We start from the raw sequence: 121896 nt of genomic DNA on the forward strand, positions 1-121896 counted from the left end.
TATGATAGTAGGGTAACAAGCGAACATTGAAGCAATGGCCATTCACACCCGCTACACCAACAATTTGTTGTAGAGCCAGATGGCGTCTTGTCTTTGGCGCATGTACGCAGATCTATCTAACTATATTCACCCTTTACTTCCCGGGATCATGTTGTAATTAAAATAAATTAGCGGCTGTAATACCCGACGAATACAAGGCACAAATAGAGTTAATCACTGTCTACCCGATATATTACCACAAATTATTAAAAATTAGATCATCTTCGTGTTTCAACGGCGAAAGGACCTCCTTAAAGCAATCCTTACGTATAAATGATTTTGCAGCAGATAGAATAGAGTGTAAATATATTTTTTTGCACCCACTTAACTCTCTTAAAGATATAAATATTGAAAAGTAATTAAAACACCCGGAGAAATTCTTCTATCTCTCTAGATAGTCCTCTAAAATTAGCATCTAACGGGAACTTGACCTGGCTCATTTTCCTCTACGATTACCCTTCTTCTTATTTTCTATTTCACTCGAGATTTGCATCTCAGTAATGATTTTCCATCTAGAAAGCAGTAGTAGAAGGACTACAAGCTATCTCACTTAGTGCTTTAAGAATATACACAGCTTTTTACTCCTTTCACTCCTTTTTACGGGATTTTACTCTTGGAATATTTAAGAGAGTTTTCTCAAAACGGTATTTCAGGAAATTACAGTATTTATTTTTTTTTAATAAGGATAGCTTGTAATTATCCCGGGAAATTAACTTTGAATAAAAAAATTTTATAGTCTGTTAAATTTTCAATAAATTTTATTAAAAATTAATTATTAGCTTAAAAGGATAAAAAGTAGAAACTATTGAACTTCTAGATGCTTCATTTTTATATTACTGATCAATATTAGATTTATTTTACCTAAAGAAGGCTATTAGATTATTGATATTGTATCTAGTATGATTTATAATTATGCAATTCTAAATACAGCAGCCGGATAAAATTATTTAAAATATAAAATAACAAGGTAACTAAAACACTTCAAACGTTAAACTTTTTAGTGACTTAAAGTGATTTTAACCGAGTAGAAGGTCATTATACACCTTGATACTTTAATGAGTTAATTCAGGTAAATTTAATTATTTTTGCGGTATGTTGAAATTTGAGGTAAGCTATTTTTATCATCGTAAGATTTTCCAATAATTTGTTAAAAATTTGTTAAATTTGCTTTTGGAGCTATGGAAAATTTATGATTGACATGAGGTTAGAAGCTACTGTAATTGAAACTTTGTTTTTGAAACAACGGTGTATTTATAAAGTAGCGTGTGAGTGACAAATTAATAATTATATCGACTATATTTTCATAAATATTTTTCTGTTAAAGAAAAAATTATTAGGTGACTGAAAGGTTGTCGCGGACGATGTATCAGATAGCTTCACTGTCCGAGCTGTTAGTGCGTAACCAGAAGACACCGGGTTCAATTCCCGGTCCGGACTGTCGGGATTATTTTTCTGTTTTTTGAGTTAAAATTAATCAAGATGAATTTTGAGCCAATATTTTACTAAAAATAGTTTAATTAAGTTCAACATAATAAATAATTTTAGGTATAAACACTTTAATTAAAAGTGTTAAAATTATTGCTTTAAAAAAAAAATAAAAATATTTCTGCGGTTGAAATCGATTGTAAAAAAATTACCTTTTTGCGGCTTGATGACTCGGTAACAATTACAAACTTCACAGTTTTTTATTATAATATTCCTTTGAATAGTCATAAATGCCAATTACAAAAAGACGTAATAATGAAAAAAAAAAAAAAATAAATATATATATATATATATATATATATATATATATATATATATATATATATAGAAACAAAGAAGATTATCAATTTAAATTAAAAAAGAAGTTACTAAACTAGTTAAATCAATTCTCATAAAAAAATAAAAAAAAAAAAAAAGAGCTTACTCGCATACCTTTTCCATCTACCACAGCTGTAAGTAAGAGCGTCTTAAGTTTTATAATATAAGTCGGCTTTAGTTAAGAAAAGGATGCCAAATGGTATGAATTTAAGAATTTAAATAATTTAATGCAACTGTACTCAAAGGGTAACTTACAGTAAACTTAAAAAAAATTTTTTTTATAGAGCAATAAAATAATTTAGAAATTCCCCGCGGTATTTATCTGGTTAATATTCAGTAGTCCTTAGGATGATAAATTTAGATATTAGTGGCAAGTTATAATGGCTTGCAGTGCCGTAAATTATTCGATAAATCAATGAAATATTCAGCTTAAGTTAATTACAATGACTGTAATTTGTACCGAGATACGATTAATTCAATCTTTAGTGTATCGGATGTACTGCTTATTCATTTGGTTATTTTTGAAGCTTTTTGGCTTTGGCAAAATTTGGCAAAATAATTAAATAATCAATGACTCTGCAGCCCCAAGAAATAAACAATATCATTTATTATTTTTTGTTTCATTAATTTAATAATAAAATTTTAATTGAGGATCTTAAAGTTTCATTCTGTCGAGGATTTTTTTGACGAGCTTTAAATAGCATACAGGAAAATAAAATCCTACTTCTTTAAAAATATAATTCCTGGCTCAAGATCTTGCTTTGAGAGCTTATAGCACGTCAAAAGATTAAATAACAGCTTTTATTTGCGACACTTTTAAAGAATACTTTATTCTTTGTAAAATGAGCTTTATAAAGCTTAAATATTATTAAATAAAATTAAATATAATATTTAATTTTTATAGCAACATTTGAAATTATTTTTTTGAGCTGTGAGAAATCAAAAATTTTTTTTTCGTATTTTTTTATTATTATAATAAATTTTTAAAAAATCCAAAAAAAGTTGAATTTTTCAAAATTTTAAATCAGCTTGTTTTTCTAAAATAACCGACAGATTTAGCTCATCCTCGAACTTAACCTCGGTAATTATCCGTAGAATATGTACGCTAAGTTTAATGAAGATCCGTTAAAAATTGAGAGAATTAGAGTAAGAATATACAAAAAATTTTCAAAAATTCTGACATGAGGACCAATGCAATAATTAGATTTCTATGAAATCTACTAAAAAAATGAAGGTTGGATAAAATAGGCACATTGTTTAGTTACTGAAGTGTATTTTACAGAATATCAGTAGCAAGCATTTAAAAGCCTTAATTGTTAAATGAATTTTGTTCCAACTGAAAAGCTTTCACTGTATTATTATTGGCTTGATTTAAAAAAAAAAAAACTATAAATACTACATGATTTGTTTTGTATACAGTTTGTCATCGACGTCCCTTTAAATTCACAGTACAAGTATTCAATTCAACAAATACTATTTTCCTTTTTGCACTCGATAAATGCTTTGTGAGCTGTTTTTATTTATAGAAATATAAATATAAATCGAAATGGAGTTTTATCCAGGTTGTAGATGAAAATTTTTATATTACCTCGCAGAATCATTGAGCTATAAAGAATTGATGGAGCGTTAGTTCCAAAAAATTTGGATTGGCTACCCTACACTATGGTATATTAATTAAACAGATCAATTCTAATAATTTTTACAACTCAATTTTAATTTTCTTGTCAAATAAAATGAATAAATTAATTTCTTTCAATGAGAAAAAATAATAATTTAATTTCAACGCTGTCTAACATATATTTATTATAACTTTTGCTGAATAAGCTTTCATTAAGTAGCAGCATATTAGCACAATGAGTATAATAGTGGGGGGAAAATAAATAAAGTTGTTTTGTGTTGACAGTTTGACTTGCTGGCTGGTTTATAAGACAACAATGCATTGTTCGCTCAAGATATAAAGGATTTATATATTTTTTTTTTCTATTAATAATTTGACGTGTGGCTTAATAACTAATTAACCAAATAACCTCATTTCTTTGAAAATTCACAGAGCTTGTAATTAAAAATTAAATGAAATTATTTTTGTAAATTTGTTGAATTTTTTTAAATTTATTTTGACAATAAATAATTATAGATTAGAATAAAATATTTATTCTAAATTTATGGTGTAGTGGAGTTGTATTTGTTTGGCGCTTGAGACACTCAAGAGAAGTTCAAACTCAAGAACAATCAAATACTGTTGCCCGGAGTGTCTATAATTACACACACACAGACACACACACACATGTGTCAGTGGTGTGTGTGCCCGCACAATATCTGGGCTTAGTTATAGATCACAGTGTTAGTTTCAGTAAACCGTACTGTATATTATCGAGCTAAATGGATCAACTACCACGTTCAACCTATAGAAACTCGCTGCTAAACAAATAAACTGTTTAGTTAAGATAAGCTTAATTAATTATCTATTAATTGCCAAGAGAAATCTCGGAATATTGACGTTGTATCAGATGAAACGAGATAACTTTTAAGAAAAATAAAATTGCACGCCTCAAAAACCCAAGTTCAATTTTTAACGAGATTTTTCTCAACTGCCGAAAAGTTTTCTCACGGATATTTAATTATTTTAATAAGCTCAAGATATCTTCGAGATTGTGAAAAAATTCACTTTAAACTTTAAAGATTTTTAATATAAAAATGGACAATTACATTTTATATGCCTTGAAGGGATACATTGAAAATGTTGGGATAATATTATGAAAATCCTTGTGCTATAATGACGCGGAACATTTATTATAATGTTATGGGACTCGCTTTTGTAGTAAGATAGGATTTCCTTCTATACGTTCTGTTGCAAAATCATTCATATGTAAGGATCGGTTTAATAATATAAGAATATAAAAAAAAAAAAAAAAAAAAAAAAAAACACAAGGATTGGTTTTTATAACATGCACAACTGCTTTATCTGAAGGAATTATTTTAAGGAGATCCACGCAAAGTTGTCAAATTATTAAAAACTTCTTGAAAATTTATATTTAAAAAATAATTAAAAATTGTAATTGATTTTTTTGAAAAATTAGCAATAAAAAAAAATAATTATTAAATTTTCTAGAAAATAAATTAACGAGATCCATGGGAAGTAGTCAAATTTTTTTAATTTATTTTAAAATAATTATTTAATGAGTAATTTTTTCGGAAATTTCCTCAAAAATGTTATTAATTAATTTTAAGACGCACAACAAAATTATTTCTACGTATTATTTTTTTATAGACTTTCTTTACACTAGGAGGGTACTTGGATCTCCCTTTAAAATACAATTAAAGTTTCCGACTGATTAAAAAATAATTAAGTCAATAAATAATGTTAGCAAATAATTATTTAGTTTACAAAAACGTACAGCGCTGATTTGTCAAAGTAAATAATTTATTCTTTTATTATTTTATGAATAAATTTATATCTAAGAAAAAGTGTTGCAATTTTTACGCGAGAAAGTTATCATAAAATTATGACTGAGAAATAAAGCTAGCATTCACGCTTATAACTTGCAAGAGACCAGAATATATATATTTAGAATTCAATAAAAAAAATATGAAAAATAATTTCCTCGTTGCAATAGTTGCAATATTTATCTTCATAGAGCTTTGAAAAATTATTTAGTGGGTAAATCGATCAAATTTATCGAGTTTAAAAAAAGCTGCGATGAATTTTCAAGCGTTTAAATTTTCTCTGAAATATATATGCAAATAAATAAATATGAGTAGCCTTTGTTAAAAATAATTAAAATTTTTAAATTAATTTTAAGATGGATAATAAAAATATTTCTACGTATTTTTTTTTTTTTTTTTATAGACATTCTTTACACTTGAATCTCCTTAAATATAATTTCTGTCACTCTAAGAATTTAGCTGTCTTAAAATAACATGACTGACAGGTCTAATTATAAATTATAAATCACTCTACACTCCCCTTAGTTTAGAAAATATGACCCCAGAGCTTGCGTTACTAGAATTTTACCCCTCGGACAATTAACAATTAGGGTCTACGAATTACACCCTTGTGTTACGCTGTCATTGACGTTTTAAGCTCCTCAATGGAAACCCTTGCGCTGACAAAAAATTAATCACTAATTACAAACATCAATAAATAAAATTTAGTAAATATAAAAAAAAACTACCTGACGTAACATCAATTTAAAAATCAATATGCGGATGTGTGACCCTCTGGTTTTTACACACGACGATGGGACTGATAATATCCTGCATCAGACAAGTATTGATGATGGTTTACCGCTTACAATATCTCGAATAAAAAAAACACCCCAACTCACAGTGTGTCAACACGCTCGCTTATCGTCTGATAAAAATTATTAAATGTTAACAGCTTCGGTTAACGCTTTAGCTCAATCTAAAGAGAGTAATAAAAAAGTATAAAATTATCCGAAGATTTTTTCCTACATGATACACCCACGAATTATTTATTTATTTATATTTCATCGGATTTATTTTTCCCTTTTTCGGAAATAGATTCCCTTAAATCAATACAAAGCTGATCAAATCCCAGGGGGATATCTTCCAAGACCAATTGAATGCTGTGTGGAGAAAACTAAAACGCCTATAAAGGACGATCAAAAAAAAAAAAAAAAAAGGACTTTGTTACCTTAAAAGTGTAGCTATTAATCTTTTCATCTGTCTGGTAACACTTGCTAGGTTTATTGAATTTATATTTGCTAACAAGATTAAATAGTTTTTGTCTGGCGCCCTAAGTGCCGATGAATAGAATTAATAGTAACTATTTTTCTTGAACTTTTACTTTTTTACATGACTGTCCGGTTTGGTGATAAAATTATGGTATGTCACTTTATAAATATTTATAAACTTTTTTTTGTAGCTACTCGAACTATCCATTAATTTAATTAATTATTGATAAATAATTATATCGACTATATTTTAATAAATATTTTTCTGTTAAAGAAAAAATTATTAGCTGACTGATAGGTTGTTACGGACGATCTCTCAGATGGCTTAACTCTCCGAGCGCTTAGTGCGCAACCAGAAGATACCGGGTTCGATTCCCGGCCTGGACTGTCCGGATTATTTTTCTATTTTCTGACTTAAAATTAATCAAGATGGCTTTTTAGCTTACATTTAACTAAAAATAATTTAAGTAACTATATTTTTCTCTTAGTATTAAAGCTATTAATTTAAAAGTGTCTATTCTTAAAAATATTCAACCAACTTGAATTTTTTAATTGTAACTTTAATGAATTTTAAAACTCTGATTAAAAACTTTTTATACAGTCTCTAGAATGTTTCACAAAAAAAATTCATATTAGCAGAATAATAACGTATCATATAGCTTGCTGCAGCAGAACACAAGTAAAAAACATGCTTAACAATTATCTCACGGGAAACTACTGGATTGCTAAAAAAAAAAAAAAAAAAAAAAAAAAAAAAGAGCGCGTTTTATTTGAACTACATGCGGCATGGTAAGAGATGTGGAAAGTTTGTGGCTGGATGCACGTTTTATGAAAGTCGACGCTTGAAAGGTGAGAAAAACATTTCCTCTCTTAACATTATAACACTATTACATCCATAATCATAATCATAGTATCATGAAATAAACAATGCTCCTTGTTCGAAGAAACCACAAACTTGGAATTAGTTTTCACACTAACGTAGGATTCTTAATTGACATGTCAAAGCGAATAGAACAAGTTTACGAAGTTTAAGTACATGTTACGAAACTCTAACCCCAATTTCTCATCCAGCTCAATTCTTTATCTGCTTATCTTTATTTTTATCTTTATCTCAGGTGCATATAGCAACGGAAAATAAAATTGATCATTTTTGTAGACCTTAAAAATTACATTTTCATACATACGTGCTCTTATTTACACGCTAAATTTGCGGAGCAATATATTTTACTACGGAGTCATTCATCTTGCAAGATGAGTTTGCTTCAAAGAAAAAAAGACTGAATTTTTTTAATAAATCTGATTTGTTGGTTTTAAAAAATTTTTTTTTCAATTGAAAAAAAATCGAAAAAATACCATTCTAAAATTTTCAGGATATTTATAGAAAATTTCAAAGTTTTATATGAAAAAACGAAAAAAAAAATTAAAAATGTTTATCATTGAGAAATTTAAATTTTTTTCGGAAAATCTAAAAAATAACAATGAAAATAGCTTTGAATAATTTTTTTCTATTTTTTCTCAAAAAGAACAATTAATAAAAAAAATTTTGAAAAAAAAAAACGTCCCGATAAGTGAATTTTTGAAAAAGTTCTAGCAATTTAAGCCACACCGTCCACAATCTGCTGAATTTTCAATTTTTTCGAAATGTAAAGCAAAATTATCATCAAAAAAATACCTGTCAGGTTGTTTTTTTTTTTTTTTTTTTTTAAATTTAACAAAAATTAACAGTCCTCATAATTTATCAGCTCTGATATACAGGATTTGTCCCGAGAGTTTGGTAATATATAACCAAAAAGCTACTTAATATTTATTTAGAGTCACATTTGTATATCTCGAATTTTTTCAAAGCAATAAATTATGAGGGTGAATAAAAAATGTTGAAGCTGGACGGAATTTAATACCGTCGATTAGCCTCTAGCTGCTTCTATATCCCAGTGCTTTGAGACAAAAAAGTTAGATAAAAATCCCGTAATTTTAATTTTTTAGAAGCTGAATAAAAATTCCCGGTGGTATTAAACACCTATTTTCTCCATTACCTACATAATTAATCCGACACCCGTGTATATAACGCCGGGATTTCTTCGCTATCGCACTTTACACATTATCGAAGTGGCTGCTTGCCAAAAAGCCATTGAACATCTCCGTAAAAAAAAAAAAAAAAAAAAAAAAACTGTTCCTTCCCCAGCTTTACTGACCGGAAAATTCCGATATAATCTCAAGAAGAAACAAAAATCCCAGTGATGAATAACGTATAACGTATTTCCCATGCTAATATTTAAGCTCGACGGATAATCAATCTTTTATGTTAAACATAGATGTATTGTGTCAATTTTTTTTACATTAAGTCGTAAATTTTAGATTAACGAGCGAATCTTGTAGCGACTGTAAATATAGAAAATTTTTCTGTTCATTGGAATGAATTGTTGATTTATTATTAGCCAAGTTTGATAGATAAAATATTATCGAGGGAGTTTTCTTGTGATAAAAATTGTCAAAACACCAGTACACTGATAAAAGCATGTAGTTTTATTAAATAAGATTTAGTAACAGTAATAATTACTAAATAATTTATTAAAGCCCATTTATTTCTACTAAAATGTTTCCAATGTAACTTAATACTTTGTATTTTAATAAAATGCAACTTGAAGGCCGTCAGTAAACGTCAAAAGAATTTGTAAAGTTAAAAATCTAATTATCTAAAAATAACTGCAAGTGGAGGAAATTTTCCGACGTACTTCATTGAAAATTTTGTTAAAACCGCAGCTGCGGTTTTAACAAAATTTTATCGCCATTACTAGCCACAAATGACCATTTTTAATTTTATTTAACTTGCTGAATCGAGGACGTACAAATGAATGAGCTCGACACATAAAAAAGCCAACAGACTTTATTCTAGACCGGTAAAAGGCAGCAAGATTCCACCAGCGAGGGAAAATGTAATAAAATAATAAAAAAATGACAGTTATGCCACGAATGGTCGACAGTATGAATTGACGTCATAACAGTGAGCCTGTAGATTACACGGTGAAACTGTCTTCCTAAAAATCCCGAGACCTTCATTTTATTTTATGTTTTTTCTTTACTTGTATCTACATTTTTTGTCCTATATTCTTCAGATTCTCGTGAAAAAATAAACAACCAGAAAAAAGGTAAAAAAAAACATATTGATTTCCAGATGCTCGTGAATGCGAGGAGCTTGCACAAAGAAATTACGAGAAAACAAGGTTGGGGGAAATATCACTGGGGTACTAAACTACAAGCTGATAAATTATTTGGTGGAGGATAGTGTTTAAATAATTAATTAAAATTGTCAAACAGGTGGGGAGAAAATTTTAAAATAACTTAAATTATTAAATTTTCTTACTTAATTTAAAAATAATTCAAAAAAAATTTTTTTGACAATAGCTATTCACGGTATCTTATAGAGAATATCGTGTAGTTTTCCTAAAAATTTTTTTTCATTAAAAAAATGAATGAAAATCGAAAAATTGCTCTTAATGGTGATTTTTGCAAAAACAAAAAATTTGAAGCTTTGGGGCACTATGAAAAAAAAATGGCAGCGCTTTGAATTTTTCAGGGATTTTAGAGGACACTTGGAGGTTGAAAAATTACCAACAATATCCTTTGTTCATCCATTTTATCCAAAGTTATACCAAGTTATCCAAATATCCTTAATTATGCAAATTTTTGTCGTTTTTTCAGTTAAAGTTTTCAATTCAAAAAAAAAATTTTTTGACAAAAGCTATTCACGGTATCTTATAGAGAATTTTATGTAGTTTTTAAAACCGTCCTTCGATTTTCAATATGATCAGTATTTCCAAAGTTATTGATTGTCAAAGTGAAAAAGTACTTTTTTGCTTTGACTGACGATAACTCCGCGGCAAATCATTGTACAGGCTTTTTGATTACGTCAAATTGAAGGGCATTAAATTTTCTAAAAAAGTTTTTCAGCGAAACAATGGAAAAAAATTTTTTTGAAGCCCGTAGATTTTTTTTAAGACGAGAAAAAATTTGGAAAATTTTTTTTTTGTAGTTTTCTTAGGATTTCTCCAGACCCGAACATGATAAAAAATTTTCATGGTCGTATCTAAAAACTAGATACTTGGAGCTACAATTTATTTTTTTTTTTTTTGCTGTACGATCATTTTCCTCGGAATTATAGCTCGTTGAAAATCACTCAAAAATTTCGAATTTTTTTTATATCAAAAAAAATTTTTTTTTAAATCAAGTAATTTTTTTTATCAGTGCCCAAAAATCATTAAAACAAATTGACAGCAAAAATGTGTCATCATCACAAAATTTGTTTCTGCTTCCGGAAACTTGGTACTTGAACCCATGTTCTTGTCTACTAACAGACAATTCGCTTGTCATCCTCTTCCATACGAGGGTTCATCCCTTGTCAGTCACCTCGACAAATATGTCGTGATCGATAATAAATGAGAATTCCCAGGAAATTTTATATCGACTGATTTAGAAATGTTACCCTTGAAAAGCGTGAAAAAAAAAAATTTTTAACGAGTTGCAATTAGCTCGAGTTTATTGAGGTAACATTCATGTTAGCGTGGGTATGAATATCTAGTAGACGTCGGTGAACGCGGAAGTTCATACGAGTACTCACATGAAGTGCACTTTATGCCAAAGCAACCGCTGCAACCGTTTGTCGGAAATTGCTCTTACACATGTCACAATTTCTGCTATTTTCGCTGAAAAATTCGATTTCAAGAAGCAATAAGTTTTCTATGAAAATTTTCCTGGAAAGTTATGCAACGTTGGATTTTTGCGATACGTTACACTTGTCAGTTGATACAAATTGATAGCAGATTGAATTTATCCTTCAATGTGATTGCAATGACAGAAAAATTTATAGTCAGTATCAAAAAAATATTTATTAAAATTTAATAAATTAAATAATTGTCTTTAAATAAATTAAATTTTTCAGTCAGTGTCAAAGATCTGTTGACCTTTCTTCCAATGAAATACTGCTATTACTACTCACTTATCGGCCGGTTGAAAAAATCCCATCAATTTCACGAGAAATTCAATGAAATTATTTTTAGAGAAATTTGTATGCCACCCTTACTCAGAAACTTTCCAAGTAATTCATTCTCACTAAGTTTCTTTAACGATTTGATCCCAAGTTATACTATTTTTCTTCCACGCGGTTCTAACTTTTCTAAAAAACTTTCATTGTCGCTAAAAAAAAAAAAAAAAAAAAAAAAAAAAAAAAAAAAATCATTTTTTATGGAGTTGTAGAACAAATTTCTAAGAATTATTCTGTTGAAAAAAAAAAAAAAAAATATTCGTAATGAATTTTGAAAAATCTTCGATATAAAATTTTTAACTTTCATTCTTGCTGGATAACTTTCAAGATAAACTACTTTAAAAGTTTTCTTGCCAATTAAAAGAATTCTTTGGTGACACTATCTGAAAGTTACTGTAACTTTTTTTTTTTTTTTTATTAAAACTTTGATTATATTTATTAAAGTTAAATCATTTATTTTTATATTCTAATTAAGCTTCAAGAAAAATAAATTATTAGTTGAACTTTTTTATTAAGCAACAATTATTCCTTAATTAATAAAAAGCATTAATAAGTAATTAATTTTGAGAAAAAATTTTTTTGATAAAAAATTTAAATGTCAAAAATTACTCGATCAAGTATTGATTAAAATAAAATAATAAAAAAATGACAACACTGTCTAAATTTCGATCCAATAGAATATTTATATTTTTATCTAATACTCGGTAACTTTTGTTTATTTTTATTATTTGAATTTTGATTAAATTTCACCATTTTTTGTCATCATATTTATTCAGCGATTTTACGTTTAACAACACCGCCGAATTTAAACTCGACCGATTGCTTCAGCTACTATTCGTTCAGATGAATTTTGCAGTTTTATTAAACAATTGATTTATATTTTAGCGCCCAAGAAATAAATAGAAAAAAAATTAAGTGAAATTTAATCCCTTAGTACAGAAAAATTTTTTAAAATTAATTTCAAAGCTTTAAAATTCTCCAGAATTTAATTAAAAAATTACTACATTAATTTTTACTTTGTCAAAATTAAAAATTAGTCTATTTAATTTTAAACAAAAAATTAAATTAATTAAATAATGCAATTTTATAAAAATATGTATTATTTTTATAAAATGGCATTTTAAAATTTTCTAAACTTTTTTTCCTTTTCTTTAAAAGACATTGCAATTCCGTTTGTTTCAACATTACCAATTCAATCAAGCTCCAATTGAATAGTTCAAAGTAGTTCATTACCAAGTTTCAATTGAAAGCGATGGCACGACAAAGTCCGTATGGAAAGGAAAATAAATAGAGACATTCTAAAGCTGATTTTGTGTTAGATTTTTAACAAAAGCCGATTCATGATTGCCGGCTTACGATTTTTCCAATTGCATTGGAATAAATTTATTTTAGTTGAGCACTTTGTCAGAGATTTGCAACATTTTCATCATATCGAACGGTAAATCGATAATTGATTGGTATCTATTGGAAGTATGATAGATTAATATCGTAGCCTCAGTCTCATGCAACGTATTATCCAATCAATTGGAATTTAGAATGCTTCCGCTCGCGAAATTCAAATAGAGGCGTTTCTCGATGTCATAATTGAATCTGTTTTACACAAGAATGAACATCAGACAATGTCTTTGATCGTACCGAGTGAAATAGAGTAGTTTTCACTACCCGAAAAACGCTATATGGCTGTTCTTTTGGAGAAGAGCTCCTACCTTTTCGCAAGAGCTGGTTCTGTCGGGAAAGCGATTACTGGGAGCTTTAAATAGAAAATTAACTTTAATGCACACAATATAAGAAGAGGACTAATTTAATTTCTTGTTTTTGCTTACTCTGAAAATAAGGCACTCACAATTGAAGGAAAAAATTTATCAAAAATTAAAATTTGTTATTTTTGAGAAAAAATTTTTCACTGTAATTTTTTATCAAAATTTTTCCACTATTGTTTTACTACAAAATTTTTATCAAAGTAAAAACAACCTTTAACATCATTTATCAAATTAAACGCAGATAAATTTTATCCAAAAACTTTGAGTAATAAATTGCAGAATTAGTTTCTATGCACAAAGTTGAGATGAGTGTTTTAATTAAAAGCAAAGATGAACTGAGATAGTGGTCGCTTTGTCCACTTCTGTGTTTAACGCTACACTAGTTCATATATCTATTCATATGGGAACAAAGTACACATGTGATATACAAACGACTATTCTGTGAATTACTACATTTCCATTACAATGTAGTAATGACCTTAAAGTCCTTAAACGAGATTAGGTTTTGAAAAAAAAATTACTATATTGTATCGAGAGCTTATAAACGGCACGTTCTCGGTAATGAGTTCTCTAGATAGTGGTAGTCGCTGCTGATTGTAAAACATATTTATTCATTTACTTTTTTCATTATTTTCCTGAGCTTTTCTTTTTAAGTTAAGCTGACCCATTTATCTTAGCATCGAGGGAAGAAATTCTCGGAGGGAAAAAATTGAAAAAAGAGTGTAATGGAGAAAGTGACAAATATGAAGAAACTTGGAAATAGTACGAGGTTTAATTCAACATTTACTCCCAAGAGTATCGTCCGTTTGGTTTCTTTTTATGCTTTTTATCGAGTAAGAGCTATATAGGTACTACTGTTGATTCTAGAGAAATTTATTCTTTTGAAATGTTAAAAGTTAAATGCATTTTTATCGATGATATTTTTTTTTTTTTTTTTTTTTTTTTTATTAATAATTTAATCAACTCTTATAATTTAGATGAAAAATATGAAAATATATCATGTAAGCAAACTATTCATAAAAATATATGCAAATCCTAAATTTATGCACGCGCTTGCGCGCGAAAATTTAAATTCTAATTAATTATAAAGAAGCTTCGAAAATCCAAAAGTGCACAAATAAAATTCATTGAAATAAAATACAAAAAATAGATAATTTTTTTTTTTTTTTCTGCAGAATTTCATTACATAATACGAAGCATATTTCACATCGATTTATACTGATAGGACAAATAAATTCTATAGCATACCATGTATAGATTGACACTTAAAATATAATGCCAGCGGTGATTCATTTGATGAATCCGAGAATCATCAATACATAAATGATCTGAAACCTTATTTGTGTGACATGTTATGTGCACGAGATAGAATTGATTTTGGTTTATATTTCTCTAACTGGTGACTATAATACAACAGTAGCGGTCGTATGTTGTGTTATGCCGAGTATACCAACCATCCCAGCGAAATACGAGTAAAAGACGAGGCATCGCAAACATAAATCTCATTTCATCGGCTTTCGTTATCAGAAGCTCAACAACGTTCTTTTTGTACTCCATATTTTTTTCAATCATTTGAAATCAGTGATTCAACTTTAATTTAAATAAATTAATTAATTTAACTACTAGCTGATCAATACTGTCATTCATTTTTAAAAAATTGCATTAATTATTTTTATTTTAAAATAAATACAATAAATAAATATATATATGAACCAACCTCAGAAAAAGCTTTGACGTTGAGCTTAGATGTCATTGAACTCCGACCTTTCAGTATCAGAATCCAACGTCTGTGTGGCTAATTCTATATTCGATCTGTATCTCCTTCTCAGCCAATCATTTAGTTAAGATTAATATTCTTAACTGGAAAATTCTACAGTAGAATCTCCATCCAGGAGATTGAGAGCTGCCTTAATATATTATGCTGATCGCGTTCGTCAGTAACGCAAATAAGGAACAAGAAGCTTCGTATAAAACGAAAAACATCCGAGAGATTTTATCTTTTTATTGCCTTTGATACTGGGAAAAGTTAAAAGTTATTAAAATTAGCCTGAAACTACTCGAGAGCGGATGATGGAGTTTGCTAGTATCGTTTGGCACGTACATATTATTATCTAAAGAAAGATAGTGCATAGCAAGGGTCGCCCACCTGTTGCCATGGCTACCGTTGGGAGAGTAATAGCCCTCTGGCAATTACTGATCTGGCTATGAATTTACTTTTCATTGCCACGCATACCACGTTTATCAATTTTAACGATCCGTTTGAATTATCAAGGAGTACAAGTGTATATACGGTAACAGTAAAAAGAGTACAATATAAAGCACAAAGGATGCTAGATATTAAACGAATAGCCGAATAAAAAGAGTTTGGTGATGTAAATAAAATAAAATAAAATAAAATTTACATTTCGTTGAATTTTATGGAATGCATATTTAATTAAATGTCCTGGATTTTTTTTTTTTTTTTTTTTTTTTTTTATTTAGATTGATTAGATTTTCTGTGACAGAAATAAATCAAAAATATATATTTAATGTTTAACAATTATAAAGGCGCGCAGTAGCCTAGCGGATCCAGCCCTTGCTTACCAAAGCATTGGACCGGGTTCGAATCCGGCGTACATCAATGAATATTTTCAATATTTAAGGGTATTATTCTGCTCAGCCCAAAAAATAAAACAAATTAAAATTGAATTTTTTTTTTAATTGCAGTTTTAATTTTTCAAATTTTTTACAAATAAAATTGAAAAAAAAAAATTTTTATAATAATTTTTTTAATTGAAAAATTTTTTTAATTTTTAAATGTCGGCTAACTTTATTGTTATTGTTAATTTTTGATGATTTAAGAGCCCTCTCCAAAAGGCAGCTCAAAAAAAAATTTTTAAGAGGTCGCTCTAAATTTTTTTAAATTTCAAAAATCTAATTTTTTTCTTTTTTTAATTTTTTTTTCTCATTAAGGTATAATTTTATGGACGAAAAAAAAAATAAGTTTTTGAAAATTTGTTAAAAATTAAAATTTTGAATGGTCGCTGATAATTTTTTTTTTTTTATTAATTAGTGTAGTACTTGAAATATTTTTGTGTAAAGTAGAAGACATCTATTCAACTATTTGTAGAGAAGAAGCTCAAGAATTATTTCCAATTAAGCAATAGTATAAATGTACATTATACATTATTCATTTATTCATAAATCAAGCGTCTTTTGCCTTACTCAATTTAGTTAATTGATTTACTTTATTTTCCTCAATAAACCTCGAGCCATTAACAGCAGTAATCCCCGATAATCTTAGTCGTCGGCGACATAGTCACCTGTTTTGTATGGATGACGTTTCTATGTATGAGAGTAACAGAGCAATATAACCAAGGCTGCTAAAGTGAGCGATAACGTTAAATTATACGAGCTATTATATTGAGATTGTATTCTCCAAAGAGCAACTATTATTTGAAATATATCATCATAAAATTTTATTATCTATTGTCAAGTATAAATAGGAACCTATTTACAAAAGATATGTCAGGATTCTTTTCTGTGCCTTGGATAAAAACACTTGAATGTAATGCTACTTTACCGTGACATTAAAATAAGCTTAGACAGTTCCAGGATTTTCATAACCTGGAACCTATATGTGTGTCTTGTATGTCTACAATACAATTTATTTAATCTAGGTTATTACAATTAAATTGTATTACAAATGTTACAATTAAATTATATGTAATTTTAATTTAAGCAAATGTATTTTGTAAAATTTATATTTTTTATTATTTTCTCTTGAATTTCCAATAATTCACGATCACATCTATGATGAAAAAAAAAAAAAAAAAATAAACTATTTTAAATGCAATATCTGGTTTTGACTTCCACTGCCAGTGAATATAAAAATAAATCCTCATCTTACATACACCAACTGTTTTATAACTTTGAAGAACATATATGAAATTCTGTCTGTGATAGCAAATAATCCAGAAAATTACTGACTCAGTCCTTGCAATTTATATTTTTATTTATAAAAAAATAAATGTAATTTATCCGTGCATAAAATTTTTTTTGTTTTTATTTTTTTATAAAATAAAAAATGCAATTTTTATAAAATAAAAAATTGTGTGTGTCATTTTGAGAGTCTATTCTTAAAAAAATAAATCTTAAAAATTTATTATTGTATCAAAAAACAATTTCAAAAATCTATTTCACAGCAAGCTCAGAAAAGTTTTATAAAAAAGAATAAAACGACAGAAACTAAAAAAAAGCTATATGTCCGACTCGATGAAAGAGCCTTAAATCTGATACTCTTTAATCGAAGGAAAGAACTAAGAAGTGGAATAAAAGAAAAAAAAAAATCTTTTCGATAAAAAAATGCAATATGTAAGATGTTGTGGATCACAATTTAAAGTAAAGAATCGAAGGCCTAGTAAGTATAAAAGAGGAAGAGAGAATTAACGAAGAGTATCAGTAAGATGTCAAGTAAGTTGTGGAGGAAAACGCAAGCACAGAAAATGGATAAAGGAAAGCCGAATGAAGTAGAACTGGAATAGAGCGAGGGTTGTTTCTCTCAATTAAATGTTACCGAGACACTCTATCTTCTTCGGTTCAATTACGCGTGCATTCTTCTTTGTCCCAGCAGACTTTATACTGCTACACTATTTTGTAGTATTTCAATGTATACTTACCGGAGAGTAAGGCAGAAGCGGAGGCACACTTCTCAGACTACTTTAGCGTATAAAAAAAGGAAATAAACTCGTTAAAGCTTGATAAATTTAACGAGAACTTGGTGCTATTGGTTTTCTTTGTTACGTTTATCCACTACTTTGTTGCGAATGATTTTTTTTTCTTCCTTAAACTCAATGGATGAGATCTAGTTTACTTGTTTGAAGGAAATATTATTTTTTTAATTTTTAACGTGAATAAAGTCAAACTTTTAATTAACAATGATATAAACTTATTAGTTTTCTGCAAAGTTTGTATTTTTACGCGGAATGCTATCAAATTATTTTTGTTGGGGTAAATTATTATTTTTTTTTTTAAGTAGACTGTTTCTATTGACTTGATGGCTCTTTCAAGAGGCTTCAGAGTTTACTTAACCGATTCAAGTTGAATTTGCAGAAAATCTAAACTAAGGGAAACTCTTGAATTTCGCAATCCCAATTCCGATCGGTCAATTCGGTTAAAAGTTAACACATTTGCATACACAGTCTTGTGGAAATAGTTTGGATAAGTTTTTAGAGCATTGAATTGTTTGTTAGCACTGACAATTAATTTTTGGAAATTTATAAAAAAATACAGTAATTTATAAACTTAAGCAATATAAAAAATAATTTTAGGTCTAAGAATTTTAATTAAATATTGGTGAGGCTATTTAATTATTCTAGAGCTCCATATTTTTCTCAGTTTAATTATTAACTAATTTTTTATGAAAAAAAAAAAAAAAATAAATTGCATTTGTAGGTTTATTGCACACAAGTTTTTCCATGAGCCATTCACTTTATTGGTCCAGTAAATTCGTGTCATTCCATTGAATACAGCTCGGTTGAAACAGTGTTAGCAGCAGTAGTGGAGGTGAAGGTAGAGCCAGAAGTGCGGAGTAAGTAGAGTAATAGTAATAGTACACTGCGGGGAAAAGCTTCGGAGCTTTAGTGTGCTGTACAGAGAGTATATAGTATCATAGGCTATCATCAGTTGGGTGTGGCTCTTACTCAAATGTCAGGTACTTGCGGTCGTGCCAACAAGCTGAGGGAATTCGAAATGCACAAAGGTGATCATCGATACTTGCCAGGATTGGTTGACGAGTAAGTGCCCGTTGATGTATGTCCATCAGAAACTCTCTAGGTCGACTGAGTTACCTGTATTGAACCTACACATCTTCACCTATATCCCCACGTCTGATAGGTTAATCCTTCATTTCGGACCTGTCACTCTCACGGCCTCAATTTCCGATGGGACAAATCCTTCACGAACTTGTAATTTTATTTTATGCCGCAAAGTTATTTTCGGACGACCAATTTAATTAGTTAGTTTGTTATATACGTTGAGTCGTGAATTATTTTAAATAGATTGCCACTTGTTTTAGTTGTTTTCTATCAAACGTTGATAGAAAAATAAATTTTTTAACTTGAAAAAAATCCACGCAAAGTTGTCAAATTTTTAAAACTTCCTGAAAATTTGTAAATTCAATCTACGTAGCTTAATAATTAATGAAAAATAAAAAAACATTAAAAATAAAAATATTTTAAGATTCAAAATAGAAAAAGTGACCGGAATGAAAATCAAGTGAATTGAAAGTAATATAATCCATTTGGATTCATCGACGTGGATGCCGCTTGTATCCTGACAGTAGAATAAAAGGTTTTTTCGGCAGATAAATGGGTTTAGAGGGTCTAGAAAAGTTTTGCTGAAAATGATGAGAGAGTAAAGCTTGAAGGATTCCTGAGACTTGACTTGTAACGACTCTAGAATTGGTTTCTGAGTTTCAGACGTGCCTTCGTGCTAGATAAAAGCGCGGAAAGAATGACTCTTGTTATTTCTTTTAATAATTTTTTTTTTCTTTTGAATTTTTATAAACTAGTTTATTTAATCAACATTGTCTTATTAATTATCAACTATGAAGTTCTTTTGTAATTAAAAATTCGAAAAGTTTTATAAGATCGTTTGAGCTTGAGAAATCTAAGAAATGCGGAAAGAAGAAGGGAGGAAAGTAGGACATTCCATTCCACGTGGTAAAATAGTAAATTTAAATATCATACCTTTCCCTTTGAAAGGAGCGCACACATTGCTTTGCTCCATGTGTGGCTTTAATAGTTTAAATTCTTATCATTGCTAAAAGGTTATTCAACTTGTCTATTACGTTTGTTTAGTGTCTCATTATTATTTAATAATGTAAAATTTTATTTTATTTAGATTTTTAATAATTTAAATTTCAAAATTAATTCAAACAGAAAAAAAAAATTTTTTTAACTAAAAAAAAAATTAATTCAAAAATTTTTTAATTATTTTTTATAATTTTGTTATTGATAATTTAAAATTTTAAATAAATTAATTTTAATTAAAATAAAAATTTTTCAACCAAAAAAATAATTTTGACGATCTTAATTGTCTTGAATTAAATAAAATTTTTATTATATTTTTAATCAATAAAATAGTTGAAATTAAAATTTTTAATTTTGTGTTTTAATATCATAAAAATATAGCAGCTGGATTTTATTTTACAGAATTTATACTTTTCTCAGGATGTTATAACTGATGAAATATTTATCGCAGGAACAATAAATTTGATAGAGTAAATTTATTGTCGGTATAAAATCGAAATATTGTGTTAAAAAGCTTGGATTTATTATACTTTTAGTCCATAATATTCGAGCACTAAAATTTAAAATCATCGGGCATGAATTAAAATTTTTTTATTTTTTGGCTGCCATAAAAATGTATGTATGTAAATAAATACTATGTGGATATTATGCGACACCTAAGGTAAGATATTGTCAGTACGTTGTGATATGACGAGTAGATGTTAATCCAACAGATCCTGGAGAATCGAGGAACCATGTTGTGGAATAACAAGGACTTGTGGAAGCACAATGTTAAGCCTTTCATACCTACAACTTGACCCGGCTGGAATATAGAGATATTCTCCTTGTCTCAGCTTGTGTCTGCTTTGGAATTCTGAGATACTAATTCTCTTTAAATCAATCCAACACTCTAAAAAATATAATTTATTTTACGTAGCGAATATTGCTGTTTGAATTAGTATTTTCTTCCATGTAAAAAAAAATTTTAATTTTTTAAATATGATAAATATATAAACTCCAGGAATGCCTTAATGGGGTTTTCCAACAGAAAAATTTTTTTATTAGATACTATCAAAGCAATATCACAAAAAAGAAATGTCACTAAATATTCACCTGTCCTACATGTTCTTAAAAAAATTCCTTGCGTTCTAAATTCACAACAGACATGGATTTTTTTTTTTTTTTTTTTTTTTTCACAAATAAATTTCCGATACACCCAAATAAATTTATTCAAAGAAAAATTTCAATTCACTCACTATTTATTTTAGACAGTGATGTAAGCCGAATCTATGACGGAAAAGTCAATAAACGCCGTTGCAATTTCAATAATGGTCCGCTGAAAAAATCTTTTCAGCTCGTTAGCATAAAAAACTGGTCTTTTCATCCCTTTATACTGTTCCATGTATATCAACGATTAAATGGATGGTTGTATAGATAAAAAAAATTTTCCAAAACAAAAGCTTTCAATTTACTATTTTTTTTTATTCTTTTTTAATGGACTCGCTCCATCCTCAATCCACTCCGATTGAACTGGAACAATGAAAACAATTTAATCTGCCGTAAATCACAGGAATACGTACGCATCGAAGCGTAAGATAGCAATAAGTCGATATCGGGACGCACTAAGTCACCCTTAGTTACGACCAAGATCCTCTTTTTGGGCCATAATTCGTGTGTGTATCCTGCCACGTAATTATGCCTTATCATGGCTAATGATCTGAATTAACAGCACCTCCATAAAGTGACTTACAGCTGACCCTGAACCGGATTAGGACGTAAGTGTTTAAAATCACCCAGCATATACGGGCCATTTGCTTAACACATTTGACTCACAAGTGATTGTGTAAATTAGCCCTCTATCGGTTGGATGATTAAACCAACCCTAAACTCAACCCCGCAGGTTATTCACAGATATTAGAAGCTCAATCAACTGGCGTACTACCTGTACCTGGTCCATTGAGTCAAGTTGAATGACTTGCTGATGAGTGATGAAAGATTCACGGTAAATTTGCATCGGCTGCATAATGACAAAGTCCTGGAACTTGTAGTCTTGAGATAGAAATATGCTTGACTTAGTCTGCTTCGGAATATCTTAGAGTGATTATCAAACTTTCTTAACTCCAGGGTCGAATTAAGGAAAATTAACTTGGCTTTCTCTGGCTTCTGATTAACGTAAGTATTAACTTGTTTTAGAGATGGGAAATGTAGTGTGTTAGTTAGGTAATACTTGAATTTATTTTTAAACTAAATTACTACTTATTCAATTTAATCCACTTTCCACATTTTATCGTATACTGATTGAAGGATTTAGTACCGAGTATTTTAATAAAAAATAAAATTCTTACATCAGTTAAACTTATATTGAAGAAATTTTATAACTAAGCTCGATAAAAATCATTTATTTAGCATCCACTCAAATAGACTTAAAATAAAAATTTGAATGTAAAACAGAAGTAAGTTTATATTGAATAAAATAACTGATATTATGTTGATACCGATACTAAAAATTATTATTACTGGAAAAATATATTTACAGCCCTTAATAAATATTTATTTTCCAACTTTTATCGCCTAAACCCACAACTTAATTCAATTAGTGTTTCCATAAAAAAGAAACTAAATAAATGATAAATGATAAAAGTTAGTACGCTTAAATAAAAAAAATTGATTATCTTCTAATATTAAAATAAAATTTTTTCTGTTCAATATTTCATAAAAAATTTTATTCCCAATTTACGAGTGGATAAAAAAAGAGAATTGAATATCCATTGGCATGAAATTAATAGTTTCATCAAATTCACGACAAGTTTATATAGGAATAAAAGAATTGTTTTATTTTTCCGCATTGAAAAAATTCAATAAAATTGTGTGTATAGACGGATGAATAGTAGCGAAGGTTAGAAAGTATATATACACAGAAACAGTGAAATTGACTTTTTTTTGGAGTCTTCTCGCTTCTATCCACACCCTACACAATCCAACCAAGCAATTTATATTCGCATCTTGATTACATGAATAACAATTCGGAACGTACATTTTCCGATATCACTCGCTTTGAATCCACCTGGGTGAATTGACAGTTTGAATAAAAACCGCGTTCTTATATCTACTTATTATTATTTTTTGAAACATTGATATTGACTTTGATAGCGGTTAAAATTAGTACGAATTTTTAACAACTCAATTATTATCGACAAATTTTAGATTTCTTGACAAAAAATTTTTCCTTAAAAAAAATAAGCTACCATAAATTTCCAAGAGATAAACGTCACATCAAATTTAAAGCACAGTACTTTTGTAGCAACGGATGTTAAAGAACAAACATATTGGTATATACAAAAGAGACATATATTGCATGCAAACGGAAAAGTTTTGGTAGTGGTTGTCGTGTCGCTTTAGCGATGTGTATCAACGACATGCAGACGTCTGACAACATTAGATCGACGTACAATGTAATGTAAAATCTACGACTTACAATTTGGTACACTCTCTCTATAATATGTCTCAAGTGAACTCTCAGCTTTAAATAATAGCGGATGCCCCACCACCAATTTGCAATGCACTACAAACTGGACATTCTCCAAATAGCAGCTATATTCGCCTTTTATCCATTTTCCCCTCTTTTTCAGCACTTCTCATCCTTCGTATATGTATATATCTACTATTCACCGTCTAATATACTCGAAAGCTTTCTTCGTGAAATATATATGCTCTTACGATCCTCTTGAGAGTCTTCTGTATGAAATCTCAAAGCTTGAGATCTTATCCCAACCAGGTAGAAACTCTTATCTCATCTTATCTACAATTTTTCTTGATCCTTATCTCTGCTGGAAACTTTTATAAGAATATCATTTTTTGTTGGAGTGGACCTAGATCTCAACAAGTTTTAAATATTCATATCAACGTTCGGATATCTTCGTAAATGCCTTAGAAGCGTGTAGTAAAAAAATCAGCTCCGTGAAAAATATGAAAAATAATTTTTAATATAGTTTTAAAAACTTCCTGAAAATCTGTAAATTAATCAAATGATTAGGTATAAAAATTGTAATTTTTACAATTAGATAAATCAAGATTCCACCAACCAAGTATTTGGAATGCCTTAATGGGGTTGTCCTACAGAAACATTTCTTTATTGGATACTATCAAAACAATACCACAAAAAAAAGAAATGTCACTAACGGCCAACCACCCGATTGGCATTTAATTCCTTAAAATTAAACTTAAATCTAAACCCTCCACCGTAAAATTTAATCACTAAAATTAAACCTTAAACTAACTTAAAAATAAAAAAAATTAATATAAAATTATATTAAACAATTTAAAACTAAACCTGAAAAGAGTTATGTTTGAGTTATGACATATAAACGAGTTATAAAAGAGTTATGACAGTGGTTCTTCCTGTTGCACAGAAATGTTTCAAACAACATTCGGAGGGGAAGAGGCCGGTCAAATTTTGAATAGTCCTCCGGGAAGTATTTTAACACAATTTTTCCAGGAGTTGGCGGCTTTTTTGTTATGTCAATTTTTTTTTTTTCAATTGACATAATCGAGTCCATGATTTTATTATTAAAAGCCTTGAGATTAAATTTCTCCATTTTGTTTATTTCACAATTATTATTTTAAATATTTTAAGAAAAATAAATTGATTATTTAATAACACGAAGTTAGAAAATACTTAAATTTCAATATTTATAATTAATTGTAAAAGAAGTAATTTGGCACAGACACGTAATTCACTCTATGACTGTTGAACTATTACTGACTATATCATACAGTCTATAGGCCTACAGAGCTTATACAGCGCTGCGCTGCTACGTCATAGACTATACAACTACCTTCTAAATTTACTATAGAAAATTCCCACGTGACTTCAACCAACCTAAAAATTACCTTAAGTTTTTTTAATTTATTGCAATTTACACACTAAAAAAGAATAATTAAAGAACTGTTAATAACTATTAACGACTAACTTTATTTTATATCTAATAAATAAATATAATTACATACATATAATTAACCGTCCCGCAAATTATGATAAGTATACTACGTGACACAAAATATAAAAGATATTAAGCTTTAATTTAATCTTTATAAAAATAAGTTTAACAGAAAAATCATTACCGGTATTTTATTGTTAGAAAATTATTTAATTTTTTTAATGATGCAATTATGATATATGACATCCTAAGCATCCAACGCTTGTTTCAGGTTTTGACGGGCAAGAAAAGTAATAAAGAAAGCATCTGCTAACAGCTTTAAAAACGCATTATGTTCTCGTCAATAGCAGTTCCATCCCTACACGTCAAGTTCAGCTGAAGTACTTACGGTAAGAGGAACTTGGGGAGCTTGTGAAAAAGGAAGTAAGATAAGACGAAAATTGTTAAATGCAAAAGCCAATTTCTCGTACGTTCAGCGAATAAAAACGACGCGTTGAAGGGTGATTTAGATGAGACTTCCAAAAATAAAAATAAAACTGCTGCCACAGATATCCTGGTTTTGAAAAGTCCTGTCAGTGATAAAGGCTTTCTGAATTTGCTATATTACCGACCCAAAGAGAATATACTATAAGCTTGTCGATAAATATAATTTCAGTGAAATTTTACAAAAAAAAAATTTTTTTTTGTTTATCACAAATAAATGATCAATGTGTCTCCTGCGCATAGAAAACCTGTTGCGAAAAAGTATTTTTAGATAAATTTATTTTTAACTCTTTGTAATATCTGTGAGGTTAAAAGATCGGAATTTGTGAGCTTGGTATAATAATAATAATAATAATAATAATAATAATAATAATAATAATAATAATAATAATAATAATAATAATAATAATAATAATAATAATAATAATGATTTCAAGCATTCTTGAACATTGACGCTGTAATTTTATACGAAAGTTCTTTATCAATCCGGCGAGTTATTTTAAATTGAAGCAGAATGACATTAAAAATTATAACGCTGTCACTAGTAATTAGTGTCGGACTATGTCTGGTCTGACTCTAGTTAAAATATGAGTCATAAAAAACCCCGATTACATTTTTCATCGGGTGTTACCTTTCAATTTACTAGACACTAATCATAAAATAGCAATTCTATGCACTTTTCTTTTAATATATATTTAGAGAAGATAAAGATGTCATTTTTTTTTATCATTGTAAAGTTGGGTTCGTTGGGCATCATAAATGAACTTAGGACGCCATTGCGGATAATCATTCTAGGGGATTAGAAAGGATTTTCCCAGGAAATTTAGTTATCAGATTATAAATTAATTGTAAAGTGGTCATTGTTGTTTAGAATACTTAGATAGTTTCAGGTATTGTTAAAATACTTTGCAAGACCTTAAAACTCGATCTCCATAAAATTTACAATTTATAGCCAAATGTCTTTAAAACATGAAAGTCTCTTTATACTTCTAAATTTTAACTCGTAAAATACTTTTAAGTAAGAAATAAGATTGTCTAAATCTTCTAAAGTGGATTTTCGTAAAACAAATTTATACTAACTAACACTTAATAAAATATCGAAGTTTCTTTTATATATGTTTTATATAAAAATAAAGATAAATGATACTATCGGATAAATCCTCTAAAATTGGAATAAATAAATTAATTTTTAATGATAGGTCTGATTGATGAAACTCTTATTTATAATTCAACGTATTGATTACAACAATATTTATCCATACAAAAACAAATATGTTAAATAAATACGTTGTCACGAACGAATTCATAATGGTCATTAGGAACGTGACGATTTGTCATCATGATTTTCACTTTATTTTTTTTAGCTGAAAGTCTATATTTATTTTTGAATTCAATTGTTGTGAGATATGAGTGTAGTTATTACTTTTGTATTTGTATTTGTACAACGGAGGTAAAAAATATTTTCTAGTACCATACGGTGAAAAAATTTACTGTTATGGATATATATACCTTTCACAAGTCACGGCAGTCACACAGTTTTCATAACTATTATTTAAGTAATTTTTGAAAAAAAAAAATTTTTTTTGACATTAAAAAAACATTTTTTTTTTTGCTTAATTATTCATGATTATTCTTTCTAAATCCATTTTTTATTTTCAGTTCATTTCATACTACTAAAAGCTCTTTTTTAAGCAACCGACCTAGAATTAATAAAATCCCAACTGTTAAAAAAAAAAAAAAAAAAAAAATGTAAAAGCTCAAACTGTTACGACGGAATTTAGCATTTTTTTAACTTACAAATCACAATGAACTCATGAATATTCGATATGAAAAATAAAACTAAATATAACATCATATACGAAAGCTTGAGTAAGAGAGAAGAGGATGGACCGTTTGGTGGCCTCGTCGGAAAAATAGTGAAAGAATAAATTTCCGTAGGGTTGACTGTTGGTGTCGAGGGGTTGGCGAATGATCGTATATCCTTATTTATTTTTTTTATCTAAGTTTCGTTCATTCGTAAAAATAAAAAATCGATTATTTTCTATAACACTCAATGCTATTGGCAAAAATCGCTGACGCGTTCCAGAAGATCCACTGAACAGGAAATTCTCTTCCAGGTAAATTAAAGTACAATCGAGCATGACAAAAAAATAAAAATTATAGTTTTTTTAAATTGCTTACACGTCAATGAAAGCGCTTCATTTGCTGTATCATTTTTATTTTATTTTTTTTTTGTTCCAGGACTGAGAAGTTCCAGAGACCTGGAGAGTACAAAAGAATAAACAAAAGGAGGAGATAGAAAAAAAAAGATAAAAAAGATTTAAAGAAACAGAAGAGAAGACCAAGACAGCCAGAACGTACTCGCGGGTCTTTCGTGGTGTTTTCAGCAGGAGGGGGCGGTGGAGGAGGAGGTGGCGGGTGCCGACGACGTGACTACGAACGTCGCAGTGCTGGCGGTCGGAGTGCTTCCGGTCTTGCCACCATCAGCTCCTCGGTCGCGGGGAGCGCGGGAGGTTGTGGCCCCGTGGTGGGGCTTCCCTCCTACAAAAAGCGCCAAGGTATGTTTTTTTTTTTTTTTTTTTAATCATTTGTTTTAATAAATTTATTTGGGTGTTAAGCATATTAATTATCCCTTCGAGCCCATTTTTAAGAATTAGCTCGCTCCCGAGGTCTAGAAACTATGTCAATAAATTAACGCCGGAAAACAAAGGAGCTATAAAACATGTTTTACTAAATCTGAACAGTGTTAATATTAAATTTTAAGTAACTGGGTTTTAGAATATCAGTCATACTTAAAAGGTTATAAGTTATGATTTAAAAAGGAAAATACATAAGTAAAGAACATAAATATTTTCGGTTAAGTCTAATCTTGTCCCAAGACCTTCCGGTATCTGTTAAAAAAATTTATCTGTTATTAAAGTATGCTGTTGAGAAAAAAAAATTAAAATTTTAAAAATATAATTAATTTTTTAACTTCAGGAATGCCTTGATGGGGCTGTCCAATAGAAACATTTCTTTATTGGATACTATCAAAGCAATACCACAAAAAAGAAATGTCACTAAACCACCTGGTTGGCATTTAATTCCTTAAAATTAAACTTAAATTTTTATACCCTCCACTGTAATACTAAATGACTAAAATTAAACCTTAAACTAACTTAAAAATAATTAAATTAAAAATAACCTAAAAATTAAAAAAATTAATATAAAATTATATTAAACACTTTAAAACTAAATCTGGAAAAAAAAAAACATGTTTATAAATTTATTACTTATCCCTCCGCTTCTTGGGAGCTGGCTGGATCACGTCGATCATCTGGAGGGTCCTCTTCCCCGGGGTGGGTTGATTCCTTGAGCGGAATTGCTCCAAAACTCCTCTGAGCCTGTCGTCCGTCGGGTCCGGAACAGGAGCTCTTTCTGGTAGACTTTTTCTTGTTCCTTGATCGTGGGTCCTGTTACTTTCCGCGTTCCCAAAGAACACTCCTCGGTTGACATTCCGAAATCTCTCAGGTTCCTCTGCGATGATCTCTTCTGGTACTCGCTCAGGCTCCTCCTGCCGTGGTACTTCCTCTGGTTCGGGTACAAATAGTACTCGAAGAGGAAGAGGCCGACTAAATTTTAAATAATCCTCCGGCAATTATTTTAATATTAGTTTCCCCGGAGTTGGCGGCTTCTTCTTCATGTCAATTTCTTGATCAATTGACATGATCAAATCCATGATTTTATTGTTCAATACTTTCACATTAATGTATTAATGTGAATTATTATTTCATAATAATATTAATGTTCTCCATTTTTGATAATATCACAATTAATTTTTACAATATTTAAAGAAAAATAAATTAATTATTTAATAACACGTGGTTAAAAAACACTTAAATTTTTATCTTTACAATTAATTGCGAAGAAAGTAATTTAGCACAGGCACGTTATTCACTCTATGACTGTTGAACTATTACTGACTATATCATACAGTCTATAGGCCTACAGAGCTTATACAGCGCTGCGCTGCTACGTCATAGACTATACAACTACCTTCTAAATTTACTATAGAAAGTTCCCACGTGACTTCAAACAACCTAAAAATTACCTTAAGTTTTTTTAATTTATTGCAATTTACACACTAAAAAACAATAATTAAGAAGCTTGAGGCATAAACTCTGTAATTTATCGCGTGAATACAAAGCAATTGTTACTTTTTAAGTCTATCTGTGTACTTGTAATTTACTTTTACAAAAACTAAAGTAAAGAACATTAACCAAACTTTTCTGAGTAATTACGAGTCACATAAAAACTACCCCGGGGATAAATTATTAACTACGGAATAAGAATAAAGAAAATTTTTTAGATAAAAATAACAATAAGTAAGATTAGGACGTCATAAATAATTAAAAAAGCCTCTTAGGACCTAAGAAAAGGGTTCTATAGTACAATACAGCCGGAAAAAAAATTTTTTTTTTTTTAAATTGTCTCAGGTATACTTTTAAACTCTTTATTTCTTCTATTTTGCATCAAAAAAAATTTTTAATGTCTATTTTTATGATCAAATAAAACAAATTCATTTTGAACAATTAACATTGAGAACATGTAGTCCAGTCTACTGTCGGTAATTCAGTCTGGACCAGTGACAATAAATGACAATTGAATATAGCGGAATAATTTAACCTATTTATTTATCATTTTTTTTTTTTTTTTTTTTTTTTTTTTTTTTTTTCAATGATTAAATTTAAAAATAAAAGAATCAATTTACGAAGGACTATTATTTACGTACTCCTGGCAAGTTTTATGATTTTTTATTCAATAATTCCGTCCCAGTTTGTTAAAAATTTAAATATTCACCTGTCCTACATGTTCTTAAACATTAATTTAATTACCGATTCACAGAAAATGAATTAAAATCCAAGAAATATTCTAGACATTCACGAGATTGGTAATCGAACAAAATAATTTAAATATTTCAATTGAATAGCTATTGATAAAATAATCGATATTCTCTTTTCAATAATATTCATTCGCTAAAATTAATGAACCGTCGGCGCGCACTGGAGACTCCATCTGTGTATTTTTCTCTTCATCTGAGATCTATTTACCATTATAACAAAACATTATTAAAATTCTATGCATTCATAAACTCTATTTAAAAAAAATTATAGAAGCTATTAAAATCCTTTTGACAAAACAAAAACAGAAGCAATAGAATAGATAATTATCAAATTAACTTACAACTTCAGGAAGTGCAGCAACATGGAACCGAGACCGTGGACGTGCCAGGGGAAATCGCGGAACCGGGGATGGAGCAACATTTTTCGGCGGCAATGTTCCCGGAAATTATCCCCCAGGATATCAGGCACCCGAGTACCATGAGGTCTTTAATATTCTCGGCAAGCGCAATCAAGCCGGGACACTAACGGGAATAGGACCACCACCGGGCATCGCTGAGACTGAGGATGACAACGAAGAAGAAAATGCACCGAAAAAACCACCACGGCCATTGTATAGAAGATTTTTTAACTACGTACGGCAAGCGTGGACTGGCGTCAAATTTGCTTTAGGTAATTATTATAATTTTATATATTTTCTTTCGTGTCTAAAAAAATTATTAATTTATTAAAAATAATTTGAAATGGATTTTATTAAAAATGAAGCTATAAGCCCTTTATTATTTTATTAATTCTATTTTTTCCGTACATTGATTGATTATTTTCATCATTTTAATTACGGCATAAATTTATGATGTAAATAATTTACTTTTTTAATGAATACATTAATTAAAGTATCCAACAATGCATTAAATTATCAACTGTTTAATTTCTCCAAACAATAGATTGATTAATTTCTTTCATTTTCGCTATTCTAGTCGGGGTATTTTCAAGCACATAGTTGTGTCTAGGTCAATGCCTCATTAAATTGATTTATTGCAAAAAGCTTATACGGCTTAGAATTTTGAAAAGTTGTAAAAGCAATTGTATCATGAACAATCCATTAAAAGTAGTCAATATACACAGTAATTTACATCTCATTGTTAAATATTTTATCGCATCAGTTATAAAATAATTTTAAAATTAACTACTTCAACTAAACGACAGTTTAATAACTTTTAAGTTTACGAGGCAACAGACAAATTTTATAAACGAAACAGTTAATATTCTTAAATTACCATTAAAACTTCATGACTTTGTGATTTTAGAGTTTATTTTTCCAATTACAGTTTGTGGTTTTATGAAAAAAATAAAAAGTAGTTCAACGCACTTAGTTATTCATGAAATGGTGTAGCAATACATTTTACTGAGCGAAGATTTAGCATAGAGTTGAGATAATATTTTTTTTTTTTTATGATTTTTGTTTTAAATGTAAATTCAAAAATTTAATATATATAATATGAAATGGATTTTATTATTTATATTATTTTACACAGTGACTGCAAGGTTGCTGGTTATTATTATTATTATTATTATTATTATTATTTTATTTTATTTTATTTTTTTTTCTCTATTGTAAAGGCATTTACAGCGCACTTAACTAATAATACAATAACTCAAAAGCTTTTTATAGCATTGTAACGCTAATGTAAAAGTAAATCAAGTGCCTAGTCATGTTAAGAGTTATTTACCGTCAGCGTGTTACACCACTCATTTCTCCACCCGTAAAATATACACAGGGGTTGCATGTCAGTCAGTTCATTTTTTTCCACAGCAACCCGATAACATTTAACATGTTTGTCATTCTATTATAGATAGTATCTACTTCTTCGGTATTGCCGTAACTATACACCTCACTTTTTATTTTTATCACAATCATGATTACTTATTCAGTGTTTTTTATTGCTCATCCTTCATTACACTGACATTAAACGAACTAGTTCAAATACCAACGTCGCATTACCATTTTTGGCGAGGAAAATAATTAGCATCGCAAACGTTAAATCATTACGACAGTTGATTTGAATGTTAATGCCAATTAATGTACTTTACATAACAAATGTACTTTAATTATTAAGCTTGTTATGTTTAATATACAAACACTTTTTATTTTATATAATTTTAATAAAAATTATGAAAATTTAAATTCAGATTCTGAATACGAGGAAGAACAAATACCACGCTATAGACCAGATTCGTTAGCAAGTCTCTGCAGGGCAACTAGATTTACTGAAGCGGAATTGAAAAGGATATACCGTGGCTTTAAAGCAGTGTGTCCTACAGGCGTGGTCAGAGAGGACACTTTCAAATGTATTTACTCACAGTTTTTTCCTCAAGGTGGTGAGTATTATTTTAGCGAATATATTTATATAGAATTTTAACTTAATGAGATGAAAAGAAAAACGAGTAAATTAAGATTCTTAAATAAATTTTCTCAGGAATTTTTATTAATTAAAAAAAAAATTTATTGTGATTTGAAATTTTTGAGTGATTTTCAACGAAAGAAAAAAATCAAATTGTAGCTCCAAGTGTCTAGTTTTCAAATATGACCATGAAAATTTTTTATCATGTTCGGGTCTGGAGAAATCCTAAGAAAACTAAAAAAAAAAAATTTTCCAAATTTTTTCTCGTCTTAAAAAAAATCTACGGGCTTCAAAAAAATTTTTTTCCATTGTTTCGCTGAAAAATTTTTTTAGAAAATTTAATGCCCTTCAATTTGACGTAATCAAAAAGCCTGTACGATAATTTGCCGCGGAGTTATCGTCAGTCAAAGCAAAATAGTACTTTTTCACTTTGACAATCAATAACTCTGGAAATAATGATCGTATAGAAAATCGAAGGACGGTTTTGAAAACTACACGATATTCTCTATAAGATACTGTGAATAGCTTTTGTCAAAAAAATTTTTTTTGAATTGAAAACTTTAACTGAAAAAACGACAAAAATTTAAATAATAATATTAAATAATTTATTTATTATTTTTATAAATAAAATCTTGTAAAATTTAACAATTACTCGTCAATTAAGTATCAAAGTATCAAACTCAACAACAATCGGCTGAATAAAGCTGAAGCTTACTTTAGAACAAAGCCGCAAGCGACTATTAACAAATGTGTAAATTGCAAATGCTTAGAATCAACTGGTACAAACAACTGTATTTATTCTTTTAGGTGAAACGTATAGAACAAGCATGCTTGTTTCCGGCCTCTGTAGATAAAGTCTACTGTTTATCCCAACTCTCACTTTGTTATTTGTCTGTTAACAACACCAGCGTACTTATTTTGCTCTCACTAGTGACAGCTCTAACAGTACAATATAGTTTGATAATAATTAACACAGAATAGGGTTGATAGCAACAGATATTGCTTCAATTCAATTGTACAATGCAACCGCAGTTTACGCTAGAGTTAATAATTCTCACATTATTACCCTCAAATTAATGCGTCCGAAAAATTATTGATACACTGAAAGAACAACCTTTCAGTCACTTAATAATAATTTTTTTTGTTTAATACGATAAATATTCAAAAATTTAGACCACAAAAAATTAAAAATTAAAAACATTTAAACAATTTTATTTTTAAAAAGTCAATTTCTGATCATCTGCAATTCATGCTTTTTATTTTTCTGTTCCAGCAAATACCAGTCAGTACGCTCACTACGTTTTTAATACATTAGACCAAGATCACAGTGGATTATTGAGTTTCGAGGTAAATCGAGGAATAATTTTACTAAATAACCCGTCTATCAATTTTTCCCTCCAATGCATCGTTATTCGAAATCGAGGGTATTCTTTTGAACTTTCTGTCATTCAATAATGACCTTTTCGACATTGACATCGCCTGAGGAAGAATTTGGTCTTTTACCGTTGAGATTAAAGAAAAATATAGTATAGCTGGGAAATAAGAGAGAGAGAGAGAGAGAGAAAACAGATCAAATTGACTTGCATTGATGCAGTCATGCAAGCAACTGATGTTTATTTAAGAAGTTTATAATTCATAATTTATTGTTTTTATATACTTAAGAATAACATACATATTAATGAAAGTTTTCTAATGTGGAAAAATAATTTTTAGAAAAATATGATTTACATTTTTTTTTTTTTTTTTTTTTCAATATATATTTTCTTAAGGAGATCCAATTTGAAATAAAATTTTTTTATAAGTAATAATTTATATTAAACGCATGACCTTATATGTTCAATATTCAAAGAACACTAATGGTCATAAATTCATAAACTAAAATTACGCAGTGCCCTCCTCTAATTACTAATTTCTACGACTGGAAAATTAAAAGCAATATTGCATAGAACAGCCAACAATAATCCACCGAGCAAGAATAGAAGCTGGTTAACATCCAGCAGAAATGGATCTCCCTAACTGTTCTCTATGCAAAGCGATCCATTCATTGCTTGGAAAATTCAGTATCTGCGAACACTCCAATCACCCCAGAACATCACTATCATGTTTGCTCTGCAGCTCATCATTTAGATAGAACACTGCAGCAACTGGCCGTAGATATAGTAGAGGATCGATTAGACTTGGATTCAAGCACAATATTCTAGTCCTAGTTTATGCGCCTACTAACAACCTGGAACCCGGATCCTGGATCATACCCAAAGCAAAACAAACTAGTGAGTTGACAGCGTGAGATTCGGGCTAAAAGTTATAAGAGCGTTTTCGTGTTTATTCATTCTAGAATAATGAGATGACACGAGTTTCCACCTTTCTACCCAAGCTCTATTAATCCTCAAGCTTTTCTGTTTTATTTTTTTTTTTTACCTTTTTAGAGTATTTTATCGTGATCGTTTTTATTTTAACAATATTATCCATAAAACGTAGAGCGATACCTACGTACAAGCTCACTATTCGGAATAAAAGTTGGATTGCGTTTTAATACGTATAAGGGTGGCTTTAAAAGGAAGTCGTAGAATGGCAGAAAGGACAACAACGCTAGCTTTCGTGAATTTGTTGTATAAATTTCACTCGTACCACTAACCTAGGTATATATATATATATATATATATATATATATATATATATATATATATATATATATATATATATATATATAGCACCCGACAACGCTTACTCTTATTTACATCCTACAACCTAAAGTTTTTCGCGTCCGCCATACCAATCCTTAACCTTTTCCCATTCTAGCGTATTTTTTTTCTCTAAAACATGCTTCCTATTTCTCTTCGATGTAAATATACAGACACTTATGGGCTTATAAACTTCATAACAAACGAAAACTAAGTAGCTTTAAATTTAATTGCTGTTGAATTCACTCCAAAATTTGACTTTTAAGTTTTGAATTGTTTGTCTTGGGTTTTCGTTTAACCACATTGGTTTGTGGTTGCTTTATCGCTTTTCCTCGTTGGGTACAAAGCATAAATTATTTTCCCATTATCCTTAATAACACTAATTGAAATCGTTTTTTTATGAATTGTGTGCATCAAGTTCAAAAAAAGTTAAAAATAAAAAAAAAAAATCGATTACAATTTTTCAACAAAAATTTTTCAACAAATGGCTAAAAAATTCCAATTACAAAAAACGAAAATTTATTTCGTGATTTCCACCCAATTTATCGACACGGCGTATCACTTACATTTTTCACTGTGATTCCTATCTACATACCAAGTTTTATTAAATCAGTTGAGCTTTGTATTCAGCTATAAGAGAATACAGAAACGGACAGACAGACAGATACAAGCAAACAGAGGAAAATTAAAAAATAGAAATTTTGAATCAATACAATTGATACTGAATTATAAATTGTAAACTTATATTGAATATGATTATAATATTAATTAGCTTTTAAAATTAACAACTAAATTAACTAGTAACACGTACTCCAGTGAAGTAGTAGAATCAAATAATATAGCTCTTCTTTACTGATCAATAAATTCCATAGATTGTTTTCATAAATGTACCTTTACGTAGCATGCCAATATAACTTCGTAATTAAGTTCATAATTCAATACAAGAATATGGGACAACTTTGAATTACTTTGAATGGATAGCAGTAATTAAAACTTTAAATCTGACAAATAATTTAATGTTTTTGGAATTTTCTATCATTTTCAAACTTTCATAGCTTTAAAATTAAATTTCTTAAGCTTCAATTTATCCCCTAACTATGCAAAGTATCAAAATTTTAAAAAGTGTTACTTCAACGCCGTTGATCAAAGCACAATTTTACCACAGTGCAATCATTTTTTTATTTTTTTGTAATTTTACATTTTCTGACCACTCTAGCAGCTAGCTAGATCCTGCATACAAAGAACCATATAATCATGAGCGTAAAAATACATCATAAAAAGGAACTCGTAAAATATTCAGCGACTTTTCTTCCAGCCATTTTAAAGTAGCTCATTGATATTTATTATTATAACTACAATTATTCTTATTACTAAAGCTGACAGGTACATCTGTCCTGAGATTTTGACATTACCGCTAATTTATCGCATTAAAAGCTCCAAAAAACAAGAAATCTAATCCCGTTTTATGTATCAAATTTTTACGTCACTATGCTCTGAATTAATGCACTGAATAAGTGATAAAATCTTTTCAAGTGCATTAATAATGAAAACTACTGACATTTTCCGTCTGAATTATTAATTCTTGTTATTATTATTAAAACTTTTCTTTTCACAGGACTTTGTTACGGGCTTGAGCATACTATCACGTGGATCAATAGACGAAAAGCTTCGCTGGACATTTTCGCTTTATGACATAAATGGAGATGGCTGTATCACACGAGATGAAATGACGGATATCGTGACTGCGGTTTATGAACTGATGGGAAAATTTTCTGATCCCAATATGGATACTGACGGCGTGAGAGAGCGAGTCGATAGAATATTTCAGGTATTATTTTTATTGAGATATCTAAATTAAAAACGATAAAAAAACGACTTTTTTTTTTTTTTTTATTTGTGGGATAAAAAGCCACATTTTGATCCTGGATTACAAAGTTGATATCCACAATTGGATGATTTCGCGACTATGTAGTAATAAAAAATATTGATAGAATTATTTTATAAAGTCAAAAATTTTGCGTTTTTAGATCAAAAAAATTTTTTTTTGATCTAATAACATGATAAAAAATTTTCATGGTCATATCTGAAATCTAGATCAAAAGTTTCATTAAAACTTTATAAAATATAGTTTGAAATCAGAGTATCTGATAGTTACTCATGCATTACATGAACAAGAATAAAATTTCCCTGAGGACGGATGGTGAATCGAATCTCTTCGGGCTTGTACATATGTTAGTAGTCGGTTGCATGACAGCATCTTCGTCAAAATACATATAAACATACACATTCTGAAGTGCCTTAGTGTACTTCTGGGAAGTGGAGAAGTGAGAGTTGAGGGAAACGATGACTTAGACGATACAGCAAAGGCTGACTATTCATCCTCGTTTTCACTGAATCGTTTGAGGATTCTCACTGCTTTTATTAAATATATGCATATGCATATATCAGTGCGTAAAATAAGCTCTTTACATCAATTAACATAACGTTTTAATTAAGGAAATGTTAATTAATGGTATCCATTGATAAATTTCTTCATTTAACGTTTCTATCAAAGTATGCAAAGACCGCTTGATTATACATGTCTCTTGAATTTTAATTAGACAACTTTTATAATTGGTATTTGTATTAATGATCTTAAATTCGTTTATGTTTATGCATAATAGATTTTTTTTTTTTTTTTTTTTTTTTTTTTTCAAATAAATGCACTCAAAGATGATTTAAAATTAAAATTACTCTGCAAAATTATTTATCAGCCTTTTATTAGATAAAATTAATTTCATATATAATCTAATATTTTTTATTTAACATTGATGGCGAAAGCACCTCCTTAATAACGTCCAATAGATTATCGTCGGAAAGGTTTATTATTAATTAAAGAATTTTTCCCTCCATTAAGGTGAAATCAAGCTTTATAACAAGTTTAATATTGGATCGTAAATGTGACGTATTAATTCGCAAATAAATCATCAGAAGCAGTTTAATAATTAACGGACGATAAACTTGCTAAGTTGCTCGATGAAACGAAAGTTTTAATAGACTCATGATGATAGCCTTTTATACTTTGTCTACTCTTTTTGTTTCTCTAGAACTCTTTTAGTAGCCAGATTGAAGGATCGATTTAAGTATAACAAATTCATTGGAATGCTATAAGATGGTATTAAAATTTATAATGTTAAAAAGTGTAGCATTGAGAAAAACAATTCAAATTTTTAAAATATAATTAATTTGTAAACTCCAGGAATGCCTTAATGGGATTGTCCAATAGAAATATTTCTTTATTATAACAAGCGCTTATTTTTAATGTTTTAGAAAATGGACGGCAACAAAGATGGCGTGGTGACACTAACTGAATTTTTGGACGCGTGTCGTGCTGACCCTGAAATATCAGCATCGATGGCTGCCCTGGATACGGCTTTCTGACACGAGGCGAGTTTTCGCTACCCTTATTGGACTTGAAAATTGAAGCTGCTAAATTGACTCGCAGCTGAATTCCGACAGGAATCAAGACTAACTTCTTTGTCCTAATATCTGGTGTTAGTTGGGAAAAGTATAACCGCTCAATTGTCACACACAGTAATCACTAGAGAGTTAAATATACAATTATTAACCAAAAAAACTTATTGTTTTATTTTGAAGATCAAGAAAAAAATTAGCTAGTTATGGTCAAAGAATTATATACTCTAGATGGCTCGTGACAACGATAATGTTACGTCAATATTTTTCGTTCGATTAAACTCGGTCCAAAATAATGAAATTACAACTGAAACAAATATCTCCGATAGAAGATCATAAATATTGCTCATAAATATTGAATTATGTATGAGCCAGATAATTTCCGATCGGTCATATATTTGTTTAGTAAATAAGTATGTCGACAAATATTTATTTTTGTGACAGATACATTGATGATGTAATGTTAATGATAAGTATCCATATTTACAGTATATTTAATGAATAATGAATATTAATAATTAATTATATTTCGCGCTGCTGAAAAATTCTCTAAATATTTTACTACCAATCAACTTCTTTTTTTTTTTTTTTTTTTTTTTTTTTTTTGGAAAGTAATTCTTGCATTGAGTTCGAATTATTTAATGCATTGGTATCGCGGCTCTTTGGGTCAGCTATTAAAGGAACTGTGAATTGTTTCGTACTGGCAAATAGGAAATACTCATGGTTATTTTTATTTTATTATATTCATCGGTGAATAAATAATAAAGACGTTTATTTCTGATGTTGGAAAAAAATTTTTGTTAAAATCTAATTTCAAATTAGTTAAAAAAAATTATTTATGTGATACTTGAAAATTTCAGCAGCGCAATAGTTGATAAATAAAAAATAAATATATAATATTAATAAGCCGAGATAAATAGAGATTTACATCGAATGTTATCTCATATCAATTTGATCACTACCACAAGTCTTTGAACAATACGTACTAACTACTCAACAATAAATAAAAATATAAAAAATATCGATTTTTTTTTTTTAGCAAAACAAATCTATAAGTAAATAAATTTAAAAAAATGTTGATGTAGTTAATTAAATTCTATATAGAACTCTATTTTTAGTTACGTTTTATGAAGTAGCTTAATTTTAGTTATCTATCGTCTTCGTCTTAAACTAAAATATATCTATGTACTTTTATCTATATATCTATGTCAATGGCTTCAAAACTTACGCTATCGAATTATAAATTTAAATACAAACAAAAATATATCCATATGTGTATGCTGAGAAGAAGAAATTATATATTTACCGTGGGTGGAAATAGTTATTTATGCGACGTGTGAAGGAATAGGCGTTGTGATCGTTGCGGTGTAAGCTTAAAGTTTATGTCGCGTTTACATGAAAATTATTGTGGACGCGGCAGAAATTTTTAAGCGAACTCCGTGAGATTACGATTGTAGCGTAAAAAAAAAAAAAAAAGAAATTGTTAATGAAGAATGAAATAGAACAAAAATAAAGAGCTTATGTAAATGGATCAAATATTTAGATCCTTACGTCCATCTTTTAAGATACTCAATGAACGTTGTGTTAGTATGTACCGCTCATTAATAACACTGGGATTTTTAACCAATAAAATGGAAGACAAATGGCTTAACGCGATTTAAATCCTCACTAGTTTTCTATCTAAGTTTTTAGAAGCTTTGTTTTAGTCACTCAAAAGATTCAATTTAAAAAAATTTAATCATTTAAAATGATAGAAAATTTTTTTAATTGTTTAATAGATTTTTTAATCATAATTAAGCTTAATTGAAACCTCAAATATTTTCAAAGAATCAAACTTAAATGAACCTTCAAACAATAAAAATTGAGTTAACTGAGGAAATTTTATAAGTACTAAAGGAAACATACGCTTAGGTATATTTTTTGCGATAAAAATAAATAAAAATATTAATTCGAATAGTTGAGTCTCAAATTTAATAAATAAATGATATTAGAATTATATTTAAATTGCTATTGAAAATACTTTCCCATGAAAATATACGCTTAAAAAAATGAAAAATAAAAAAAAAAAAAAAGTTGATTTGTAATTTTGAATATTTTTTTAACAAGCTAGATTGCGAGATTATTTTTAGCGAACTGACTAGAATAATAAGACTACCATCAGATAGCTAAATTATAAATGATGAGTCGAGAGTTCAATATATCGAAATAGTCTTTTTAAAAAATAAAGAATCAAACAGAATTTTTGGATTTTAATTAATGAGCAGTACTGTAAGATGGTCCAATATACAAATATTGTTAAAATGCAAACGTATATAAGTAAATAATGAATTAAAAAGATAAAATATATATTGAAAAAAAAAAATTAAAAAAGACATAATCGTTAGTCTGAATATCGACGATTTTATTAACATTGAAATCTTTCGAATTTTATCATTAGTAGGGTGGCGCAAAAAAATTGATTATTTTTTTTTTTTTTTTTTTTTTTTTAGTTATTTTAATTATTCTTTTCCTTTTTTGAAGAATGTCGGCAAAAATTAGTTTAATAAAAAATTTTTTAATTAATTTTTGACTATTTTAAAAATTCTTTTCATTTTTAGTCACTTTTAAAATTTTTTTTTTTGCTAAGATCATTTATTAAAAAATATATTTTTTAGAAGACTTCAAAAATGAAAATAATCAATTTTTTTGCACCACTCTAATCATTAAATTTTATATAACAAATAAAAAAAAAATAATAATTGTCGATTTCAGACGAAATTACAGTCAACTAAACAAACAAAATTATATAATGTTGATAATGACGTATTTTAAAAAAATAAAAAAAAAAAAAAAAGTATTTATGCAGTGACAAACAATATATATAATATATATTTTCAGTGTAAATGTACTTTATTAACGTGGTAAAACTGCGTGTTAAATAGCTTTAAATATGAATTAATACAAAACCCATTTATCAATTGTTTGTGATTTTTTTATTAACAAAAAGATATTTTTTGTTAATAGAAAAAATAAATAAAATATTTAAATTATGGTCGATCCAGATATTGTATGTGTAAATTAATTGTTTGGATGTTGGTTGTTAAATGTTAGTGTAGGAAAAATATATAAGAATATGAAAATTAAAAAAAAAAAAAATCGAATTGAAAATTACCTCTGAATTGAAATAAAATTAACGCGGGCCGGTGCTACGATACTAACAGCAAGGAATTGTGAAATTTAAGAAAAAATATCAGCTGTAAAATTAAATTGGATTATTTTTTAAAATTAATTTGTTAGTACTGCAGCACCTTACCCTCGTAATTTTTTTTTTTTTTAAATAAAAATATTTTTGCAATGGTTCTTGTTGCTGTTAGATTATTAGTTTTGTTTTTGTGGTTTAATTACCATCATTTAAAACAATTAAATTGACGTCAAAAATAATTTTTAAATAATTAAAACCACAATTATTGCATCACTGCCTGTTAAATTAATTACCCAACTTTGGTTAATTAATTAATTAATTAAAAGAATAAGTAAAAATAATCTTCAGGCTAAAGGGAACCGATGAAAGTTGAAAAATAAATAAATAAATAAATTAAATAAAAATTAATGATAAAAGGCTGAGATTATTTAAAAGGGAAGCGATCTTTTTAACGAGGATTTGATGGAGTTAATTAAATTAATTAATATTAATCCACTTGCTGATTTTATTTTGCATAGTTATATAGTTATATCATCAATTATAATAAATTGTAATTAAATATGTAATGATTAGTTATTGATTGTTTATTGAAATAATAATTATCATCATTATTATATGATTATGAATGGAAGTATTGAAGTATTTTATAAATAAATAGATACTTAATGTTAAAAGTGCATTTATTTATATCTTCTTTTTTTTTTCTTCATTCATGCTGTTGGTAAATATTTTTTATTGTATAAAATAAAAATAAAAAAACAAACCGTTCACACTCCTGGAAAAATTAACTTACGCTTTAACACTTTCTTCTAATTGGGTGACGACATAATCCCAGTATCTTTTTCTTATTTTGTCATAATTTTCTGATAATTCTTTACAAAGCTGAAACATAAAAAAAAAATTTTATTTATTATTATTAACCTTCGAGTTGCTTTATTTAATGTTAAATTAATTAAAAATTAATAATAATAATAATATTTGTTGAATCTATGGAAAAAAATTGTTTAATTATAACTAAAATATATATATATATATATATATACAAATACCGTAATTGCGCGACTAATATGATAAAATGAATCCAAAGGTTCATTAGGATGTCTTGCTTGACAAATATCAATAATACATGCCAGTAGATGATTAACACGGTTTCCATTTGTATACAACTCTTCACATTTCTTCATAACTTTATCATTGTACGCTAGTCCTCCTTTTTTGTCGTGCATTAGGATTCTAAAAAAAGGGAAATAAAAAATAAAAATAAATTTAATTAAAAAAAAAAAAAAAATCAATTTTTTAATTTTTATCAAAAAATTTTTTTTATTAAAATTAATTATAATAATTAAATATCTTACCCACGTAGATAATTCCAAGCGCTTTCATTTCCTTTAACAATAGATATTTTTTCCAAAGCAAAATCAACTTCTCGATCAATAGCATCGTCTTCAAATTGCGTGGTATTATTTAAAACAAAGTATCTTTGGTTCCAAGCTGAGTTATTCCGGATGTCTTCCGTCAGCAGCTGTTCAACATAATCCAGTTCTTTGTCCCACAATCTTCAAAATGAAGCAAGTCAATTTAATTTTAAATGGTAAAATTAATAAAAATAAATTAATTGTTGAAAAAAAAATACTTGAATTCTTGAATGCACCACTGTCGGTGTTGCCACGTGTGATAATTCTTAGCGTCTTTCTCCAAGATCATTGCAGTGAAATTCAACTCACAACTGGGATCTCTTAGCCATTCGATAATTGCTTTTCTGTGATGCCAAACCTGGTAATTTTTGGAGTTTACTTCAATGATCGTGTCTATATACTTGAGCTCTTCGTACAAATCTTTGTCCAGCTCCTTTAAAATGTCACGCCTGTATTGCCAGACTGTGTAATTAGCGGGATTCAACCAAAGACAATCAGCCGTAAGTTCTAGAGCTCGTTCACTTTTTTCACCGCTTTTTAGAATAGCACGGAAATAATCGTATGCATCTCGAACTAAAAATATAAATAAATATTAAAATTTATTTTTATCAAAAAAAAAAAAAAAAAAAAAAAAATATAAAAAATGAGAAAAAAAAATTGAGATTTAAAAAAAAAAAAAAAAAAAAAAATGCAATTTTTTTGAAAAATAAAATTAAAAAATCATATGACATTAAAATCAGCTGTCAGCTGACTAATTTTTAATTTTATTTAACAATTAAATTTGTTACAAAAAATTATTTTAAAAAAATTGCATTTTTTTTTTTTTAATTTCTAGATGTCAATTTTTTTTAAAAATTTTTTTTTTTTCTATAATTTATTTGTGAATAAAAATTCTAAAAATGATCAAATATCTGCTAAATTAATTTTCATAAAAATAATATTAATAACCTTACATTTATCAGAATAAGCAATAGCAACAACAGGATTCGGCCCATCATCCTGAGGAATAGGTATCACATCCTTCCATTCATCTCTTTCTTTATAAGGAGTCCAAATTCCATCTTCAACACCTTCATCTGAGCTGTCAGACATTATTATTATTATTATTATTACAATAAAATCACCAACACTTTTATTTAAAACAAAAATAAATTATATTTCATATTAAATTTTAAAAACTCAACAATCAACAAAATTCTGACATGTTTTTTTTTTTGCTGTCAGTGAAGAATTAGCATTACGCAACTACCGCCCTCTACAGTGAGTAATAAGTAAGCATGACATCAATGACATCGTTCTAATTTATCACAGCAAGGTAAGTAATTCACTGAGAATTTATTTTGATATTTTGACGTCAAAAATTATTAATTTCTCCGCAAGTTGAGAGCAACTTCTTAAAAGAGTGGGGAGCGCTCACGCCGATTCGAGTTTCGTTTTTTTTTTTTAACGTAAATAATTTTAAGTTTGATATATAATATATAAAAACAAATATTAACAATTGTGTTTTAATAATTTAAAATAGTTGTCAAAATGTAAATTTTAATGGATAATTTTGTTCTGCCATCCGGATTTATTTTTAGTGTTTACTTGGATTATTATATTAACTTTGATACCAATAATGACTAATGACAGGTTAGTTTTTTTGTTTGTAATTTTTTTTATTTTGTTTATGTAATATTTTGTGAATTTATTTTATTATTAATTTCAATCAGAAATTAATTATTTTTAGATTTTTTTTTATTTTGATAGTTTTTCAGAAAAAGAAAATGAGCCTGTAACAAAGTCTGATACTGTTTTAACAATCGTAAGTAATTACTTAATTATTTTTCTACAATTAAAAAACAAAAATTAAAAAAAAAAAAATAATTGTGACAAAAAATTAATTTGTTTAAAATTTTAAACAATTTTATTTTTTAGCTAAAATAAAAAATTTTTTCACTGTAATTTTTTTAATAAAAAAAAAAATGTTAAAAAAAAAGATTTTATTTTTTCATAACGCGCCAAAAGAAGTATAACTATAAAAAAAAATTTTTTTTCTTGTTATGCAACTAATTTGTTGCTTGACCAATTGAATTTCCAGAGTAGTGACAGCTCAATCGGTGGTTCGCCAGCGAAAAAGCGTGTCAAGCGCCCCCCTAAAAATTGCACCAAACCACCCTGCATAATCGCCTTGGACACGGACAGCGAGGATGACTTTGAGCCACTGAAGCCTCTAACAAATTCGCAAGAGTCGCTCAAAAGCTCACCGAGAATGTCCGCTCCAAAGAAATTCAGCCCGAAAAAGCAATCAAGCTTAACTCGACCGGGGTCGCAATCTTTAACGAGCCCGAGCAGCCCTCGCCCGGGTTGGCGCGGGCCCGATTTCAAGCTGAATTTAAGCCCCCTGGGAGTGAACGAAGACATGAAAGCCTGGATAAAATCCAAGGAAAAAGCAGAAGTGATGTCGCAGTCCCCAAAACTAGAATTCGAGCTGCACCTGCATTTAAACCAGCTAAACACTCACTACATCGACGTCCAGGAAAAGATGCTTTCCATCTACGAAAAAATCCCTCTGGAGATCCTCGAGAAGTTCCCGCAGTTCGACAGCAGCATCTTCAGCACTCTAAAATCCCTGCGGCAGCACGTGAGAGCCAAGCGACTGCTCACCGAGAAGAAGCTCCGCAGCGCGAGCAGTCCCTCCGGATCTTCTCTGACTCCCGTCAAGAATCCTCTCCAAGAATCAGCCAGCAAATCTCCCAATTCAGAATCAAGCTTAGAACTTCCTAAAAAGCGTCCTTTGAACGTTGACAGCAGCCTGGAACAGACCCCAGAGCCTCCAGGAGGCTCCAAGTTCCAAGTCAAGCGTCCAGTCAAATCAATTTTACCCAGCTCAGAAGCTCCAAGCTCTCCAGTAAAGCCAGCAACCCAAAACCTGGCGCCCAAGACAATCTTCATGGACTTCAGCGACTCAGAGGACTTAGTTGCCGGAGAAGAGCCGGTGGTTAAGCCAGCGTCCAAGTTCCAGGTGAAAAAACCTGTAAAAGCAGTTCTATCAGAAGTCAACAACACTCTCCCAGCTCCAGAAGCTCCAGCTAGCGTCTCCAGCCAGCCCAAGACTTTCAACTCGCCGCTTTCTAAGCCCAAGTCAGTCTACGTAGACTTCAGCGATTCAGAAGACCCAGAAGAGCCCAAGCAGGTAACTTTGGACCCTCCAATAGAAGAACTTGACCTAACACACTTTGAAGAAAGCTTCGATGAACCCTTGCTGCTCTCCAACCGGTCTATTACTCAAGAGCTAGAAGCTTTACCAACTGTAGGATTCAACAGTCAAGAAACTACCTTCCGGAACAACTTTAAAGCCATGTTTGAGGCGCCGCCGGCTCCGACTGGAAAATTCATGGGAGATATTCAAAACGCGGGACTCACCAAAGAATTCGATCGCGAGTTTCCGCACTCAGAAGAACTGAAGAAATTATTTAGAACTAAATTTGGGTTGATCAGCTTCCGTCCGAATCAGCTACAGATTATGAACGCCGCCTTGACTGGTCACGACTGCTTTGTGCTGATGCCGACAGGTGGCGGTAAGTCCCTGTGTTACCAACTGCCGGCATTGCTGGGCTTCGGGGTGACTATTGTGATTTCTCCGTTGAAGAGCTTGGTGTTGGATCAGGTTTATAAATTGAATTCGCTGGATATTAAGTCAGCGCATTTATTGGGCGACGTTTCGGACGCGGAAGCTAACGCGGTTTACAGAGATTTGAACAAAGACTCGCCGAGTATTAAGCTTCTGTACGTAACTCCGGAGAAATTGTCTTCCAGTACTAAATTTTTGGACGTTTTGAAGAGGATGTACCAAAAGGGATTGCTGGAGAGGTTTGTTATCGACGAAGCCCACTGTGTCTCACAATGGGGACACGATTTCCGGCCGGATTACCGAAAGCTGAGCTTCTTGAGGAAGTCTTTTCCTAAAGTTGGAATGATGGCGCTTACTGCCACTGCCACGCCCACGGTCAGGACGGACATTTCAATCAGATTGAGCCTGAACAATCCGAAGTATTTCTTCACGAGTTTCAACCGGCCTAATTTGAAGTACACGGTGATTTACAAGAAAGGAAGAAATTGCTACGCCGAAGTTGCGGCGCTGATTAAAGAAAAGTACTCTGGTGAATGCGGGATTGTTTATTGCTTCTCTAGGAAGGATTGCGACGACTATGCTGATCATCTGAGGATGAATGGCATCAAAGCCGGCAGCTACCATGCTGGATTAACCGACAAGCAGAGGACTGAGTCACAGATGAAGTGGATCAGGGAAGATACCAAGGTTGTTTGTGCGACTATCGCTTTTGGTATGGGCATTGATAAGGCTAATGTCAGGTTTGTCTTTCATGCCACTATTCCCAAAAGCATTGAAGGGTTTTATCAGGAAAGTGGAAGGGCTGGAAGGGATCAGGAAAATGCTGATTGTATTTTGTTTTATAATTACTCCGATACTATCAAGCTCAAGAATATGATGATGGCTGATCAGAGCTCCAAGGATGCAATGCAAAATCATTTGGATAATTTAGCAAAGATGATTTTCTTTTGTGAAAATAAAACTGATTGCAGGAGGGTTCTGCAGTTGAGGTACTTTGGAGAGATTTTTGATAGGAAGTTTTGTATTAGTAATCAAGCTACTACTTGTGATAATTGTCGGAATAAGGTAAGCAAAATTCAAAATTGTTTTTTTATTATATAGAAGAAAGTTTAAGACCCAATTATTGACACTGAATTAATTTTTTGATTTTTGCAATTTTATACTAATTTAAAAAAATTATATTTTAATAGTTTGAAATTTTAATAGTAGAAAATTTTGAATAAAATTAAAAAAAAAAAGTTAAATAAAATTTTGAATAAAATAAAATTAAAAAAAAATTTTTTTTTTTTTTTTTTTTTAATAAAATCTTTTACTTGAGAAAAATTTTAAATAATTAATTTTTAATAAAATAAAAAAAAATACATTTTTTTTTAAATAAAATCTTTTACATGAAAAAAATTTTAAATAATTAATTTTAATATATATTATTAAATTTTTAGGATAATTTTACTATGACAAACATGACTGAAGATGCAAGAGCTATCGTCCGAGCTGTAAGGGATATTATCCAAGCAAGGAAGTGTAATTTGACTTTGATTTATCTAATGGAGGTTCTTAAGGGATGTGATTTGAAAAAAATACGGGAGTCAGGTAATTAATTTTTTTTTTTTTTTTAAATTAACATAGTAATTTAATTTTATTATTTTAGAGCTTTAAAAATTTTTTTTAAATATTTATAAATTACTAGCAACCTTGCAGACACTATGTGGCTGTTTTGACTTGTGAAATATAAATAAATAAAATTTCAGGAATGAATCGTGATGTTTTATTTGGGAGATTCAAAGCATGGAACAAAAGTGACATAGATCGTTTTTTGCATCAATTAGTGTTTGAAAATTATTTATCAGAAGACCTTCAAAATATCAAAGAAATAGTAGTCGCTTATGTAAAACTTGGAGAACGTGCTAAAGTTCTAATGACCACCGATGTCAAGGTAAATAATGGAAAAAAAAAAAAAAAAAAAAAAAAAAAAAAAAAAGAGATTTTATTTTTATTAAATAATAAATTTTGTTAAATTGCACTGTACTTTATTAATTATTGACATTTTTTAAAATATAAGCTCATCCTGGTGTTATACTCATCAAGAGCTTTCATTTGAGTACCCACATGCATTTTTGATATATTTTTCATATTTACATATATGTGATATATAATAATAAATATATAAAATATATGAAAAATTGATGTGGGTACTCAAATGAAAGCTCTTGATTAGTGTAATGTCGAGATGAGCTTATATATTTAAAAATGTCAATGGTTGACAAGATACAAGATAATTTCTTAATAATATATATAAAAAAAAATTTTTAGGTGATGTTCCCAACAAGACTGGAAACCAACAACAGATTGACAGTAACAGTGTCATCAGCAACAAAGCCCGACAACAAAGCCTTGAAAGAACTGCAAGATCGTTGCTACGCAGAGCTGATGCGTGACATTACTGGCATAGCAGAAGCCCTGGACATCCCGGCTGCGAGTATAATGAGCAACATCGCAGTCCGTGCGATGAGCCAGCAGTTGCCGGCTACTAAAGAAGAAATGCTGAAGATTCCCCACGTGACAGAAGCGAATTACAATAAGTACGGTAAAGTATTGCTGCAAATAACCGAGCGGTTCGCGGCAGAGAAAGTCGCGATGGAAATGGAGGCGAAGGAGATGGAGGAGGAGGCGAATCGTCGGCTAGACCAGGAGGAAGATTGGCTTGAAACTGGGTCCACTGGCGGGTCAAGCGGTGGATCTTACAGAGGATTCCGCGGTCGAGGTAAAAAACGTTTCGGTACTAGTAAAAAGAGTAGCAATCCAAAACGTACTAAATATTCTGGGTCATCTTACTCTGGTTCTAAATCTGGGTTCAATCAAACCAAGGCCAGCGCCGCAAGTAAGAGTTCACGTGGACCTGGACAAGCTAGTGGACGTGGAGGAAGACAAGGTCAAGGGCGGAATTTAGGACTTGTTGATTTTACTCAGAAAAAAGAATTTATTGCAGATCCGTTGAGATATGCTGGTTTAGGACTTTAAATGTTTTAGTTGTTTAATTTTGAGTTTAAGAGTTCAACTATTTATTTATTAAGTTAATCAGATTAATAAAGATTTTTAATATTATTCTATAATTACTTTTTTATAGTTGATTTTATTTATTATATATTTATCGGACTTTTGTTAAATTGCACGGTACTTTCTTAAATATTGATCATTTTTTATATATAAGCTCATTCTGATATTACACTCATCAAAAGCTTTCATTTGAGTACCCACATGCATTTTTTATATATTTTTCATATATACATATATATAAATATATAAAATATATGAAAAATTAATGTGGGTACTCAAATGAAAGGTCTTGATTAGTGTAACATCGGGATGAGCTTATATCTTTAAGAATATCAGTATTTCACAAGATACAAGGTCATTTTTTAATTATATATCTAGAGATTAATTTGAAACTGTTTAAAAAAAAAAATAATAATAATAATAATGACTAAGTCTCAAAAATTATTTTTTAATTATTCTCCTAATTTTTAAGACTTAGTTACAATTATTATTATTATTATTATTATTATCATTGAAAAATTTTTAATATAAATTAATTTTACAAAAAAAAAATTTACCCAAATAAAATATCAAGATTTTATAATAATAATAATAATAATAATTATTATTATTTAATTCATAGTTTAAAATTAAATTTTTATATACGATACTCAGGAAACTATTTCAAAATATTGTGCAAACAGTCAAAAATCTTTCTAACATAATATAAATATGTTAGAAACATATATTTCAACAAAAAATATATTTACATTTTCTTACCTAAAATAAAAGATATCATCAATCTTAATAGACTATGGCCCATATTATAAAAATTAATACAAATCAGGTTGTACAATTCGAGATTGACGATCATCATTGCGCACATGTGTCTTAAGTAAATCCATTATCTCATGATTGAACTCAGCGGGTGTTGGTTTCATGCCAATAGCCCAGTAGTATAGATCCCAGTCGTTGGAAGGTAAATTTATTAATTCATCATAAAGCGCCAGTTGCTTTTCATTAAATGTGTCTAAATATTTTTTAGCAAATGTACTCAAGACAAGTCCGTTTTCCAGCATTCCTCGCTTACGAGATTGGTAAACAAGTCTTGAAAAATAATTATTAATAATCAATTTAAATTAAAGTCAGCTGGCATTTAATTATTTAAAAAAATTTTTTTTCACAAAAAAAAAAATTATTTACAAATTTTTTTCATTTTTTTCATTTTACTTTTTTGGGAATAATTTATTTTTTATAAAATTCTTAAATTTATTAAATATATACTAAATTAATTTTTATGAAAAAATTTAGATTAGTTAAAAAATTGTTATTTTCATTTTTTAAAAAATGTTTTTTTAATAATTCATTTTTTGTGTGAATAAAAAAAAAATGATAGATATCTGCTAACTTCAGTTTGCATGAAATTGATAATTAATAACAAAAAAAAAATAAATAAATAAATAAATACCTGGCTTTTTTCAACTTGATGTCTTCTTGAATACGAGGGATATATACAGGAATTGCTGGTTCATTGCCGTTAGGATGATGGATGTCGGAATTGCATCTTACTCCAACTATTTGCAACGTTGGCCTAACCTGGTAAGTGAAAAATTCATTTAAAAATTTTTTTCTTAATTTTTATTAATGTAAATAATTTTATTGATAGAAAAATTTATTTTTTTTTACTCACCAATCGGTTGAAATTATTGAAACGGAGCATGATGAAGAATTTTTTTTTTTTTACTACGTTTTAATTTTAGCGGATATTTTTGTAGCAAGTCTGGTGATAGACAAACGACAAATATCGTCAGCTGATGTTTATTTGTTACTGCGCATGACAAATGCGGCGCGGGAAATTTTTAAAATTTTTCAAACAAAAAAAATGTTGAATTTTTGTGAGATTTTATTTAATTTTTATAAGTCAGAAATTTTTTTTATTAAATATCAGAATTAAATATTGTAAAGACTTAAAATTAAATTAATTTAATGTAATTTTGTTTACAAAATACAAAATTAACTTGTTGGACATTGAACGTCATTTTCTTTGACAGTTTTCAGCCCCAAAACTTCATTTAAAATTTTCTTCTCTAGCTCCAATAACGCTGGAGGTTTTTTGTACTAAAATATAAAAAAATTACAATCTTAATTAATTAATTAAAAAAAAAAAAAAAAAAAAAAAAAAACAATTAATACTTACGGTAATAATTAATGAATTAAACTTATGATCAAAACTAAGCCGATCTTGATCAAGCTTCAAATGAATTCTTTCCAAATCAGGAACTGTAATTTCTTTATAAAATTTTTTATTAGAAGTCCTGACAATTATTTTGTCTTTTGCATCGTTTATCGAAACATTGAAAACTTCTTTTGGATAAGGCAAATTTCGTATCCTCCATTCTAAAGATAGTTTTGAAATTTTCCTTGAAACAATCGGCTGAAAGAATAAAGAATATTTAATTAATATAATTTTAATTTAAAAATTAAAAATTTAATTTACTTACATTAGTAATATTTTCACAGATTCCAATATCAACACCAGAAGATTTCAGCTCAGGATCTCCGACTTCAACTTCCCAACCTTGATCGCGTCCTAATTTAGTTTTTTGTCTCCATAGTCGTCTACTAAGTATATTATCATTTAAATTATATTCTTCAACTAATTCTTTGCCGTCTGGTAGTAAAAAGTGTACTTTTCTTTTTCCTGTTTTTAAATAATAATAATAATAATAATAATAATAATAAATTTAAAAAAAAATTCTAGAGTATAATTAAAAATGACCGGTTAAATAAATAAATATTAAGAAAAAATTAATAATTAAAAAAAAATTGTAATTATATATATCTAAAATAATTATTTGATTGTTTAAAATTACCATCTTGAATTATTGAAGTTTTTTTAGCTGATTTAATAAGATCAAAATATTCTGACATTTTATCAACTAATTGTTTATTATTTATTGATTACCATAGAAACCATTTACTTGAAATTTGTGTTTTGCTAAAAAATCAGATTAACACTTTGAAATTGAAATTTAATTTAAAAATAAATTCCACTGATTATGTTATTGAAAAATTAGTTTATAATTTAAAAAAATTAAAAATTTGCTTACATTACTTGTGATAAGATAAACGATGTCTTTAAAAGCATTCTTAATTTCGATCATCTTACCTCCCTCGATAGCTCAGTTGGTAGAGCGGTGGACTGTAGTCGGAAATTGTGAGAGTTATCCATAGGTCGCTGGTTCAAATCCGGCTCGAGGGAAATTTTTGTGTTTAATTCAGATATTTTAATCCAAATAAATTAAGAAATTAAATTTGAAAAAAATTTTTTTTTCTCGGAATTTTATATTTTGATAATAAAAAAAAAATTATTAATCCTTGTCAAGGAATTATTTATTTTATTATAAAAATAATTTTATCTTTAGAAGCTCTAAAAAATTATAAATGCAATTTTTTAAAAGTAATTTTCTGAAACTTGTTAATTTTTTAAGAAAAATAAAAAAATTGTAATTAAAATTCAAATTTAAATTTCGCGCACAAATTATTCAAAAATATTGCGGCAATTAAGCCTTAAGTTTTACTATAAAAATAAGCCTTAAGTATCAGAAAATTAATTATTATTTTTTCTTCCAGATGTCGCCTCGCTCGAGCTTTGTTATGTCCTCCTCCTGGTGGACAACGATCTGGACTCGTCATAAATTAGGGTCAGACTATCTTCTCGCATTTTTATACATTTTATATTTCTTAAGTAGAGAGCAATTAGGTAATAAATTTATATTTTTATGGCTTAATCCTCTTTTCTAAATTATTATTCCTAGTCTATTATACTGAATTTTCAGAGAGTACAAAATACATTTTAACAATAATCTTTTTCTAATAGTTAAAAGTCTAAACCTAGGTTGTGGGGTTTTCTCAAAAGTTTTCTTATAATTATAAAATTAAATTTAATGTTAAGTTTCGCGCTATCAAAGGAGTATCATCAGTGTTCGCGTGGTGGCGCCAGTCACGATTCAACTAAACCGTGATATGACATCACAGCTTCTAGAATTTTCTCCAACTTTAAACCTAAAGCCTAAAGTAATAATTCGTCCGCTCCTCATTCTGAAATAAACTTTTGTCAGTTAGGCATCATTTTAGTTTATTCTATTTTAAAAAAATCTCAAGATGTCTGGCCGTGGAAAAGGAGGTAATAAAAATTAATTAATCGGGCTTAAATATTTATTTTTAGTTATTAAATTAAAAATATTAATTTTTTTTTACAAAATTGAATTTTATTTATTTATTTTTTTTTTTTTTTTTTTTTTTTAATTAAAATTATTAATTATTAATTAAATATTTTTGTGTAGGTAAAGCAAAAGGCAAGTCAAAGAGCCGCAGCAGCCGAGCGGGACTCCAATTTCCAGTTGGACGTATTCACCGTCTTCTTCGCAAAGGAAATTATGCTGAAAGAGTTGGAGCCGGTGCTCCGGTATATTTATCCGCTGTTTTGGAATATTTAGCCGCTGAAGTGCTCGAGTTGGCTGGAAATGCCGCTCGCGACAACAAAAAATCAAGGTACGCGCCAAAAAAAAAAATATTTTACCGCCAATTTATTATTTTTAAGATTAAAATTGCAAAGTGGATAATTTATTTTGTAAAAAAAATTTTTAATGATATTTTAATTGTTTAAAGGCATGAAAATGCCTTTAAATATATAATAACTAATTAATAAATAAATAGTTTAGTGTTGATGCGCGCGAAATAATTTCCACGTGGCCGCGCGTAAGTAAGATGGCCACAAAATTGGCGCTAAAGTTAGCGTCATGTGTAGACTACCTATAAAAATAATCTATGAGAATTAATTTAGAAGATAATAATTAATTTTAAAAATATTTTTAACAAATAAATTGTCGCAAATATTATTTAATTTAAATAATACTGAAGTTAGCCGTCAGCTGTTAATTTTAAAAATTTTTTTATTAAATTAATTGCATTAAAAAAGTGCTTCTAAAAATTTTCACTTGTAATTTTTATTAATTTTTACTTGTGAAACTTTATAATTTAATTTAATTTTTTTTTTTTTTTTTTTTTTTTTTTTAATAATTTAATTGCTGTAAAATTCTAAAAAAAATTTTAATATGTCAACTTCAGTGTCATATTTCATAGCAATTAAATTATTATAAAAAAAATTAAATAAAAAAGTTTCACATGTGAAAATTAATAAAAATTACAAGTCAAATTTTTTAGAAGTATTTTTTTATTGAAATTTATTTTAAAAATTTTTTTAATAATTTTTTTTTTTGCCATAATTTATTTATTGAATAAAATTAATAATTAAAATTATTATTATTAATAATAATATTTTTATTCACAGAATTATTCCTCGTCACATCCAATTGGCAATCCGTAACGACGAAGAATTAAATAAACTATTGTCCGGAGTGACAATTTCCCAGGGAGGAGTCCTTCCCAACATCCAGGCTGTCTTGTTACCTAAGAAGACTTCCACCGGTGGCGGCGGATCAAGTGGCAAAGGCGACAAAGCTTCCCAGGAATTTTAGTTTATTAAATTAATTAATTGTTAATAATTTCATTTTTACTTTTTAAGTGCCTTATTTTAAGATTTTAAGTATTAAAACTATATTTTCATACACGACGTAAATAAAAAAAAAAAAAAAAAAAAAAAAAAAAAAAACTTAAAATAACTGTTCTGTAAAATAAAAAATAATTAATAAGTTAGTGAAGTTTTAAAGTTTGATAAAATGTAAATCTGTTTGTCATTTTTATACACTTGATTAATAAATTACATTTTTTTTTTTTTTTAAATAAAATTATTTGTTTTTTTTTATTTATAAATTTAATCTTAAGTAATTTTAAATAAATTAAAAAATAATCTGTATTGAGAGAATGAAAAAAAAAAATTATTACAACAATTTAATTTTAAAAATAAAAATTTTTTTTTTTTTTTTTAAATATAAATATTTAATATGATACTGAAGTTAGCCGTCAGCTGTTAATTTTAAAAATTTTTTTAACAAATCAATTACAATAAAAAAAATGCTTTTAAAAATTTTCACTTGTAATTTTTAATAATTTTCACATGTGGAATTTTTTTATTAAATTTTTTTTATAATAATTTAATTAGTCTAATATAATTTATGATTAATAAGCAAAATCACTAATCTTCGAGTTATATATTGAATAATAATAATAATATTTATTTGTTGATATAAAATATTTATCATAAAATATTTTAGGATATTTTCAACATGTGATTACAGAAATTTTATTATTTTTACAATAAAAAACAATCTGACATAAATACAAATATAATTTTTTATATAGATGAAAAATTAACACATGGCTCTATTCAGTCTGATGCTTTTTAAATTAACTCAAAAACCATTTATCATCACAGGATATATTTTACACAAATTTTAATGGCACGTTTAAAACCTACCGTGTTGAAATTCTCCCAGGAGATCAAGGCGAACAAAGACTTTGCTCAGGCTTGCTATCTCCTGGCTACGGAGCAAGCTGACTGACCGGGAAGATCTTCGGGAGTTGCCAAGGAAGGAATTTGATCCTTCCGGAAAACTACTGGGATGTTTCTTTGGAGTTGTTGGAAAAGCTGGGAGAAGATTTCAAGGTGACATTCGACCACAGCAGGACTCGCTGAAGACAAAAAGTTATCAACATTGTCGAAGGTCGAAATTCATCCCAACTCTCGTCTGCTTCGAGGTAAGAGGCTTCAACCTCAAGGAACAGCTACTCATCGCCACAACAAGCTGGTTCAGAGTCAGTTCTTGGGCAAGTAATGCCTCAACAACTTGCTAACCCAAACTTGAGGTTTAGCGAAGTTCCAACCGACCAAGGACAGCAATCAGCTCAGTCTCTTCAAAAATCCTTGACACAACCATCGAAATCTGAAGATCCACTTCCGAAACCGTTGATGAAGATTATCAACAATTCAGTGTCTATCTTCAATCCGGATGTTCCAGACGATGAAGCCCAGAAGATATTGTCCGAGTTGATGGCTAAGAACAATCAATGCACAATTGATAAAAATAGTCAGTCAACTGGGGCACTTCCCAAGGATCTTCCTGAATTGTTAGGCGATCCAAAATCTTCTACTAGTGGTGGAAAAGCCAATCATCACTCCAGGCCGTCGCTAATCGTTACGATTTCTAGGAATAGGATCAACGAAGCTTTGGATCGCGAGCTTGAGGAACTCAATCGTCCACCAATTAGATATAATGGTGGTGGAGTAATTAATTCAATTAAAGTATTTTTCTAAGTCAAAGAAATTTATAATCAGGTTTTTACATTTTTTTATATTTTTAAATTGTGATACAAAGTGCCATTAAGGAGCCAAAATAATTTTTTTACAACTATTTGATTTGTAATATATTGTGATATAAAATTTTACTGACAATAGATCAATAACTAAATTATGAATGTAATTTTTAAGCATTATTTAATGAATTTTTTTATTTCTGCTACTTGCACCTGATAAATAATGAAACAAAATGTAAAAAAAGTAATTTATTAAATAAATGAAATTTATTGAAATTCAATGTCTTTTACACTTATATGGAAAAAATTAAACTGTAATAAAAAATAACAGTCGATTTATAATAAGTAATGATCAACTGCTAAAAATTACCAGTTCAAACAGTAAAATCATGATTTTACTATTCACATTGTAAAATTGTAATATTTACAATTTACTTTTTACATGGAAGAAAATACTATTTCAAACAGTAATATTCGCCATGTAAATGTCTAAAATGTTTAAGTATAATAATTAACAATTCAAACTTTAATATTTATCATTTCGTACTTAAAAAATGATTTTATGATATGTAAAAAGTATAGAATAATACTTTAATAAGTTAGTAAATTTTTAATACAAGCAACGTCAATATTTACAAAGTAAAATGGTAAATTTTAAACGCAACGTGAATATTACAGTTTACTTTTTTCCGTATAGTTATTATACATCAATACCTCGATTGATTTAAAAATACTCCTAGGTGTGATGAAGGATGCAATATTCCTAAACTAGAATCTCTTTCCTTCCTGAGTCGTTCTAAATGACTATTAAACAACTTATACTCTTCGGAGGTAGCGGCCTTCTTCCAAAGTTTCAGCACCCTCTGTTCGTCAAACTTAATACCAGAAGTCAGGATCCTCATTAGGGAATTCCTCCGGTTCTGCTGCCGCTTCTGATTTCTAGTTAAGCAAGGGAGAACTGGCAGAGTATCTCCATCTAAGGGTAGTTTTACTCTTTCCTTTTGACCTGGAGTAGGTTCAACGGGGGGCGGAACCACGTTACTTGCAACAGGCGGAACCACGCTACTTGGAGCGGGCGGAACTACGCTAATTTGGTCGAACAATGTCTCCAAGGCTTGTTGACTCTGTTGTAGTGCAGTGATATCGGTTTGGATAGCTACCGTTCTAAATTCTTTGTATCTTTTTGACGGTCTTGAATCCTCCGAAGAAGATTCCCGAGAGCGACGTCGGTATCTAGGACTATTCTCACGACTCCTGTATCTTTTTCTAAGTCTAGAGTCTTCTGGAGTTCTTCGAAAGCGGCGTTGATTTCTAGGACTATTATCACGACTTCTGTATCTTTTGCTAGGTCTTGAATCTCTTGAAGTTTCCCGAGAGCGGCGTCGGTATTTAGGACTATTATCACGACTCCTGTATCTTTTTCTAGGTCTAAAATCTTCTGGACTTCTTCGAAAGCAGCGTAGATTTCTAGGACTATTTTCCCGGCTTCTGTCTAATGGTCTCGATAAATCAGGAGGAGTTTCTCTAAACCTGCGTTTGTATCGAGGACTATTTTCCCGGCTTCGGTCCGTTTCCATGTAATTGTTTATTGGTCTCGATAAATCAGGAATTTCTCTAAATCTACGTATATATTGAGGACTATTTTCACGAATCTTGTAAATTCTTTCATCTCCGTCATCTTGGTCTGATTTCTTCTCTTCTTTCCCTGTAATAGAACTATTTTAGGTCAAGTTCTCAGCTAAAGCTACGATATAGTTTATCCCTGGTAGTTTCCTATTTTAATTTTCAAGTTTTACAACCCAAATTTGTCATAAAAAATTTCACATCAGCAGTTAACGCGTCTTCTATGAATTAATCTGCCTAAATAAAAGATTCACGGCGAAGCTGTAGCTTACTTTGCCTGTTACTCTTTTATCTGGCTCATAAAGAAATCACTGCCTGGGTGGAAAATTCACGGCAAAGCCGAGGCTTTTTCTGCCTGTATTTCTTCCAACCGGCTAACTCTATTATGTCTTCATCTTGTATTTTAGGTTGAATTCTCCAGGTACAGTAATTAATTTATATAAATCTATAAAAATAATCATTTCCCATCTTTAAATTAAAATTAATAAAATCTTCACGTGATTTAAGTTAAAAAAGATCAATAATTTATAAATCACAATATAAAATTCAAAATCTAACTATTTTTTTCATCAACAGCTTATCTATAATAATATAAAATTATCGGTATAAATTTGACTTCTAATTATCACTTATCATAATTAATTAACTCCTTATACTAGAAATTTGAATAGCGCGCGCATTAATTTAACCAATAAATGAATTGTAGTCCGGTTTTTTGGTTTTTTTGTGAGGCTTGCCCTACGACTAACTTCAAGACTTTCATATATTTTTATTTAGACGATTACCAATTAATATAATTTATAATTTTATCATATTTTAATCAATTTAATCCCGTTATTAAAAAAAAAAAAAATTAATTATTCGGTCTTTCATTAATTTTCATAAATCATCAAATAATTATAACAATCTAACCATAAAAAAATTAATTTTTACCCGAAATTCCAAAACACTTAACACTTACATTCTTTTCGATCTCTCTGTCCTTCAAATTCAACGGTGTAACTCATGGCGTTACTCTGTGTCTATATAATGCTCTCTTTTTTCACGTTCTTTCTATTCGATTATTGACATTTCTCGTACTTGCCACTAATTTTAATATATTAACGTAACACCCGGTCTTTTATTAAGCCATTTTTATTAATAATTAATAATTTTCGCTTCTTGTCACAGAAAAACTAAAGAAGAATTAATATTCACGTGAATTAGTTGAACGGTGTTGCTATTTGCAGTTATTTACTTTATTTACTTACCTTCCTCTTCCCCTCTCTTCATCCTATTTCACTCCCACTCTTAAATTTAACCCACAACTATAAATATATATGTTTGTGAATCCGTCGGTAACTAATTAATTACTGGTAAGTGACCTTCAGTAGGTAGAAAATTTTCTGCAGCTCAAATGATGAAAATAATATATTATAATTTTGTAATAACCCTGATAGCCACCTTACCTATAACTTACTGTCAATCTACGTCCGCAATTTGAAGCAAACTTGACGGAAAGAGTTGGCAAAGCGAGCGATTACCTATTAGTTACCTATAACTTACTCTGCAAATAGACGTCAAAACTTGCTGTACAAGTATTTCCTTCAAATTGTAGTAAAGTTGAAAGGAAATTTAACTACAAGTTTGATTGTTAACTTATATTCAAGTTGCGGCCGTAGATTTCTGTCAATTTGCTTACAACTGTTGTTGAGTGAAGAATTACCGCCAACTTGATGTATAACTTAACCGTAACTGCTGGGAGTCAACACTTACTGAGAAAGCGCTGGCTATCAGGGTAAATAATTAATTTAGTAAACATTAAAAATAATATTATTTAGTTTTAAATTAATAATTTTTAAATATTTCCCGCCATTAAGAAAATTAAATTAATAATTTTTAAATAATTCCCGCCATTAAGAAGATACGCGGCATAAAATTTTTTCGCTAATACATTTAGCGCCCTCAAGCAGAAGACTAATAAACTAAAATCCATTAAGTATAATCACACATTGACACACACATACACAACAAATTTACTTACTCAACAACTCAACATTCTCTCATATTTTTTACTCTCTCGATATGTCTAATTGTTGATATACAAATAACTCATATAAATAATTTTATCCAAATGTGACATTATATTAAATTCCAAAGAAAGCTATTAAATAAACGGAGTTAATACATAAAACGGTGTATGTGAAATAAGCGACCAGGGAAGGGAAAAAAATTTTTTTTTCACTCACATTTAATATAATAAATATTTCATCAAACAGCAGTACGACAATGTGATAACCTATAATTTGTATCAATTAAATCCACAATTATAATTTCTTTTTGTTTCTTTACTACAATGTAAGTACCAAAGCCATTTGTTTATGACTTTAAAAAAAAAAAAAAAAAAAAAGCAATCAAAAAAATTACTTTTTTTTTTTTTTTCGTTAATTTTTTTTTTTTTTTTATTTCAATTTCATTTTGAAGATGTTTAGTCTTGTACCTATAAAGCAAGAGTATTCAAGTGTTGAAGAAGAGAATCAATCGGCATCAAATGGTTTACAGAATAATCTCCACCATCACCATCATCATCATCATCCTCAAGAGTATCCTCCGCCCTTATTTACACACCAAGACGTCGAATACATGTATCGCCAATTACCACAATTTTGGAGTCAATCCCAAATGCAATCAGCCGCATCTGCAGCAGGGCATATTGATGCATCATTAAATAAAACTACCGGTCAACATAATATAACACAAGTAAGTTTTTTATTAATTTATTGTCAGTAATAAATTATTTCATTTTTTAAGGTTATAATTTAATAACACAATTAAATAACTCTTTTTTATTTTTATTTACTTTAAATCACCAGCTACATTTTTTTTTTTTTTTTTTTAATTATGATTCTGAAATAAATTATTTAATTTATAAAAATTAAGTTAGCCGGTATCTAAAAATTTTTAGAATTTTTTTTTATTGAAAAAATTTTATTACAAAAAAATTTGAAAAACTAAACGTGGGATTTTTTTAAAATATTTTTTTATTGCTAATTTAATTAATAAAAATTTTTTTAATAATTTTTTTCTCGTCATAATTTATTTATTAAAAAATTTTTAAATATCTGCTAAATTAATTTACATAAAAAAAAATGTTTAAAGGTTTTTTTAATTTTTTGGTATTAAAAAATAATGTAAAAAATTTTTATAAAATTTTTTTCAGGCATTAAATTAAAAAAAAAAATTTTATTAATATTTTTAAAATAATTTTTTGGGTAAAATATTACATAATTAATATTAACTTTTAAAATACTAAATTAACAAAAAATTTTTTTTATATTTAAATTTCCCTCCAAAAAAACTTGCTTAAATTTGCCTAAATAAAAAAGCAAAAATCTAATAAAATAAAAAATTTTAGCATTCCGAAAGACTACCCGGACCATCATATATCCACCAGGAAACAGTGTACACCCAAGACCCAAAAGGAAACCGCGAGCACTCAGCATGTTTGCCATCATCGGAGAATTCTCAAATTCTATTATCACCGCCGCCGATCCCAGCGCACTCAATGGCGAACCACACAATAGCATTCATGCGTTCGCAGTCATTTCCCGTGCGACACAACGGCCCGGGAAGGCCACCAAAAAACTCGCTGATAATCCCAACATTAACACCACTGGGAACAGCGTTCCCGCGGCCAGGTCACATGGTTAACACCTCGGTTCCTGGAACGACATCGAGCCCATCAACGACCACAGGAACATCAACCATAGACACAACATCAACACTAGACGGTAGCAGTTCGCGGAACTCGGACACGTCGACCCCGGGGTTGCCTGGAACACCTGGGCCGGGATTGCCTGGAACCCCGGGGCCTAACGGACCCAATGGGCCTAACGGTGGTTCCGGGAACCCAGGTGGCAGCAGCAGCAGTTCCACCTCAGCTTCACCGGCAAAAATAAAGCCCAAGTGCCAGTGCGAGGTCTGCTACAAAGAATTCGGCCACAAAAGCAATCTCTTCATCCACATGCGCACTCACAACGGTGAGCGTCCATACAAATGCAATCAATGTGATAAATGTTTTACCCACAGTGGTAATCTGGCTATTCACATGCGCACGCACTCTGGTGAGCGGCCATACGCTTGTCAAATTTGCGGTAAAATGTTCAGTCACTCTGGTAATTTATCAACGCATTTACGCACCCACTCTGGTGTTAAACCCTACAAATGCAGTGTTTGCGGCAAAGAATTCCGGCACAGTGGTAATCTATCGATACATGAACGTATTCACTCTGGAATTAAACCATTTCAGTGCAAAATTTGTGGAAAAGAATTTTATCACAGTGGTAATTTAACGACGCATATGAAAAAACACCCCATGGACAAAGATACCCTGGGCCCAGGACCTGTTGGAAGGGGACACGGTCATCCTATTATTGTTGATGATCAACAGGTTGAAGTTCAAATTGATGGATCTAGCCAGATGGAAGCTGTCATGGATTCTACTATGGAGGATGAAGAGAGGTTGGATCCCAGTGCTGCTTGTTCCGCTGAAATATCTGAGGCGGATGAACATGAGGCTGAACGTGTGTATGAACCCTCTAGTTAATGGCAATAATTTTTAAGAGTAATATACTGACATAAAAATACATACAAATACAGCCAATAAATTATTTTTTAATAATTAATTATATTGTTATGGATATATATATATATATATATATATATGATTTGATTTTTCATTCGGGCAGCGGTTGCCGGGAGTTTTAAAGCAGTTTTAGTGATTAATTGTAGAAATTTTTAAATTATAGGTTTAAACAGGCAAAATTTAATTTTGTTTTATTTGTAATGAGTGATGCTTCAAATTTTTTAGCTCTTTGGGATTTAAAGATTTTTTTTTGCTAAGGTTTTCTTATACTGAATTTAGGAGGTTAGGTGTAATAAATAGAGAATCTTCGAGTCGGTAGATTTTTATTGTAAAGGTTGCTGGGAAAGTCTGTTTAAAATTTTATTTTGAAGATAATTTTGTCATTTTGTGGTTAGTCTAGTGAATTTTTTTTGTCACTCTGCGCATGCGCGGAACTTGAGACAGGCTCAGAGCCAATAGAAATTCAGCGCTAGTGTAAAGGCGGCAAATTTTGTTTCCATTTGAAAAAATGGAGTGTTTTTGGTAGAAAAAATTTAAAATTTCAATTTTTGAGCTTTTTATAATCGAAATTTCTTGATAGAGAAGAAATAAATTTGTAAAATACTTTTTATTGCAAAAAAAATTTTTTTTTTTTTTTTGTAAATCATAAATTTAAATTTTTATTTGAAGGCAATTCAAAATTTTTTTTTTTAATTTTAAATAATTTTTTTTTTTTAGCTGAAGAAATAATTTAAAAAAAAAATTTTTTAAAAAAATTTTTTTTTTTTTTTTTTTTTTTTTTTTAATAATTTTAGTTTAAAATTCGCAAATTGCTTACAGAATTGTTTTTCTGCAGAAAAAAAAATTTTTTTTTATTTCTTCAGCAAAAAAATAAAATTATTTAAAATAAATTTCTCGCTAAAAATTGTAAAAATATTTAACAAAAAAAAAAAAAAGATTTCCTAGCAACCGTTGCTAAGGAAGTGCTTCCATAGCAACCACAATTATTATAAAATATAAGTCGCGCTTGGTACTCATTAAAAAAAAAAAAAAAAAAAAAAAAACTAAATAATTTTTGACCAGGTTATATTTATTAAACATTTTTATATTTGTTTTTAAGAATATAACAAAATTAAAGAGTATGCAAAAGAATAAAATTTATAAATCTGCATTTAAAAAAATGTATTTTAAAATGATTACCAATAACAAAGAAAAGAAATAAATGTACGGTGTCTTTTTGTCAGAGACATCAATCAATGTGCTGCAATTATATTTATATTGATTCTTTGTAATTGCTGTGAATAATAGTGGTTATTTGTTAATCGCCTTAAAAATGATAAATAACAAGCATAAAAATTAATTGAATAAATTTTAATTCATTAATTAGTTGTACTATATTATGTATAAGTATATATATTATATATATATATATATATATATATATATATATATATATATATAAATAAAAAAAAAATTATTTATGGTTTAAGATTTTCAATAGAATGATAATCATATTATAGAATCTCCAGATTTAAAAGTAATATGTACTTAAAAAAAAAAAAAATTATGAAATTCCTTTTTTTTTATTCAGTATAACAATTATTGCAATTTGTATGACTTTTTGTTTGTTTATCGTGCTCTCGGCACGTGATTGGAAGAAATAAGAATAGAGCTAAGAAGATGATATGAATATTTTTTAATTTAAAAATTTTATTTTTTAATTAATTCTTAAACGTATACATAGATATATTATAAAATAAAAATAATAAAAAATTTGCAATATAAATTTATTATTATTTATAATTTAATCCTGTAATTGTGTTTTTTTGTTTTTTTACATTTTTAGTTAAAAATATTAATTTTTATATTTTTGGAAAAATTATTAAATTTTTATATATTTTATTCGTAAGTGAGGAAGTGTAACTGGAACTGAATAACTGTTAGGGATAACAAAATTAACTATAAATTTTTCGGGAAACTAATTATTAAATTTATATGCATAAATGATTTTTTTTTTAATGATAATGATTTTAATTTTGAAATTTATGAAATGTTTATAATAATAATAATACTGTACTTTCTTAAATATTAACGTATATAAAGATATAAGCTCATCCTGATGTTTCACTCATCAAGAGCTTTTATTTGATTACCCACATGCATTTTTTATATATTTTTCATATATAGATATATATAATATATATAATATATATAAAATATATGAAAAATTGATGTGAGTATTCAAATGAAAGGTCTTGATGAGTGTAACATTGGAATGAGCTTATATCTTAAAAAATGTCAATAGTTCTCAAGGTACAAGCTCATTTCTTAATTATTGACATTTTTAAAGATATAAGCTCATCCTGATGTTACACTCATCAAGAGCTTTCATTTGAATACCCACATGGTATTTTTGATATATATATATATATATATATATATATATATATATATATATATATATATATATATATATAAATATAAATATATAAAATATATGAAAAATTAATGTGGGTACTCAAATGAAAGGTCTTGTTGAGTGTAACATCAGGATGAGCTTATATCTTTGAAAATGTTATTATAAATAATAATAATAATAATAAACATATTTTTTTGACTTAAAATTTTTTTTCTAAAAACAAAAATATTAAAAAAAATTTCTTTTTTAAATAATTATTTCTTCTCAAAAATTTCCTAATAAATTAAAAACAGTGTCACAGATCACAACTCAATTATTAAAATGAAAATGTTCCATATAAACTAAAAATTACCCGACTTATCCTTTGCAGCCTACAATTTTCCCGTCAGGATATCAAAAAAAAAAAAAAAAAAAAAAGAAGAAAACGAAAAAAAAAAAAGTAATTCTATCTCATCATTTAAATAGCCTTACAACAATTTAAAATCTATAAATAGATTTATAAAAAGTGATTTTTCTTATTAAAAAAGAAAACCTTGCATTAAATGTGTATATTTATTTTTATTTCCAACAAACTACTGGCTATTTATAGCCAACAGTGAAATAGGTCTAGTATCGTGATTATAGAGTATGTATGCTGTTGAACAGGTGAATTAACAAGAATAATAAAAGCAAAAAAGAAGACTACTACTGTAAGTACGTACACACATAAATGGATAAATATATAAATATATAAATATATATATATATATATATATATATATATATATATATATATATATATATATAAGCAGGGGATAAGAAAGCAACTGAGCAATCTCATCACGGAGTCTACTCACACGCGCATTAGAACGGGCTACATTAGCGAAGACGATTGCAAAGAAGAAGATGCGCTAAAGAAGAAGAAGCTTATGCTCACCTGAGCTATTTTCATCCAACCAGTTTGCGGACAGAACAAATGAATAAAAAATAAAAAAGCAACCTTGCCGGTAAGAATCCAAGAAAATAGTGTGTAGAAGCGTACAAATGGCGCCGGAAGGAGAATTAAAAGGTACGGCTGGCTCTGTGAACCCTTTTTTACATCTCCTTCTCTTAGAGATCCTCATCGGGGATCTTTCTTGTATTTTTATTCCTCTTTCGGTAACATATTTTTACCTTGGGAAAATAAAATAATAAGAATTACACCCGAGAAGACGAAGAAGAAGAAGAAGATGAAGAAGGAGGAGGACGCCAAATCGAGAGACTCCGGAGAGAGGTACAAGAACAAGAGGACGTAGTTCGACGACATGGAACGAGTTCTGACCCTCAGGAGTCCGCTGCTAACTCTCTTGCTGGTCACTCTCCAGAGCTAACACTCTAAATTATTTTTAATTGTTATTTTAAAGTTTGTTTTGGGTTATTTTTAGTTTCTTCACGTTTTTTCAAACAATTATCACCTTCTTTTAGCAGCTACTACTTTTTGCAGAGATAATTTGACAGGTCAGTCGAACTTTATATTGTTGCGTAAATAATACTAAGCAGGTTTAGTATTATTTTTATTTGCTTTTTTTATTAGATACAATTTTTATTTTTATTTATTTAAAAACATTTTTTTTTGGTCAAGAAATAATACTGATTGTTTAAAGATCAATTTTTAATTTAAATTATTTAAAAAATTAAGTTTAAAATTTTTTTATTGGTGAAGAAATAATATTAATTTTTATTAATTTTTTTTTATGATAAATTTAAAATTTGTTTTTTTTTTTTTTTTTTTTTTTTTTTTTTTTTTTTTCAATTGTTTTTAATAATTTTAAAATTTTGTTTTCAAAAAGTCAAGTTTGAATTTTTTATTAGTGAAGAAATAATATTAATTTATATCTATATTTTTAAAAATGTCAATATTTAAAAAAATACAATGTAATTTAATAAAATTTATTAATTTATTAGTTTTTCAAAAATTTAATTTCAAAATTTTTTTTTTAAAGAAGAAATCAATTTTTTATTAAAAATTTACTAATTTTAATTTTTCTAAAACTAAATTTATCAATTTTTATTAAAACAAAAAATAATTCTTATTTCTTCTTTAATTAATTTAATGAATTTTATAAATTTTCAATTTTAATTATTAATAATTGATCTTTAAAATTAAAATTAAAAGAAACATTACCTTTTTTTTTTTATTCTTATTGTATTTAATTCGGAAGACAGTGACCTCTGATATGACTCAGGAGTAAAATTTCCGGGGAACTCCTTCAGAGGGCTCGTTAATATTAAAACTTGTTTTCGAAGATAAATTCTCGGAGTTATTAAAAGGAAAAAAAAAATAAATAAATTGTGTAAATATAATTTTAAAAAATTGATAAATTTTCAATTTTGAGTTTTTTAATTAAAAAAAAAAAAATAAATACAATTTTTTTTTAAGAAGAAAAAATTAAAAATTTAATTTTCTAGAATTATTAATATAATTTTAATATCAATGATATTAATAATTCTAGTATTACAAATATGTCAATATAAATATAAGAAATATGACGTATTTTACATACTTGTGTCAATTAAAATTATTTAGAAAGTAAATTTTATCGAGAATTTACTTAAGAACTTGTTTTTTATTTTATTAGAAGATAATTTATTCGCAATAAATCGTTTGAATAAAATAGAATGTTTTGAAATAATTCATTTATTTAATTTAAATTTTGAATTATTTAATCAATAAAAAAAGCGGGAATTTTTAAAAATTATAAACGGCTTTTTTTTTTTAGTAAATTTGAAAATTGAAAAAAAAAAATAAAATTTAGACTTAAAAAAATTTATTAAATTATAAATTAAAAATTTTGCTAACGCAAAATTTTTTACTGCGTAAATAATTTTAATAAAAATATAATTTCAAGTACAAGTAATATAATTAAAGTAAATAAATAATAATAGTATTGTTAAAAATTCCATTTAGGTAATTTTAATATTTACATAAATAAAAAAAAAATCCCGGTTAAATAAATACAAAAAAAAATTATTTGTTTTTTTTAGTTTGTGATTTTTGATAAAGCTTATCGCATATGATATAATTAATCTGATAATTCACAAGTAATTAACAATTATACAATAGATCTATTTTTCTGATATTAAATGAATAAAAAAATATTTATACTATTATGAAGTCATATTTATTTGTGAACATAATTTCAAACACAAAGGACCTTTTAATATAATTGACTAATTAAATTATTTTTTATAAACAACAAAAAAAAATTAATATCAGAAAATTATTATTTAATTTATTATTATTAAAATAATAAGTAATATAATTGAAATGATTTCTTTTATTTAAATTGTCGAAAGTCTTTTATAAATTATAAGTAATTAAATTTCTAATAATTTTTTTTTTTTCATTTTTTTAATTAATATTAAAATTTTCTAATTTTAAAATTCTTACTCCTGATTTTTATTAAAAATAATTAAATTTGGAGAATTTTAGTTTGAGTTAGAGGGTAATTACAACGCTGCCGAAAGACGTGGGTTCGATTCCTGCCTATGGTCATTAAATTTTTTTTTTTATTTGTATAGTTTAATTTAAATTTATAAATTTTTTATTAATTTAATTTATTGAGAATTTTATAAAAAAAAAAAAAAAAAAAAAAATTATGATTTTAGTAAAAATAAAAAATTTTTAAAAATTCAAATTTAGCGCGCCATAAAATCCCGCTAAATTTAAACGAAATAAAAACAAATCCACTCTAAAGATAAAAAATACGATTTCGCGCTTAATAATTAAAAACAATTAAACGTTCCATAGTTAATTATTGCCATTTAATTTAATCATTTCCATTCGGTTTTCCAATTAAATAAGGAAGCATAAAAAGTTAATACGCTGCTAATAAAACTCTATAATAATTAAATAATTATTTATGTTTTCACAGTAGATAATACAATGAGTACTAGATGCAGTAATAAATTGTTTAATTAGCATAAACGAGTAAACTTTAAATTGCAATTTAATCATCTTTATAGTCTTCTTTTAATTTATTTATTTATAATTTTTTTTTTATTAAAATTTTAACTTCTTACATATTAAAATTAAATGTTTTATTTTTTTTTAATTAATTGAAGATTTTCAACTAAAAAAAAAAAAAAAAAAAAAAATTTATTGATGACTCTAGAGAACCTTTATAGAAATTATAAAAAAAAAAAAATAAATAAATAAATACCACATAAATAAATCACTTAACATAAAAATAATCTTGTTGAATGTACAAAATGTCAACAACAATCATTATAAATCTATTTATAAACATAAAATAATATTTACAATAGAATTATAATTAAAGTAATAATAAAATTTTTTTCCACTATTGTAAATTCCAATTTTAAATAATTACAATAATTATTTATAATTACAAGAATCTATATGCAGATTGAAATAAAGATAAACGTGTGTGTCCTTATATATAAAATAAGTAATTGCAATAGCATGTGTCAATCTGCGAGATTTAGTGTTGCTTTCATAGATAAATATATAATCCTTGAGCTGAAATAAATTTCTTCTAAAAAAAATTGTTTTTTTCCAATTAAACTTTTAAATTCTTAAAAAATGTCAAATTAATCCCCGCGACTTGAAGTAATTCAACCTCGTCTAGATTTCAATGACTAATTACAAATGAATTACAATCTCGATAAAAGCAACTGTCTTCCGTATTTGTTATATTTTATTTAAAATATAAAATATTTATTCGGAACACGCGATGAAACGCCGGGTATAAAAAAGAACGGCATTCGCGTAAAGTAACTATTTCATAACACATCGCAGTTTAATTATCAATGTAAGAAGAAACAAGTAACAAGTTTATTTTTATCCGTAGGCCGGCTGAAAAATCCGTACGGGAATTTAAAAAAAAGAAGAAAAAAAGAAGAAATAACCCGCAAGAACAAGGAATAAGGATAAATTTATTTATTTATTGAGAGTAAGTGAGAAAATGAAGACTAAAGTGGCTAAAACAAAACTGGTTCCACCGGACGGAGGATGGGGATGGGTTGTCCTTTTTTCTGCTCTTCTTGTAAACTTCCTGATACCCGGCACGGTAAAGTCCTTTGGAGTCCTCTTTGTTGAATTCCTCCAGGTGTTTAAGGCCTCACCTACTGCCGCTTCGTGGATGCCTGCGTTATGTTACTTTCTTTACAGTTCATTGGGTAAGTTTATCTTTTATTAGCTCTTTATTATCCGGAAAAAGATTATATGTGCGGCTTTTTGTAATAAAATTACCATTTTGTCAAAAAATAAATTTATTATCATTTTTTTATGTTAATTAAATAAAAATATGTTCAGAAAATAATTTAAAATTAAATAAGATTGATTTTTTTTTTAAATTAAAAAAAAATTTTACTTATATTTTTAAAATTAACTCTCTTATAGCGAGAAAATTTTAAGATCATGCGCCGCCTGTTGGAAATTTTTGGAACTAAATTTTTTGAAAAATTATATATGACCATATTAGACCAGCTGATCATTTTTTGTGACAAGAATAATATTTTTCTAGATAAATCTTATAAAAAAATGTTTAGTAAATAATTTTGAGTTATAAGACGTCTCATTTAAGAAAAATTAAAAATTTAGTTATATTTTTAAAATTAATTTCTCTCTGCTAACGAGAAAATTTTAAAACCATGCGCGACCTGTTGGAAATTTTTAGAACTAAATTAAAAAAAAATTTATAAAGGCATATATGACCATATTAGACCAACAAATGAATTTTTGTGACAAAAAAAAAATATTTTTATATTTCTAATGTACTAAATTGCAATTTCTTTATTTTCAGGTCCATTATCCAGTGTATTATCAATAAAATATTCCTACAAAACAGTAACGCTAATTGGAGGAACTTTTGCAGCTCTTGGAATGATGACCAGTTACTTCGCTACCTCTGTTTCTTATTTATACGTTAGGTAAAAACAAAATTATTTTTATTTCTTACAAAAAAAATTTCTTCTTTGACTAAAAATATAAATTTAAGTCCTTAGAAATTTTTCCTAGCCTAAAAGAAGCCATTAGTAGCTCCAACCTAACCTTGACGTGTGCGAAGGTCAAGAAGAAATTTCCACAATTTATATTTCTTCTCAGAAATAACCTAAAAATTTGTTTTCCAGCTACGGCCTGATGGTTGGCATCGGAGCCGGTCTAACCTTTCCCCCGACAATCTACATAGTAACAGCGTACTTCGAGCGCCTGCGCGGACTCGCCAACGGCCTGTGCATATCAGGGAGCGCAATTGGTACAATAGTATTACCACCATTTCTTCAATACCTCCTGAACCATTTCGGCCACCGGTAAAAACCCCTCGCCGCTGACTTACCCTTAAAAAACTAACCTCTTTAATTTTTCAGAGGCGCTGTGCTGATAATGGGAGCTCTGACCCTCAACACACTGGTCTGCGCCCTGCTTTACCACCCGGTGAGCGAGCACATGAAGGAAGTTCCGGTAGAGGGCATCGACAACGCCGCTATGACGCTCGACGAGCCGATAATCGAGCCGAAGATAACCGAAGGAAAGTCACGGCCCGAAACTCCGAACAATTCGAACCATGATCGCCTCACTGAGTTGTCAAAGTACCTTGAGAAGAACCTCAACCCACCATCTATGACTATTCTCAATGAAAATGAAGGCGAAAATGAGCTAGATCATTCCGAATTCCAGGAACGGAACAATGTTCTGGGAACCGAGTTCCAAGAACATAACCTTGTTCTAGGAACTGAGTTCCAGGAACTGGAACACGAAAAGAACGAAACAGTTCGACCAATTGAAACTGTGGCGTTAAGTCGCACAAATTCCACCCGCGTTAGCAAGAAGAACTTCCATCTCTCCCGCCACGGCAGCATCGTTTCCGAAATGGGCCCAATTGCCCTCAGCCCCAGGAACAATGTTCCGGGATTGTTCCGGCGATTCTTCAAGACTCCGAAGAAAACTCGAAGTGGCAAGAACAAGAACAAGCTTGAACAAGACGAAACTTCCCAAGGAACCGGAACCTTAGCAAGCACCGACTCGAGCGCCACCATCGCCTGTTCCGACTCCAGTTCCACTGTAGACAACAAGTTCTTCGACTTCAGCGTCCTCCGCGATCCGCTTTATTTAATCATTTTGATATCTAATTCGACTTCTGCGATTAGTAACACGAACTTCATGATCTTGCTGCCATCTTACGCGATTTCCGAAGGCTTTGACAAGAACATGTCCGCCCTGCTGCTGTCTATAGTCTCTGCGCTGGATCTGGTGGGGCGCATAGGTGGCGCTTCGCTCTCGGACATAGACTTTGTGCCAAAGTATTATTATTTTGTGGGAGGGTTAGGTCTGAGTGGAATTGCGCTTGCGCTGTTACCAATGGCGACTTCTTACATGATGTTGTCCTTCTTCTGCGCACTTTTTGGACTTTCTTCCGGGATGTATATTGGAATTACTACCGTCATCTTGGCGGACATGCTTGGAACGGAAAAATTAAGTTCTTCTTATGGAATTTCTTTGTTTGTTAATGGCGTGCTCCAGTTGGTTGGACCACCGGTCTGTGGCGCCATCTATGAAAGAGTCGGGACTTATAAACCTATTTTTTTGGCTTTTGGGATTATTTTGATACTCGGCACGGCTTTGTGGGCTGTTGTGCCGCTTATTAAGAGGAAATCTAAGGAACAAGAAGCGGAATGACGTTTTTTTTTTCTTTTTTTTTTGTAGGTTAATTAGGAATTTTAGTTGGAAAAAAAAAGGTTTTCATTTTTTGCCCGCATTTTTTTTATCTAGTCATATTTTAAGGTGTACAAACGAATGACAGAATTTACTTTTTTCATTATTTTGGATTGTTTTTGAGAAAAGTTGGTTCTTTTTGATTTTTTGAGATTGAAGAAATAATTAAGAGGACTGGCAGCTTTTTAGTATGGTAGAAAAATTCATTTAATTTATATGTGTAATTAAGAAATGGCCTTGTATCTTATCAACCATTAACATTTTTTAAGATACAAGCTCATCCTGATGTTACACTCATCAAGAGCTTTCATTTGAGTACCCACATCAATTTTTCATATATTTTATATATTTATATATATTATATATATGTATATATAAAAAATATATGAAAAATGCATGTGGGTACTCAAATGAAAGCTCTTGATGAGCGTAACATCAGGATGAGCTTATATCCTCAAAAATTATATTTATTTAATTATTAAAAAAATTTAAGTAATTATTAAAAAAAAAAAAAAAATTTTTAATTAATATTTAAATTAATCATTAATTATAAAAAGCAGCTAACAGTCTCCTTAATTATTAAAAGTGGAAAAATTAATAGAATTAATTTTTTTTTTTTTTTTTATAACATTACTCTAATAATTTTCTATTTTACACTACGCCATTTACAAGAGACTCACGTATAATAATTATTATCGTCTACATTTTATCAATGAAATCGCCCTAAATCCGCATTTTAATCACATCAAAATTAAAAAAAAAAATTAAAATAAAAAAAAATTTTTTTTCAAACAAAATACGGATTTAGCGCACTTACGCGTTATTTAGTAGAATTTGATAAAGTTCTCTGTTAACTATACACAGAATTGCTCAATTCCTAGTTTTATATACATTAAGTATTAAGTATAATAATTAATGAAAAAATAATTAAAAAAACTTATAAAAATTATTGCTGAATTATTTCAATTCCAAAAAATTATTAAAATATAATTGTAAATGATAAGCGTTTTATCAGTAAGTTTAGAAAATTTTTTACAGATTTTTTTTAGGGTCCAGTAGCCGGTTCCTTGCGGCCAGTAAACGAAACTATGCTCCTGATGCCTTTTACATAAGCCTAAAATTTAAAAGCAAACCGAAGAATCTTCATTTAATTAGGTAGATCAATTGTTAATTAATTTTGGTCTATTTTTAAACTGGGGGTTTAATTTGGGAGCATAGTTACCTTTTTTTTTGATCCATTTAGGTAGTCTTTGTACATTTCTGAACGCAGGTAACGCGAATAACTGTCGCTTTTCATTAAATGATATACGTGAGCCTGAAAATTTATTTTTTAATCCAATACAAATTAAAAAAAAAAAAAAAAAAAAAAAAATTTTTTTACTTAAAATTTTTTTTACTAAAAAATTAAATTATGAATGGTAATTTTAGTAAGGATAAAAAATAAATTTTTTAATAATTAATTTGCGAGTAAAAAATCTATAAGCTTCAAAATAATTTTTATATAATTAAAAAATGACATTGTGTCTTGTGAAATATTAACATTTTTAAAGATATAAGCTCATCTCTATGCTATACTCATCGAGATCTTTCATTTGAGTACCCACATTAATTTTTCATATATTTTATATATTTATATATATATTATATATATATATATATATATATATATATATATATATATATATATATATATATATATATATATATATATATATATATATATATATATATATATGTATATATGAAAATATATAAAAAATGCATGTGGGTAATCAAATGAAAGGTCTTGACGAGTGTAACATCGGGATGAGCTTATATTTTTAAAAACGTCAATATTTAAGAAATTATAATGCAATTTAATAAAATTTATATTCAATTAAAAAAACCTTTTTTAAGAAGCTTATAGATTTTTTTAATAATTTAATAATTTAAAAAAAAAAAAAATTTACTTACAGCAGCAATGTCAAATGACCAACGATCGCACTTTTCTAAATTTTTCTTAGTCATTTCATAAGACCGTGAATCGACATTTATTGGACAACTGGCATCGTAACCAAGATACTCATTCCATATTTCACTAACTCCCGCTTCAACATCCCTTTGTGGCAAAGTTTTCAAATTTTGCACAGCTTCCCAAAATCTATTAAAGAAGAAAATATAAATTTATTTTCTTAAATAAAAAAAAAAAATTAATTATTAGTAAGAAAAAAAAAAAAAACAAACTTGAGATTTTCACCGCTGAATTCTTTATCGAGAAATTTAACGAATTGTTCCCGGCCGATTGGATCTTGAAGCAATTCTTTTAAGCTAAATGCCCAACGCTTAACCCGTCTAGCCGATACATCTTTCCTGAAAATTTTATAAATCAAAATTTTATAAATAATAAATTTTATTTATAATTTTTTTTAAATTTAGACTTACGCTAATTTATCTTGCTCCCATAATTCAGAACTATCAGAAATCCACGGATTACTAAACTCTGGTTGAGTAAACATTGGATCGTACTCTATGTACTGCTCAAAATATCCAATAAGTCTAAAAAAAATTACAAAAAAAAATTTCATAAATAAAATTAAGTAAAACTTGCAGAAGTAAATTATTTAAAAAAAAAAAAAACATATAAGTTTTGATATTAATGAAAACTCACGCTTCGGCGACCTTGGAAACTTTAATACAACGTCGATCTAATTTCTGTTTCAACATATCAATTTCCTTTTGTAATGTCTCAATTGACGGATTGATAAGATCTTTAGTATCCGTTGGTGATATTCTACCACAAGCAACACCAATTTGTGAATGCTTACTTGCTTTCATTATTTTATTACTGCGACATGCTTTCTTGATATCCAATTCCGTTGTATTGACACAACCAGGCTACAATTAATTTTAAAAAAATTTTAAATAATTATTATTATTTGAAAAAAAAATTTAAAAAAAAAAAAAATTTTTTTTTTCATTTTTGGAAAAAAATTAAAAAATTTTTTTTTCAAATTTCTTGAAAAATCAATCTCTTTGATTGAAAAAATAAATATTAAAAATTACCATTGGTCGATGGACATCCCAAAAAGCCCGTTCTTGACTATCCAAAATTTTTCGCTCAAGTTTATCTCTTTTTTTGTCAACTTTACTCTGTGCTTCCGCTTGCATGAAAATAAATTCCCATTTTCGTGAAAACATCTTCTGTAAGCGTGCTAAATTTTCAGCCTCATAATCAGCTAGCTCTAAACGTGCTTTATTTTGCATTGTCCGTTTGCATAAATATACTGCTATAAATATAAAAATATAAATAATTATTTTATTGTGTATAGACTCAAATGTATACACTCGTTTGATGTCAAAGAGATTTATTTTTACCGTAGTCAGTATTCTCAGGTTCCCAACAATTGGATGGCCAAAAATAGGGAGTTTGAAATCGATAAAATGTGTTGTCGTTTTTTACAGTAAGGCAGTGGTCGTCGATAGGAAATAAATAGCCATGTGAGGCCATTAGATGTGCAATTCTTAATGCCTCTTGTTCATCAATTTCCATATTTTTTATGATCCAAGCAATTAAATCAATACCAGTGAAAACAGAAGGTATTTTAGTCATAAAAGTTTTGACAGTTTTTACAGGCACTCCATTATTTTCATCCAACATTTTTTCTACTATAGCTTCCATCTGAAGAAAAAAAAAAATAAATAGTTAAATTTCTGCAATAAAAATCCACTTGACAAACTACAAATATCTAAAGCTTTTCACATAAAATTAACATAAAAAATGTAAAGCATTATGCAGGAATTCATTTAAGAATTCAAGAGCTAAAAGTATTTTCTTTTACAAATTTTTCAAGTCAATTTAAAAGAAAAAAAATTTTTTTTTTAATAATTACCAATTTTGTAATAAAAATTAATTTTACAATAGTTCATGATTAATTATTAATTTTTTAATTATCATATCCTTGAGAATTAATTAACAACATGAAATTGTATTAAAAAAATTTCTAATGTATATTTTTGAAGTATAATTTTCTTGAAAAGGTAGAAAATTAATGATATGGTTATCTTTTCAGTAGATTGACAGTTTGCCGTGAGTGTTGTTAAAAAAAAAATATAAATTATGGTACACACTACAATAGATGTGCGTGTATTACACAAATATTATTAAGAGGGTCGGAAATGTATTATAGGGGAAAGCGCTGGGCTATTTTGATAATGATACTCGACCAAGTGTATCGTTTATTCTACTTAATAGGGACTTCAAAAGATAGTCCAAAACGATAAGTTGTGAAGATTAGTATACACTCAACTATACAAAATCAATACACTTTATTTTTTTTTTAAGGGAAGTCAATGATTCTTAAAAAAAAAAAAAAAAAAAAAAAAAACTTTTTTTTTTTTTTGAAATAACTATGAAATATTATTACCTTTTTATAAACGAGATAATTAGGACTATCTTCGGCACAAACTGCAGTAGATTTAGGTTTGCTGTCGTTAACTTTTACTTTAGTTTCTTCTTTCGTCTTCGCATTTTCAATTTTATTATTTTTATCTTCGACACTAACTTGTTGCTGCTGCGGTCTCTGTTCATTATTACCACTAACATTACTGTCTGTTGATTTTCGCCGACTGGCTGATTTTTCTGAACTCATAGTTACCATATCGCTACGATAAATTATTCATTTCCTTCCTGAATTATTTTAAATAAAATAATAATTGTCAATTTTTATTAAGGGAAGAAAAAAAATTGTTTTTTTTTAAGCTAATGACATTTTTAGAAATCTAAGCTCACCCTGAAATTACACTCTTCAAGACCTTTTATTTGAGTACCCACATAAATTTTTCATATATTTTATATATTTATATATATTACACATATGTATATATGAAAAATATATTAAAAATGCAAGTGGGTACTCAAATGAAAGCTTTTGATGAGTGTAACATCAGGATGTACTTAAATCTTTAAAAATCTCAATAATTAAGAAAATACAGTGCAATTTAACAAAATTCATTATTAAATATTCTTGAATAAAAATTTTTTTTACCAAAAAAAAAAAAATAAAATTTCTTCCATAAAAAAAAAAAAAAATGAAAAATTGATAATAAAAAGTCACAAGTAGTTATAAATTACACATTATTAGGCTTCTAATTAACTTATTAATACATCCATTGATAAATTGTAATGAATAAGAGACTTGGAAGAGTAGATAGAAAAGGAAGAGAAAAATAGTAGGAAATACGATCGGAGAAACACGTAGAAGCGAAAAGGCACGATAAGAGAGTATTGATTACCGTAGTTTTCATTCTTATTCGTTTGATGCATACCCGAGTGCTCTGTCTCGCTTCGTTTAACATTACTCTCTTTTACAGTTTCCTCTATCCTTTCAACTCTCTTTTGTACTTCACAAATGTCTTTTATCGCCTTTATGTATGCTGTGACATATATACATATCAATCTATATAATATATATCTGCATACATTACATTATTCTATTATAATGGACATGATTTATTTTATTATGATTTATTTTATCGTGCTATCGGATATTGACAATTTTTTTTTCCACACAAATTATTCAATACTTCTTTTTAAAAAACTAAAAATTTATTATTTAAATTAAACTTACTTATTTTGTGCGTAAGTTGTAAAAAAGAGTTTTTTTTTTTTTGTTGAAAATTAATAATTAAAATTTTTTTTTTTTTTTTTTTTTAAACTGTTGAATTAATTTTTGTTTTAATATTTATGTATTTATGTAAACATTACGAGGGCTGAGATTTAATGAAAAAATTCACCCGAAGGACAATTGTACACTGACATCTAGAGCACTGATTTTTTCCATAATAATGTTTAAATTTACCGCGCGTGCGCAAATTATCGGTGTACACATGCGTTGTACAAACGCATGCGTAATTTATTTCCCGCGTTAATTTGTTGACAAATATTAATTATGTTTTGGTTTTCCGGTTGTGGAAAGGTAATTAGTTGAGGTTCTCTGCCACCAGAATATTCTGCAAAAAATTATTTGTAATTAAATTTTAATTATTAGACACTTGATAATTTATTTTTAACTATAAAAATTTATTTTATAGATATTTAATAATTTTTTTGAATAATTAATTTTATTTATTTATTTAAACGCAATTTTGACAAAAAAAAAATTGACGTAGAACTTTAAAAAAATTAAAAAATACAATTTAAAAAAAAAAAAATTTTTAATTTTTAAAAATGTAATTTTTTTTTATTTAATTATTTAGTTAGAATTTTAATGACAGACTTTTTGTTGTGGAAAAAAAATAACAATTTTTTTATTTTATTTAACAAAAAAATTATTTTTAAAAAATTGCATTATTTTTTTTTTTTTTTTTAATTTCTACATGTAAATTTTTTATGAAAATAAAATTAGCAGACAGCTAATAATATTGTCATTGATTTATTAAAAAAATTTTTTGAATTAACAGCTGACTGCCAACTTCAGTATTATTTATAATTTATAAAATTTATAAAATTTATTCAGTGAATTTCGACATCAAAATAACCTAAAAAAATGACACTGAAGTTGACAGATATTAAAAATTTTTTCCAGAATTTTAAGCAATTAAATTATTAAAAAAAAAAATAATTAAAAAATTTCACATGTGAAAATTAATAAAAATTACAAGTGAAAATTTCTATAATACTGAAGTTAGCAGTCAGCTGTTAATTTAAAAAATTTTTTTAATAAAACAATTACAATAAAAAGTGCTTCTAAAAATTTTCACTAATAATTTTTATTAATTTTCACATGTGAAATTTTTTAATTAAATTTTATTTATAATAATTTAATTGCTATAACTATCTAAAAAAAGTTTTAATATCTGTCAACTTCAGTGTCATTAATTTAATAAATAAAAAAATAATTTAACCTATTTTACCTGAGCTCGGTAAAATAATTTCCCACGTGGAATAAATAAAATTTCAATTTTACAATAAATATTTTCCCAAAAAAACAAAAGTAATTTTAACAATTAATAAATAAAAAAATAATATTTTAAAAATTGAGGTTAAGAAATGATACTTGTTTAGATAAAGCCGCTAAAACTATTGTCGAAAACCTAAATAACACAAACTATAGCACTCCGACCTTTTTAATACTCGAAAATACAGAACATATACAAAATAAGTATATATACATTACGATGATGTTATAGAGACGGCAACAATGATGGCTGCTCGTGTTTCGCCAACTAGCCAGTGAATAGTTCTTAATCAAATGGGTGCTAAAATAAAATCCCGTTTCACAAATATACACAACGTACTAACAATCATTGTTAATTACCTCAAATAACTCCTGCACTAGTTAAATTTTTTTTTTATTTTTTATTTTTTTTTTTTTTTAATTAAAATAAAAAATGATGTAAATAACAGTGAACGGTTTTTGTGTTGTCGAAAAAAAAAATTTGTTTTTAAAAAATAGATTTTAAAAAATAAAATAAATTTATTGTAAAAATCTAAAATTAATAAAAAAAAAAAAATTAAAAATGAACGACAGTGCCTGTTTAGTGCAAGATTGTGATTTGATATCAAATAATTCAGAATCAATAACAATCGATTCAACAGAATCACGTCACAAATCAATTTCTGATGACGATAATGATGGTGATGGTGATGACGGTAATAAACAACAACAGACGACCTTGGATCAATTTAATACATTAATAACTATCAATGCAAATGTTAATCAAGATCATAATCATGTTAAGGGTGATCATCATGATCATGATGATGATGATCGTCAGCTTTCACTGAATATTCTAGGGAAAACATCACGTGTCAGTTTTCCCGATGACGATCATCTGATCACTGGTTACTTGGAACCCGCCAATCCATGGGAGCAAGGTAAAAATATTTACTTGTCATATTTTTATTATATTTTTAAATATAAATATATATTCTTGATCTATACCTAAATACAATACTTGGTACATTGACTCATCAACTGACAAATCATTTCATTTCACAATAAACTAATTTTAACGCACCTATGTCGCAATCTACTTCATAGGTTTGTTAATTAATTAACTAGACCTACATTTTTTTTTATTACTTTTTTTTAATGAATAATTAACAATAATATAGTTAGCCGACGTTTTTAATTTTAAAAATTTTTTTTTTCATTTATTTAATTTGAAGAAAAAAATATTTTTAAAAAATTAGAATTATAATTTTTAAAAAAAAATTTTTTGTAATTATTTTTTCTATAAAAAAAAATTTTTTTAATTTTTAAATGTCGGGTAATTTAATTTTCATTGAAATTCTGCAGAAAATTTATTATTTTATTACAAATAGTTTATGGATATTAATTAAATTAATATTTGAAAATAAAAAAAATTTTATTTTGATTTATTAATAATTAAAAAAATTTTTTTTAAATAGTTAAAAATATTTAAATAAATTTAAAAATAAAAATATTAATTTGAAATGTAAAAAATTAAATAAAATGAGATTGTGGGCCATTAGCTCATAGACACTATTTCACAATAGGATTCTATGATACTAAAATACTAATCAATTTTATTTTAATAGTATATATATTATTTGACTATAATTATAAAAATTAAAAAATTGTTTTCAATGAAAAAAATTTTTAATTAATTAAAAATAAATTTGATAAATTTATATATATATATAATTTCAAAAAATTCCGCTAGGTGGCTGCGGCTCTCACAGTTAGAATTTTAAAATCTGAGTATATAAGGAGATTTAAATTTATTAAAATAAATTAATTTAATTAAAATTGAAGATTCATTTTTTTTTCTCAATTGTAATTTAATTTTTTTTAATTATTTTGATCAAATTTTTTGACATAAAATTTATTAATAAATTAATAAATAAAAAATTATTTATTTTTTTTAGCGCACGGTGTGACTTTGGAAAGTTTATTACGAGCATACGAAGAATCATGTAAAAAACACGGCTGCATCCCTCTAAAAAATGTGATAAGTCAACTAGAAAAATTAGATTTAACGTCAAACAACGAGCGACATCCAGAACTTTCCCTAAAAAATGAAGAATTAACAAAAGCAACTTCAGAACCGCTGGAAGAAATATTCAGGCGGTTGCAATTTGTCAAAATAGATTTAGAATCTTCGGGATTAGACGACGAGAGCGCAGAAACGTTATTCGACATATTTGAGTACTACGAATCAGCGAATCACATTAATATTTCTCACAATGGCAACATAGGAGCCCGAGGTTGGTTAGCATGTGGACTGATGATCAAAAGGACTTTGTGCCTGGAGCAGCTGGACATACGCGACATCGTCCTCACTCAACAACACATGAACATTTTAAAACGTCCATTACAATTTGCGGCACATCTACAGACACTTAAACTTGAAAATTGCGGATTAGCTGGACGCGCTTTTGTTATTCTGGCTGCTGCGTTGAAAGTTTGTACTGGCTTGAAGGAATTGCACTTGGCGGATAATAATTTAGCCAAGTGCGACGCCGTTCTCTTGGGAGGGATGCTTAAAATTAATCATCACTTACAATTGTTGGATGTCAGTAATAATAATTTACAAGACGATGGGGTCAAAGAAATTTTAAAGGGATTAATTGCACAAGCTATTGAAGAACACAACGAAGCTCGTGGTCTAGGTGTTTTAATTTTGTGGAACAATCATTTTGGAAGAGATTCTTCTGATGTTTTTTCTGATGTATTGGTATGTAAAAAATTTTTTAAATTTATTTTTATAAAATATTTATTTTTACTAGCAACCTTGACGTTTTTAAAAATATAAGCTCATCCCGGTGTTACACCCATCAAGAGCTTTCATTTAAGTACCCACATGCATTTTTGATATATTTTTCATACATATATATATATATATATATATATATATATATATATATATATATATATATATATATATATATATATATAAATATATAAAATATATGAAAAATTGATGTGGGTACTCAAATTAAAGGTCTTGATGAGTGTAATCTCGGGGTGAGCTTATATTTTTAAAAATGTCATTAGTTGATATAATACCAGGTCAATTATTGATATTTTTAAATTGAGAAGAAATAGCTTAGAATTTTTTTGATAAAAAAAAAATAAAATTAAAAAATCTTTAAAAATTATTTCTGATTCTAGATGCACTCAAAAACATTAGAAACATTAAATATCGGTCAAAACGCCATGGGAGATGATTTTTTGGAGGTGTGTAAAAACTCGCTGCGACGAAATCAAACTCTCCTGCAACTAGGGATCCAATCAACGGGGTTAATATCTAAAGGAATTCTTGCGCTCACAGAAATAATCGAAATGAACGACACCCTGGAGCGAATAGACCTGCGGGATAACAATCTTCAGTTGACTGGCTTGACCTTCTTATCTCTTGCGTTGAAGAAGAATACCAGCGTAACTCGGATTGACCTGGATGATAAAGCAATTAGTAAAATAGTAAGTTCCAAAATATCAATAATTTTATAAATCTTAATCATGCCTACAAAATATGAATAAATTCAAATTTGGTCATATAGTTATTAATTAATTAATTGAGTCATTAATTATTGACATTTTTAAGGATTAAAGCTCATCCTGATGTTACTCTCATCAAGACCTTTCATTTGAGTACCCACTTGCATTTTTGATATATTTTTCATATATACATACATATATATATATATATATATATATATATATATATATATATATATATATATATATAATATATGAAAAATTGATGTGGGTACTCAAATGAAAGGTCTTGATGAGTATAATCTCGGGGTAAGCTTATATCTTTAAAAATGTCATTATTTGACGAGATACAACGTCATTTGTTAATTATTGAAATCCCAAATACTTGTGACCAAATTTGAATAACTACTTTACCAAAAGAATTCCAAAATAATTATTTATTGTTTGATTTAGCCGGCAATGGCTGACCAGTACATAGAACTAATCAACGAAATTCGCGGCTACTGCGAGCGCAACGAAGAGTTGTACGATAAAGCTTCAAGCACATCAGAATCAACAAGCCCGGAACACAGGAGTAGAGTGTCAAGCGTTAGCTCGCGTAAGATCTCGTTGACTTGTCAGACACTGCCAGCACGTTCGCCTCCTTTAACGGGTACCACGAGCGAGGTGATTGCCGTCGGTACCACTCGAACGTCATCGTCTTTACCGTCGACATCAACGATACAAACGGCAAAACGTACAACCGGTGGACGTTTGCGTTCGCCAGCGCCCTCGCCAATTCCCTCGCCCGTGGCAAGCCCGATCCCAAGTCCCTCTCGAAATCGTTTCGTCGTTTCACGTGTTTCTGAAACTTCACTAAGTTCTACTAATTCATCAGCCTCATCATCGCCGGTGACACCCCCGCCCTCATTTTCATCTTCCCCTACTATATCCTCCTCTCCATCATCATGCTCCACTTCAACTTGTTTCTTCCCTCCAGATGGTTCACGTTTTCGCGTTACTATCGTTACACCTGCCTTAAAAATAAACGAGACCGCATTTACCGACTCTGATGATTCCGACAGTGTCTTCGTTAATCAGCCGCCGGTAAGGCCCGAAAATATCAGGCCCCCTGTCGTCGAAGTCAAACCGTTGGAATTGAATTTTAAGGCCCAGAAAATTGATTCGGAATCTCAATCTAACTTACCGACAGAATCTACGTTATCTTCTGAAGAAATAGATAAATTATCAGTTTGTTCAGAGATGAGGCTTGAATCGGTAGAAAAAGTACCTGAAATGTCTAGAGATAATTCAGAGACAAATGTAACAACGATTAAGTCTAGTTTTACGGCTGAAATTACTCCCAGTTTTACTACAGAAATTATTACGCCGACTTTTAAATCTGAAATTGTAATACCTACTTTATCAACTGCTGCAGACCCCAATATAGCAGATTTTACCGGATCTACCTTACCGACAGTTGATTTTAGGCCAGCTGAAGTTCTTACAAGGCCAAATGTACTAGATGAATGCATAGAATCAAATTCTTCTGAAGAAATCCAATCTAAAGAAGCTATAGGATGTCTTACCCAACCTAAAGAAGCTATAAGATGTAATACCCAACCTAAAGAAGCTATAGGATGTTTTACGGGATCAGAAGAAGCTATAGTAACCTTAAGGCCTGAATCTTCAATAGAAAGGCTAGATTCTAATGACTTAAAATTAAATGAAATAGAAATAGAATTGGAAAGATCATCACAGAGTAACGAAAGGCTCACTGACTTAAGGCCTGATTCTAAAGAAAACTCTGCAATACCGAGTTATGATAAAGAAGATACTTGTTCTACCTTACCGGCTGTCGAATTAAAATCAGACACTAGGCCCTCTGTTACACCTGAACAAAGTATAGTAGAGTCAAGAGCACAATCATCACAATCATCTAACCCTTCATCAAGTCTAGATCGTCTCTTAAGCCTATTCCAAAACCCCGGGAGCCTGTTTACCGCGTCAGCGTTCGAACCTACGGTACACTCTTATACTTCGCCGTTTAGCCACGTTTCAAGCATGATGGCGCTGGGTGACAGGTTCCAAAAATTCCTGCGTGACGGCCTGATTGATTCTAACGAGAAAAATAATATTCAGAGTAATAAAGAATCATCAGATGCATTTAAAGTACCTGTTGAGAGTCTTTTTGAGGATAATAATCATCTTAAAGATGATTTAACGTTACCAATGACGTTAAACGTCACTAATTGTGATAACACAAACATCAGTATTAATCATCCTAATTTAATAAATAATAATACTCATTTATTAAGTAATCTTACGTGTGATATAAGTGTAAATAATTTATCTGATGATCTTACGGTTGATAAGGACCATAATAATATATTAGTTGATAGTAATGATTTATTACATCCAGAAGTAGAAATAATTTATGAACACTGTGAATCTTTTGATGATCATCAAGCGCGTTTGATTGTGAGCAATGATGAAGAAGCTTTTTTTTCACAGAACTTATTGATTGATAGATCCGCGGATAGATCTGTTGCACATCGTAATAGTCAAGATTCTGGAATTGAAGAAACTAATACTTGCGAAGATAATCTGGATGGTTTTGCTGGGAGTTTAGACTCTGGTATTGAATCTGAGTGCTCCTCAGTTTGTGTTAAGACAGATGAAATTGTTAATGATGAGGCTGATGATATTGCTCGAGATGGAGGCGTTAATGATGATGATGGTGATGATGATAAAAGAAGATTGGAAGAAATAAAAAAGGCTTTTAACATTCCTGTTTCTAATAATGACGATGATATTTGTTCAAATTCATAGCCTTGGATCTTGATGGATTGAATTTTTTAATTTTTTTATCAAGTGAGTGGTGATTAACAAATTAATTTTATTAATATACATTATAATAATTACTTATACATAAGTCGGATTCTTTTTTATACAAAGATTTATTCCCAATTTTTTGACATTCGTAACTAAATTAAAGGTTTTAAAATTTATGTTTTGTTTTTAATTATATTGGTAATTAATTATATTTTTTGTTTATTTTTTAAAAGTATATTAAGGAGATCCCCGTAAAGTAGTCAAATTTTTTTATAGACATTTTTAACACTAAGAGATTATTTGGATCTTTTTAATAATAATAAAAAAAAATAGTTTTAAAAAAATCCGGTAGGTGGCTACGGCTCTCGTAGTTAGAATTTTAAAATCTGAGTATTTGAGGAGATCCACGCAATTTTTAAAACTTCCTGAAAATTTGTAAATTCAATCCCAGATTATACTAAGTGAAAAGAAATTTTAGATAGTAACTAGTATAATCCAGATATTACCCAATATAATCCAGATTACAATGAGTATAATCCAGATATCATCCAGTATAATGTGGATTATACTAGCTACTATCTAAAAATTTTTTTTTAAACAGATATCACCGAGTATTTCTACATATTATTTTTTTATAGGCATTCTTGACACTAGGAAGACAATTGGATCTCCTTAATAAAATTTTTAAAAAATTTTAATTTTAAGAAGAAATAAATTTTTTAAAAATTATTTCTATTTGCCCATTTCGCTTTGAGGTGTGCAATTTTTATTGACTAGAATTTAGACTGATTAAAAAATATTGATTATTATTATTATTATTATTATTATTATTATTATTATTATTATTAATAATTCTAAATACTCAAATAAAACGCGAAAAAAAAAACAATTTTTTATATTTTAAAAATCGTATTTTATTATTCGTCAATAATTAATATAATTTTGGCTTAGTATCTGACGAAGAAATACCCGAAAGTAAAATTCAAGCCAAAAAAGAACTTCGAAGTAATCTATATCGTTTCCAATTGCCTGAAGAATTTGACGACGTCGGCGACGAGCTTGAACCAGAGTACCAACGATACGCAAAATGGCGGATATGAATTTTAAAAATCACCAATTAATATTTAAAAGCTTATAAAACATATAAAAGACATTACATCAAAATATTTCAATAAATTTTAGCTTAAATTATTAAATTATTAAAATTTTAATCATGTTGTAAATTTTTTTATTCACAAAGTTATACAATCGTACATTAAAAAAAAAAAAAAAAAAAAAAAAAAATATTTTTACGATCTCATTCCTGGTGTCTTGCTATAAATATAGTAAATATTGTATATTATATGCCGAGTGCCACGAGATTTAACAATATCATTGTTTGCCAGGCTCAGTTTTATCTCGTGACACTTATTTGGAATAAAATTTTTAAGTTTAAACAATCTTTGTCAATTGAAGAAATAAAAAATCGGGTAAATTTATTTTATTTGTAGTAAATTTGTACTTTAAATTGAATTTTAGTGTTAAAACCTGAAACTCAATAAAATGGCCGCCGGAATTTTAAATTAGTTCTGCGACTTGCCGCTAGAATTAAAAATTTTTTTCCCGCCATTTCTTCAATTGACCAAGTTTAAAAAAATTTAAGTTGTAAATATGTGTGATTGATTTAATAAAAATAAAAAATAAATAAATTTTTTTCAATATCATTGAAGCGATATATATGTAATAAAATAAAGTTTTAAAGGAACTTAATGAATTGTTACTAATAATTAATCTTAATCATGAAGAAATAATAATACGCGTTGATTGTTGGAATAAAATAAAAAGTGTTATATTATATCGTTAAAATCTATATTTGTATATAAATGTATATATAGTTAAATATATACATTTATAAATTTTTTGTGCATAATAAAATACAAATATATTAAATGAATATGAATGAATGACAAATTAATTGATATTTGTAAATAATTAATTTTAAAATAATATTCTTCATTGTTTATTAATAATGCTAAATTGTAAACTTAATATAATTATATATAAGAAATTAAATATAAATAAATATCGGTTATCAATAAAACTAAAATTTATGTTTTAATTTATTTACCTATTTTTTTTTTATTATATTAATTATTAAAGTTATTAAAGTAATTAAAGTTATTTATTTATTCTCATGATTATTTGAGATTATTAAATTAAAATTAAATTTTTAAAATTTAAATATTTTTTGTAATTTGGCGCGAAAAAATATATTATTAAAATTTAAATTTGCGCGCGCTTGACTATAGCGTTTACTATAGTTTTTCATACTGATGAAATATTCGACCAATCACATCACGAATAAATTGTTTTCACATAAATTTCATCTCAATTTTAAATAAGGAAGGATTAATTGGAATATTGGTCTAATTAGAGCAATGTAAAAGCTCTGGAAAAAATAAATAAATAAAAAAAAAACAGGTATGATTTATTACTATTATTTTTATTGATAATATATTACATTCAGATGCAAAAAAAAATGTTATAAAAGTATCCAGCGATTCTAACCTAGATTTATATCGCGATCCAAATGCCAAAAGGTCGTATAAATTGATATGCTCTTAGAATTTGGGTCGCAATATTTTCTTTGTACTAAAAATTTTCCAAAATTAATTTTCCTTACCTAATTTTTCAATTCTTGCCGTAATTATAGTAAAAAAATATTTTAAATTATCATCATCATCATCGTCCTCTGCCTCAGCAGCTTCAACAGCACTAACAAGCTCTTTGTCTTGCGCCAAAATTTTCCCCGCTTGATCATCAAAAATTTTTCCAGTAAGTTCATAAAAATTCATACTTTTATCTCCAAAATGAATAATTTTCTTCCTCAAAAATTTGTTAATAAATTTCCTGTGATAATTCTTAACAATATTCCTAACCTCATCATCTTTAGCAATCAATTCGTCCAACAATTTGATTTCTTCTTCAGGCACAGCTAACCCAAAAGTCCTCCTAAATTGCAGATCTTTAACAATGGCCTCTAAGCTCAATTTTATTCTTCTCTCTACCTCTTTTTCCACATCAAAATGTCCGGGCTCTCCATCTCTTCCTATTCTTAAATACTTCTGAGGATCTCCAGTAGAAGAAGTAGCGAGGCTCAGAGCTTTGGATTGTTCGATAGAAGCGCTGCGAGGCAGAACAATATTCAGAATTTCAAAGCAGCTTCTATAAGCCGCAGAATTAATTAAAAGCGTGTCAGGATCTCCATTGATTGCCGCATAAGCATCAGGACCCACACGGATGATCAGAGATTTAAGATAGTCGCGATCTTCTATTGCTAACCTCAATTGCTTCTCATCATACCGAAAGCCTCCGTACTTCTTTTCGTGCAAAATATAATGAATCGCATGTCTTCCTTCATCATCTCTCGCATTTAACAATTCTTCTTGATCATTCTCCGTCATTTTAGCTGCGATTGTCATCGCAGCCCAATCGTTGTCTTCTTCGATGGCGTACATCAACAATGTCTTATTTTTACCGCTCTTTACTGCAACATCTGCGTCGTAATCCGTCAAAAGAAGCATCATTGAAAAATCATTATTTATAATTGCAAAAGCAAGCATCGATAATTTTCCTCCAAAGTCATCCGACCACACTTTATCATCCTCCACGTATTTTTCAAGCATTTCTTTGTTAAACTCGAGGTTAACATTTGCGCCTGCTTCTAACAAAATGCGCCCGATACTGTCGTTTCCGACAAAACAAGATATATGAAGCGGTTGGGTGCCATCTTCTGCCATTACATTGACATTTGCATCGTAGCTATCCACGAATAATGTCACCAAGTCCAAGTCGCCGTTAAGACACGCTATATGCAACGCTGTGCACCCGGCTTGCGGCCCGGTTGAGATTAAAACTTCGTTCACATCTGCGCCGTCATCCAAAGCGCTTTCAATGGCGTTGTAGTCGTATTTTTCGATAGCTTCAAGCAACATGGACGATTTAGTGGTTTCCTTTGGAGAGTCGGAATCGGCAGCCTTGTTTGTTGGAATTGAATCGTCAGCCATTTTTTTTTTTTTAACTTGTTTTCTGTAACAGATTAAGAGTATTTTGTTTTTAAATTTATTTTATTTAAATTAGTCTTGTTTGAAGATGATAATTTTTATTTTTTACTTTAATCTCTTTCTTTTATTATTAGGACGTTAAAAATAAAATAATAAGACAATTTAAAAATAATAAAATGAAACAATTTTTAACACATTTAATGAGATAATTTTTAATATAATTCGCTTGTTAGAAAAAGAAATAACTTTTATGACAAAAAATAATAATACAAAAATTCTATAATCAAGGCGCGCGCAAATTTGAATTTGCAAGCGCGCGCTTTGACTGTAGAGTTTGCATATATTTTCATGCTTATGATATATTCAACCAATCACGTTACGAAGAGTTTGCTTACATGATATATTTTCATATTTATCATCTAAATTATAAAAGTAGACTTTCAATATCTAAGTTTGAATAAAGCCGCACTTCTTAATGTGGACACGTTGCGTGAGCAAATTTCGGTCAATATCTTAATCAGCTATTAGGTAAAAAAAAATTTTAATGATAAATTTTAAAAAAATTAGCCGCTTTTAATATTTTATTTTTTTAATTAAAAAATATGTGATAACCATAAAACATATGTGATTCTAAATTCAGACCACATTTTTTTTAATCATTATTAAAAATAAATACACATTTATATATACTTATCAAACTTACTCTATAATTCTTGATATATATTAAAAATAATAATAATAAAAAAAAAAAAAATGAAGTACTTACAGATTTATCAAAACTTCTTTTGTTGAAGTAAAAAAAAAAAATTACTAAAATTCAACTAGTTGTATAAAATGCTCTATAATAAATCCAAAGTATGACAAAACCTACTTAATAGGCCTCACTTATTACATATACTGGCATAACAAAGAACTGAAGTAGTCCCAGTGAGTTTAGGACCTTGAGTTTTTTCGGGAAAATTCCATTCTCATTACTATCTTCCTAGTGACGCATGCGCTTAGTAACAATTATACCAATAGCTAATATTTTTACAGTGGAAACTAATTGACAATAAAACTTTTATGTTATTTTACAGTAATTCAGACATTCTCGTTGAGAAGAAATAAGAAAGAAGAAAGGAAAAAGTGTCTAAAAAAAATAATAATATTTTATTTCTTCTTTTATTATTATATCCTTACAATGTATTATAAATCTTAACCTATAAAATTAATTACAAAATCATAACTAATAATTTGTGAAGATATATGACAAAAAAAGAAGCTCTATTTTATCTTCTTTTAAATTATATAAAATTAAATTCTCCACAAGGAAGAAAATACATTTTTGTAATTCATGAAGATTTCCCGGAATTATTTGAATTAATTATAAAGGAATATTCATTGATTATATCTCTCAAATCACTATTAGAAAAACAATCCATAATCTTCCGCGTACAAGGATAAGGTAATTTTTTAATTAAATTAAAAACAGTAAACCTATCAACTTGATCTAACAATTTCTTCCTCATCAGGCCTTTGTGAAAGCGCGCTTTAATCACACTCTTGTAGTGCGCAAACTCATATTTATTATCGAGAGATTCAAGAATCTGGAAGACAACTTCATTCTTCAGAAGCACCACCATTTTGTTCAAGTCCGCAGTAACGAAATCATACAAGGTAATATCATCATAATCACTAATACGGTATCTCTTCATACCTTCAATTTCTTCCTCATATTTACTTTGATACCAAGCATTTAAATTTCTAGAACTTAATTTTTCACAGTCCCGTTTGTTGATGCAAACGTTCAAAAGTTTCATTTTTAAAAAATACTGACCCACAAAATTTATAAAACTTTCAAGGTCAACATCGTCTTCTTTGGCTTTGTTTTTAAAAGCGTAATCTAGCGGAGTAAAACCTTTGTCACAGGCATTGTACTCAGCCCCAAACTCCAATAACAATTCAGCAGCCATTTTGTCTCTATAAAAAAAAGCCTTGTGAAATAATGTGACGCCATTTTGATCCTTGATGTTGACATCGAGGCCCCTTCTAGCCCAAATTTCAACAAATTTCAATAAATTAGAAAAAGGTTTGTTAAATGACGTCGCTACATGCGGCAATGCGTAAACTGACCTGTCTTTCATCAGATCAACATACAATTGATACTTAACAAGCGCTTCCAAGTTCTCAAACTTCAAAGCAAGCTCAAGTATTTCAAGGTTAAACCTCCGAGCAGCTGTAGTCAAAATGGCGGTCATATTAACCAAGTCTAACTTGAGATTTTGATCCCTGAACAAAAACTCAACAATGTTATAGTCTTCTTTCAAAATATTCGCGCTCCTCGGAGTGGACACGGCCGCAAGCACTGGTTTATACCCTCTGTGGTCTCGGAAGTTTACATCAGCGCCCCTTGCGACCAGTAGCTTAACTATTTCTTCTCTGTGGCACTCGCAAGCTAGATACAGCGCAGTGTACTCGGTTCCGTAAGGCGTAAGGTATGTTTTATTGCAATCTTCGCCATTGTTTAGCAAAACTTCGACGACATTGTAGTAGCCGTAGACAATAGCGATGTGAATTGGGTACAAATTGTACTGGTCGACGTTCTTCGGGCCGATGCTGTAGTAGAAGTCGTACTTAATGTCCGCGCTCGCGCCATTTTGGAGCAGCAAGTCCGCCATTTTACTGTTGCCGAGGCGGCAAGCTATATACAGCGCAGTTTGCGAGCCGTAACGTGAGTAATTGATTGAATTGACGTTTATATTGCGTTTTAATAGAAGTTCTACGATTGTATAATAGTTTTTTTGCACCGCTATGCATAGAAAATTTTTTGCCGTCATGGCGGCGCTGATGTCGACTTCTCGGCATTTTTTTAAAAGTTTTTCGAGAAGTTTGTGGTGGCTGCTTTCTAACAAGTCTGATAACAACTTCAAGTAGCTTTCTGCTGAAATATTAATGTCGGATATGTGATCCACGAGAATTTCTAGAATTTCTAAATTTCCGTGCTCCAGAGCGATGTCGAACGAATTTTTTTGCAACAAATTTTTTTTATCTATCTCTGCGCCTTTTTCTAAAAATTTTTTCACTGTGTAAATTTTATTTGACTTCACGGCGAAGTTTAAGGGAGAGTTGAGGAATTTTTCAGTCGGATTGTTCACTGGGGTGTTCTTCGAGAGAAGATAGGTTATTATTTCGTCTTGAAGGTAGTCAGTCGCTAAGCAGAGGTATTTGTAGCCGGAAAACCACAGATTGGATATCTTTAAAGGGTTGATTATTTTTTCTACTGTTTTTAAATCGCCTTTTATTATTCCTGCTATTAATTCGTCTTCTTCGGGGTTGAAATTTTCCATTTTTACTATAATAAAAAAATTCATTTAATAAAGAAGAAATATTTTTTAATTTAATTTAATTTATTTGAATCAAAAAAATATTTCTTGGTTTAAAAATTATATAAAAAAATTTAATGTTTTTTTTTTTTTTTAATTTTTGGGAAGAAATATTTAGTATAAAATAAAATTAGTGAGTCAAAAAATTTTATAAAAATGATTCTTACCTTGAATTTATTTATTTACTCTGCAAAATTTACGAACCTACAGCTGTTAGACAAATCAAAACAATAACACATAACAGCTGATTTTTAAAAATCGATTATCATACCTTTTTTATAATTTACAATTCTGCGCAACTCTTAACGTAAAGCGCTAAATTTAAAATTTTTTAAATGCTAAAATAAATAAATTAATTATTTTATTAACTGAAGAAATAAAAAATATTTCTTCCAACAATTTTTTTGTTAAAAAAAAATTACTTAAAAATTTTTTTAAATAATTTATAAATTATTTAAAAATAATAAATAATTTTAACAAAATTAATATAATATTAAAATTTATTTAAATACAAAAATTGCAATAAATATTACACCTAATGCCTTAAGAATTATAAAAATCTAACACAATCGGAATGGTTGTACTTACAACAGACATAAATTTAAAAAAAAAAAAAAAACAACCGACCTATGGAAGAATTAACCCTCAAGAGGATCATATTAAGACGACCACATGTAAAAGTAAGATTCCTGCCAGTGCGGCAAGTACTTGGCAACTGGATCGGCAATGAATCTAGCAAGCGGTATGTTTCTACTCATTTTATTCAACAAAGAGTTGATTTTATCCTTGCTGCACTTTTCATAAAACGGCGAGCGTAGTAAGTACAGCACGACATTCATTTTCCGTCTGATAATTTCCTGCTTTTCTTCTTTAGTATATTGTACGTTAGCCGATTCCTTGGAAATTGTGAAGAGATTAAAAGCATCTAGAGTCAGCGCAGTGGCCCAAGGTAGCCAATTTTTGTTCCCTTTTACCATCAAGCTTGTCAGGTGAATCAATGGCTTCAGTATGTATAGTGTCTGGAATATTTTTAAAGTTAGTGTAATTTTAATTAATTTTTATGCAAAAAAATTTTTTGCATCAAAATTTTACAAAAAATTAAAAAAAAATTTTTTTTTTCCCAAAAAAAAAAAGTTAAAAAATTTTACCTCAGATAGAGATAAATTTTTAATCGATTCAGGATTCGGAGATTGAATCCGATACTCTTCACCGTGCAACGGAGTCAGCTTTGACCACTGACCAGTTTCCAGAGGACCTGGATAATGGACGCTCCGTACAACAAGCCCTGTCCGACGCAACTGATAACCTTCTTTGGGGATATGCTCGTTGCGGAGGACTTTATTAAGCTTGTCATGATTTAACGGAGAGATTGCTGGCACTTGGATGATCCGTTCTTTATTTCGATGGACCAAAAAAAGCCTCAGTAGTGCTCTTAAAGGTAAGAAAAATGTATTTAAATAATATATGATAATTTTTCGTTAAAAATAAATTATCAAAAAATAAATTTTAAATGATATTTCATTTAAAATAATTTTTTTGTTAATTAAAAATTAATATCTTACTTAACAGATTGGATAATAAATATAATAACCCATTTTCCATAATCTCCCCACAATTTTTTAGCCGTAACTTCAAATAACGCTTCAGTATACTCAAGAGTAGATAACCATATTTTTATTTGAGATTTAAATTGTGGCAGTTGCAAATTTTGGTACTTAATACTGTAAATCAGCCGATCATTTAGTAATATTAATAAATTTGGCAATGAGTAGATAAATTCGCTAGCCATTGATGATTCTGAAAAGCGACCTAAAAATTAAAAAAAAAAATTTATTAATTAGAAAAGTTTTGATAAATAAATAAATAATTAAATAATTAAATATACCTGCAGTAAAATATGACAAAAACTGTATAGTTTTTTCAATATCAGCAATCGAATGCGGATTTGATGATATCCATTGCTTGTAAGTATTCCAATACGACGATTTTTTCGGTAATGACTGGCCTACCATTTTTCAACAACAAACTTTAATTAAAATAAACAACAAAAAGTAAATTTTTTATTAAAAAAAAAATTATTTATTTATTTTAGCCGTGTATAACTTTTTAATTACTCAGATTTCAATACTAAACTTTAATTAAATTAAACAACAAAAAGTAAATTCTTTTATTAAAAAAAAAAAATTATTTATTTATTTATTTTGGTCATGAATAACTTTTTAATTATTCAGATAATTTTTTTAGGTTGTTTCGAATTATTATTATGCTTTGACCAGTGCTGCCAGAGTTCGACTATCTCAATATCCGCGAACTAGTTTGAATTAGTCGTTTTTCCCGCCAGAGGGCTAGGCGGTTTTTTTTAAATTTAGGTTAGTTTTTAGAAATTTTTTTTTAGTTGTTATTTTATTAATAAAAAAAAATTAAAAATTTTTAGACGTCCGCTAACTTCAGTGTCATTATATTTATTATATTATCTTAAATTATAACATATGATTTTTTTTTTAATAGTTTTGTGAACGTGTGACGAAGTAAAAAATTTCAAAGTTTTTTTTTTAATTGTGTACAAAAAAAATTAAATTTTTAAAAAATTATCATTATTATTTTAGAATGAAGCTGGAATTACAGACTCCGATATAAACATGTTTATACATATCTTCTTGTTCCATAGATGGAATAATATATATATATATATATATATATATATATATATATATATATATATAAATAATAATAACGTTAAAGTGCGCATGATCAAAAATACATACACAAGTATATAGTATACAGTGACTTCTGACAGCTTGCACTTGCAGTTTGCATTAGTCAATGTACGATTCACCTACGACGTTGTATGTTAATAAATATTTATCACTTAGCTACCACTATTTCTTTGTGCATTTAATATAATTAACTTTAATATAAGTAAATTTTAAATACGTTAACTAAGTAACACGCAAATGTTAATTTATTGGTTATTTGTGATTTTTTAGTCAGTGCGTCGAATTTTAATACAACAATATTTTTATTTTTAAAATTTTTTAAATTGATTTGTTTTATTTGATACATTTTATAGTTCGGTGGTTGTTTTCATTTTTAACAATGTCATCACCAACGCAAGTGGTATGTATTCTTACTAATTTATTTATTAAGAGTTTTTTTTAATATTATTATCATTATTTTATTAAGTTGTGACATTATAATAATAATAATAATAATAATATTAATAAAAATAAAAATCAATTAGAGCAAAAAAAAATATCACTTTTTACTTTTCTTCAATTTAAAATTTTTTATTTGTATGATCAGTCATATTTAATAGATTTAATTTAATAAAAATTAAATTAGCCGATATTTAAAAATTTTTATAATTTATTTTATTGAAAAACTATTTTTAAAAAATTAAAAAAAAAATTTTTTTAAATTGCACTTTTAATTTTTCCACAAATGAAAATTTAAAAAAAAAAAAAAAAATTTTTTTTTAAATTATTTTTTTAATAAAAAAAATTATAAAAATTTTTAAATGCCGGCTAATTTAATTTTGATACTTAATGAAATAATTTATTTATTTTTACAGCTAAAAAGCATCGGACCAAAATTGGTACCATTCTTCAAGAGTATTTGCGTATATTTTGTATTACTAGCTGAGCAACCTTCATTATTCACCGCTTGTTTCAAATGTTTGCCCATAATAAGTCTCATTGTTTTTGTATTACTTCATGGTATGAATTTATCTGACGAGTAAGTTTTTTTTATTCTTCAAATTAAACTAACTTCTTCAAATTTACCAAAAAAAAAAATATAAATAAAAAAATTGACCATATATTCTTCCTAGGTATAAATTTTCCCGAAGAATACTAACGGGGCTGATATTCAGTTGCATGGGCGACGCATTAATTGTATGGCCAAATCTTTTTGTCGCCGGTATGTCGATGTTTGCCATTGCGCAGATAATGTATATTACTGCCTTCGGTTTTACACCACTGAATTCAACTTTAGGAGCAATGATCTACGCTCTTTGTACCATCGGTAAATTATTTTATATATTTTTCTATTTTATTTTTTTCTTCTTTTGCTAATTTTTTTTTTTTTTTTTTTTTTTTTAGTTATTTATATATTAATGCCAGGATTAGAAGGTATTTTAACTATTGGAGTGCCAATATATACTACATTGTTGGGAACAATGGCTTGGCGTGCTATTTCACGTGTTCGTTATTTCAAGGTATGCAAAAAAAAAAATTTATTTAGTGAAGAAATATAAAATTCATTAATTTTAATATATAAATTCATTTCGGTGTAATATAATATTTTTTATTAATTTTTTTTTTCTTCTAAAGGAACCATGGACATGGACACAATTATGCAGTTGCATCGGAAGTATATTCTTCTTAATATCAGACACACTATTGGGTTTCCATCACTTTTATCATCCGGTTCCATATGCAACGGTAAGTAGAATAATATTTATATTTTTATAAGTTTAAAAGTTGAAATAATAAAAATAATATTGATAAGATATCTTAATATGACCTTATTTATATACTTGTAATAATATTTGTAGAGTTAAAATAACAATATTAGCAGTAACTCTTATTTACTTATAAAATAGATTTTTTTTTTAATTTATTTAAAAATCTGATTGATAAAAAATTGTAAAAGAAGAATATTATTTAAAAAAATTTTGATTTTTTTTCGGATTGAGAAAATTTTTAAATAGTTCAAGAATTTTTCTTCTTGAATTATTTACTTTTTTTTTTTTTTTTTTTTAAATAAAATTCATTTTATTTAATCAGGATAATTATTTTATAAAAATTTTTATTTTAAACATCAACAAAGTAGACAATATTAGTAAGCAACAAAATAAAAAAAAAAATAAAGAAGATAATTGTTGTCTTCCTGCAACACAGGAAATTACCATGATTGTTTTTTATAACTTGCTGTATATTTTTATGATTACATCATTATATACATTGGAATATTTAAAAAAAATTTTTAAGTCATTTTTAATAATAATAATAATAATAATAATAATAATAAAATTTTTTTATAAAGGTATCAATAATGTTAACCTACTATGCAGCGCAATTAGGAATCGCACTAAGTGCTGTTGATTCAAAAGGAAGTGCTAAAACTCCAGTAACACTTGTTAAACAATAAATAAGTATAATTTACTATTAATAATAAATATTATTATTTATAGATTAAAAATAATAACCATATTATTATTATTATACATTAAAAGTAGGGAAAAAAAAATTAAAATTAATTTTTAAATGGTGATTTCTTCTAGAGTGCAATACTTTTTAATTTAGAATTTTATTACTTTGATAATATCAAATATTTATACATATTATATACTAAAAACATAAAAATATAAAAATATATTTTTATTAATAATAAGTAGATATTTTATTGATATATATATATATATATATATATATATATATATATATATATATATATATATATATATATATATATATATATATATATATATATATATATATATATATATATATATATATATATATATATATATTTATTATTATTATTATTATTATTATTATTATTATTATTATTATTATTATTATTATTATTATTATTATTATTATTATTATTATTATTATTATTATTATTATTATTATTATTATTATTGTTGTTGTTGTTATTATTGTAGATTCACAATTTATTATAGTGATAATAATCTTCATTATTAATAATTATAAAGATTGTCGGAATTTTACATTAAGGTTTTCTTCTTTTTAAATTTTTTAAAGTTATTAAAACTGACATTATAAATCCGATTATTTTAATTTTTGACACTGAGTTAATAAAAGTTGAATATTTTTATTTTTATTAAAATTTACCGGCATAATAATTGAGTATTAATTGTTACTGCCAAAAATAAATATTTAATTTTTTTTATTTAAATTATTACAGACAATACAGATGATTTAATCACTTTTTAAATTTTATCTAATAAATTAGATATTAAACTAGTTGTTATTTTAAATTATTAATTATTGTACGAAGAAATTATTTGTGTAGAAAAAAATATAAAAATAATAAGATATTAATTTAATAAGTGATATGAGGATAAGAATGATTTAAAATGTGATCTCGGTAAAGAACTGAAAGGGAAGATTGTTTTTATTTTTTTATTTTTTTAACAATAAATGCATTTCTTCTCAATATCAATCTAATGAATTTATTAAAAATACGTTTTAGATTATGATCAGAAATAATTTTATAAAAAATTTTCTTAATTAAAAAAACAAGAAAATTAATAATTCACAACACTGAATTTATTTAAATAAATTAAATTCTTCTCAAAAAAAATTTTTTTTAATTAAAACACATTTTATTAAAATTAATAGACTGACAGATTTTGAAAATTAAAAAATTTAGAATGTTTTGTAGTTAATAAATAAAAAATTGCATAATATTTAACATGTAGGTATGAAATTGTATTAATTAAATATATAGTGTGTTGTGACTTATTTTTAACGTTATAAAATGTTGAACTATTGTATGATGATTAAATAATAAATTTAAAAAAAATTATTTGAAAAATAAATTAAGGATAAAAATTAAGAACTAGGTAAACTACTTACTGCGTAATGAATAAATAGTAAAATTATCATTTGCGTGCAGACTGGTAATAATAACCAATTTAAATGAAATTTATTTAAATTATATGAAATTTTAATTTTAAATTGACTATTATAATAAGTATATCCTTGAAGATATCACTTTTAAAATTAAAATTAAATTGATTAGTTTACAAAATTAATTTTTTTAAGTAATTAATAAAATTAATAATTTAAGTATTAAATTAATGAAAAAATAATTTGATGCAAATTTTTTTTATTAAAAAAATTTTTATTACAACTATTGTTTCACAAAATTCACAGTAAAAAACATGAATTTATAAATTCATAAATAAGTAAAAAAATAATTACTTAACAATAAAAAATTAATTTTTACGTTTTTTAATACTATTGCTTTTGGTTTTTTTTGCAGGTACTTTATTTTTTTTATCATGATCATCATGATCACCATCAAGACTATCGTCTTTGCCTTCTTGAGAATCATTCATATTGTACTTGTAAGCAATTTTTTCTTTGATCAAAACCCCGCGAATTAATTTCTTCCAATTTCCCCAAATTCTTTTATCACGCTTTTCTTTAGCGCGTTTCTCGGCTTCTATTTGCTCTTGATTCCAGGCATCTCTCAGAGTTTCTTCGTGTTCCTCGCACACAACATAACCCTGTGTCATTGGCATCGCACCGCGACAACCAAAATTAAAACCAATTACTGCTTGAGCGCAGTCAATTTTTAGTTTTTTAGCAATTCGGGCCAATCCTGGAACTATTTTAAATAAAAATTAATTTTTTTTTTTTTTTTTTTTTTTTTACTAGAGATAGTAGCTAGTATAATCTGGATTATAATTAGTATAATCCAGATATCACTGAGTATAATCTGGATTATAATGAGTATAATCTGGATTATAATGAGTATAATTCAGATATCACTGAGTATAATCTGGAATGATATCCAGTGTCATCTTGATTTTTCCTTGTATAATTTAAACATTTTTTTTTTTATATTTTAAGATAAAATTTTTAAAATAATAAAATAAGTTTTAAAATATTTTTGAAGACGTTAAAAATAAACGCTTACTAAAAACAGCGATAGTAAAAATTAAAATAGCTTGTATTTTATATAAATATAATAAGTACACTTACGATCAATATGGACAGTCCCCTTGGGTAACATGCATTGTTTAAACAAATCGACATTGCCGTATTCATTACGTGGTATTATTCCATTTTTAGCCACTGGAGGATCGTATTGATTTGTTTGCCATTTACCAAATAATTCTAGAGGCTGGTCTTTTACAACTTGTCCTGTAAACTATTTAAAAAAAAAATATTTATCAATAAAAATTATAATTAAAATTTAAAAATTAATTTATAATTTTTTTTAATAAAAAAAAAAATTATAAATTAATTTTACAATTATTTTTAATAAAAAAATAAAAATTTTTATTGATTTTTTTTGCAATAATTTTTTTAAGAAAAAAAAAAAATTACTTTATCCATCTTCGGCATAGATTTAACAATCTTATAAGCTTCCTGTGCTGGTTTAACAACCCTGGCTTCTCTCAACCAAGTCTCCCGACTTCTTAAAGTATGAACACAGTGCCTGGAATAAATAGCTTCGCCGTTCTTCAAATAACCAAGTGGTTGGCAATCTGGAGGGTACAGCGCTTCGTACTTCAGTAAATGACGCGCGAGTGCGTACAAAGGATGTCCTTTGTAATCCGCAGTTCTTTCTGGTAAGGGCTGTTCCAATTCCCTGAAAAAAAAAAAAAAAAAAAAAAAAAAAAATCAAACAATTATTATTAATTTTTAAAAAGTAAATTATTAATTAACCACTAAAATATCACTTACATAGTAAGCAACGCTTCATCTTCAGCTCTGGACATTACACTGTTACTTTCAATCCAAGGAGACAACGTTTCTGTCCACCATTCTTGATCAATCCGTTGTTTCCTTGTTACTGTCAACCAATGACGGCAATAACGTCTCGTTACATCTTTTAATTTTCCCACGGAATTCCAGGCTACTACATACAAGACTGGAGATGGTGCTTTTTTCTGTAAGAATATTTTTGTTAATTATATTTAATTATTTTAATCAATAAAAATTATAAGTAAAAAAATTATATTTATAATTTTTTTAATTTTTTTAATTTTTTTAAGCCAAACGTTTTTAATCAATTAAAAATTATATTTATAAAAAATTTTTAATTAAATATCTGTTAATTTCAATTTAAAAAAAAAAAAAATACTTACAAAAATTTCCGCAACACAGTGAACTTTATTATCCGGCACGGAAATACTAATCCAGCTTTCTTCATCCTCAACATAAACTTCCGCCCAAAGATACCTAGAATCCCTAACATCAACAATATCTTCATCTTCATCACTCGACAAAACTTTTCTTCTCTTCTCACTTAACCTCCTTTCTTCTTCAACGCCCTCAAGTATTTTTCTTCCCACGCCAAGTTTCTTCTTAACCTTAAATTCCTTCTCCGAATCCTCACTATCACTTTCAGTCTCTATTTTGTCTTCCTCAATTTTTTCTTCTTTGCCGACACTAGATAAAATTACCTTCCCCCTCTCCAATTCTTCACTCCTCCTTTTTTTCACGACCTTATCTTCACTCCTCCCTCTCCTTAATCTTTTCCCCTTCTCTTCCTTAACTACCTCCTCTTCTTCTTTTTTATCTTCAGTGCCCCCACTCCTTAATCTTCTCCCCTTCTCATCCTTAACTCCTCCCATACCTTCCTTAACCCCTCCCACTTCTTCCTTAACTAACTCCTCCTCTTTTTTACCCCCCACTTCATACCTTTTCAACTTCTTAACCCCCCTCTCTTTATTACTCGCAAACTTCTCCCTCAACAACTCCGCTGCCTTTTTCTTAGCTTCTTCCTTCGCCATTTTGTCCGCAACTTTCGAGTTTCCCACCACGGAACTACAAACTGTCCTCTTCCTTCCTCTTCCTCTTCCTCTTCCCCTTCCTTTATTCTTCTCACTCCACTTCCTAGCCATAGTGTTTCTAATATCCTCCTCCTCCTCTTCCCCTTCTCCAGCTTTCTTCCACAGATCCTTATCCTTAGCCCCTCCTCGTTCCTGATCCTTAGCTCCGCCCCGTTCATTAGTTCCTTCCCTCTCCTTCTTGCTGATCTTGATCAGCTGATCAGATTTAGGCTTCATAGGAGGAGGACAGAGTGACAAAACAAGCCTGCAGTGACACCCAATGGCCCTTAGAGCAGCAATAAACAGGAGAACAAGTTCCCGGTAGTTCTTAACCTTCTTCTCACCTAACCTCTGAAGAAAAAGTTCCTTAGTCACTGGAACATCCTCTTTGTTAAACTCCACTTTAATCAACCCGCGGAACCACTTGGTGAACTGCTCAACGTACTTGATGTCAACCCTGCCCTTGGGGTAGCTGACACTGGGGATCAACGACAGAACAGTTGACATAACCTCCGGGTCGTTAACCTGCTTGTTAAGATGAACGCCGTGAGCTATCCAGCAAAGAAGACCGACTTTGTGGACCAACAGCTGATTCGTCCGGATCCTGGAGTTCATCTTCTTGATCAGCTGGGCCTCAAGGTCGACCTTGTTCCTCTTCCGCTTGAAACTAGGCATTCCAGTTCCTGGAAGGGTTATGTTCACTCCCTCCTGCGGAACTTGATAGTCCGGGCGCTGAAGCTGTTCCTGGAACTGTTCTTGTTCCTGGAACCGTTCCTTAGGCGTTTCTTCTTCTTCTTCTTCTTCGGGGAGCTTGAAGGACCCAAGGCCACTTTCATGCTTCAGAAGTAGATCAGCGATCTCTGAAGACAACTCTCGCGGTCTAGAAGACTCAGGAACTGGCGCTGATGCTCGGGACGGTTCCACAATTGGGTTGTTGATCTTCTCCAAGTTCTTCATCACTTCAAGAAGAAGTTCCGCGTTCGACGCGGAACTTTCTGGAACATCATCGTCTTCTGAGGAAGAAGATGATTCTATTCTAGCTCTTACCTTTGGGTTAGACTTCGAGGTTGATGCGGAGGTCGAGAAAAATGAACTTGTTAAGTCGATCTTTGAAGATGGCACCAGGTACTCGGTACTGTCTGAACTCTCGTCTGATGAAGACATTTTGAAGTGACATTTAGGTTTTATGTTAGGTTTTGAAGAATAATTAGCACTTAGTAAATTCACTTAGCCGCTTAGGTAATGTAAACATAACCGCGATTGAGTATACATAACACGCGTTGGTTAAGAAGTGGTGGAGGGAAGGTAAGATAGAGAGGTGGTAGAGAAGAAATGGTTCTTAGCACTGATTGGTAATTTATAAATTCGCGGGAAATTTAAAAAATTGAAAAAAATTTTTTTTGGAATTTTTTAATAAAAAAAAATTTATTTTTGATTTTTTGATAAAAAAAAAAAAAAATGTTATAAAAATAATTAATTAATATCCAATAATATTTATTTAATAATAATAACAGCTATAATACTTGGTGAAAAGATATTACAGAGTAATGTACACATACATAATCATAATATATTACATCTCATTTTACGTATATAATTATATAATTAATAAAACAATGGCGTTGAATATTTATTTTGCAAAAAAACAAATATTAATTTAATTAAATATAAATATATATATATATATATATATATATATATATATATATATATATATATATATATATATATATATATATATATATATATATATATATATTTTTTTTTAGCCGATATGAAATGATAATTAAAATTACTCTGTCATTTGTAGCAGTGAGTTGATAGTTACGTCTTTTTTTCCATTGTTGGCGTCGTAGACTGATTTTATTACTTCTTTGTCCATGTTTGGAAACATTTCGGCAATCTAAAAATAATTATAAATTTTTTAATTATTAAATATCAATAACAATAATAATAAAAATAATAACCTGTTTAAGTTCTTCTTCAGCATGTGGCAAAGAACTTGGAATAGGTGCAATTGGAGCAGCTGGTGGTGCAGTGTAAACATTAACTGGAGCGTATCCAGGCATTCCAAACATCAAATTAGACGTTGCTGATGGTACCATAACTACTGGAGGTCCATTTAAATACGGACCTGCTTTATTCTGAAATTTAAAATATTTTTAGACGACTTACAAAAATTATTTTTCCTGCACGAGCAATAAAATTAAAAAATTAAGAATTAAAAATAAAAAATATATTACCGAATAACTGAAGACAAGATTAATCATGCCCTCTTGATTATCGCCTTGTTTACCGCTCAACATATACCAATCTTCGTGTGTCTCTCCACGTTGTAACACAGATGCAGGTATTTCAATATGTCCCCAGGCAATTAATTCGTCCATTGTAAACGAGCACTCGTCATAAATTTCAACGTAAATTTGATTTACTCCTGGAGGTATCCAACTGCAAGTTTAATTTTTATTTAATTAATTAATAGAAAATTAAATTAAAAAATAAATTATTTATTATACCATTGTATAACTTTATTCCAATGAGGATTTTTTCCTCCGTTAGAGGCAGTTTGGGTTTCATAAATTGAATGTCCGACTCTCAAACGTACATAGGGATCCATTCTTGTCATTCCATAATTTTTGACTAATTTCGCCTATTAGAAAAAAAAAAAAAAAAAAAAATTAATTATTATGAATAGTAGAAGCAGGTAAATTATTGATCACAAATGAATTTAATAATTTTTTTTTAGCACACGGAAGTTTGTAAGGCTTCATCAAATGACATGTTTAGAATTATTGATTTTTTTTTAATTTTTATTTCAAGTAAATTAATGAAAATAATTACTTGTACGATAGTAATACTAAGTCTTCCAACTCTTGGATCCATTGTTGGTACAACACCGCCTTGTAATTGTTGCAAAGCTAATGCAGCTTGTCTATCAGCGGCTTCTTGTTGATGCTGAGGATTCAATGTGTCTTCTAATCGTAAAAAACTTTGTGGTAATGGTCCCAAAAAAGACTATGGATAAAAAAAAAATTATTTTTAATAAAAATAATAATTATTATATTAAAATTAACAAGAATTTTATAATTTTATAATTATAATGATTAAATAATTAAAAAAAAAAAAAAAAAAAATCATTATTATTATTATTATTATTGTTATTGTTATTTGAGTTTAAAATTTTTTAAATAATAATAATCACAACAATATTAATAATAATAATAAAAATTAAATTACTCTATTTTTCCATTCATCATGCTGTTCTGATTTTTGTGCAGTCTCCATTGTTTATTTTCGTTGATATTTACTGCAACATAAATTGAAAATGTAATTTAGAATTATTCTATGACAATAATTGTGTATTTTTAATTTAAAAAAAAAAAAAAAAAAAAAATGAATGAAAAATTGATACTTACCGATTTGTTTATTAAATATATCAATATTAAAATACAAAAACGTTTGATGTAAAGACGCAAATTATTAACACAAAAAGACGTAATAAGTATGACGTATGTTAATAACCAGTGAACGATTGACCGAAAATAATAAACGCCATGTTTAAATAATGATAAACATCGTCAGCTGATGTTTATTTTTTACTGCGCATAACAAATGTGGCGCGGGAAATTTTAAACATTTTTTCGCGCTTTTTCGAAAAAATTTAAATTGAACTTTTCAATATTAATAAATATTTAAAAAAATAATAATAATTAATAAGTATTCTTTAAGTAGAATAATTTTTTACACTGAAGAAAAATAAATAACTTGAATTAAAAGTGTAAAAATTATTTTTTTCATTGAAATTAATTTTTTTCTCGTTAAAATAATTTAAGATAATAAATTATTGTGACAAAAATTTTATGAAAAAATAATAAATTTATTAATTAAAGTAAAAATACAAGTTATAAAAATAAAATAATTATAACTAGATAAACCAGAAGTTGAATTAATACCGATACCCGGAACAATAAGTACTCTTGACTTGGGATCGTTGTCTGACTCGATACCGTCGCCATTATTGCAAAGATCGCTTTCACAACTTTGAAAATAATACTTGAACTCATCTGTAATAACAACAATACTGTTGCTTCTAAAATTATCGGTATTAAAAACTCTGACTTGGTTTTCAGTCAAAACTATTTCTTCTGGGAGCATTTTTCGATCGGAACACGAACGATTTAAATAGTTCAACTGATTGTTTCCGTCGTAAATGTCTAGCAACTCCTTGCGAAAAAGTGTGCAGTATTTTTTTGGACAGTAGGTTTTAAATTTGTCGTGGATTTTTACACAGTAATCCACTGAACTTGATTTTGATTCACATACGTAACATTCTAAGCCTGCAGAAAATAAATTTTTATTTTATTTTTTTTACTTAGCATAATTTAAAAACTTACCATTAACGTTAATTGCAATATAATTAATAATAAAAATTATTGCGAGCACTAATTTTGCGATTTTAATCTCATAATTCATTTTTTTTTTTTTTCTTAAGAAAAAAATTAATAACAGTAAAAAAAATTAATGACGATTTAGAGATTGAAGAAAATTAGTTGACGGCTTCAATTACAAAGTAATCTAAATCATCGGAAATGATGTTATCGTCAAGATATCTTATCAAGGTTTGTATCATCAATAGATATTATTTTTATTTGTATTGCTTTATAATTATAAAAAAAAAAAAAATTAAATTAAATATTTATCTTCTTTGAGAAAGTGCCGAAAAACGCTATAAATTATTTTTATTATATATTAGTCATTGCGGAAATTAAAAAAGTACAAAAAAAAATAAATTTTAAATAAAAAAAAAAAAAAAAAAAAAAAATAAATAAATAAATTTTTTTAAATTTAAATTATTTAAAAAAATTTGATTTCTTTAAAAAAAAAAATTATTAATTTCCAAAATATAATGTTTAATTGAAAATTAACAATATGAACAATAGAAATAATTAATCTATGCATTAAAAAAAAAAATTAAGTATTAATTAATTTTAATAAAATTTAATTATGTATTTTTTTCTCCAAAAATTAAAATAATTAATTGAATACAATTGATGAAATTAAAATAATTAAAGAGATGATTAATTTTTTTAATTTTTTTACTTGTAATTTCTGACACAATAATTAAATGAAAAAAAAATTTTTTTTAACTATTAAATAATAAATGGAGTTTATTATTTAATCTTACACAACCGGAAACCAATTATCTAATAAAAAATTTTATTTGTCAAAAAACTAAAAAAATTTCCAAAGGATTTATTATTTATTATAAATACTAATGACATATATTTTTTCTAACACACTCGGATGCTCAGCTTTCACTTTTAATTCAATTTCTCAGTGACTTTCATCTATTTTTTTTGTATCAATCCTCAAAATTGGAGGGTGAAGCTATAAGCATTGACCACTTTTTAACTATATGGTTCACGCATGAGGTGTTAATAATAATAATTATTACATTTATTTCGACAATAATGCATATAAATATCCAGAGAAGAGTAGTTTTGCTTCATTCAAAGTTTACTCCAGAGTATGATAAACATCGCGGATCTATTTTAGTTTTGTAAAAATGTTCAAGCAAATTATTGGGATTGTTTTAGTTTATTTAATTTTGATAATTGTTAAAGCAACAAGTGGATTTACTTTGCAAAATCTTACTAGAGTAACACACGAAAAAAGAGGTGATATTTTTTTATACTTTGAATTATTTATTGATTAAAAGTTTCTGTCAATAATTGGGGCTTTTACCTTATTTGTGATTTTATTTTTTATAAAATTTTAATTATTGTTAAGATTTGTAAAAAAAAAAATTTTTTTAAGTTAAAAAATGAATTAATTAATAATTGGATATTCATTCTAGTTGGCAATCTCCGATTATTAAATTGTTATTGTGATAATTTGAGTAAATTATGTAAATTTGATGATTCTATTGATTTACGGATAGTAAATGAGGTAAGCAATTTTAAAAATAAATAATTTTAACAATAATAATAATAATAAAAAGAAGAAGAAATCAAAAATTGATTGTTGTTATTATCATTTGACTATTTAAAATTTTTTAAAATAATAATAATAATAAATTGATTATTATTATTAGGAATGTCCAGATAAATGCCCGGAAAACCAAGCTAAGTATTGTGACATTGGTATTGGAATGACTAATGAAGTGTGTGGTTTAAGAAAATTAACTACTACATCTCTTCCCGAAGGGATAGCTAACTTAGGTGAATATCCATGGCTCGTTAGTATTTATCAAGAAAATAAAAAGTCTAAAATCGGTGCAGGAGTCTTGATAACGAGTAATCACGTGTTGACTGTTGCTCATAAAGTTTCATCAATTCCGTAAGTTTTTATACACTGATAAAAGGATTAGTTTATATTTCATAAAAATAAAAATAATAAAAATAAATCTTACAGACAAGCTTCGTTAGTAATTAGCATAGGAGACACCAGCGACTATGGAAATGATATTTGCAGACAATTTGACTACAGAGTGCAATACAAGATGATCCATCCGAAGTTCGACGGCAATATTGGGGATGATATAGCGCTATTAAAACTCGCTACTACGGTTCCTCTTGCAAACAACCCTCATATAAATTTTGCATGCTTGCCTGTGGAAGCTCTCAAGGCCAAGAAGAGATGCTGGGTCTCCGGATGGAGTGAAGAGCCCTATTATCATCATAAACTTTCGATATCGATGAAAGAAGTTCAGGTACCCATTGTCGACAGTAATGAATGCGAAGCGCGGTTAAAAACAACGAGATTGTCTCATAATTTTAAGTTGGACAAAAACAGTCTTATTTGTGCTGGGGGCGAACCGGGAAAGGATTCTTGCACGGTAGAAAAATTATTTATTTATTAATTTAATTATTTTTTGATTTATTAATTAATTAATTTATTTATTTATTGACTTAAATAAATTTTAAATAATTAAAAAAATTATTTGTTTAAATTTCTTCAGGGTGACGGAGGCGCTCCTCTTGTCTGCGAACGACCAAATGGTCAATGGGAAGTTGTTGGTCTAGTTGCTGGTGGTGTTAGCTGTGGACAATCGATTCCTGGACTTTATGTTAATGTTAAAAATTATATTCCATGGATTTATGAACAAATTTCTAATAGTTGTTAATTTTTTAATAATTTTATAATAATTAAGATGACAATCATGACTAATTATGAAATTTATTAATATTTTTTGTAAGTTAAATATTTATTAGGACAATAAAAATTAGGAATTAAAAAAATTTTTCTCCCATATCAAATTAATTTTTTCCAAAAAAAAAAAAAAAAAAAATAATATTATTTTCGTTAATAATTTTGATTTTTATCGAAAATTAATTTACATACTTCAAATTAATTTTCTCTCATTAAAACGTATTTAATTTAATTTAATTATTTATAAAGTTGAAAATAACAGACGTCTAAAAATTTTTGATTTTTTTTTTTTTTTATTAATTAAATTAGAACTGAAAATATATTTATAAAAAATTGCACTGATATTTTTTCAAGTATTTTAGATGTGACAATTTTTTAAAAATTTTTTAAGTGAAATTTTTTCAAAATAAAAATTTTGAAAAATTTTGAAATGTCGGCTAACTTAATTTTCATAATTATTTATTCTACAATTTGTTTTAATCCCATGAAAAAGGAAAAACGTCCATAATTATAAGCAAATATTTACGAAGCCATAAATAGATCTAAAAATAAAATCTATTGTATTAAAAGTACTGTCATAAATTAATTTTTCAAGGAAGAAATTACTTTTGCATTCTCATTATTATTAATAGCAGTTTAGTGAAATTATCAGCCGCATTTTAATCCAAAATTTTGAAGCGAACGGACGCTTTTTTTTTTTTTTAATTATAAATTACAAATTATATAAATTATTCAAAAAAAATTCTAAACTAAAAATTTGTGCATAAAATAAAAAAATGAAGTCTTTAAAATTGCAAAGTAACGACGGAGTAGTGTTTGTAGTTGAGTTAGAAGTAGCAATGTGTTCAACAACAATTCAAACAATGTTAGACAACCTGGGAATAAAAGACGGCGATGAACAAGTTCCAATTCCTCTGCCGGTCATTAACGCTGTTACTTTGGATAAAGTAATCCAGTGGGCCATACACTATAGAAAAGCCCCGCCGTTCGAGGAAGGTGATCCAAATATTTTACAAATAACTACAAATTTGTGTGAATGGGACACTGAATTTTTCAAGATGGACGATGCAATGCTCTTTAATGTTATTAAGGCTGCTAATTACCTCGATATTAAGCGCTTGATGGAAACAGCTTGCAAAGCTGTCGCTAATCAGATGGAAGAGATGACTACTGAGCAATTGAGGGCAAAGTTTGGTATTCAAAATGATTTGACTCCGGAAGAAGAAGAAAAAATTAATAAATTTGAATTTTAAATTTATTTATTATTTAGAAAGGAATTATTTAATAAAATTTCGACTTTTTTTTTATTATTACTTGTATGTCTTCTTCATGTATTTTTTAATTAATTGAATTCTTTTTTTTTAATCGTTTTAATAAAATTAAATTAATGACAAAAAATTAAGGTTTTATTTATTTCTTCTTTTTAAAAATTTATTTTTAAATAAATCAACAATATTTTAAGAAGAAATTAATTTTTATCTTAGCTGAAGAAATAATAAATTTTTTTAGATTTAAAAAAAAAAAAACAATTTAAAAATTTTAATTAAAATTTTTTTTTTTAAATTAAAAAAAATTAATTTTTTTATTAAAATATTGTTAATTTTTTTTTTTTAATAAATTTTTTCTTACCTTTGTTTGAAAAATGTCAATATTTAAGAAACGACATTTATCTTGTCAAATAATGACATTTTTAAAGATATAAGCTCATTTTTATGTTGTACCAATCGAGACCTTTCATTTGAATACCCACATCGATTTTTTATATATTTTATATATTTATATATATTATATATATATATAAAATATATAAAAAATACCATGTGGGTACTCAAATGAAAGCTCTTGATGAGTGTAACATCAGGTTGAGCTTATATCTTCAAAAAAGTTAATATTTAAAAAACTACAGTGCAATTTAACAAAATTCATTATTTAATGAAACAAAATGTTATTTATTTATATTTCAAGTTACATTAAAATATAATAATTAAAATTGTAATTTATTTTATTCTTCCAAAAAATTTAAAATCCAATTGAATAATTAATAATGTTCAAAAACTTGTTGATGAATCCAAGAAGTAAATTTACTGACATCAGTAAAAAGACTTGGAACATTTTTTTGACATCCAGTAGAAGCCGAAACCAATCCTACGACATTCATTTCTCCTGAAACTGATTGGCAAACCAATGGAGCGCCTTCGTCCATCTAAAATTACAAAATAAATAGAAGAATATAAAAGAAGAATAAAAGAAGAAATTAAAATAAAAAAAAAAGTACTATGCAAGGGTCCATTTTTCCTTCACCGGCGCACAAAATGTTTTCTGGCAATTGGTAACTATTGCCTAGAATCTTTTGAAATGATTGCTGGCAAGCCGTGCGGTTCACAATAGGTATGTTGACATTTCTTAATCTCTTAGTAGCTGGTGCCAATGGTTGGCTGCTACCCCACCCGGCAACCCAGCATCTTCTGAGTGATGGCAAGAGCTGAATAGGTCCTGAATGCACGCAAACTGTGTTGATATGCGGGCTCGTTGCCAAGGGAACAATTCTATCCAATATTATCAATGCAATATTGTTCTCCAATGTGTGGATGTTGTACCCAGGGTGCTTGATGATTTTTATTGGATGGTAATCTTGTTCGCTGCATATTTCTTCATTTGATAACAGATCCCATTCTCCAAGACGGATTATTAAATCAGAGATACTGGAAATTAAAGAAGAAATAAATAATTATTTTTTTATTTAAATTAATTTTTTAATTAATAATGGTGAAAATATTTAATTATTTAAAAAATTTTTTATTGATTAATACTGTTGAAAAGAGTAAAATTTAAATACTGGAGAAGAAATAGACAATTGTTTGATTAATTGTTGTGAAAAAATTGTAAATTAAATAGCGAACAAAAAATAGACAAATTTTTTTTTTTTATTTCAAATTTTTCATTGATCAATATTGTTAAGAAGAATAAAATTTGAATAGTAAAGAAGAAATAGAAAATTTTTTTTTTATTTAAAAATTACTTCTTTAATTAATTGTGCTTAAAAAATTGTAAATTAAATACTAAAGAAGAAATAAACAATTATTTTTCTATTTTAAAATTCTTCTTTAATTAATTATGTTTAAAAAATTGTAAATTTTATAATAAAGAAGAAATAAATTGATTAATTATTTAATAAATTGCCGGTAAAAAAAAAAAAAAAAAAAAAAACAATTAAATAATTAAAACTTACTCCACTAAGTCAATTTCATGTACCGCAGTAAGAACATGTTTCTTATTAATTAAAACACCAGTACTGATGTACGTATAACCGGTGTCATATTGTCTCTTCTTCAAAATGACCACTTGCCAGGGATATTCACCAACTTCAACCTGTCCGACAGTTAATTTGTGCATCATCGTCATTTTTTTCATCCCGCATGTTTCGCTAATTGTCCCTTCTGGAATATCGCAGTATTGAATTTCATTTTCCCTGCAATACGCTTGAGAATACTAAATTCAAAAATCAAAAAATTATAATCCATAAAATATTTTTAAAAAAATTTAGAATTAAAAATTTTCTTACCGGATTGCAAAAATAATCTAAAAATTGTATATTTGGGCTGCAAATATTTGCAATGGAGACGCAATAACATTTTCTATTGCTTGGCCAGTCTGGAAAAAAATTAAATTGTTATAAAAATTACTGAAGAAATTTTAAGAATTTTTTTTATAATTAATATTTATTTAAAAAAAAAAAAATAAATGTGCTTTACATTGTACAATAGAAGCCGCAGAATTTATAATTAATATTGTCCCAAAAATTATCCAAGCAATCGAAGCCATAGTTGATGCGTTAGTAACAACCGGGATTAAACTAATGAAAAAAATTTTTTGCCGATTAGTTAAACATGTTCGTCGAAAAAAACAAAGTGATTAATAAAAGCCCTCAGGGCATTGATTAATTGTTATTTCTTAATAATTAAAAGCGGTCAGTTTTTTTACGTACCTACTTTTAATTAAATTTTAATTAAAAGCAAAAAACTCATAAATTGATAAAAAATATATGTCAGTTTTTTTTCTGATAAAATTTATTTCTAAAAAATATTTTTTTATTTTTTTATGAGTAATTTTCGATTTAAAAATTTATAATTGATAATTTGTAAGCACATTTTTATTTAAAAAATGAATTTTGTTTTTGGAAAAAAATCTTACTTAATTTTTATAAAAATTATTTTATAAATCTTCAGCAAATTATTTAATTAAATTTTAGAAAAAAATTATAGAAATATTTAAAAGTATGTTGAATTATATTTCAAGTTTTTTTAACAAAAAACAATTTAATTAAAAAAATTTATTGTTAATTACGCAGATAAATTAAATTCATTAACACCGACAAAAGTTAATGGGTCGTTAAAAATTGTTTTTTGGAAAAAATTTATACAAATAAAATAATAATCATTTTTACCTTGATTCTAAAATGATAAAAAATACATTTAATAACTGAAACAATTAGTATATAATAATAATTGTTAGAAATAAATTTATTTGAAATAAAAAATTCTAAATTAAAAAAAAAATAATATATAAATTTAATAACAATTTATTTTAATGCAAAAAAAACTTTTTGATTTTATTTTAAATTTCAAATTTGTCGCGAAATGAAAAGTCGCGCCATTTTTTCCCTGACAAAAATGGCGGAAAAATTTAAACGTAAAAAAATATGGGGTCAATTTTAAATCATTTAGATACTTTTTTATTAATTAAATTATTATTATTATTATTATTAATTAAATTTTTATTTTTTATTAATTAAATTAGCAATAAAAAAATATTTTTATAAAATTGCACGTATAATTTTTCAAATTTTTTACATGTGCAATTTTTTCCTAAATTTTTTTTTTTTTAATAATTTTATTAATAAAAAAAATTTATAAAAAAAGTTTAAATGTCGGCTAAATTAATTTTCATAAATTAAAATATTATTTCCACCCCCCACCACTTAGAAAATTAATTCCACCTGTCCGCGAAATTCGGAACTAAAAAATAAACAATAGTTTGTGTTTTTTTTAATAAAAAGTCGAAAAAACAACCACCTCAAAATTTAAATAAAAAAAATACAAAAAGGTTTTAATTAATTAAAAAAAATTGCTCAACTATTTTTTAAATTTGGATAATTTTCAAATTACAAAAAATATAATGAAATTTTAATAATTCAACGGATAAATTTATTTATTATTTTTTTAACAAAATTTAAAAGTGACATTTTGTGAGTAATTGTGATAAAAATATTTTTCTTTAAAAAATTAATCAGTGATAATATTATTAAATTAAAAAAAAAATAAAATTATTAAAATCTACGTCACAAGTGACGGATTAAATTAAAAACTGGGACAAAGTGCAGTGCACTCTGGCATTGCGTTTTACTAACCAGGTGTTTCTATGCCGTAATCATATATATATATATATATACATATACACATATATAGTATTGGGTAATAATTTAACAATTGCACCTTGCCCTAATAAATCATAAAAATTTCATACTGTCACTATTTTTATTTCTTCTTAGTTAATTATTATTTTTTTTTTATTAAATTAAAACAGCTGATACTAATTAATTTATATATTTTTTTACCAGATAAATAAATACAGAGGAAAATCTAGTCACATGGATTGACAATAATAGACCAAGAAAGTGAGTAGAATTTTTTTTTTTATAAATTTACCTTTTTTTTTTTTTTTTTTTTTTTTTTTTAATTAAAGAAGAATATGATAAAAAATTTTATGACACTGAAGTTGACAGATATTAAAAATTTTTGAACAATTAAATTATAAAAAAAAAAATTTAATTAAAAAATTCCACATGTGAAAATTAATAAAAATAACAAGTGAAAATTTTTAGAAGCATTTTTTTAATTATAATTGATTTAGTATAAAAATTTTTGAAATTAACAGCTGACTGGTAATTTCAGTATTGTAAATTTTTTAGTGATTTAAGTTTTGAGAATTGAAAAGAGGTTATGTGGCAATTTATTTAGGTCAGTAAAAAATTTATTAAAATTATTTTAACAGATATTTAATAATTTTAGTGACAAATAATAATAATAATAATAATAATAATAATAATAATTTGTTTTATTTAATAATTTTGCTACATTAAAAAATCATAAATAAATAAATAATAATTATAAATTCTAATTAATGAAAAAATTGATAAAAATTATTGTCAGTTCAAAATATTAAATATTAATTATTAATTATTAAAAAAATATATATAGATAAATTGTTTAAAAAATAATAGTTACTGGTAAAATTTATGTGATAAATAAATTGTTCTGTTTCAGGAATTTAATAGATGAAGATTATTTTTGAAGTATATAATGTCAGATGGTATTGATGGGAATAATGGGGAAAATGAGGTGGATTCTCACTCATCCTCGGTTATAAATAATGATAATGGTGAAGTTGGATCTAATAGAGATGACGAGCAGGACGGGGATAATGAAGCACAACTTAATACTAATTATGACAGCAGTGATGGAGTTGTACCTGTTTTTAGGTAATTTTAAATTAATTTTTTTAATAAAAATATTTTGAATATAAAATTGTACTAATTGATAAATAATTAAAAAAATTTTTTTTAAAGGTGTGATAGATGTGATAATTACGAAACATTAAACAAAGCAGCATTTTCAGTCCATCAAGAGCAATGTTTAGCTAGCGGAGAAGGTGTAGAAAGTGTCGAAAGTATTGAAGTTAATGAGCATGATGCTGATAATGATGAGAGTGGACACTCTAGTGGACACAGATCTCATAGAAAAATGTTTGAATGCGATGTATGTAACATGAAATTTTCAAATGGCGCTAATATGCGTCGACATAAGGTAATTTATTCATTTTATTAATTAAAAAAAAATTTATTATTATTATTATTAATGATAATTATTTAATTTTTTTTTTATAGATGCGTCATACTGGAGTAAAACCTTATGAATGTAGAGTTTGTCAAAAGCGATTTTTTCGCAAAGATCATTTAGCAGAACATTTTACAACACATTCTAAAACATTGCCTTACCATTGTCCAATTTGCAACCGCGGATTTCAGCGACAAATTGCTATGCGCGCTCATTTTCAGAATGAACATGTTGGTCAACATGATATGGTTAAATCATGTCCGCTTTGTAATTATCGCGCTGCAACTATGAAATGCTTGAGGTTACACTTTTTTAATAGGTAATTTAATCATAATTATATTTATTTTATTTATTATCAATTTATAAAATTAATTTAAATATTAATTAAAAAAATTAATTTTACAGACATGGAATAGATTTAGATAATCCAGGACCAAATAGTTCAAGTTCATTATTAAATAGTTGTTCACCAAATGAAGCAATGCCATCTGCGCCATTATCAGACAGTGGAGACAGTACCGGAAATCGTTCGGTGGACAATGCAACCCCGCCGATGCATTTTCTAACACCCCACGTGGAGATTTCAATTCCTTACCCGGAGCAAACGATGACCGGTCAAAGAAATTCGAGTCCTGCTCCGCTGAACGGCGACTCTCCCAACAGCCCTCAGAGCGCAGACAGTAACAGCAACGCACCGAGCAGCAGTCATCATCAGTTACCAATGCACCGGTAATTAATAAAAAATTATTAATTATTAATTAATAATTAATTAATAAAATTCTAATTAAAACAGGAGCATGATAGAGGACTCAATTACACCCTCAATTTCTCTGATCCCAATAAAACAAGAACCAAATACCAACGGGATGGATGAAAGTGGAGCAACCTCGAGCAATCTTCCACTTCCCTCTTTGATAAAAGTATCTCCGTTAAAATCATTGCTGAGAGACGATTTGAGACGTAAGTTATCTAACACTTCTAACAATCTTATTACCAACGCCACCAACAGCACCAACAATAACAACAACAATAATAACAATAATAATAGTAATAATAATAACAATAGCAGCAGCAGTAGCGTTAACACAAGTGAGAATATATTAAATATAAGTAACATTAATAATTTATCGCATCTGCGGGAGCCACCGAGTTCAACGAGGCCGGATCCTCGTTCAAGTGGTCTCCAATGCACTTATTGTCGGATTACCTTTCCCGATCAGACCTTGTATTTTTTACACAAAGGCTGCCACAGTGACAGCAACCCCTGGAAGTGTAATATTTGCGGTGAACAATGTTGCAATCTTTATCAATTTAATTCGCATTTATTAAGTAAAAGTCATCAGTAACTAATTGTGCCTTCTTAGTTTTTTAATTGTTATTTGTAATTATTGGATCAATAGATCAGAAATGGATTTTTTTTAACTCAATTTTTAAAATTTTTTTATTTTTTTTTTTTTTTTTGTATAATTGTAATTATTTATAAAAAAAAAAATTAGTTGAATTTTTTAGAAAATATTTTTTTTAATGCAAAAATTATTTTTAAATTAATTTCTTCAAAAATGTTAAACCGCGTATCACGGTCACAAATTATCATTGATCATATATGATCACATATGATCATTGATCAGATATGATCATTTATGACCGTGTATGATCATTGGTCATATGTGACCGCACATGATCATCGATCAGATATGGCCACATTTTATTACTGATCATATATGACCATATATGATCATTGGTCACATTACCATATATGATCATAAAACTATCATAAAAATTGAGTAAAAAAATAATTCTAATACTGTCATATTTATATTTAATTAAAATTGTGCATTACTACCGAGACATGCGCTCTCTGTTGGTCAATGTTTTAACTTTTGGTGTGTAATTTTTTCTTTAGAAAAAATCTTAATTTAAATTTAAATTAATATTTAAATAATAATAATTTTTATTTTATTAATTATAAAACAAAAATAATAATATTGTGAAACTTAAAAAATTTTTCAACAGACGGTGCGGCACAATTCTAATAGAATTATACATAACCAATGATGACTTAAGAGTTAATAAATATATAAATATTTTTGAAAAAAAATTTCAATAATTAAATTGAGGAATATATAAATATAAATAAATATATATATATATATATATATATATATATATATATATATATATATATTAGAAATTATTAGAATTAAAAATAATGCCAATTAAATCATTCACATTAATGTCCATTTGTTGTGATGTCACTGAGCTAATTATTCTCCGTCCATAGAGCTTTTTATAGTTTTTATTTAATAAGATATTTAATATATTCATCATTAATTCATTTTTAATAGTATATAATTATAATTAGATTAAAAAAATTTTTTTATTTGATAGTTTATTAAATTTTTGTTATTAATATTAATTAAATTTCATATTAATTCATAAAATTTTTTATAATTATACAGAAGTTAATTGTTTTTCTTTCAATTTTTAATGTGATAAATTGTTAGATGATCAAAAAAAAAAAATTTTTTTTTTTTTGTTAAATATAATTGAAAAAAAAAAATTGAATTTATTTATAAAAAATAATTATTAAAACACTATCAAAGAAGAAATAATATTATAACTCTTTATACATTAAAATGGCGTCTCTTGCTTAACAAGATGGCTGATAATTGCGCATGCCTTGTCATTTTAATTTTCTATTTATTAAGTAATAATAGGTTAATTATTAATAATACATTTAGTATAAATATAATTATCAAACCAGGGTAATTTTTATTTGAAAAAAAAAAAAAATTTGAAAATTTAATTGAATTAAAAGGATATATAAATTCATTAATTTTAGATATTATACAATGTTAGAAATTAAAAATTCTAAAATTGTTATTAGTGCACATTGGAGTAATGATAGTTTAATGTTATAGCGACAAACGTGCACATGTTATTAAATTATACTATATTAGAGGTTTATTAATTAAAAAATTAATTTTATTTTGGAAAGAAAAATTTTTGTACATATCTGATTATTGATAATTAATTATTACAAAAAGTTATTGATCACATGTGATAATTTATGATCATTGGTCATATATGATAATTGATCTTATATGACCATATGTGATAATTAATTACATTTAGCGATATTTTTTTCATATAAAAAATATCCCAGAAAAATTAAAAAAGAAAAAAATTAATATTTTTATAAATCAAGCGAAAAAAAAATTTTTTTTGTCGAAAAAAAAATTTTTAAATGTTGAAAAAATTAATTTTTAAAATAATAATTAAAAAAAATTTTTTTTTAACCAACCTTCTGTATAATTAACAAAACAAAATTTTTTTTATGTGAGTCACATATATTAGCAAATAATAGAATTAATTTATTAATTATTTTTACTTGAGTAAATAAAAAAAAAAAACCCAGGGGTAAAAAAATAAATTTCTTAAAAAAAAAAAATTTCACAATTGCCTGTTAGATGAATAAAGAAAATATATAACTGTTAATAATAATTAACAATTAATATTAAAAAAAAAAAATAATACTTATAAGAATATAATTAATAATTAATAATTAATGATAATCACAATTTTATTAATTATTAATTAAATATTTTATATATAAATATATTTGTACAAATTAAGAAAAATCGATACAAAGAAATTAATAAGAGTATTGTTTATTTAATTAATTAATTATTTAAAAAAAAAATAATTATTATTATTATTTACAATCTACAATTAAAATATTAAGTACGTATAATTAGCTGTGAATAATTAATAAATGAAGAAGAGAAATTAGAGAGTTATAAAAAAGAAGAAAGAAAAAATAATAATAATAAATTTTATTCAATGTT

The 121896-nt window shown here is 27.6% G+C and overlaps 20 protein-coding genes, 1 long non-coding RNA gene, 1 other non-coding gene and 1 pseudogene across 38 annotated transcripts; 11 read left to right on the forward strand and 12 right to left on the reverse strand.

Moving 5' to 3' along the window:
• The first annotated feature begins 23505 nt into the window (after positions 1-23505).
• LOC141533858 (uncharacterized) lies at positions 23506-39984 on the forward strand. Its single transcript, XM_074252950.1, has 8 exons — positions 23506-23556; positions 25389-25464; positions 27843-28082; positions 30756-31076; positions 32595-32783; positions 34080-34153; positions 37103-37315; positions 38797-39984. Exons 1-8 carry the CDS (start codon positions 23506-23508, stop codon positions 38905-38907), a joined length of 1275 nt encoding a protein of 424 aa, XP_074109051.1. The 3' UTR covers positions 38908-39984.
• A 2799-nt stretch (positions 39985-42783) lies between these two features.
• Positions 42784-44747, reverse strand: Fnta (farnesyl transferase alpha). Its single transcript, XM_074253029.1, has 5 exons — positions 44490-44747; positions 43755-44109; positions 43477-43677; positions 43171-43354; positions 42784-43003 (listed from the first exon to the last, which is right to left on the reverse strand). Exons 1-5 carry the CDS (start codon positions 44626-44628, stop codon positions 42911-42913), a joined length of 972 nt encoding a protein of 323 aa, XP_074109130.1. The 5' UTR covers positions 44629-44747; the 3' UTR covers positions 42784-42910.
• A 247-nt stretch (positions 44748-44994) lies between these two features.
• Blm (Bloom syndrome helicase) lies at positions 44995-50259 on the forward strand. Of its 3 annotated transcripts, XM_074253028.1 has the most exons (7): positions 44995-45168; positions 45286-45340; positions 45617-48214; positions 48589-48739; positions 48898-49082; positions 49460-49910; positions 50015-50259. In XM_074253028.1, exons 1-7 carry the CDS (start codon positions 45155-45157, stop codon positions 50029-50031), a joined length of 3471 nt encoding a protein of 1156 aa, XP_074109129.1. In that variant the 5' UTR covers positions 44995-45154; the 3' UTR covers positions 50032-50259. The 3 variants fall into 3 exon arrangements, with proteins under 3 accessions (XP_074109129.1, XP_074109126.1, XP_074109128.1); XM_074253025.1 differs by having other exon boundaries at positions 44997-45168; positions 49460-50259; XM_074253027.1 differs by having other exon boundaries at positions 45026-45168; positions 45294-45340; positions 49460-50259.
• A 622-nt stretch (positions 50260-50881) lies between these two features.
• LOC141533923 (succinate dehydrogenase assembly factor 2, mitochondrial) lies at positions 50882-52017 on the reverse strand. Its single transcript, XM_074253030.1, has 3 exons — positions 51873-52017; positions 51651-51778; positions 50882-51289 (listed from the first exon to the last, which is right to left on the reverse strand). Exons 1-3 carry the CDS (start codon positions 51900-51902, stop codon positions 51016-51018), a joined length of 432 nt encoding a protein of 143 aa, XP_074109131.1. The 5' UTR covers positions 51903-52017; the 3' UTR covers positions 50882-51015.
• Positions 52018-52146: 129 nt separating this feature from the next.
• On the reverse strand, positions 52147-53113 carry LOC141533925 (protein DPCD). Its single transcript, XM_074253033.1, has 4 exons — positions 53056-53113; positions 52684-52883; positions 52380-52616; positions 52147-52300 (listed from the first exon to the last, which is right to left on the reverse strand). Exons 1-4 carry the CDS (start codon positions 53111-53113, stop codon positions 52196-52198), a joined length of 600 nt encoding a protein of 199 aa, XP_074109134.1. The 3' UTR covers positions 52147-52195.
• A 240-nt stretch (positions 53114-53353) lies between these two features.
• Trnay-gua (transfer RNA tyrosine (anticodon GUA)) lies at positions 53354-53444 on the forward strand. The gene is given in 2 exon segments: positions 53354-53390; positions 53409-53444. It is a non-coding gene; the product is annotated as a tRNA-Tyr (tRNA).
• Positions 53445-54212: 768 nt separating this feature from the next.
• LOC141533924 (histone H2A-like) lies at positions 54213-55992 on the forward strand. The gene is made up of 3 exons (XM_074253032.1): positions 54213-54368; positions 54529-54736; positions 55536-55992. The coding sequence occupies exons 1-3, from the start codon at positions 54347-54349 to the stop codon at positions 55720-55722; spliced, it is 417 nt and encodes a 138-aa protein (XP_074109133.1). The 5' UTR covers positions 54213-54346; the 3' UTR covers positions 55723-55992.
• A 1538-nt stretch (positions 55993-57530) lies between these two features.
• On the reverse strand, positions 57531-60298 carry LOC141533572 (uncharacterized). Its single transcript, XM_074252513.1, has 3 exons — positions 60042-60298; positions 58172-59162; positions 57531-57670 (listed from the first exon to the last, which is right to left on the reverse strand). The coding sequence occupies exons 1-3, from the start codon at positions 60085-60087 to the stop codon at positions 57661-57663; spliced, it is 1047 nt and encodes a 348-aa protein (XP_074108614.1). The 5' UTR covers positions 60088-60298; the 3' UTR covers positions 57531-57660.
• Positions 60299-61103: 805 nt separating this feature from the next.
• Positions 61104-65367, forward strand: LOC141533758 (uncharacterized). Of its 3 annotated transcripts, none has more exons than XM_074252793.1 (3): positions 61104-61417; positions 61544-61819; positions 62475-65367. In XM_074252793.1, exons 2-3 carry the CDS (start codon positions 61544-61546, stop codon positions 63663-63665), a joined length of 1467 nt encoding a protein of 488 aa, XP_074108894.1. In that variant the 5' UTR covers positions 61104-61417; the 3' UTR covers positions 63666-65367. The 3 variants fall into 3 exon arrangements, with proteins under 3 accessions (XP_074108894.1, XP_074108895.1, XP_074108896.1); XM_074252794.1 differs by having other exon boundaries at positions 61552-61819; XM_074252795.1 differs by having other exon boundaries at positions 61622-61819.
• A 1652-nt stretch (positions 65368-67019) lies between these two features.
• LOC141533783 (monocarboxylate transporter 12) lies at positions 67020-74747 on the forward strand. Of its 2 annotated transcripts, XM_074252830.1 has the most exons (5): positions 67020-67578; positions 70935-71262; positions 71889-72015; positions 72217-72396; positions 72454-74747. In XM_074252830.1, exons 2-5 carry the CDS (start codon positions 71049-71051, stop codon positions 73760-73762), a joined length of 1830 nt encoding a protein of 609 aa, XP_074108931.1. In that variant the 5' UTR covers positions 67020-67578; positions 70935-71048; the 3' UTR covers positions 73763-74747. The 2 variants fall into 2 exon arrangements, with proteins under 2 accessions (XP_074108931.1, XP_074108930.1); XM_074252829.1 differs by lacking the exon at positions 67020-67578 and having other exon boundaries at positions 70664-71262.
• Rsg7 (regulator of G-protein signaling 7) lies at positions 73823-80877 on the reverse strand. Of its 7 annotated transcripts, none has more exons than XM_074252835.1 (11): positions 80690-80877; positions 79405-79786; positions 78202-78464; positions 77153-77456; positions 76841-77061; positions 76446-76672; positions 76220-76333; positions 76022-76147; positions 75752-75938; positions 75022-75113; positions 73823-74914 (listed from the first exon to the last, which is right to left on the reverse strand). In XM_074252835.1, the coding sequence occupies exons 3-11, from the start codon at positions 78433-78435 to the stop codon at positions 74761-74763; spliced, it is 1659 nt and encodes a 552-aa protein (XP_074108936.1). In that variant the 5' UTR covers positions 78436-78464; positions 79405-79786; positions 80690-80877; the 3' UTR covers positions 73823-74760. The 7 variants fall into 7 exon arrangements, with proteins under 7 accessions (XP_074108936.1, XP_074108932.1, XP_074108937.1 ...); XM_074252831.1 differs by having other exon boundaries at positions 76841-77064; positions 79636-79786; positions 80690-80875; XM_074252836.1 differs by having other exon boundaries at positions 73823-74912; positions 75021-75113; positions 76841-77064; positions 80690-80875.
• Positions 80878-81121: 244 nt separating this feature from the next.
• On the forward strand, positions 81122-88353 carry LOC141533780 (uncharacterized). Of its 2 annotated transcripts, XM_074252824.1 has the most exons (5): positions 81123-81653; positions 82671-83479; positions 83917-84225; positions 84697-87096; positions 88009-88353. In XM_074252824.1, exons 1-4 carry the CDS (start codon positions 81296-81298, stop codon positions 87052-87054), a joined length of 3834 nt encoding a protein of 1277 aa, XP_074108925.1. In that variant the 5' UTR covers positions 81123-81295; the 3' UTR covers positions 87055-87096; positions 88009-88353. The 2 variants fall into 2 exon arrangements, with proteins under 2 accessions (XP_074108926.1, XP_074108925.1); XM_074252825.1 differs by lacking the exon at positions 88009-88353 and having other exon boundaries at positions 81122-81653; positions 84697-87233.
• A 1167-nt stretch (positions 88354-89520) lies between these two features.
• Positions 89521-92009, reverse strand: LOC141533785 (uncharacterized). The gene is made up of 2 exons (XM_074252839.1): positions 91867-92009; positions 89521-91125 (listed from the first exon to the last, which is right to left on the reverse strand). Exon 2 carries the CDS (start codon positions 91101-91103, stop codon positions 89706-89708), a length of 1398 nt encoding a protein of 465 aa, XP_074108940.1. The 5' UTR covers positions 91104-91125; positions 91867-92009; the 3' UTR covers positions 89521-89705.
• LOC141533782 (uncharacterized) lies at positions 91867-94681 on the reverse strand. Its single transcript, XM_074252827.1, has 2 exons — positions 94630-94681; positions 91867-94431 (listed from the first exon to the last, which is right to left on the reverse strand). The coding sequence occupies exon 2, from the start codon at positions 94424-94426 to the stop codon at positions 92432-92434; it is 1995 nt and encodes a 664-aa protein (XP_074108928.1). The 5' UTR covers positions 94427-94431; positions 94630-94681; the 3' UTR covers positions 91867-92431.
• A 263-nt stretch (positions 94682-94944) lies between these two features.
• Positions 94945-96689, reverse strand: Pex16 (peroxisomal biogenesis factor 16). The gene is made up of 4 exons (XM_074252840.1): positions 96348-96689; positions 96025-96271; positions 95611-95893; positions 94945-95481 (listed from the first exon to the last, which is right to left on the reverse strand). Exons 1-4 carry the CDS (start codon positions 96472-96474, stop codon positions 95122-95124), a joined length of 1017 nt encoding a protein of 338 aa, XP_074108941.1. The 5' UTR covers positions 96475-96689; the 3' UTR covers positions 94945-95121.
• LOC141533788 (lysoplasmalogenase TMEM86A) lies at positions 95762-103118 on the forward strand. Of its 3 annotated transcripts, XR_012480347.1 has the most exons (8): positions 95762-95900; positions 97533-97579; positions 98034-98197; positions 98292-98485; positions 98563-98678; positions 98794-98904; positions 102573-102797; positions 102917-103118. XR_012480347.1 is itself a non-coding variant. In XM_074252842.1 (7 exons), exons 1-7 carry the CDS (start codon positions 95846-95848, stop codon positions 99611-99613), a joined length of 792 nt encoding a protein of 263 aa, XP_074108943.1. In that variant the 5' UTR covers positions 95762-95845; the 3' UTR covers positions 99614-99813. The 3 variants fall into 3 exon arrangements, 2 of the variants coding, with proteins under 2 accessions (XP_074108943.1, XP_074108945.1); XM_074252842.1 differs by lacking the exons at positions 102573-102797; positions 102917-103118 and adding an exon at positions 99509-99813; XM_074252844.1 differs by lacking the exons at positions 95762-95900; positions 102573-102797; positions 102917-103118 and adding exons at positions 97291-97308; positions 99509-99811.
• On the reverse strand, positions 101307-105259 carry Xpc (DNA repair protein complementing XP-C cells homolog). The gene is made up of 5 exons (XM_074252826.1): positions 103317-105259; positions 102913-103118; positions 102553-102817; positions 102205-102373; positions 101307-101827 (listed from the first exon to the last, which is right to left on the reverse strand). The coding sequence occupies exons 1-5, from the start codon at positions 105165-105167 to the stop codon at positions 101433-101435; spliced, it is 2886 nt and encodes a 961-aa protein (XP_074108927.1). The 5' UTR covers positions 105168-105259; the 3' UTR covers positions 101307-101432.
• A 489-nt stretch (positions 105260-105748) lies between these two features.
• LOC141533787 (toll-interacting protein) lies at positions 105749-107569 on the reverse strand. Its single transcript, XM_074252841.1, has 7 exons — positions 107420-107569; positions 107241-107310; positions 106845-107018; positions 106520-106653; positions 106247-106451; positions 105971-106147; positions 105749-105906 (listed from the first exon to the last, which is right to left on the reverse strand). Exons 2-7 carry the CDS (start codon positions 107286-107288, stop codon positions 105796-105798), a joined length of 849 nt encoding a protein of 282 aa, XP_074108942.1. The 5' UTR covers positions 107289-107310; positions 107420-107569; the 3' UTR covers positions 105749-105795.
• Positions 107570-107858: 289 nt separating this feature from the next.
• Positions 107859-108603, reverse strand: LOC141533641 (uncharacterized). Its single transcript, XR_012480322.1, has 2 exons — positions 108398-108603; positions 107859-108340 (listed from the first exon to the last, which is right to left on the reverse strand). It is a non-coding gene; the product is annotated as an uncharacterized LOC141533641 (long non-coding RNA).
• A 966-nt stretch (positions 108604-109569) lies between these two features.
• Positions 109570-111244, forward strand: LOC141533859 (inactive CLIP domain-containing serine protease A3-like). Its single transcript, XM_074252951.1, has 5 exons — positions 109570-109681; positions 109861-109952; positions 110098-110342; positions 110418-110841; positions 110965-111244. Exons 1-5 carry the CDS (start codon positions 109570-109572, stop codon positions 111127-111129), a joined length of 1038 nt encoding a protein of 345 aa, XP_074109052.1. The 3' UTR covers positions 111130-111244.
• Positions 111245-111931: 687 nt separating this feature from the next.
• LOC141533860 (S-phase kinase-associated protein 1 pseudogene) lies at positions 111932-112837 on the forward strand (annotated as a pseudogene).
• A 15-nt stretch (positions 112838-112852) lies between these two features.
• Positions 112853-114973, reverse strand: LOC141533740 (inactive CLIP domain-containing serine protease A3-like). The gene is made up of 5 exons (XM_074252767.1): positions 114908-114973; positions 114718-114806; positions 114385-114644; positions 113431-113857; positions 112853-113358 (listed from the first exon to the last, which is right to left on the reverse strand). The coding sequence occupies exons 3-5, from the start codon at positions 114564-114566 to the stop codon at positions 113194-113196; spliced, it is 774 nt and encodes a 257-aa protein (XP_074108868.1). The 5' UTR covers positions 114567-114644; positions 114718-114806; positions 114908-114973; the 3' UTR covers positions 112853-113193.
• A 1247-nt stretch (positions 114974-116220) lies between these two features.
• LOC141533575 (uncharacterized) lies at positions 116221-121570 on the forward strand. 3 transcript variants are annotated; one of them, XM_074252516.1, is made up of 7 exons: positions 116221-116400; positions 116773-116829; positions 117479-117693; positions 117781-118018; positions 118099-118367; positions 118454-118777; positions 118842-121570. In XM_074252516.1, exons 3-7 carry the CDS (start codon positions 117515-117517, stop codon positions 119392-119394), a joined length of 1563 nt encoding a protein of 520 aa, XP_074108617.1. In that variant the 5' UTR covers positions 116221-116400; positions 116773-116829; positions 117479-117514; the 3' UTR covers positions 119395-121570. The 3 variants fall into 3 exon arrangements, with proteins under 3 accessions (XP_074108617.1, XP_074108618.1, XP_074108620.1); XM_074252517.1 differs by lacking the exon at positions 116221-116400 and adding an exon at positions 116443-116626; XM_074252519.1 differs by lacking the exon at positions 116221-116400 and adding an exon at positions 116511-116565.
• Positions 121571-121896: the final 326 nt, after the last annotated feature.

The sequence above is a fragment of the Cotesia typhae genome, unplaced genomic scaffold (genome assembly GCF_013202065.1).
Source record: "Cotesia typhae breed Kobodo isofemale line unplaced genomic scaffold, CoteBio_Ctyphae scaffold_121, whole genome shotgun sequence".
Lineage (NCBI taxonomy): Eukaryota > Metazoa > Arthropoda > Insecta > Hymenoptera > Braconidae > Cotesia > Cotesia typhae.

What these genes read in the sequence shown, in the direction of transcription:
- LOC141533858 (XM_074252950.1), top strand. Translation starts at nt 23,506, where the DNA reads ATGTGTATCAACGACATGCAGACGTCTGACAACATTAGATCGACGTAC. An exon ending in ACAGTTTTTTCCTCAAGGTG is followed by an intron (nt 32,784 to 34,079) that starts GTGAGTATTATT and finishes TTTCTGTTCCAG; the next exon opens with CAAATACCAGTCAGTACGCT. An exon ending in GAGTCGATAGAATATTTCAG is followed by an intron (nt 37,316 to 38,796) that starts GTATTATTTTTA and finishes TTAATGTTTTAG; the next exon opens with AAAATGGACGGCAACAAAGA.
- Fnta (XM_074253029.1), bottom strand. Translation starts at nt 44,628, where the DNA reads ATGTCTGACAGCTCAGATGAAGGTGTTGAAGATGGAATTTGGACTCCT. An exon ending in TGGTGCATTCAAGAATTCAA is followed by an intron (nt 43,678 to 43,754) that starts GTATTTTTTTTT and finishes TTCATTTTGAAG; the next exon opens with ATTGTGGGACAAAGAACTGG. An exon ending in ATATTAGTCGCGCAATTACG is followed by an intron (nt 43,004 to 43,170) that starts GTATTTGTATAT and finishes TTTATGTTTCAG; the next exon opens with CTTTGTAAAGAATTATCAGA.
- Blm (XM_074253025.1), top strand. An exon ending in GTGATAATTGTCGGAATAAG is followed by an intron (nt 48,215 to 48,588) that starts GTAAGCAAAATT and finishes TTAAATTTTTAG; the next exon opens with GATAATTTTACTATGACAAA. An exon ending in TAATGACCACCGATGTCAAG is followed by an intron (nt 49,083 to 49,459) that starts GTAAATAATGGA and finishes AAAAATTTTTAG; the next exon opens with GTGATGTTCCCAACAAGACT.
- LOC141533923 (XM_074253030.1), bottom strand. Translation starts at nt 51,902, where the DNA reads ATGCTCCGTTTCAATAATTTCAACCGATTG. An exon ending in TCAATAATTTCAACCGATTG is followed by an intron (nt 51,779 to 51,872) that starts GTGAGTAAAAAA and finishes TTCACTTACCAG; the next exon opens with GTTAGGCCAACGTTGCAAAT. An exon ending in ATCAAGTTGAAAAAAGCCAG is followed by an intron (nt 51,290 to 51,650) that starts GTATTTATTTAT and finishes TTATTTTTCAAG; the next exon opens with ACTTGTTTACCAATCTCGTA.
- LOC141533925 (XM_074253033.1), bottom strand. Translation starts at nt 53,113, where the DNA reads ATGTCAGAATATTTTGATCTTATTAAATCAGCTAAAAAAACTTCAATA. An exon ending in AACTTCAATAATTCAAGATG is followed by an intron (nt 52,884 to 53,055) that starts GTAATTTTAAAC and finishes ATTTAAAAACAG; the next exon opens with GAAAAAGAAAAGTACACTTT. An exon ending in TTAATTCATTAATTATTACC is followed by an intron (nt 52,301 to 52,379) that starts GTAAGTATTAAT and finishes TTTATATTTTAG; the next exon opens with TACAAAAAACCTCCAGCGTT.
- LOC141533924 (XM_074253032.1), top strand. Translation starts at nt 54,347, where the DNA reads ATGTCTGGCCGTGGAAAAGGAG. An exon ending in GTCTGGCCGTGGAAAAGGAG is followed by an intron (nt 54,369 to 54,528) that starts GTAATAAAAATT and finishes ATTTTTGTGTAG; the next exon opens with GTAAAGCAAAAGGCAAGTCA. An exon ending in CGCGACAACAAAAAATCAAG is followed by an intron (nt 54,737 to 55,535) that starts GTACGCGCCAAA and finishes TTTTATTCACAG; the next exon opens with AATTATTCCTCGTCACATCC.
- LOC141533572 (XM_074252513.1), bottom strand. Translation starts at nt 60,087, where the DNA reads ATGAGTTACACCGTTGAATTTGAAGGACAGAGAGATCGAAAAGAAT. An exon ending in ACAGAGAGATCGAAAAGAAT is followed by an intron (nt 59,163 to 60,041) that starts GTAAGTGTTAAG and finishes GTTCTATTACAG; the next exon opens with GGAAAGAAGAGAAGAAATCA.
- LOC141533758 (XM_074252793.1), top strand. Translation starts at nt 61,544, where the DNA reads ATGTTTAGTCTTGTACCTATAAAGCAAGAGTATTCAAGTGTTGAAGAA. An exon ending in GTCAACATAATATAACACAA is followed by an intron (nt 61,820 to 62,474) that starts GTAAGTTTTTTA and finishes AAAAAATTTTAG; the next exon opens with CATTCCGAAAGACTACCCGG.
- LOC141533783 (XM_074252830.1), top strand. Translation starts at nt 71,049, where the DNA reads ATGAAGACTAAAGTGGCTAAAACAAAACTGGTTCCACCGGACGGAGGA. An exon ending in CTTTCTTTACAGTTCATTGG is followed by an intron (nt 71,263 to 71,888) that starts GTAAGTTTATCT and finishes CTTTATTTTCAG; the next exon opens with GTCCATTATCCAGTGTATTA. An exon ending in GTTTCTTATTTATACGTTAG is followed by an intron (nt 72,016 to 72,216) that starts GTAAAAACAAAA and finishes TTTGTTTTCCAG; the next exon opens with CTACGGCCTGATGGTTGGCA.
- Rsg7 (XM_074252833.1), bottom strand. Translation starts at nt 78,435, where the DNA reads ATGGTAACTATGAGTTCAGAAAAATCAGCCAGTCGGCGAAAATCAACA. An exon ending in ACCTGAGAATACTGACTACG is followed by an intron (nt 77,065 to 77,152) that starts GTAAAAATAAAT and finishes TTATATTTATAG; the next exon opens with CAGTATATTTATGCAAACGG. An exon ending in CTAAATGGATCAAAAAAAAA is followed by an intron (nt 74,915 to 75,021) that starts GGTAACTATGCT and finishes CTTTTAAATTTT; the next exon opens with AGGCTTATGTAAAAGGCATC.
- LOC141533780 (XM_074252825.1), top strand. Translation starts at nt 81,296, where the DNA reads ATGAACGACAGTGCCTGTTTAGTGCAAGATTGTGATTTGATATCAAAT. An exon ending in ATGTTTTTTCTGATGTATTG is followed by an intron (nt 83,480 to 83,916) that starts GTATGTAAAAAA and finishes TTCTGATTCTAG; the next exon opens with ATGCACTCAAAAACATTAGA. An exon ending in ATAAAGCAATTAGTAAAATA is followed by an intron (nt 84,226 to 84,696) that starts GTAAGTTCCAAA and finishes TGTTTGATTTAG; the next exon opens with CCGGCAATGGCTGACCAGTA.
- LOC141533785 (XM_074252839.1), bottom strand. Translation starts at nt 91,103, where the DNA reads ATGGCTGACGATTCAATTCCAACAAACAAGGCTGCCGATTCCGACTCT.
- LOC141533782 (XM_074252827.1), bottom strand. Translation starts at nt 94,426, where the DNA reads ATGGAAAATTTCAACCCCGAAGAAGACGAATTAATAGCAGGAATAATA.
- LOC141533788 (XM_074252842.1), top strand. Translation starts at nt 95,846, where the DNA reads ATGATCCGTTCTTTATTTCGATGGACCAAAAAAAGCCTCAGTAGTGCT. An exon ending in CCTCAGTAGTGCTCTTAAAG is followed by an intron (nt 95,901 to 97,532) that starts GTAAGAAAAATG and finishes TACATTTTATAG; the next exon opens with TTCGGTGGTTGTTTTCATTT. An exon ending in ATCCGGTTCCATATGCAACG is followed by an intron (nt 98,905 to 99,508) that starts GTAAGTAGAATA and finishes TTTTTTATAAAG; the next exon opens with GTATCAATAATGTTAACCTA.
- Pex16 (XM_074252840.1), bottom strand. Translation starts at nt 96,474, where the DNA reads ATGGTAGGCCAGTCATTACCGAAAAAATCGTCGTATTGGAATACTTAC. An exon ending in TTTATTATCCAATCTGTTAA is followed by an intron (nt 95,894 to 96,024) that starts GTAAGATATTAA and finishes CTTACCTTTAAG; the next exon opens with AGCACTACTGAGGCTTTTTT. An exon ending in AAAATTTATCTCTATCTGAG is followed by an intron (nt 95,482 to 95,610) that starts GTAAAATTTTTT and finishes AAAATATTCCAG; the next exon opens with ACACTATACATACTGAAGCC.
- Xpc (XM_074252826.1), bottom strand. Translation starts at nt 105,167, where the DNA reads ATGTCTTCATCAGACGAGAGTTCAGACAGTACCGAGTACCTGGTGCCA. An exon ending in GATGAAGCGTTGCTTACTAT is followed by an intron (nt 102,818 to 102,912) that starts GTAAGTGATATT and finishes TTTTTTTTTCAG; the next exon opens with GGAATTGGAACAGCCCTTAC. An exon ending in GGGGACTGTCCATATTGATC is followed by an intron (nt 101,828 to 102,204) that starts GTAAGTGTACTT and finishes TATTTAAAATAG; the next exon opens with TTCCAGGATTGGCCCGAATT.
- LOC141533787 (XM_074252841.1), bottom strand. Translation starts at nt 107,288, where the DNA reads ATGGAGACTGCACAAAAATCAGAACAGCATGATGAATGGAAAAATAGA. An exon ending in TTAGTATTACTATCGTACAA is followed by an intron (nt 106,654 to 106,844) that starts GTAATTATTTTC and finishes TTTTTCTAATAG; the next exon opens with GCGAAATTAGTCAAAAATTA. An exon ending in ATCTTGTCTTCAGTTATTCG is followed by an intron (nt 106,148 to 106,246) that starts GTAATATATTTT and finishes TTTAAATTTCAG; the next exon opens with AATAAAGCAGGTCCGTATTT.
- LOC141533859 (XM_074252951.1), top strand. Translation starts at nt 109,570, where the DNA reads ATGTTCAAGCAAATTATTGGGATTGTTTTAGTTTATTTAATTTTGATA. An exon ending in AGTAACACACGAAAAAAGAG is followed by an intron (nt 109,682 to 109,860) that starts GTGATATTTTTT and finishes TATTCATTCTAG; the next exon opens with TTGGCAATCTCCGATTATTA. An exon ending in ATTTACGGATAGTAAATGAG is followed by an intron (nt 109,953 to 110,097) that starts GTAAGCAATTTT and finishes TATTATTATTAG; the next exon opens with GAATGTCCAGATAAATGCCC.
- LOC141533740 (XM_074252767.1), bottom strand. Translation starts at nt 114,566, where the DNA reads ATGAAAAAAATGACGATGATGCACAAATTAACTGTCGGACAGGTTGAA. An exon ending in CATGAAATTGACTTAGTGGA is followed by an intron (nt 113,858 to 114,384) that starts GTAAGTTTTAAT and finishes TTTAATTTCCAG; the next exon opens with TATCTCTGATTTAATAATCC. An exon ending in GAAAAATGGACCCTTGCATA is followed by an intron (nt 113,359 to 113,430) that starts GTACTTTTTTTT and finishes TTGTAATTTTAG; the next exon opens with ATGGACGAAGGCGCTCCATT.
- LOC141533575 (XM_074252516.1), top strand. Translation starts at nt 117,515, where the DNA reads ATGTCAGATGGTATTGATGGGAATAATGGGGAAAATGAGGTGGATTCT. An exon ending in GGAGTTGTACCTGTTTTTAG is followed by an intron (nt 117,694 to 117,780) that starts GTAATTTTAAAT and finishes TTTTTTTTAAAG; the next exon opens with GTGTGATAGATGTGATAATT. An exon ending in AGGTTACACTTTTTTAATAG is followed by an intron (nt 118,368 to 118,453) that starts GTAATTTAATCA and finishes TTAATTTTACAG; the next exon opens with ACATGGAATAGATTTAGATA.